This window comes from Molossus molossus, unplaced genomic scaffold (assembly GCF_014108415.1).
Source record: "Molossus molossus isolate mMolMol1 unplaced genomic scaffold, mMolMol1.p scaffold_m16_p_29, whole genome shotgun sequence".
NCBI lineage: Eukaryota > Metazoa > Chordata > Mammalia > Chiroptera > Molossidae > Molossus > Molossus molossus.
Genome location: NW_023425365.1, coordinates 2,387,314 through 2,506,884, shown reverse-complemented (window position 1 = coordinate 2,506,884; position 119,571 = coordinate 2,387,314). Strand labels below are relative to the sequence as shown.

At 52.7% G+C, this 119,571-nt stretch overlaps 2 protein-coding genes across 3 annotated transcripts; both read right to left on the bottom strand.

The window, feature by feature from the left end:
- Positions 1-2,445: 2,445 nt before the first annotated feature.
- On the bottom strand, positions 2,446-52,160 carry IPPK (inositol-pentakisphosphate 2-kinase). Its single transcript, XM_036278496.1, has 13 exons — positions 52,014-52,160; positions 43,398-43,445; positions 41,338-41,433; positions 37,246-37,312; positions 33,924-34,045; positions 32,529-32,618; positions 27,066-27,124; positions 26,555-26,627; positions 23,256-23,535; positions 22,210-22,360; positions 21,432-21,534; positions 5,336-5,415; positions 2,446-3,268 (listed from the first exon to the last, which is right to left on the bottom strand). The coding sequence occupies exons 1-13, from the start codon at positions 52,092-52,094 to the stop codon at positions 3,043-3,045; spliced, it is 1,476 nt and encodes a 491-aa protein (XP_036134389.1). The 5' UTR covers positions 52,095-52,160; the 3' UTR covers positions 2,446-3,042.
- Positions 52,161-62,308: 10,148 nt separating this feature from the next.
- On the bottom strand, positions 62,309-116,285 carry BICD2 (BICD cargo adaptor 2). 2 transcript variants are annotated; one of them, XM_036278495.1, is made up of 8 exons: positions 115,991-116,285; positions 79,226-79,438; positions 71,517-71,669; positions 69,725-70,159; positions 67,922-68,917; positions 67,508-67,659; positions 65,985-66,195; positions 62,309-64,356 (listed from the first exon to the last, which is right to left on the bottom strand). In XM_036278495.1, the coding sequence occupies exons 1-8, from the start codon at positions 116,228-116,230 to the stop codon at positions 64,351-64,353; spliced, it is 2,406 nt and encodes an 801-aa protein (XP_036134388.1). In that variant the 5' UTR covers positions 116,231-116,285; the 3' UTR covers positions 62,309-64,350. The 2 variants fall into 2 exon arrangements, with proteins under 2 accessions (XP_036134388.1, XP_036134387.1); XM_036278494.1 differs by having other exon boundaries at positions 62,309-66,195.
- Positions 116,286-119,571: the final 3,286 nt, after the last annotated feature.

Genomic DNA, 119,571 nt, shown 5'->3' with positions numbered 1-119,571 from the left:
TATGTAGGCTTCTGGGACTTGCCCCTTAGTAGTAAAGTTGTCCCTAATTCACATCTGGCGGGGCCTGCAGCTGTTGACTGTTCATCTCCAGTGCTCCCGCTACGGGCAGATGTGTGTTCCCGTTGCTTCAGGTCCTGAGCATTGAGTTAGTCTCCATCCACCATTTCTAGCTTCCTGCCCACGTCCCCTGGGCCGAGGACACCGGCTGCTCCTGGGCTCGCCCCTAGCAGTGCAGTCCGGGTCACAGGACAGTCAGTGCTCTCACCACCAGGTTCTTGTGAGAAGAGTTCACAGTGTATTTCCCATGGGACAGTCGAAGGTCCTGCTGCCCTGAGACTTGTCCTCCCTGTCCTGCCGCCACGTTAGTGGGGACAGGACAGTCTCTCGGGTGGCCGTCCTTACTACTTCCTTGTTTGCTCGTGACTGACAGCTGAGCGTCCTCCTTGCCTGTGGGTGGATGTCTTCAGGCGATGGGAGGGCAGAGTTCCGCCTGCGGCGCCCTCCTCCTGCCGTGCGGAGTGCACGCGTTCCCCAGCTCAGGCACCCAGACGGCTCTCCCCTCTCAGGTTCGAGTTAGTCATCGTGTGGAGGGTCCACATAGACGCAGAAGGGAAGGTGTTGCCGAAGCTGGATCTTCTCACCCAAGTGCCGCAACGAGGTAGGCCGGGCAGGGTTCGGTCTCTGATGTGCCCCCGACCGCTTATTCCTCCTGGTTCCACGTGGGAAGACTCAGAAGTTGGAAATCTCATTGTATTTTTACATCACTTGTGCAAACATTTTGATCAGTAATCACTCCAGAAGCACCTGCTGGTCAGTGTGTGTTCACGGCCACCCCCAGGGGCCAGTCGGGGAGCAGGGACGGGTCCCCATGATGTTTCTCACCCAGTCTGTTTTCCTTGCAGCCCTGGAGCTGGACGAGAAAGGGGTGATAGAAATGGCTCCGGCCAGCTTCCGAGTGCTGCTGGGCGTGCTGGGCATCGAGGTGGCCCTGGAGAGCCTGCTGAGAGTGGTGTGCACGGAGGCAGAGCCCATGCTCCCGAACAGGGCCGCGCAGGAGGCCGGCGCTGCACCGGGCGGCGTGTGATTTTATTGCGTATGAGCAGTTGCTATTCCCCACTTAGAAATCTCACCCGTAGAACATGTCTGTGCAGTTACGGCACGTTGTATGCAAGCTGTCAGGACATGGAAAATAAACACAGCTATGTGAGTACAAAATGCCAGACTGCATGTGGGGAGCAGCTGCGCCCCACCTAGTCGGAGGCAGAGGCAGCCACCCCCACCTGCAGCTCTGGGAGACTCATTCCTTAGACGTCCCTCAGATGCCTCAGGAGCCCCTCCTCCCGCCGCCCTCCAGAAAGCCACCTCCGAGGCATCAGCAGCGCCTCTCAGCAAGTCCCAACACTCGCTCTGGGACATCCACAGAAAGTGAACGTGAGCCAAAACCTACAGTGAGACAGCAGAGACTGCACGGCCCCACAGGACCTGTGCCCGCCCCTCTGCACTGGCCGCAGCCCCCACTGAGAGTGTCAGAACTGGTGAAACAGTGTTTTGGCCCAGAGAACACCACGGTCAGGTCCGAGGCTGTGGTGGGACACGCCCAAGCAGGGGCCGTGCGCCCATCTCCTCGTCCCCAAGTTCCAGACGGCCCAGTCCAGCCAGGACAGATCCCCGGGAGGCTGCCCCGCCAACCCCTTCAGGGGCTGGCGCTCCAGAGCTCCCTGCGCTGACCCAGGATGCTCTCCGCCCAGGGAAGGCCTTGGGGCACTGTCCCGCCCCCACCCTCCCACCAGCCACAGGCCCTGGGAACAGGTGGTGGAGGCCCCTGTGGTGGAGTCTCCAGGCCTCTGGCCCCAGCACTGACATAGGAGACACGTGTCTTCCGGGCCTTTCTGACCCTCTGCGCACAGAAGCAAGTATCAGGACAGAATTAAAGAATAAACTCTAGGTAAACTGGCTTAATTCAAACAAGTGTAATTCTCAAGTTATCACAAAATTTCCCCACAAAAATTTACAATCAGCAAAATATTCTTATTTTTCATATAATTCCACAGTTTCACTATTATAATATTATATAACAATAAGCCTTCATTAATCCCTCAAAATGGCAATATAAATAACCCATCTATACAACCTGCTCTAGGGTGAGAACGAAGCCAGGGGTCCACAGGTCCGTAGCAGCAGGCGCACGAGCCCAAGCCCCCAGGTGCAGCCAGGAGCCGAGTGCCCGCAGGGCAACCCTGGGAGCCCCGACCAGGAGCCCCCACTGGAGGCTGTGAGCACACCTCTCAGTGGACCCGAGGGAGGACAGAGAACAGTTCTGGCTCTGGCAGAACCGGTGCGGTCCCCAGACCCCCCGAAGTGCCATGAGCACGGGGCTGCCCGTGACCCCACCCCGGGTGCAGCAGCTCAGTTCAGCTCCCACAGCAGCAGCTTCAGGTGAGCAAGGCGCCTGGTGTCCCCCAACATCCAAGATAGAAACATTCAGGGAAGGAAGGAGGTCGATGCTCGCGAGTGGTGGCCCCGACCTGAGTCCCGTGGGCCCTGCTGACCCTGCACCTGTGTAGGGACCTGTGTCCAGGCCTCTCAGGACCAACACCAGCACCCACAACCCATCCCTGCACTGGGGGCCACCAGCCTGTGCTGGCGTGGGGCCAGCCTTCAAAGTGACCAGGTAACTCAGCTGGGAGGTGCCAGTGGGACCCTGTTTCCTTAAGAGATACATGTGACCGTTCAAGTTTCGTGCGTTAGGAGTCTGGTGGGAGACCCAAACCTGGGTCCCACAATAAGGCTTTTGCTTTAGAGATTAGACAGGGCCTTGGCGGGAAGGAGAGCTGCCCAGAGAGGCCCCAGGACACAGCACCACAGGCCTCGCCCGGCATTCCGAGTCCTGGAGACCGTCCCTCCTTTCTGTGTCCCAAGAGCAGCTCCCTCGAACAGTAGTTAGAAAGCAGTAACATTCACAGCCAGAAGTCACCCGACACACAGCGCTATGGTTCAACCTTCACATTCTGTGTTTGAGTTCCAGAGACACCACAGGGACAGCTAGACCTTATGGAGAACTAATGTACAGTCTTTGCTTTCCTTGAGCCGAGTGGACACCATGTCGGCGTCTTTGGCGTGCACGGCCCTCGAATAGTAGTTGACGATCTTGCCGTCCAGCTTGTACTGGTGCGGGATGCTCTCGTAGGGCTTCAGGTCAAGGTCCAGCACTGACACGGAGAAAGCAAACCTGGATCTCGATGACAGGACCACAGGCCTTTGATCAGAGCTGGAAGGGAAAAAGCAGTTTCAGTGATTTCAGCAACTCCTCATCCCCTCAATCTCGCTCACCAAGAGCGCCCTCTGTGTGTCCGGACACAGCCCGTATCTGTCCCCGGGCACCAGCACTAGCGGCTTCTGCTCAAGACCCACCAGCACACAGGTGAGAGGGTTACATGCAGAAGGATGGAAAGCCAGCTACACAGTGTACTTGTGACATTCCCCACATTCCCCACAGTGGGATATGCTGAAAAGGACACTGTATCCTGGGCCAACAATTACAAAACCTAAGAAAAAGTAGCCAGATCTGCCCATCCAACCGCCAGATGGACAGTGTTGAGAACGGACTTCTCTCACATGCCTTCCCGTCTGCTGGGGCCTGGGCCCCTTTCTGCTCTCTCACAGCTGGTTTCGTGTTTCATTCTCAAATTGTATCTACAGTGTTCAGTATTTTGTTTCTAGGGTTTAGTTTTGTGGCTTTTCTAAACATTGGAAGAGTCATATGCTTATAACCATATATGAACAATTTACTTGTCCTTAAAACACAGACTAATCCTGCCTGTCGTAATGAGGCAGCTGTGCACCCGCAGGCTGTGCACGTGCTCAGTCACGGTCTGCGTGCAGGTGACCGGGACGTGCCTGAGACCAGCTCCGTGTGGCTGAAGGGAAGCAGTCAGGACTCCTGACTTCCCTATTAACTACTATTTAGAAATCATTAAACAAAACAAGTCAAACAAATAATAGCCAATTTCAAAAGCTCGGCTGGGAGAAGGAAAGCTGACTGTGTTCCTGTGCAGAGGAAGCTACTCCAGGCCTGGACTGTGGCGGGGTCCCTGCTCCAAGCACAGCCGACAGGAAGAATGGACCTGGGGCCCGGGCCCGGGGCTCCTGGCACTCCCCTGATCCGCAGGGAGCGTGTCTGCAGGTGAAGGTCTTGCTTCAGTCTCCTCAGGGCCTAAAACCCGAGCTCGGTGCAGCTGGGCTTGGGACAGTCAATGTCTCCACCCTCAACACGGCTGCCTGTTTTAAAGGACACCCATTTCTCACTCCAGCCGGCACCCCACAAGACCATGTGAGCCCAGCTGGTAGGGGCATGGCCATAGGGCCGCCCCCCCAAAAAAAGTGTGTCTGTTTGTCAACCAGAAGCTCCCCCCATGAGCCTAGGGCTCCTGACACCTAAACATTCCGTCACCCTGGGGTGGAGACTGGGGCCCACGTCTCAGACCTTTCTGGACATGCGGCCCGGCTCCTGTCCCAGTGTGGGGGTTTTCACTGAGGGTGCTAGGCCAGGGTCCTCTGCCCCCCACATTTCTGAACCCCAACTGCACCCTTGCGTCAGGCAGGTGAGATCGTAACATCAGTGTGGTTCCCTCATTCAGCATCACTACTGTAATCCAGCAGATGAGTCCTTGTAGCTACGCTCTGGTGGCTCTGGGTTCTCAACCAAACAGAACCACTTTTCTCGGCATTTGTTTTACCCTAGAAACTTCCCTCCATGTTTCCCGCCAGAAAACAGACGACGCTGTGCCTGTGGGCAGCAGAGCCTGGGGACGTTCATTTCAGTTCAGGGGCAGACCAGGTGGCCAGCAGCCCGACCCGGGAGACCCAGGACATGTCAGAGAGCGAGGACCTTCCACAGACACTGGGTTCCGCACCCTGGAGGTCAATGCCATCGATTTGCAACAGAAGATGATCAGTTTCATCCTGAACTAGAAACAGAAGGAGACAGGAGGACAACGTGGCATCCAGGGAGCCATCTGCAGATGGGCCACACGGTGCCTGTTGTGTCACAGCCTTCAAATGACTGGAGTCAGGCACGCCCGCAGGGCAGAGGGCGCCATGGGACCCACACTCCTCAGGCCTCGGGGCTCTGAAAGAGGAATCTGACCACAGTATCCAAACTGCTTCTAGGTCCTCAGTCTTTTCTTAGAAAATTACAGTAATCTTCAACGTAAAAGAAAAATCTTTTAGAATTATTCTCCATAAACGTTTTTTTGACTGAATTACAACCTTCTGTGATCTCTAAATGTGGGCACCGGACTTGTCAGTCCACAAAGACACGCAGCACACGGCTCACCTGGCGTCCTGCAGACACGGGGACAGCGCAATCATGATGGAGCAGTCCTTCGCGGTCATGGCCACCCGGTACTGCTGCACCTGCGGGGAGCAGAGGTCAGCTCGGACACTGGGCACCACAACAGGCACGCTTCCTCCCTCGAGGTCTGGGCCCAGCCACAGCTGGGGCGCGTCAGGACGCATAGGCCCTAGGGCTCCTCCGAGGCCTGCATGCGGACCCTGATGCGAACCCTGGGTTTGTGTCCCGCAGCAGCTGCACCCGGCCTCAGAGGAGGGAGCAGTCAGTGCCTCGGCCGCTGCGGTGCCAGCCACGTGGGTAGGACAGAGCGGACATCCCTCCAAACCTGCTCGGTCAGTTCTGAGCAACAGGACGTGCTCGTCACCTCCCATCCCCGGTGCTGCGCAGACACCTAGCATGACGGACGAGGGAATGGGGACAGAGCAGCCTGTTCGTGTGCACTGCTGGGAGAGAGCAGGGCGACTCCAGCCCAGGTGCTTCGCCCCGCGACTGTGCTCACAGCAGGCGGCAGGCACGTGCCATCTGCCCTGCTGGCCTGACTTGTAGAGCCGGGGTGCTCTTGGGGGTGTCAGCAGACAGTGATCTGAAAAGATGTTCGTTCACCTCTGCATGGAACCTGGGGCGTTCTTTCCCTTTTCTTCTTTCAACTTTCCTGTCATTTATATTTTTAGATTGAATAGCTCTCACTTTTACAAAAATAAATTAGTTACAAAGAGGAACTTACACGCTATCACTGACCGCGTGTGTGTGCCGGCAGACCCAGCCCTCCCTGAGGGACACCACACTCTGCCTTCCCCAGGCAGGGCAGGCGGGAAGGGGCGGGGAGCCCCACGTGCGGGTCGCCTCAGGCCTACGCTGCTCTCAGGCCTGCAAACCCGCCCAGCTCACGGGTCGAAGGGGTCGGGAGCCCCTCCACTTACACCAGTCATGTGGCCGAGAAGTCAGGCATTTCACAACATGTAACAAAAATAGTCAAATAATTACTACGAGATAAATAGAAAACCCAAAGTATAAAATATTTATAGTGTCCTAATCTGCAAGTCATAAAACCCAGAAGCTATAAAAGACTAAAAGATTTGAATACTTAAAAATTAAAATCTTTTGCATAATTGAGTCATAATGAAATGTAAAAACCTGGAAAGAAGGGGAGAACATATTTGCAACGTGTAAGAGATGATCAACATCAAAACTGTGGAAAGTGCTACATCAATATGTAAAAGAAAAGAACCCAAGAAAATAGGGACCAAAAACCCGACAAAAGGAAAAATACTAAAAAAGTGTATGAAAAGTTGTTCAACCTTACTAGCAATGAAGGAAATGCAAATCACAGCAGCGAACTATTTTCACTTGTCAGATGAACAAAACTAAATATAAATGTGTATTTGACCGAATGAAAGGGTCAGACCTCCACTGAGCGTGGTGTCAGGCTATGCTGCTGGGGCCCGCCCAATGGCTCAGTCAACTAGGAAAAGCTGGACAAGCCCCGGCCACTTGGCTCAGTCGCTGGCCTGAGCACTGAAAGGTCTCGGGTTCAATTCCTGGTCAAGGGCACGTATCTGGGTTGCAGGTTCAATCCTGACCTCAGTCGGGGTCATGTGGGAGGCAACCAATCAATGTGTCCCTCTCCCATCAATTCTCTCGCTCTCCCTTTTTCTCTCTCTTTCCCCCCCTCCCTCCCTTCATCCCTCCTTCCATTCTATCTATAAAAAAATCAATGGAAAAATAAATTCCAAAACTGTGAAAAGACATCAAGCCACAAATTCAAGAGTGACTTTATACATGTCATCAAGCAGTAACTGGGAAGGAATCAGCAGCAAACCTACACCGAGGGACCGTGAAACGGTCTTCTTCACTCTTCGGACAAAACCTGTGGCCCCAGATACAAGCTCCCAGATGCAGGGCACAGCGACGGGCAGTGGGGAAGGTAAACAGGCTGGTAATGGACACTGACCGCATACGACATTAACAGTGATGTCTTCTGGAATTTGAAACAGCAGGACACACAGCAGCAACAGCAACGCAGTCAGGAGTGCTAGTGAACATGCTCAGAGGTCTGCACTGTCCGGGACACAGCAGAAGTACTAACCAATATGGGTTTTCATCAGGCAACTGCTTGCTGCCATCCCTAGGATCAACCACTACAAGAAAAGTAACAGACTCAGCAACTTCCAAGCTAACAGAGGGGGAATGGAATGATTAAAAAATAATAATAAAACCCAAAATACACTAGGAGAGGAGAGAAAAAGAAACCTGAATCAGGTGGAAAAATGAAAAGGTTTAAACGCAAGTGTCAGTCCAATTAAATGATAAAGACAATGTGTGAATGAATAGAAAACCACACTATTTCTTAAATACAAAGACACAGGAAGATTAAAAATGAAAGGGCAGCCCTGGCTGGTTTGGCTCAGCGGTGAGAGTGTTGGCCTGCGGTCCCGAGAGACCCAGGTTCGGATCCCAATAAGGGCATGTTTGTCCCCAGCCCCGGTTGGGGTCATGTGGGTGGCATCCACTCAATGTGTACCTTTCATGTCGATGTTTCTCTCTCTCTCCCCCTCCCATTCTATCTGAAAAAAAAAAAGGAAAAATGTCCTCGGATGAGGATTAAAAACTAAAAAAAATGAAAGGGCAGAAAAAAGGTAGTTTAAGTTTTAACCAAAAGGATCTAGAAAAGTTACACAAATATCAAAGGAAACTTTAAGGTAAAAAAAAAAAAAAAGTATTTCCAGAGACATCAAAAATAATAAATGACACCTGAAAATGAAAAACTCAATTTACCAAGAAGATTAACTATTCTAAATAGTAAAGCACCTTGCTCTGGCCGGTGTTGCTCAGTGGTTAGAGCGTCAGCCCACGGACCAGAGAGTCCTGGGTTCAGTTCCCACTGAGGGCATGTACCTAGGCTGCAATTTGTCCCTGGCCTGGATGGGGTCGTGTGGGTGGCAACCACTCAATGTGTCTCTCTCATCAATGTCTCTCTCTCTCTCTCTCTCTTCCTCCCTCGCTCTATCCCTCCCACTCTGAAGACAGATGCAAATAAAAATAAAACAAAATAAATAAATGTAAAGCACCTGACAATATAGCCTCAAAATAAATAAGAAACAAAAAATCTATAATTAAGTTTCAATACCCTTCTCATGGAACAGCCAAACAGTAAAATCAGTGAGGTTACAGATGATCTGAGTGACACAATTGACCTAATGGCGAATATAAAACAACTGAATCCAACAAGTTAAGAAGATATCTTCAAGTTCACACAGAAGCATAAAAAAAAAAAGTGAATAAAAAAAGACACAACAAATTCCAAAGGATAAAAAGCCAATCGCAACAAATTTTAAAGGATCACATCCTACTTTATATGATCTTGGCTACAATGCCATTTTGCTAGTAATCAATACAAAATAAACCAATAGAATCACGTTTGGGAATTGTTTTTCTTCCAAAATATTTCCATGGGTCAAAGGAGAAATCTTAACACCAGTCACAGAATATTTCAGTGGAAGGACTGCACACAGCTTGTGGACGTAGCTGAAGCCACGTGTACAGGAAAACAGGGTGGGCTGCAGCAGGCTTACAGCTGTGAGCACACGGAACAGAGCCTACTCTTGTATTTTTGTTTATTAATTATTCCACTATTTTCCATGTGAACTGCGGACCTACTTTTGTCCAGCCCTGTGTATAGCCTTCAATACATATTTTAGATAAAAAGGCCAACACTTAAGTAAGCATTTCTTATCAGGAAGAAGTTATAGAAAGAACAAAGTATCCAAAGAAATTTTTAAAAAAAGGAAATAATCAAGCCCAGAAAGTAATGAAATGGAAAATCATCCAGTATGGGAAGGGTCATAAAGCAATGTTTATAAAACAAACAAATTAATAAACTCTTGATAGAATGTATTGAGAAGACAAATACTATGCGTCAGGAATAAAAGAGCACCGTTCAGATCCTCTAAATTTTAAAAGATAATAAAAGAATATTACAAAAAAATTACATCCAAAATTTTTGAAAATTTTAGATAAATTTTTTTTTACAAAATACAATTTATGAAAACTGACAAAAGAAAGAGAAAATCTGAAATTGAGATCATTTAAAATTGTCCCACAATGACAACCATGGGCCCAAATGGTTTCACTTGTGATGCTACAAAATATTTAAGGAAGAAATAATAAGAGTTTGATTCCACCTCTTCCAGTGAAAAGAAAGTGCTCAAACACTATGGGAAAAACTTTTTTTCAATCCTCACCTGAGGACACTTTTCCATCTATCTTCAGATAGAGTGGGAGGGAGAGAGGGAGGGAGGGAGAGAGAAACATTGATGTGAAAGAGACACACCAACAGGCATACTCTTGATACCAGAACCTAACAAAAACATTACCAAAAACTCACAAACATTTATGAAGACTCCTTGCCCAGCCAGAGTGGTTCAATTAGCTTTCATCCCTGTGTACCAAAAGCTTGCTGGTTCCATTTCCGATCAGGGCACATACCTGGGTTGCGGGTTTGATTACCAGTGGGGGCACATATGTTTCTCACATCTATGTCTGTCTCGCCCCCCGCCCCCAGCAAAGTGTGTCCTTGGGTTCTGAGTAAAAACAAAAAAAGATTCCTGCCCTGGCCAGTTTGACTCAGCAGTTGGGGCGCCAGCCTCTGGACTGAGGGGTCTCGTGCATGTGCCTGGGATGCAGGTTTGACCCCTGGCCCCGTTCAAGGTCATGTGGGAGGCAGCCTATCAATGTATCTCTCTCACGTGGATGTTTCTCTCTCTTTCCCCCTCCTGCCCTTACACTCTCTCTAAAAATCAATGGAAATATCCTCAGTTGAGGATTAACAAAAAATAAGACTCCTAAGCAAAATTTTAGCAAAGCACATAACATATAAAAAGAACAAAACATCACTATAAATTGTATAATTAACCACATTTTTTAAAAAATATTTTTTACTGATTTTTTAGAGTGAGAGGAAGGGAAAGAGAAACATTGATTGGCTGCCTCCTGCACACCCCCACCGGGGATTGAGTCCGCAACCCCGACACATGCCCTGACTGGGAATCACACTGGGACCTCTCAGTCCATGGGATGACCTCCATCCACTGAGCCACCCGGCCGGGCAAAATCCCAAGGTGGTGTTTGTGTGCACATGCTCGTCCTTGTGGAACCAAACAAGCTGGTTCCAAGGTTTGTGGAGACAAGCAAAGGCATTTGTTAAAGGAGAGGCATTCTTGAAGAAGGTGGAAGGGTACATTCTCCTGGGTATCCAGACTCGTTAGATTCTAATGACCAGACAATCCCTACGATTCTGCAACACTCCATATGAAAACAAAACCCTACCTCATGCTGTACCAAAAACCAAATGCAGATGGATACCCACCAAACGCGAGAGACAAACACAAGGCTTACGAAATATCTATAGGTCTTTAAGGTAAATAAAAGGTAGAAAAAGACTTAAAAAGAAAAAAGATGTGAACCAAACTGCTTTCTTTTTTATTTTTAGTTTCTGTTAATCCTCACCTGAGGATATTTTCCACTGATTTTTTTCAGAGAAAGTGAGGCAGGGAGGAAGAGAGAAACATTTATGTGAGAAAGATACATCAATAAGTTGCCTCCCGCATGACCCCAACTGGGCCAGGGATCGAACCTGCAACCCAGGTACTTGCCCTTGACTGAGAATCGAACCCACAACCTTTCAGTCTGCAGGCTGACGCTCTAACTACTGAGCCAAACCGGCCAGGGCACTTCGCTTCTTTTTCAAAAATTATTTTTCAATTACAGTTAACATGTATTAGTTTCAGGCGTACAACATAATGACTTGACATTTATATAACTTACAGAGTGATGACCCTAATACATCTAGTCCCATCTGACAGCATACATAATTATTACATTATCAACTATATTCCCTAAGCTGTACTTTATATGCCCACGACTATATTTTAACGATCAATTTGTACTTCTTAATCCCTCCCCCTTTTTCATGCATTCCCCAACCGCCCTCCCATCTGGCAGTCATCAAAATATTCTGCATCTGTGAGCTTTTTCTGTTTTGTTTGTTCGTTTTATTTGTGTGTTTTCGATTCCACATGTAAGTGAAATCATACGGTATTCGTCTTTGTCTGACTGACTTCACTGAGCATAATTTCCTCTAGAACCATCCATGTAGGTGGCAAATGGCAAGATTTCATACTTTTTTATGGCTACATAATATTCCACTGTATATATGTACCACATTGTCTTTATCCATTTATTGATGGACACTGAAGTTGGTTCAATATCTTGGCTGTTGTAAATAATGCTGCAATGAACATCGGTGTGCATGATTTTTTGAATCAGTGTTTTGAAGTGGAATTGCTGGGTCCTTCTTTGTTTCCTGTTATAGCAGTTGTTTTAAAATCAGTTTGTTTGATGTAAGTATAAAATATATTTTTCCATTGCTTAAAGCTTCTAGTCTGCGTGTCTTTCTGTCTGAAGTGGGCTCTCGTGGACAGCATCCAAATGGGTCTTGTTTTCTTCTCCATTCAGCCTCCTGTGTCTGATCGTAGCATTTAATCCATTTACATTTAAAGTGATTATTGAGCCCTGGCCAGTTTTGCTCAGTGGTTAGAGCATCAGCCCGCAGACTGATGAGTCTCGGGTTCAATTCCAGTCAAGGGCACGTACCTCTGTTGTAGTTCGTCCCCAGCCCTGGGTGGGGTCGTGCAGGAGGCAACCAATCGATGTGTCTCTCTCACATTGATGTCTCTCTCTCTCTCTCTCTCTCCTTCCCACTCTATCTGAACAAAGATGGAAAAATGTCCTGGTGTGAGGATTAAAAATAATAATAAAGCAATCATTGTTAGGTATTTTACTGATAGGACTTATTATTCATGTTTTTATCTTTTTTCTTCTTCCTAAAGAAATCCCTTTAACACTTCTTATAATACTGGTTTTGTAGTGATAACTCTTCCTTGCTTTTCATCACTCTGAATATTCATGCCAGTCCCTCGTGGCCTGAAGGTTTCTGTTCAGAAATCAGTTACAGTCCTATAGGAGATCCCTTGTAGGTAACTAGCTGCTTTTCCTGCTTTGACATTTTCTCTGTCTTTAACCTTTGGTATTTTAATTACGCTGTGTGTTAGGGTGGGCCTCTTTGGGTTCATCGTGCTGGGGACTCTGTGCTTCCTGAACTTGTGTCTCCTTTCCCTTCCCCAGGTTTGGGGAGTCTGCAGCCATTATTTCTTCAAACAGTGTCTCCATCCCTTGCTTTCTCTTCTCTGGTACCCCCGTGATGCGAAATTTGTTACGCTTGATATTGCCCCAGAGGCCCTTTAAACGATCCTAATATTTTAAAATTCTTTTACCTCTTTGCTGTCTTTATTGGGTGTTTTCCATTATTTGTCTTCCAGATTGCTGTCTTCCTCTGCTTCATCTGACATCCGGCAGACTCCCTCTAGGGCACTCTTCCTTCAGTCATTGCAGTCTCATCTCTGGTTCTTTTCCATTTTTCTCTCTCCTTTCTGTTTCTTCTCTATGTTGAAGTTCTCACGTAGTCCATCTCCTTTCCCGAGTTTACTGAACATCCTTGTAGCCAGTGTTGGGAATTGTGCATCTGGTAGTTCACTTGCCTCCACTTTGTCAAGTTCTTTTCCTGGAAATTTGCCCTTTCTTTCCTTTGGGATTTCTTTGTCTCCTCATTATGGCCACCTGTCTGTGTTTCTTTCTCTGTATTGGTTAGATCTGCTGTATTTCCCGGCCTTAGTAGAGTGGTGTTGTGTAGCAGGTGTTCTGTGGTCACCTGAGCCAGGTGCTCCAGAGGTTCCTTGTGTGGGCTGTGTGCATCCTTCCATTGTAGTTGAACCCTGTCAGAACGTCAAAGGGAGGGACTGAACATCAGGTGATGGCTGTGAGGATGGCCAAGACGACAGGGGTGGGCTCTTGTGCAGGGCTGGCCTCACGAAGCAGGATTTGCTTAGCAGGGATCTAATATCTGCCCAGTCCACCCTCTGGGTGTGTCATTTGCGAAGTTGTTGTGTGGTACTCTGGTGTGGTCCAGTGCTGGCCATTGAAGGTGTTGGTTCCCGGCCTCTTGGGAGAGGCTCTGGTGTAGGCCAAGGTCAGCTGAGCCCTGCCTGCAGCCAGCTGGAGTGACTACGAAATGATCTGCATGTGGCTAAGCTGGGAACACCAACTGGCTGCCACTAGTGCCAGGCTTGGGCCACCTTAGCAAGAGGTATGGGGCACCTCGAGGCCAGATGCTATTTGTTTGGAGTTTATGAATCTTTGAGAGATTTTAGGGAATTCCACCACGAGAGCTGAAATCAGGGTGTTCGTATGGAAAACTGCTGGAAGGAGCTTGTGTGGGCCTGCAAGCTGGGTGGGTAGGGGCTCAGTGAATCAGCAGGCCAGGGTGAATACGGGAGCCAGGTTGATGGAGACTCAGATACTGCCTGCCTGCCTGCCAGGGAGTGTGTGTGTGTGTGTGTGTGTGTGTCTGTGTGTGTGTGTGCGCGCGCTCAGCAAAGGAACATGGCCTCTGCCAGCACTCCTGTCTGGGAGAAAGCTGCCCCTCCAGCTCTTGTCCTAAAGCCAGACACTTGCGTTCCTCCTGGCGTGTCCCTGGCACTTTCCAAGCTGCTGCCCCAGTGCTGGAGTTCGGAGGAGTGAGCCCGTCAATTTCAGTAAATCCAAGCAGGGACCCGTAAGAGGAACCCCTGGGACTCCAGCAGCCCTCCATCAGGCACAGAGACCCTCTGGTTTTCACAGCCAGCTGCTGTGGGGACTCCTCTTCCCAGCACTGGTGGTCTGGGCCGGGGAGCCCGGTGTGGGGTGGGATCCGCTCTCCCCAGGGGACTCGCAGCTGAGGTATCTCTCTGGTCTCTCCATCACCACATGTGGGCGTGGACCTCCCCTTCCACATCCACACCCCTCTCCCAGCCTGGATGTGGCTTCTCCTGTGCCTCCTTCGTCACAGGACTCCTGTCAGCTCGTCTGCAAGCAGTGCTCAGTGATGGTTCTGTAGTTCAGTTGGCATTTTGATGGGCCCTGAGGACTTGAGCGCAGTGTGTACCTGCTCCGCAATCTCGACGGAAGTCAGAACTCCCTTCGTAAAGGGCTCCGTTTAGAGCAGAGCCACAAGTTACAGAGTGAAAGGAGCTATCTGCATCGCATACACCTAACAACGGGCGTCTTTCCAGAACACATTAAGAAGTCCTTCAAATCTGTACGAAAATGACAGCCAACCCAACAAGAAATGGGGCAAGAGACTTGAATAGGTTCACAAGAGAGAATACAAATGGCCAATAAACACATAAAAGGGCGCTAATGTCATTACACAACAAACCAGCACTGCACACTCACCAGAACGGTTCAAGCTCAAAAGACCCACAGCCAAGTGACAGGGAATGGGAGCAACAGGCACCGCCCTGGCCTGTCACAGGGATAGAAGCAGTAACCCTGGTTTGCTCACACCTCTAGCCTAGAAATTCCCCTCTTAGGAATGTATCCAAAACAAGTGACATGGAAACAGGAGACCTGTGGAAGAATACTGACAGAAGCTTGTCCCTAACGGCCACACCAGGCACCGCCTGTGCATCCCTCAGTGGGTGGGCCACTGCAAAGCAGCACGAGCATGGACGTGCACACAGACAGGAGGCTGTGATGTTACAGCTGCAAGACACGAGAGCTGCACAACCCCATGTGTACAGGTCAAAAACACAGCCAACTAGATTCTCGGGGTACCTGTCAACACCACGGTAAACTGGGGAGGAAGAAGAAGGGTAATGGACAGGAAGCCAGCGGGGTCCTTCTCACACCACTCCACAGATAAGAGGCTGATCATTTCCCAATCAATTGAAAGAAAAAAACAGATCTAAATGAATTAAAAAGCATCTCATGTTAAAAAATTGAAAGACTCGCCTGGCCAATGTGGCTCAGTGCTACTGAGCATCAGCCCATGGACTGAGAGGTCCCGGTTTGATTCCCAGTTAGGGCACATGCCCAGGCTGTGGGCTTGATCCCCATTACGGGGTGCAGGAGGTGGCCAATCAATGTTTCTCTCTCACATCGATGCTTCTATCTCTCTCCTTAAAAAAAAATCAATAAAAACATATTTTAGCCCTGGCCAGTTTGGCTCAGCGGTTAGAGCATTGGCCTGCAGTTTTATTTTTAAATTGTTTTATTGTTGTTGTTGTTTTTATCCTCACCCGAAAACATTTTTCCATTTTTGTTCAGATAGAGTGGGAGGGAAAGAGGGGAAGAAAGAGAGAGAGAGAGAGAGAGAGAGAGAGAGAGAGAGAGAGAAACATCAACGTGCCCTGGCTGGTTTGGCTCAGCGGTTAGAGCGTCGGCCTGCAGTCCAAAGAGACCCGGGTTCGGTTCCCACTAAGGGCACGTACCTCGGTTGCAGTTTGTCCCCGGCCCTGGTTGGGTTGTGCAGGTGGCAACCACTCGATGTGTCCCTTTCACATCAATGTTTCTCTCTCTCTCTCTCTCTTTCCCTCCTACTCTATCTGAACAAAAAATTGAAAAATGTCCTCAGGTGAGGATTGAAAAAAAAGAAACATCGATGTGAGAGAGACACATCAGCTGCCTCCCACACGACCCTGACCAGGGCCGGGGACAAAATGCAACCGAGGTACCTGCCCTTGGCCAGAATCGAACCCGCGACTCATTGGTCTGTGGGCTGATGTTCTAACGCAGCGGTTCTCAAGCTGTGGGTTGCGACCCCTTTGGGAGTCGAACGACCCTTTCACAGGGGTCACCTAAGACATAACAGTAGGAAAATTACAGTTATGAATCATTTTATGGTTGGGTGTAGGATCGCGGCATTAGAAAGGTTGAGAACCACTGCTCTAACCGCGGAGCCAAAATGGCCAGGGCAATAAAAACATATTTTTAAAAAAGTTAAAAAAAAACAATTGGAAGACATAGTGCTATAATAATGGCCATACGACCCAAAGCAATCTACAGAGTCACCAGAATCCCTATCACAATCTCAGCTCGCTTCTCTGATTTTAAAATTCAGGTGGAATTATAAGGGACTCCAAACAGCCACAACAATCTTGAGAAGGAAGAACAAAGTGGGAGAACTTATATTTCCCAATTTGAAAACTTACTAAAATGCAACCGTAAATCAAGATATGGTACAGGCATAAATACAGCCCTGGGTTGATGGAACACAACAGAGCGGAGACCATTCAATGGGGAAAAGTGATCTCAACAATGACACAGGGACGCCTGGATACCCACATACAAAGGATGATGCTGGACTTCTACTTCAAGTCCTATGTAAAAATGAACTCAGAGAGCTAGAATTAAAAAACTGTTAGAAGAAAACAGAGAAAAATATTCATGACCTTGGATTTTAGCAATGGATTCTTAGATATGACAACCAAAAGCATGAACAACAAAAAGATAAAAATAAATTAAACCTCATCAAAGTTAAAAACATTTTACATCAAAGAACATTATCAAAAAAGTGAAAACACAACTGACAAGATGGGAGAAAATATTTGCAAATCATATATCTGATAAGGGCCTACTATCTACAAATATAGAATTCTTACAACTCAACAAGATAATGTAATTAAAAAGTAGGCAAAGGATCTAAAAAGATTTCCCCAAAGAAGATATACAAACAGGCAGCAAGCACACAACTATGCATAACCAGGGACACAGACAACTGTGTGGTGAAGACCTGGGGCAGGACGGGAGCAGGGTGGAGGGGGTCAATGGGGGAGAAAAGGGAGATATCTGCAATGCTCTCAACAGTAAAGATAATGTTTTTTAAAAGCCCTTAGTCTTCAGGGAAATGTAAAACAAAACCACAACGAGACACTACTTCACATCCAAAAGGATGGCTACAATCAGGACAGATAACACGTGTTACTAAAGGTATGAACAAACTGGATCTGCCCTATACTGCTGGTGGAAATAGGAGTTATCATTTGACCCAGCAATTCTACTCCTATGCATATACCAAGAAAAGTAAACACATATGTCCACACAAAAATGTGTACACACATATTTAAAGCAGCATTGGTCACAATAGCCAAAAGGTGAAAACAACCCAATGCCCACCAATTGACAAATAAATAAAATTTTTATTTTGTGCATCTATAAAATAGAATACAGTCGTCCCTCGCCTCTTCGTGCTTAGACTTGCGCGGCTTCACTCTACCGTGGGTTTCAAATACTGCACTAGACTATGTTGGGAAAAAACGAGAGAGAGCGAAGCCGCGCAAGTCGAAGCACGAAGAGGCGAGGGACGACTATATAAATGAAGAACCCTACTTCGCGGAAATTCATTTGTTGCGGTAGAGTCTGGACCTGACTAACCACGATAAACCAGGGCCGACTGTATTACTCAGCCATAAAGTACTGATATATGCTACAGTCAGACGAACCCCGAGAACATGAGGCCCAGTGAAAGAAGCGGTCACAAGGCCGTCCGCGCACCGTCTGGACCAGCAGAGGGAAAGCTGGTCGCAGGTGCTGAGGCCTAGGGGAGAAGTGGGGTGGAGAGAGGAGGGGTGGTAGCTAAAGGGCAGGTTTTGTCTTTGAGTCGCTGCAGATGCTCTAGGCCCGAATGCGGTGTTGGCTGCATCTGTGACTCTAGTAACCACCACTGAATTGCACACTGAAGCAGGTGAACTGCATGGTATGGAAGTCATGTCTCAATAAAGCTGTGACAGAACAAAAGAAAAGGGGAAAGAGCTGAGAGATAAGAATGTAGGATGAAGATATGGGCAAATGTGATAGATCTAAACAATTCTATATAAAATAAGACTATGAATTGTGATTTTAAAAAATAAGACAACCATGGCTGGTGTGGCAAAGTGGTTAGCACGTTGCCCTACACACCGAATGATCTAGGATTCAATTCCTGGCCAAGGACACATACTTGGGTTGCAGGTTCGATCCCTGGCCCTGGTCAGGGTGCATGCAGGAGGCAACCAAGCGACATGTCTCTCTCACATCAATGTTTCTCCCTCCCCCTCTCCCCTCTTCCACTCCCGCTGAAAATCAATGAAAAAAATCCTTGGGTAAGAATTAACAAAATAAATAAAATAAAATAAGAAAGAACAAGACAAACAGAATTGCAGACGTATGTTGGGAAAGACAACTTAATGAAAGTATCCCAATTCCTTATAATGTTTGTTTGTGTGGCTGGGGTTGGGGGTTAGGGGGGTGGTCAAGTTATTAATTAACTTTAGACTTTAAATATACATGGTCAAATTGGACAGGTGACCACTAAAATAATTTTTTTAATGTGTAATTTCCAAACTCACATAGAAGAAAATGGAATATAAAAACTAACAAGCAGAGGTGAACAAAGGTCAGCAAACCATGGGCAGGGAGCCAAGCCCAGCCACCACCTGGTCAGTGAACGAGTCTTTCTGAACACAGCTGCGCGCGTCTGTCTGTGGCCCTTCTGAGCCAGTGCAGAGTCAGAGGGCCTACGAAGTCCAGAGCCTTCACTGTCCACGTTGCAGAAGAAGTCCACTGCCCTGTATAGAATGCTGCACACCGGACAGAGAGCGAGGGCCGCTCTGGGCTGCGGGCCCTGCGCGTGGAAATGAAGTCTCTCTCCTCTCATGTAATCAGAGGTACCAAACAGCCCCCAGGAAGAACTGAACAGTCTGTGGCAGGAATGTTCCTGACCGGCCCCAGCTTCTGCTTCATAACAGCCCTCTTCTGATTCTAACGCCAGAACCTCACTCCCAAAGACAAAGAGGCAGACCCACAGCAGAGGGACCTCCAGCCAGGTTACAGTAAACGCAAGCTCATGAACAGCATGTGCACTGTGTCCCATCCCCCAAGCGGTGTGAGTGTGGAGTTCCGGGAAGACACACTGGCACAATGTTAGCCATGGATGCCCATCGCCTGGGCAGGAACAGGGCCACGAGCTCTACATACGCTCACTGCTCGAGTCTTTCAGTCACTTGTGTGTGTGGAGGGACGTGCAGGCTCACATGCAGCTGTAAGAATAAGGCAGAGACCCTGAGTGCCCTTTCCCAGCCTCCGCCCATGGGACATCTGGCAGAATGTGCAACACGTCACAGCCCGGAGACACTGACACTGCACAACCTAATTCCCACCTCCAAAGTTCGCTCGCGCTGCTGTGTGCATGTGCGTCTGTGTGTGTGCGTCTGTGTGTGTGTGTCTTTGTGTGTGTTTGTGTGTGAGTCTGTGTGTGTGTCTATGTATCTGTTATGTCTGTGTGAGAGTCTGTGTGTGTGTGTGTGTCTGTGAGTCTGTGTGGTCTGTGAGAGTCTGTGTGTGTGTGTCTGTGAGTCTGTGTGTCTGTCTCTGTGTGGTCTGTGAGAGTCTGTGTGTGTGTGTCTGTGAGTCTTTGTGTTGTCTGTGTGAGAGTATGTGTGTGTGTCTGTGAGTCTGTGTCTGTCTCTGTGTGTGTGTGTCTGTGAGTCTGTGTGTGTTGTCTGTGTGAGAGTGTGTGTGTGTGTTATCACACGTTCAGGTCCGTGCATCCCCACCACAGTCGTGTTACGGGGCAGCCCCACCGCTGTGAGGACCCCTCATGTCAGCCTTTTGTAATCACACCCACCTCCTTCCACCTCCTCCCCAACCCACAGCGATGACACATTTCTATCATCTCAAAAATGTCACCTAAACAAATTAGTGTGTGACCTTTTGCAATGGGCTCTCATCAGTCAGGAACTCCCTGGAGTCACCCGGGTGCCGTGTGTGTCCGGAGCTTGCTCCTTCTCGTTGCTCAGCAATGCCAGGCCGCGCGACCTGCCGCAGGCGCCTGCTGACACCTGGACCGCGCCCAGACTCCAGCGCTTCCACGTGACACTCTGAGCACGGCTAAGGAGCTCTGCGCGAGTGCGACCCCTCCGCTGCCGCGAGTGCCCGCTGGGCCGTGGCTGCCCGTGTGCGCCGCTCTGCGCGGAGCTGCCATGGAGCTTGGGCCGGACGCCGCACGTCCCCCGCATCGCAGCGCCCACCACGCGCTCTCGCCATTCTCACGGCCGTGGTGGGTGCCTGAGCCCACTGCAGGTCATGTTCACATGTGAGCTTACAGAACCAAAACCGTACAGAAATGTATGAGAAAGGAAGTAAAGTCCTGTTTCCTCTCTTGAAAAAAGAAGCAATGCAGCAATCCACCCAAACCAGCGCACTCAAGTCCAGTGACACGGGGGGTTCCGTCCCTCACTCGGGGACAGAGGCCCCACTTCTGGATCTCTCCAGACCTGACCTCCTCGGCCAGACGACAGTGAGGCTCTGCCCAGGGGGACCACAGACGGTCCCAGTGCCAGGACAGGGAAGCCGAAGGCCCAGGGCAGCGCCCGGGCGCAGAGGAAGACACTCCAGCGTGTTCTGGCCAGTGGTCGCCGTGCTCCCAGAGGAAAGGGCCCCTGATCATTTTAGCAAGCAGCAACGCCTTGACAGCCCAGCGAAGCCGATGGATCCCTCTCAGAATAACATCTTTAAATGCAGACAATAAAGGACACAAGAAGACTGTGCCAGCTGCCACATTGTTAAGAGCAAATGTGCTAACACAGACTATACCACCAGACCTGGAAAGGACGCCTACAGAACCTCAGGAGGCTTCCGCACAACCGCCTGTGAGATGAAGTCTGACTCCTGGGGGGAGGGGTCCTGTTCACCCCACCGTGGTGCCGTCATAGTCGTAATGGAAGGAAATGCTGAGTAAAAGGTCATTTTTTTTCTACCCAATTTCATGGAGGTTCTGAATTCCCTAATTTGGTAGAACCAGAAAGAAAGGACCAGGCCTCTAATCTAAAAGATTCTCCGTGGCCTGAGCTCTGGGGGAACAAGGCCCCCGTCCAGCACAGGTAGGGCCCAGACCCCCGTGAGGACTGCAAGAGGGGTGGCTGGCACCGGCCAACTCGAAGGGAAGCACAGGGAGGTGGCCCCGGGTCCTGGACCCCAGCATGGGGTGTAGAGAGGGCTGGGCCCAGGGGTGCACTGGAGCCAACCGAACAAACCCTCCCCAAGCCCAGCCACCCTGTGTGCGAGCCCCATCTGCGCGCACCCTCGGAGCAGCCGCCGGAAGCAGTCTCAGGGACACAAGGGGTGAGGGGCCTGAGGAGCACCAGGGCGCCGGGGAAGCTCTGCCCACCTTCCTCAGTGCGAACGCCACTGTCCCGTCATCCTCAGTGGAAAGATCAAGCAGCTTCTGGTAAAATGCTTCATCATAAGGCCCATCTACTTGCAATGTTTTTCTGAAGGAAGGGCACAAAAAACAATGACAACGCTGCAGGAAACGTCTCTCAAACTGCTGCCAACCACCACGCACGGCCGGCCTCCCAGCACACCCGAGGGCTCCTGCCAGCGCTGCCCGCTGCCCTGGGGAACGTCCCGGCCAGAGCCTGGGGGCGAGCTGAGCCTGTCCTGTTTGTGACCAACGTCATCCAGGTCAGGGGCCCAGTGAGGACGGTGGGGAGGGAGAGGGTCCCAGGTCAGGGACCCAGTGGGGAGGAAGAATGCCCCCCCCACCACAGGTGTGGACCCAGCGCCCCAGCAGGAAGTCGGGGAACAAACCACCCTGCACAGCAGAGCCTAAGGCAGGGCCCACCAGGCCGAGAGGCTGTGGCTGTGGAGCAGCACTGCCCCCTGCAGGCTCGACCCTGACTCAGGACACAGCTGCCTGCCGTGGACTGTCAGATTCATGGGGTGTGCTTGCTTTTCCAGAAATGAACCCGTGGCCACTGGTCTAACGGGACCCAGATCCTCCTCCACACAACACGAGTTCCAGGGTGGGCCTGGCACCGAGCTGAAGGAGGGAAGGGGGCTAGGGGGTCACCTGGGAGCCCTGTGCTACCCTCCCACTGGAGCAACCCTTCCCCTCATCCCATCTCACACTCAGGGCTGCTCGGGCGCACAGGCCTGAGCCCCACCTCTGCTCAGGAAACTGCTCCAGGTACTGCTCCACCCGGCGGTACAGAGGGTAGAGCCCTTCGATGTCCAGCAGGTCTAACATCTGCACCTGGAGGGCTCTGTACAGAAGACAGCCCTTCGGCAGCCCCGAGCGCTCCAGGCTGCTGCTTCCTGCCGAGAACATAAAGGGAAACAAGGTGGCCGTCAAGGGTGGACGAAGGCAGCAGGCTCAGGCTGCGGGGCTGTGGGCACGTGGCCAGGCGGGCACAAGGACCAGGACAACGCCCGCACCCTGCCTGTGCCTCTCCTCCCTTGCAGCACCTCAACTCCACACCCGCCCAGATCTAGGTCTGGAGAGATGACCCTGTCTACATAAGACAAGGCACGAGATGTAAAACGACCATGTTAACAACGCAGACCCAAACCCACAGCCAGCTTGGAGAGGCAGGTGGGGTGTGCTGCCCGGGGGACCACACAGTTCCCGAAGCCACACAGGCAGGCTGCGTCGTCCTCCACCACACCCCCTGGCGGCACCAGAGGCTGAGACCACAGGCTCTCCGCACAAATGCTCGTCTCGGTCACTCCTGCCTGAGCCTGAGCGTGCTATGGGGCTGCGAGCAGACGGGGGACGAGGAGCCACGGACACTCAGGACAAAACCCAAACTAGCCACCGTGAAGCCAGTGCCACCAGTCACAGTCAGCTCCTGGGGAGTCCGAGGAGGAGCCCGGAGCCAGCAGCCCTGCAGCCTGCGTTCACCCCACCCTGACGGTCTGCCCTGCGGGGCTCCCAACCTCTGTGCCTGGCTTCTCCCAGGGAGAGCCGGCGGAGGAAACCGGCCCCCGGGTCTGTGAAGAGGACCAGCCAGGATGAAGTGAGAAAACACTCAGCAACCAGAGGACACACAGACACGTGGGCAGGATTTCAGGGAAACCTCACGGCCCAAATCTGGCTGCACCTTACCAACCCAGACGGAGATAGGAAGGGAGCCCCCACCGAGGGCCAAGGCAGGGAGGCTGGCTCTTGGGAGCCCGCAGGCTGTGCCCAGGCTCTGCCACCCCAACCTACCTTGGCGATGCAGACTCCTGCTGAAAGCGCTGGCTTCACAGACACATGGGCCCTGAGCCCCAGGCCCCAGCTTCAGGGCGCCGGCCCGGCCCTTGTCCGAGCCACTGAGCAGCACCCGTGTGAGGACGCGCACCAGCTCCCGGATCACAGCCCTCGTGCAGTGGGGCCCACTGGCCAGGCCGTTGGATGGGAAAAAGAATGGTTTCAGGTGATGAGCCAGCTCGCTCCAGTCGGTCGCAGGGCTGCGGGCGTCCTTGCAGCCATAAATCAGCTCCCCGTTCTTCAGGAAGGAAAACGGACAGGGGAGTGTCACCTCCAACAGGCAGGTAGGAAAGTACCTTCGTCCCCACCCACCGGGCAGGCAAAGGGACCTGACGCTACACGTGCCCATCTGGGGTCCCTGCACCCTGTGGCCCTGTGGGGATGCTCACTCTCATGCACCCTGTCATGACCACGAGGGAAATCCCACTGGGAGGTGGGACAGAAGAACGTTCTAAGACACTGAAGACCAGAGTCCTGGGCTGAAATACACTTCCTCAGGCACATGGCAGCCTGTGCTCCTGAGAGACACAGTGTCCGTCGGCCCCTAAGCAGAGAAACTACCAGCCGGTGTGGAAGTCTGGAGATGGCCAGTTTCCCAGAGCGCATGTCCTCTGCGAAAGGCTGGCCAGGCCACATCACCAGCGTGGAAACCCTCATCTCCAAGGTCGTCCTGTCCCCAAATCCACGTCCGTGAAGAAGCCTGCAGCTCGGACCTTCGCGGGGCTGCAGCAGGGTCGCCCGGTGGGCCTGACTCATGACTTCATGGGGGTCTGCATCTCTGGTGGGAAAGCCCTAAGGAACCCTGGTCCCCACTCCCGAGCAGCAGCAGCCTCGGGGGAGTGGCGGCCTCGTGTCCTCAGCTCCCTCGTCTGTGAGATGGCATCAACAGCCCACGGCGGCCCACGGCCACACCCCGGGACACGCACGCTCTAGTCCTCTCCACTCCAGAGGTTTGGGCTGTGTGACCAGCCGAAGGAGGGCAGAGGGGCAGTGCGTCCCCAGCAAGACTCTGATAGCAGAGGCCGCTGCTCCCACCAGGCTCTTCTCAGGTCACAGCAGCGTGGGGAGCACAGATCCTGGCCTGGCCACAGGAACGGTGAGGTGCGTGGTTGTCATGCAGCAGCAGACACACCGAGGAGGATGATGCCTGCTCTGCCCCCCTGTGGCAGATGGCAGTCAAGTCAACCCGACAACAGTGCGGTTGGGGCATCGGCCCTGCAGGCTCCCGAGATCAGCAGCAGGCACCTCCCGGAAAGCCCTGCTGGCACCGTCAGCTCACAGCAGGTGTCCAGGGCGATGGGGACTCAGCTAAGGCCACAGGACCAGGGACAGCACTGAGACGCTGACCCTTGCGACGGGCCTTGAGCGGGAAGAGGGTGCCAGGAGCGGAAGGAGCAGTCCCCAGGGGAGAGCAGGCCAAGGACGCGCTAGGCAAACCCCAGGCGGCGGGACTGGGACTCAGCCCGTGGTCCCGGCGGTGGCAGCACGGGCCCACCGTGAACTAGTCCCTCCTCCAGCCCAGGAGTGGCTGAGTGACCCAGGCACCGGAAGGCCTCTTCTCCCAGCGTCTGCAGTCTGGACAGCGGGGAAGGGAATTTCACACATAACACAGTTGCTCAAGGACCTCATGACATTTGGAGGGGAACCACCAACCCAGGCTCCATGACTACCCCCTGTGACCCCCCACAAGTTTCATAAGTGACCAGTGATGGGGTGGACAGAGCCACCGCCATGGAGTCTGTGAACAACTCTCGGACAGACAGTCTGATGGCGGCGGGGACAGACAGTCTGATGTCGGCGGCAACAGACCCAGGACACGTCTGCCCACAGGACCTTCATGACAATGGAAGGCGTGAGCCTCGGCAACACAGCCTGCTCGTCAGAAGTGACGAGACAAGAAGACAGACTGCAATGCTCCGGGTGTCATTTTAAAGCCCTGTCATGTCCCTTCTCTCGATCTTTCTTCTGAAGCCATCATCTCAATCTCAGGGGTCTCCGCACTGAAAAGCAGCAGGCCGCCGGGTCCTCGGGCCCGGGCTCCTGGCGGGGCGGGGCCGCTGTCCAGGCTGAGCCAGACCCTCCGCTCAGCGTTAGCGTGGGCCTGACGGGCAGCCAGCCGGCAGGCAGTCCGAAAGGGTCCGCTTCCGATAAAGTGCCAGCCTTACTGTAGGTTCCGAGTAAGTCCCAACATGAAAGAAAGTTTATTTTTTGAATTTAAATATAAAATTCCTGGTCCTTATGAGTTAGAAATATAAACTGATTTTGGATGTTTCCCTTTTCCAGATTTAGGAAGGTGGAGGCAGACGGGGAGAGGAGTCGGAGGAGGCTGCCTGCTGCCCGCCCACAGTCCTGCTTCCCACACACCTGCTGCCCACCCAGCGCTCGGCAGGGCGTCCACAGGGGGAGGGCACAGGCTGCCCGCCCACAGTCCTGCTTCCCACACACCCGCTGCCCACCCAGCGCTCGGCAGCGCGTCCACAGGGGGAGGGGCACAGGCTGCCCGCCCACAGTCCTGCGTCCCACACACCTGCTGCCTGCAGCCTGGGCCTGCTGCCAAGTCACACTCAACAGGACACAACCAGGGCTGGGAACAGTCAGAGGCAAAGAGAAAAGAAGATAACAAGGGGACCCAGGGGACACTTCCAACACCGGTCACAACGAGTTGCCCTGCAGCCCTGGGCCAGCCCTGCTCCCTGCACCCTCCAAAGCCCTGCTCCTACCCGCCTCCTGCCAGGCGGCCACCAGCCTCAGTGAGCCCAGGGCCGCGCCCAGCTGCAGGGGCCTGAGCCAGATGGTGAATGAACCCTTCCTCTGAACGGCCAGGACAGAACCCACCAAGTGACAAAGAGGTCCTCACATTACAAGCACCCTAAGTTTACTGGGAGCAAACGCACAGGTGTGGCCATCTTCTCCCACCTCAACCATACAGGCCACAGAAATACACAAAAGGACACCTGTGACAAGCCTGACCATGTCAGGGCCATCCTCTCCAAGATCCAGTCAGGGTCTGTGTGTCAAGGGAGCCTGAGACCATCGAGTGGTCAAGGAGCCAACACCACACACCAGCAGTCGCAGGCTGTCATGCTCATGGAATGGGACTTGGAAAAATGACCGAACAGACTGTGCCAAGGCAGACCCAGCCCACATGTCCTCACTGGCAAGGTCACAAGGACCAGAGTGCCGTGAGTTCACCTGGCTCAGTCCAGACACCTGCTGGCCCCGCCCCAAAAGGGCCATAAAACAGAAGCAGCTCTTACCTTGAAGATCTTTAAGTTGTTCTGTGCCTCTTGCAACAAACTTTTTAAGGCGAAGTACATCCTCTGCTTGTTTCTGAAAGGGGAAGGCGAAGGACAGGGTCAGAAGCAGTTCACGTTCGCCTGCCTGTGGCTCAGGGCAAACGGCACCTGCTCCGAGTCTCTGAGCCTTCCAGGTGAGGGGCTGCATGGGCCCCAGCCTTCCCTGCAGAGGCACCCCATCACTGCCCCAACCCCCACCTGCACTCAGCCCTTTCCTTGTGGCAACACCATCCCGGCTGCTGGTCCCACAGGTATCTTGGGAATCTCTACAGGCAACCCTTACCGCAGGCAAAAACCTGAGTGCTGCCCAGGGCCCTGACTATACATAGACCCGTGTGTCCCCCACCTCACAGAATGGCCCCTGACCAACCCCACCCCACAGAGTATTCCCTCAATGGACCCCTCACAGAAGTGCCCGCCACCCCACCTCCAGGAAGATGGCACTATGGACAAAGGAAAAGTGTCCTCTTACCCTGAGTAGAGATCGAGGGGACAGTACCGGCTTATCTGCTTCCACTTCCCAGTGGCCACCTGGAAAGAAGCCACCACCTGTGTCAGCTGTGGGCTGGGAGCAGCGCTGGGAGGGTCCCAGTGTCCAAGACAGATGCCACCAGCTCTGGGCACACATCACCACTAGCAGGGGGCTTGGCCCTCCTCTGAGCCCCTAATGTGGCTGCCAGCCCAGCCCTCCACGTGAGTGTGAAGCAGCAAGCACCTTTTTTATTTTTAGTTTTATTTTAGTTATTTTTTTATCCTCACCTGAGGACATTTTTGCATTTATCTTCAGATAGAGCGGGAGGGAGAGAGAGAGGGAGAAAGAAACATCGAGTGTTTGCCACACACACAACCCCAAAAGGGACCGGGGACAAACTGCAACCAAGGTACGTGCCCTTAGCGAGAACCAAACCCAGGACTCTCGGGTCCGCAGGCCAGGGCTCAAGCACCTTTCTAAAATGACATGGCTAAACTCTGGTACTCAGATACATTTTTAAAATGATAATATCCAGGAAAAGGAGGGTGTGGCTAATCAGTAATTTCATGTTGTTAGTAAGAGGAAAAATTAGCACAATCTTTTGAAAGGCAACTCGCTGATTTCCATCAAAATGTTAAAGGTGGGTGTCCCCTGACTCGGCAAATCTACAAGGAATCACAGGGCAGGGATGCTCAGTGCTGCCTCACTGGACAGCAAGACCCAGAACTGACCAAGCACATCACAACACATGTGCGCTCAGGGGCCAGGACACAGCAGGACACGTGGTCAGTGAGGAATGAACAAACGACCAGCTACTCACAGAAAGAGGGAGAGCTAAAATCACCAAGTCGTATTCAAGTCAGAGAGCAACTTGCAGAACAAAGCATATGATGTCACTTTTGCTAAAAAAAAATAAAAATAAAAAAGGATAAGTGTGTCATACACTTATACCCAAATATGCAAAGAAAACACCTTGAAGGATACACAACAAACAATCCTCAAGGATTATTTAAGTGAAAAAGCAGTTCGCGGGACAAGTGCCTGTGGAAGAACCCACATCTGCTGTAGATGTGCACAGCGCATGTGAGCACACGAGTGTGTAGAGACCGCACCACCCCAATCTCACGGGGCAGCATGTGTCCTTGTTGGCACAGGAAGGAGTCTGCAAGGAGGTACAAACTGACAACATGGTCACCTCAGAAGGCAGGTGGCCTAGCTCATACCCTCCCATATTTTATCAGTTAAATGAGCAGGTACTGAGTCAGCAGAAACTGCAGAGAAAGAACCTCTGGAAATTCTCTCCTCCATACAGGCAACGAGAAAACTGGCAAAAACTGGCAGAACCAATTAAAATGTTCATAACTTTGAAAATTAACCAAAGTCTTGTAACAATCTGGGGAGCATTTGTTCAAGAAAAACAGCCAGATCTAAGCAAGAACTGTGAGCTTTGTGGCTCTTTTAATGCCTTATTCCCACCTCCTTTCTAGTTCCAAAGGAACCCTGAAAACCACCAGCCCCAGTCACAGCGAAAACAGCAGCCTGGCAGCCTCCCGAGGGGGCGAACAGGGCAGGGGCTGCTCCAAAACCTCATTCCCAGGGAATGCAAATACCTGACCGATCTCATGGTCCCCTGTGTTCACTGTCTCAGAGCTCACAGGTACAAAAGGGCACCCTTTCCTAGGGGCCTTTATGAACATTATTCAGAGACACCTGTTCCAACATCACAGCTGCCTGCGATGGTGGGTAACAGTCGCGGCAAACAATAAGCTAAACCTAACACTAGAAAGAAAAAGCTGAGGAGTAAGATGCACACAAGGCTTTGAAAACCTGCAGCGTATCCTGGCCATCTAGACGGCCATGCACAGGCTCTGGAGAGACCTGAAAAGGCCCTCACCTCCTACAGATCTGAGGCTCGGTGAGAGTGAAGCTGAGCCCTGGACGGTTTGGCTCAGCGGTTGGAGCGTCAGCCTGCGGACCAGAGAGCCCCGGGTTCGGTTCCCACTAGGGGCACATACCAAAAAAAAGAAAGTGAGGCTGAGGTGGACTGTGACTCCCAGGTCTCCGCACACACAGAGCCTCTCGGCAAAGAATCTTACTGGTCCAGGCATAAGAACCCTCTTCAAGCCACTAGCTGCCCACTAAGTAACTGAGCAGAGACTTCAGAAACCACAGGCAACAATAATACAGACTTCTCAAAATTAACATAGAAAAGTCACTAAAAACACAAACAATGAAAATGACAACAGCAGCAATAAAAAAACTAGAAAGGTTGTAGAGTCTGATTCCCACAGTGCCTACATAATATTACTTAAAATACCCATTTTCAGCAAATCATTACAAGATATGCAAAGATCCATACTTTCAGGAAAGAAAGCAATCAATGGGCTGTCACTGAGGAGGTTCAGATATTAGACTTATTTATACAAAGACTTTAAATACATTATTTCACTTATTTGTTGAATATAATGAACAAAATAAGCTGATGAACAAAACAGACCCAGAGGCATAGAAGTAGGGTGCAGACTGACAAACCTCAGGGTGGGGGAGATAAACCAAAGAATTATATGCATAACCAATGGACACAGACAACAATGCGGGCGGTGGGTATTGGGAAGAGGGTGTCAATGGGGATAAAAAAGAAACATCTGTAACAAAAATTAATTAATTTAAATAAAAAAAAAAAAGTAGTTGGCCACACAGAAGGCTACCAGAGTTGGCATTCTATCTCCATTGTTTCAGATGATGCCTGAGAGCCAAGCTCACTGCACTCCCTGCCCTCCACCAGGACACATCACATCTGTCACAGCTACAAGCACTTGAAAAGGGGAATGCCCCCTAGGAAGTACCTGCACTACCGAGGATGAGGGTGGGAGCACAGGATGAACAGGCAGTAGGTGCACTGTTGCCGTGGTGCACAACACCTAAGAAATAAGCCTCCCTTTCTTCAAAAAAAATCAGTATGCAAAATCCAATTGCTTTTCTCACTCCAGACTCATTAGGATGGATGGCTACTATCAAAACCGGAAGATAACAAGTCATGTTGAGGACGCAGGGAGCTGGAACGCTTGTGTACTGTGGTGAAATGGCACAGCTGCTATGGACAGCAGAATGGTGGTTCCTCACAGCTAAAACCAGCATCGCCATATGATCTAGCAGTTCCCTTCCGGGGATACACTCACACAAGTAAAAGCAGGGTCTCAGAGCGATCTCATTCACATTCATAGCAGCGTAACAGACAACAGCCAAAAGGCGGAGGCCACCCAAGTTCACTGGATTGTCCAGCCCTCAAGTGGAAGGACATGCTGACACCTGCTGTGGAATGGATGAGCCTAGAGGACATCATGCCAAGTTAAATACTGTGTGGTTCCACGTATATGAGGTGCCAAGTAGTCAGGTTCATAAAGATAAAAACCACAATGGTGGTTCTCAGGGACCGAGGAAAGAAGGAAATGTGTTGTTGTCTAATGTGTATAGGGTTTCAGTCTTGCAAGATGAAAAAGGGTCTAGAAACGGACAATGGTGATTGCTGAGCAACACGAATGGACATAATGCCCCGAACGGTAAGGGTTAAGATAGCGCTACTATCCAAAGTAATCTAGGAATTCTGTCATGGTTTGCAAAAATAAAAAATCCAATCCTCGAATTTGTAAGTAATTGTAAAGGGCCCAAAATAACATAAACAATCTTAAAAAAGAACAAAGCTAGAGGACTAACACGTCCTCATTTCAAAACTTACTACAAAGTCACAGCAATCAAAGAGTGTGGTATTGGCATAAGGACAGACATACAGACCAATAAACTAGCGCAGGAACCCTAGAAACAACCCATCACATCTATGGCCAAAAGACCTACAATAAGGGTGCCAAGTCCATGCAGTGGAGAGAAACAGTCTTTAACAAAGGGTGCTGGGAAACTGGAAATCCACAGGCAAAAGAATGAAGCTGGACCCCTACCCAATACCACGCACACAAGTTAACTCAGAATGGATTACAGACCTCATCATAAAAGATAAAACTCTTAGAAGAAAACAGAAAAGTTTCATGATCTTGAATTAGGAATGACTTTTTAGACATGATACCAAAAGCACAGGCAACACAAGAAAAAGCAGACAAACTGAACTTGGTCAAAATTAAAACCTCTGTGCATCAAAGGACACTATCAACAGAGTAAAAGGAAACTGACAGAAGAGGAAAATAGGTTTACAAATCATATATCTGATAAGAAACTAATACATAACATACAAAGAACATATAAAACTCTACAGCAGAGCCCTGGCCAGTCTGGCACAGCAGTCTGAGGGTTGGCCAGCGGCTCTAAGGTTAAGGGTTCAATTCCCAGTCAAGGGCATGTACCTGAGTTGCATTTCAATCCCCAGCCCTGGTCAGAGTTGTGCAGGAGGCAACCAACAGATGTGTCTCTCTCACATCAATGTTTCTCTCTCTCCCCTTCTCCCCCTTCCACTCTATCTAAAACTCAACGGAAAAATATCCTTGGATGAGGATTAACAACGACAAAACAAACAAAACAAAATGCCTACAACAGAAAAACAACCCAATTCAAAATGGGCAAAGAGCTTGAATAGACATTTCTCCAAAGGAAATATTCAAATGGCACAAGGAGCACAGGTAAAGATGCTCACCATCCCTGTTAAAGAAATGCAAATGAGAACAGCAGTATGCTGCCCAGCACATTCCCTAGGGTGGCTGCGACCACAGACGGTGACAGCCAGGGTCACAGGGGACAGGGAGAACACTCATGCACAGCTAGGGAGAACAGTTTGACGTTTTCTCAAAAAGTTAAACACAAAACTGCCCTAAGACCCAGCAACTCCACTCCAATGAATGTTCCCTGGAGAGATTCAAAGAAGTACAGGTGCATGCACGTTCATAACAACACTATCACAACAACCAGAAGGTGGAACAAGCCACACGTCCATCAGCAGATGAATAAACAAAACATCCCCATGCAATGGAGTTGTAATCAGCCTACAGGGAATGAAGTGGTGATACACAATGCAACATGGATGAACCTTAACATCATTATACTGATGAAAAAGCAATCACAAAGGCCGCATATTGTACAATTTCATCTACACAAAACATCCAGGACAGGCAGATCACACGGGGCTGACAGGACAGGGGACTGGGCAGTGCCTGCTCCAGGGGACAGAATCTCTTTCTGCAGTGACAGATGTTCTGGGATTAGATGGTGGTGATAAATTATACAACTCTGAGAAATATACTAAAATACACTGAATTTATATACACTTTAAACGGGTAAATCTTAGGGTAAGCAAATTTTATCTCAACTTAAAGCAACAACACAAGGTGACTATGACGCGCTTGTGAACTGAGAGTGAAAAACCCAGATCCACATTTCCTCCCACTCCTTTGGAAACTCCGCAGGTGCTCACGCCCCACGTCCAGGCCCCTGCACGCCCGAGCAGGACGGGCCTGTCCTCACCTTGAGGTGCTGGTGCATGCAGTACCGGCACACCTTGTGCTTCAGCTCATGCGTGACGTCACTGGAGAAAGGAATAAACCCGCATTTTGGCTGCGAAATAAAGGAAGAAAAACTGCTTAGGGAAATATCCCATGCCTTTAAGTAGACATATGACACAAGGCAACACTCAGGTGCAGCAGCAAGTGTCCCCAAAGCTGCTTCTCTCCAGCCCCGTGGGACCTCGTCGCCTCGTACACACATCTCTTTGCTGCTACAGAGTCAGAACTCTCACTGGGAAACACTGGATTGAACAAGTCAACACAGTTGCTTTGTTTTTTCAAACAGGAGCCAGGAGCCAGGAGCCAGAAAGACTGGGAGTGCAGGCCCGCCTGCTCCCAGTTCCAAGAGACAGAGCCTCTTCCCTCTGACAAGAATCCATAGATGGGAGGTGCCATATGATGGCTGCTAGGCTCCCAGAATGTCTGGAACCTCAGTTGCCTTTTAAAACCCACGGTCCCTGGGCAAGCACAACACGTAAGGCCTGCGCGTGGCACCGCAGCTCTGAAGAGCGTGCCCCATCGTTTGTGATGCCTGAGACACTCATCCTCTGGTTGTGGACCAGATCATTAGTCCCCCTGAGCACACGGGTGTGAGTGCTCAGGGCCCAGGGTGTGGCCTGAAAATCACCACCAAAACAGTTCGGAAAAGGGAGACACACAATGGCCTGGGACATCTGGGAAGCTTCCCGAGGAAGACTTAGGCAGCCACCCTGGACACTGGGCAGCAGAGCTGAAGCCAGGGGCCTGGCCCTTCAGCCACCACTTCCTCCACCAGGCGAATGACACCCTTTTTGGCCCCCCTCAGGACTCCTGGCCACTACAGACCAGGGCCTTGAGAGTCACATAGGTTTCTGGGCCTCTGGGGAGGGCTCTCCTGAACAGGATGGAAACAAAGGAACAGAGTGCCCACCAAACTAAAAGGCAACCCTCAAGATGTCCTCCTGGAACACAGCATACACTGTCACCACGTGGCATGGCACAGGCTGGGGGCCTGGTGAGCTGCACCCTCCAAAGAAAACGGGGAGGATGGAACCCAAAGCACTTCCTCTTGGTGGCCATCAGCCAGGCTTGGCCCTGGCCAGTTTCCCATAGCAGCACCTTGGGAACAGGCCTAAATCGAGGGCCCTGGGTAGCCATGTCCCTTGGGTCTGGCCCGTGGGAGAAACCAAAGAAGGAAAGTGCAGGCGGCAAGCTCCAGGCGCCTCTGGGAGTGCGGGGTCCCTGAGAAGGGCTGTAGGCCCAGCGTGGGTAACAGCAGGAGCTGTGGGAGAGTGTGCTCTAGGCACGGACCATGGACTGACAACCCGAACCTACCTTTCCCTTCTCCCCACACCACTTCCCCTTCACAGCACCTCACCTTGATCTCCACACACAGAATCGGCCGGTGCTCAGCAAAATGGTAGGTCTGAAGTCTGGCTAAATTGGGAAGGCACAGCGCGTAACCACTGAGAGTGTCCAGGTCCTTGTCACAGCGAGATTCTAGAAAACAGCAAGGAAAATACCTGAGGGTCAGTGCACAGGGTACAAGATCACCTTACAATGACTCAGGCAATTCCTGTTGAGGAAAGGTCAGCCTTGCCTAACTAAGAAAGGGCTGGCCTTGTCCTCTAGCTCCTGGAGGTCACCTCTAAGCACTGGGGAATCCTGCCTGAGGAAGTCCTGGGGCTTCTGAGTCCTGTGGTGTAACACTGTGATTCACGGAAGGCTGTAGGCTGAGGGCAGCTAGTCAGCTGTGTCTACATGCCCATCCCCAAGATCCGTCAGAGCAGAGCTCGGCAGACTCCCTGCTCGGCACCTCCATGCGCTCACACTTGCTGGGAGAGGTGAACAGGACTCCAGGAGGAGAGCATGGGCAGCTCCTGCTGTCTTCCTGGGCCTGCCCCTGCGCCTCTTCAAGCCAGTGGTCTTGACTGTGTCCCTGGGCTGTGATAGGCCATAACCATGAGGATATAGTGAGTTCTCTAGGTCCCTCTAGCAAATTACCAGATCTTGAGGGTGGTCTTGGGGACCCCCCAAACATTCAATTGTCATCAGAAGTGATGGATGTCTCGGGGACTGTCCCCCAATTCCACAAGACCTTTAACCCGGGAAGTGAGAGAGGAAGAAGGCAGCAGCCTCTCCTTTCCTCTCACCGGTTCCTTTGGAAGACAAACTCCGCAACTTCCTGGGCGGGCCGCTAGGAGCTGTGCTGTGACAGTCACAGTAGACACATGTGGCCTCCAGACCCCGGGCGAAGTGGCTTTCCTCCTGTCACACCAAGGCTGATGACAGTCATTATGACAGTGGGGGACAGTTCCTATTACTGTTAAGTGGTATAAATTTAACTGCTATTATAAAATAAAATAATGATCCTGAGCAGCATTGCTGCTAGCTAGACAGCAGAACCCGAGAGCAGTCTCAGCCTGTCTTAGTCTAGATGGCAAAAGAGCCAAGACACAGCCCTGTTTTTAAAGTAGCCATGACCTCCTCCCCTCATCAACCACTCACACAGCCCCGCCCCTCATGCACCACTCACCCACACAGCCCCGCCGTCTCATCCACCACTCACAAAGCCCCGCCCCCTCATCTACCACTCACAAACAGCCCCACCCCCTCATGCATCACTCTCACACAGCTCTACCCCTTCATCTACCACTCACACAGCCCCGCCCCCTCATGCACCACTCTCACATACACAGCCCCGCCCCCTCACCCACCACTCACCCACAGCCCCGCCCCTCACCCACAGCCCCGCCCCCTCACCCACCACTCACACACAGCCCCGCCCCCCTCATCCACCACTCACACATAGCCCCGCCCCCTCATCTACCACTCACACACAGCCCCACCCCCGCATGCACCACTCTCACACACAGCCCCACCCCCTCATCTACCACTCACACAGCCCCGCCCCCTCACCCACCACTCACACACAGCCCCGCCCCCCTCATCCACCACTCACACATAGCCCCGCCCCCTCATCTACCACTCACACACAGCCCCACCCCCGCATGCACCACTCTCACACACAGCCCCACCCCCTCATCTACCACTCACACAGCCCCGCCCCCTCACCCACCACTCACACACAGCCCCGCCCCCCTCACCCACCACTCACACACAGCCCCGCTCCCTCACCCACCACTCACACACAGCCCAGCCCCCCTCATCCACCACTCACACATAGCCCAGCCCCCTCATCTACCACTCACACACACAGCCCAGTCCCCTCAACAACCACTCACTCACAGCCCCGCTCCTCAATGCCCCCAAACCAGAGGCCCCAAGGCACGGTGCCCCATTAGCTTTCCTTTTCCAGTGAAAGAAGCAGAGCCTTTTCCATTAGCCAAGGGCACGCCTTGGCTGCCTGGCTGTGCTCTGGGCAGAGGCATGTCCATCTCAGTGACACAGATTTCACCTCTTCTCTCCGACTGTGAGAGGGGAGGCTTTGACACGGTCTCTGTCACTAAGTCATGACCAAGTCTAAGAAAGACACTTGAGGTGATGGGAGCAGGTAGGTGAGGTGATGGGGCAGGTATGTGAGGTGATGGGGGAGGTAGGTAGGCAATGGGGGGAGGTACATGAGGTGATGAGGCAGGTACACGAGGTGATGGGGGAGGTACGTGAGCAATGGGGAGAGGTACACGAGGTGAAGAGGCAGGTACACGAGGTGATGGGGGAGGTACGTGAGCAATGGGGGCAGGTACACGAGGTGAAGAGGCAGGTACACGAGGTGAAGAGGCAGGTACACGAGGTGATGGGGGAGGTATGTGAGCAATGGGGGGAAGTACACCAGGTGATGGAGGCAGGTACACGAGGTGATGTGGGAGGTATGTGAGCAATGGGGGGAGGTACATGAGGTGATGGGGCAGGTACACGAGGCGATAGGGGAGGTACACAAGGTGATGGAGCAGGTATACGAGGTGATGGGGGCAGGTAGACGAGGTGATAGGCCAGGCACACGAGGTGATGTGGGAGGTATGTGAGCAATGGGGGAAGGTACACGAGGTGATGGGGCAGGTACATGAGGTGATGGGGCAGGTACACGAGGTGATGGGGGAGGTACATGAGGTGATGGGGGAGGTATGTGAGCAATGGGGTGAGTTACACCAGGTGATGGGGGCAGGTACACGAGGTGATGGGGGCAGGTACACGCGGTGATGGGGCAGGTACACGAGGTGATGGGGGAGGTACACGAGGTGATGGGGGCAGGTACATGAGGTGATGGGGAGGTACATGAGGTGATGGGGCAGGTACTGCCCATAGCGTTCACATCCCGTCTTCTCTAGGAGGACCCGCAGGCGGGGTGGGTTCAGCTCTGGGAGGAGGTCCTCAGGCTGCAAACCCATGAGGGCCTGGCTCCTCCTCCGTGCTTCGGGTCTACCTTGTTTTCCTCCGACTCCTCCAGGCCTCCCTGCAGCCTGCCTTCCCTTCCCCAAGTCTCCCCTAACCCTCAGCTCCCTCTCAGCCCAGTGCATATTTATTTTATTCCTCAGTTCTAGGTCACATGTCCTCTAAGTGGCCTGGGTACCAAATGCCCAGCATTATATTCATGGGCTCCTGGGATCTCCACACCTGATGATCAAGTTTCTGGCAAAAGAATGCTGAAAGCTGCATCAGCCTAACATGAGTAATAGTGTCAACACTTTTCAAACGGGATAGTTTAAATTACAAAGGACATTTCTGTGAGAAACCCTTACCTGGTCTTTCAGACTGTATCTTTACACAAAGCTGTTTCACAAAGTCTAAAGGCAGCTGAACGACCTCCTGTAAGGACAAACATGAAATACTCAGCATGGGCCGCACAGCAACGCCACAGAAATGCACACTGAAAGAGGGTGAAGAAAATGGCCCTGGCCAGTGTGGCTTGGCGGTAGAGCGTCAGCCCGCAGACCAATGAGTCGAGGGTTCGATTCCAGCCAAGGGAACATACCCTAGTTGTGGCCGGGCCCTGGTTGGAGTCATGCGGGAGGCAACCAGTCGATGTGGCTCTATCGCGTCGATGTTTCTCTCTTTCTTCCCACTCTCCAAAGATAAACAGAAAAATATCCTTGGGTGAGGATTAAAAAACATAAAGATGGTGAAAAGGGTAAATGCATGTTATGTATATTTTAGCACATAAAAAATAGTCTGTGGGCCTCAGGAGTAAAAGCTGCTGTTTCATTTTAGGGACATGTCCCAATTAAACAGAGACACTAGCTTCTCCGCCCGCCCCAGAGTGGTTGGTGCTCATGGTGGTGGTGACCAGTAGCCTCACGTCACCCAGTGTCCACCAAGCACCTCCTCTGTCCTCACCGAGGCCCTGTCTGCTCACAACCATGTCTGGGGAGCAGAGCAGGACCAGAGGCAGCTGTCTCTGCAGACACCCGAGGCCTCTCACACCCCCACCTGAGAAACGGCTCAAGGAGAAGGGTTTGATCCGATATGAATCTCCAGGTGAGGCGTCCTATATGCCCTCAGCCACAGGACTTGGGGGCCCAATACACTGTGCATTTGGGCAAAACAAAAAACAAATTTTCTCCACTTTGCCGTTTCTTTGCAATTTCCTGAAGTGAAAGTTTTAATCCATGTTGCTCACCATCTTCTGCATGTTTCCAGGCTGGCAGAGTGCTGACTCCTGCAGTCCCAGCAGGACGTGAGACCAGCCTAGACTGCATGCCAAGAACCTGACTGCTGACGGGCCACACCCTCTCCACCCCACCCCGCCCTATGTGTCAGCGCAGCCTGGGACTGCCCATCACGAGGGGCTCAGCCTGTGGCCCTCCTGTCACCTGTGGCCCTCCTGTCACACTTCTGCGTGGCTCTGATCCACTTGATCAATTACTTCCCAGCCTGCTGTACTAGCTCACCTCGTGACTTTGTCATTTACCTTTACAAGCTATAAACTGATAAAAGGTGAGATGCTAAAAATTTAGTTCTGAATTAGGTAAGGTAAACAATGGAAAAGAGTGGAAACTATAAAAATCTGAAAATTCAAAAGTTAGACAATCTCACAATACTCCAAGGTCTCACTCCGCTTTAAACAAAACAAAGGTGTGGCCCTGGCCAGTTTGGCTCAGCGGTTAAAGCGTCGGCCTGGGGTCCGGAGAGACCCGGGTTCGGTTCCCGCTGGGGGCATGTACCTCGGTTGCAGTTTGTCCCCGGCCCTGGTTGGTCGTGCGGGTGCCAGCCACTCGATGTGTCGCTTCACATCGATGTTTCTCTCTCTCTCTCTCCCTTCCTCTCTCTCCCTCCCACTCTATCTGTACAAAAAATGGAAAAATATCCTCGGGTGAGGATAAAAAATAAAAAAAACAAAGGTGTGAAGCGAGCAGAGGGCAGACGAGGGATGCCGTGCAGAAAGATGAATGGCCCCCAGCCCTCTCAGGACACCCGGGCCCGCACCCTGCGCAAGGCCGGGAGGTCAGGACCACCACACCCCGCGCAGGCCCACGCACAGCAGGCGTCCTGATGCCCCCAGCTGGGGGAGTCACGGCCCAGGCGGGAGCCATCAGTGCAGTGACAGGAAGATGGAGAGGCGCAGATGGATCGAATCCAGAGCCAAAAGTGGCTCAACTCCTCTCCAGTGTCAGGGAACTGCCCCGTCTAAGTGCATAGTCACCAAGGTAAAAAGTAGAACATACTTCTTTAAACAACTTTAAATTCTTGATTTTATAATGTATTCTAGTTGTGTTTTAAGTCAGACTAAAGTGTTCCTAGTAGGCATTCCTCCTGACATTGGGCTACATTTACCAACCCGATTCAGACTCACAGACATGCGAACCCTGCGTCTGCCTGTCGGACGGAGACAGCGCCCACAGAGCCCGGGAGGCGGTGATCAGCAGCGCACTCGGTCAGCACCCGTGCAGGGTACTAACTTAGGGGAAACTGTACTTAAGTGCACAGAATCAGCTCAGGAGACTGTCACTGGAAGGTGTGGTCACACCAGTTTCCCTGCCGACAGGCATCTGCCCTCAATGGGATGAAGGGATGAGACGGCCGCAGAGAAGGACAAAGGGCCATCAAGACTGGAGGGGCCTGGCAGGTGAGCAGCATGGCTCAGTGTTCTAGAAGCTCCTTCGGGAGAGCAGCATCCCTCATGCATCCTGTGTGGTGCCTGGCCAAGGCTGCCACGCAGTGTCTCAACTACCCTGGTATGTGAGATGCAAACCCCTGCAGGCATGAGGGACAGCCTGTTCCCCATCTCCTAACCTCCAGCTCCCATGGAGGCGGGCCCAGACCAGTGTCCAAACCAGCAGGTCGGGCCCAGAGGCAGCGCAGGTGCCCGCTGCCGTCTCTGGCAGCCTGGTCTCACCCTTTGGGAGCGCTCACCAGGGCTACACACTGGCCTACTTCGTGTCAGTGGTGGAGAGAACAGTGGCACATATGCATGCTGGCTTTGCCTGCACGTGGTCTTGTGTGGATCTGAGATGTGCCAGGGCCCGAGTGGCAATCCCCTGCGGTCATCACATCCACCTGGAGGAAGAGCAGGTTGTGTTCGCTTTGGCGCTGTCTTCATGCAGAGGGGAATGTCCATCAGACACATGCTCCCAGAATGCATCCTGTGGACTCCCCTCACACACCCAGAGCCTCGTCCACTCTGGTGGGCAGAGCATGTGTGCCCTGGGCCTGGGGACACCCTGACACTGCTCCCACTTACCAGGCCATCTTGGCTGGCTCCAAGCTCCACCACCCTTCTTCACAGTGACCCAGGCAGCGGAAAGGTCTAGAGCCCCTGATGCTGTGATACAGAGACATGCTCCCACTTGGCCAGACGAGCACACGCTCTCCTCCAGGAGGAAGCTGGCGGCTGCACCCGTGTGCACTTGGGCACCGTGCGCCAGCTTGGCTCCTGTGAGTCCCTCCACACTCCTCGGCTGGCTGCACAGCCCCCAGAATGCTGTGGATGACAGGTGCTCCGGGCCAGGCAGCTCTCAGACCAAGTGCGGGAAGCGTGCTGAGTCTCAAGGATACTCAGAGCCCTGTGGTGAGTCCATGTGGGAGGTGCTGAGACCCAGCCAGAAGCCCGCACCACCCCACCAATCCCTGGATGGACCACTCTGGAAAAGGGCCTGATGTCCTCAGATGAGGCTGCAGCCCTGAGGGACGCCCAGCACCATCACCCACCACACATCCTGAGCTGGTCAAAGGATGCTTCTTGGAGGGTATTTTGCTGTCAGAGCCATTAAAACCTACTTCACTAAGCTTCCCTAAGCTTCAAGGAAACACTCCCTTGACTTCCTTAGTATCGTTTTTCTCAGGACAGACACAAAGTACAGTATTTGCAAAACAAAAGCAGTGCTTTCTGTGTTCAAAGTGACCAGCCTGTAGTCTGTCCAGGTCCCTGATCTACAACAAGCAGCAAGGCCAGCAGACGCCAAGACAGCTGTCCCAGGCGTGGACCAAAGCCACTGTGGCTTCCTACGCGGCTCCCTCCCCGAGTGTCCAGACTGCAGCCCGTGCCGCGGACAGGCACTCCTCCCAGTTACGAGACCAGGAAGGGCCAGCGGCGCGGACCAGCAGGGCACGGGCTCACGGGGCCCTGGGCCTGGCTGCACAGCCCCGTGGCCGCAGGCAGAGGCGCTGCCACGGCAAGTGGGGGCCGCAGGTGCTCGCTCGGAGCCCAGGCTTCCTAGCTAGAAAATGGGAGCAGTCCCATATGCTCTGCTACACCTCGCAGTGCAGCAATGAGGAAACAATACTCGGGAACTCTGTCACTAACACGAGGAGCTGCCATCAACTGTGACGGAGAAGTTGGTATCACTGATACAGATCGTACCCATGAACGTAGATCCATAAATAAAACCACTTACCCCACAATGAACATAGTTCTCCCCCAAAAACTCTTTCATGACATTTTTGCCGAAGTCCACTATGTTCTGTAGGTGCTGGAATATTTCTTCCGAGGTCTGTAAAAAAGCAGCACAGGAAGGCCTTACTGACCAGGACCTCGAGGAAGCACGAAGGGAGTGGACTCCGACACCGCCCCGAGCCCGTCACACACAGGGCTGCAGAGGGCGGCCCTGCACTGGGAAGAAGGTGAGCCCGCCAGCAACCGCAGGACCCACTGAGGCTTCTGCCCCCTGCCTCCCAGGCCTCCCTCTGCCGTCTACGCAGGGCCCCATGTGACCCACACCCGTGCCAGGAACACCTGTGGATTCTACCAGCAGCCCCGTGCACACCTTCCAAGGACCTGAACTTTGGAAATCTCTCGTCCAAAAATCACTAGGTATTTACATTTTATTCTCCAGCCTCTAAATAATGAATAAAATATTTTCTCCCAAGTCAGATGTTCTTAAGGAGCCAATAGGCTATGAGATTTGGGTGAGACAGAAAATCAGCTCTGTGTCCCTCCCTCTGACCAAGGCAAAAAGTCCAAAGGGTCCATTGCAGGTCTCTCTAAAGGGTGAGCGCGCCATCCTCATCACAGGCAGGACAGGTGGTGACTGACACATGGCTTGCTTTAGGAGGGTCCGGGATGGAGCTGCCACCCGTGCCCAGAACACGTGCGGACCACAGCCTGCGTCCCAGGGCACGTGCGGTGTGACTGCATGAGAACAAGTCCAACAGAACAGCCCAGAACACCCAGTGGCTCCATCCAGCTGGGGCAGAGCTTCTGAGAAAGCTCGTCTCGTTGACAGAATCACCACAGGACTCCCCACTGGGAACGCAGCTGATATCGCACCGCCCTTCACATAATGAGCAAAGGCAAATTGTTTGTTGCCTTGGAAGACACTGTCTCAGTAAATGAAAACAGGAAACGCTGACAGAGGCACAAGTCTGGGCTCTGCAGATGCTGAGTGCAGAGGTGGGGCTGGAGGCGGCTCCCAGATGTTCTGGTCTCCACTTGGACTCCACAGAGACCAACCTCCCGTGAGGCTCCCTTCTGCAGCGGAGAAGGGCGGCCCTCTGCCTGCACCCCCGTCAATGCCCTCCCCTCTGCACTGCCCCAGCTGTCCCCAGACCTCAGGGCAGCTCCCCCGCTGCCTCCTCCCACAGACCCCTCTTCTCTTGCTGTGCGGCTAACCGACGCCTCTCACTCCTGCTGCCACCACCACCCTTCCGCAGTCACCTCCCTCCCTTTCTGGCTCTCTCCATGGCTCATACAAAGCAGCGACACATCGACCCTGTACCCCGATGCTCTGCATTTCCACTCACCACCCAACCACACCCCGTCCCCACTGTGAGGCTGTGCCCCCAGCTCCTGCCTTTGCTCCCCTTCTGAGATAAGAGTTTGTGCTTTAGAGCAAGGCCCACAGCAGCTTCTGCGCCTCCTTCCCTCCCCCAGGAGGGGCTCTGAAGGGCTCTTCTATGGACCCCACAACCGCGGAGATTCAGCTAATTCCATGTGGACATCCCACCTCCAGGGAGACAGACACTGGACTCAGCGGTCGGCCAGTGCCTACAGAACAGCGACAGCTTTCTGCGGGTGTCGACAGCGCTCTGCCTGGATGACTCAGCAGACAGAAACCATGCTCATCTGAGCTGCCTGACGTGACCTGGAACACTGTCCCCCTGACAGCGCCCCAGACTTCTCTTCACAGGTACAACTCCACAGGTAAGGGACACAGGCAGCAGGGTGTAAGGAGATCACCATGGCGCAGCTGAGACCTGGCCCGGGGACCCTGGCCAACCAGCAGGGCGCTCTGAACTGAACAGGGTGACTCTTAGCTCCACACCAGGGACTCCCCACAGCAACCCCACCAAGTCAAAGCAATGGGCCCTGTAGAAACCAGAGACACACCCGTTTCTGCACTGAATGCTGTGTCGTATTTAAACTTCCACAATTAGCATTCATACTCCACATCAGAATAAAATCAAAGTTTCTCAAGTCATTGTTTCAAAGGCTGGGCGGCAAAGCACACAATCTTACCTTCTTCCTGCTGGGAGGGAACTTCAGGAAACGCAGCACCACACAACGCTGTGAGAAACAGAACAGAGTCTGATCAGTGCCCACTGGAGCCTGGGGGTACGGGCGGGTGGTGGTGGAGAAGGGGCTGGTGCCCTAGGGCTGTCCTCAGCAGCTTGGAGGTGGCACCCTCCATAGACAGCCCACTGGCCTGAACACCCAGTGCCTCCAGGGAGGAAGACCAGCACTGGGTCACACACCAGAGGTCACACTAGGGCCACAGGGCAACCAGGAATATCTGTGCCCTCTGACCTAGCCAGCCCACTCCCAGTAATTTATCTTTTTTTTTTTTTATCCTCACCTAAGGACTTTTTTGCATTTATCTTCAGATAGAGCGGGAGGGAGAGAGGGAGGAAGAGAGAGAGGGAAACATTGATGTGAGACAGACACATCGAGTGGCTGCCACCCACATGACCCCAACCGGGACCAGGGACAAACTGCAACTGAGGCACAAGCCTTAGCAAAAACTGAACCCCGGACTCTCCAGTCCACGGGCCGATGCTCTAACCACTGAGCAAAACAGGCCAGGGCCCAGGAATTTATCTTAAGGAAAGAATTAAGAATGTGCAAAATTTTTAGCTACTCATATGAAAGTACTGTTTATAATTCTAAACAAAATGGAAACAACCTAAATGTCCATCAATAATGAGATGGTTGAATAAAGGGGGACACAGTCCAGACCGGGGAGCACCACACCATCACCAAGAAAACAGGAAGCTCTGCTCACAGACCCATGTGAAAACAGCCATAGGACAGGGCTTACAGAATGGCCCCTTTTCATAGATGCACAATAACGTGTGCATGTCTGTGTGTGCGCATGTGCGTGTGTGTGAACAAGGTGCAGGCACGGTTCTGTTTATGGGATGTTCTGCAGGTGACCAACCCTCAGACAGTGGAAAGTCCCTGAGAAAGGTGACAGAGGGCTGGTGATGGGACTATGGGTCCACAGAGGCACTATGACCTCAGCACCGTGGTGTACACTGGTTACACTTCACTCTTACGTCTGTAAGATAAAGATGTTTCAACATAGCGTGTGCACAGCCCACCTGCAGGGCTGCCCGAAAGGGCCGCAGCCCGTGGACAGCTCTCCAGGTAGCAACAATTGGGACAACAGAATTTTAAGTTCTGCTTATTTGGGTTTTCCAATTTTTTATCATATTCATAAAATACACAAGAATAAAAAAAAATAACTTTTTAAACAAGTACAGCTTTCGAGGTGGTCATTCTGTAAGGAAATAACCTGGAGACATCATTGAGCCTTAGTAACCAGGCAGACACACCCCACTCGGATAACTTTGGAGAGCAGTCCTGCACACTCAAAGTATCAGGCAGAAGGCCAAGGTGGGGAGGCTGTGCTGGGCCCAGAGAGAAGCCATGAGCAACAGGAGAAGGGTGCTGAGGGCCCAAGAAGGCCAGGGAGCCCTGCAACCTGGGCAGGAGATTGGAGAGACTCAGAAAGTACAGCTTCTGAACCAAAATGTGCCTGAGAGCAAAACAGGCCCTATGGAGACCAGAACCTGCTGCCCAGGTCCCCCTGGTCCCTCCTGCCCAACCCAAAGAAAACACACGATCCTCTCAAAACCTGGGGCACCTGCCCCCTTGAGCCCCACACCCGACTTGAGGAAGCCAAGGTCGATGTCACGCTGGTGTCACCATCTCCCCCAAGTCCAGGCACACACCAACACTCAATAATGTGCATCGACCAGACAGGGAGCGTTGCCATGGAACGACAGTTCCATCAGAATTCGAGGACAAATATAAGGTAATATGCAGAAATCCTAACTCGAGGCAACTTTCCAGAAACTCAGGTCCCAAAAGTGCGTTAACTCCTCTCCGGACTCCACGTTTTGTTCAAGACCAGCCAAGAAATTCTGTGTCATGTTCTGTCTGCTTCAAGGAAAACTGCATTCTCTACTGACCCATTTATCATCCAAAAACTGTCTCCAGAAATCACCGGCCCACAACATGGAGATGCGGTGTCAGCCCGAGGGCAGTCCCCCCACACACATGCCCTCCGCTGGTGCATCTCTTCTGAAAGGTGAGGGCCTGACTGGGCTGGGCTGGTGGCCCCAGGACATGCCAAGAGGCCAGCTGTGGAGCCAGCAACACCCATGCAGATGGGCAGCAGAGAAAAGTGAGAAATCAACCTTACCAGCCTTCACTGGCAGAAAGACACCATAGGCCAAGGGCTGCCCATGGCAGAAGGGTAGGACTGCCCTGGCTACCCCCAGGGAGATGTCCAGGAAGGAGCTGGCACTGCCAGCCAACCAGTAAGTGCCAGGGCTGTCATCTCACCAGGTCTGAGCCCGTTGTGAAGAAAACTCCTTTCTTTTTAAAATGGATATCTGAAAGCAGATGTTTAAAATTTATCTTCCTCTGTTTTTTTTTTTATCCTCACCCGAGGACATTTTTCCATTTTGTGTTCAGGTAGAGTGGGAGGGAGAGAGAGGAAGAGAGAGAGAGAAACATCGATGTAAAAGGGACACATCAAGTGGCTGCCACCCGCACGACCAACCAGGGCCGGGGACAAACTGCAACCAAGGTACGTGCCCCTAGCGGGAACCGAACTAGGGTCTCTCCGGACCACAGGCCGACGCTCTAACCGCTGAGCCAAACCGGCCAGGACTTCTTCCTCTTAATGTCTAGGATGACACGCTAAGAAAGCGAAGAGAAAGGGAAGAGATCAAGAAGACGGGCTTCACGAGGGCTCTGCGCAGTCCGGGCTGGACAGGGAAGCGTGGCGTACCTGTTTGCACCTGGGAACCCTAAGGGAGAATCAGCAATTTTAAAGCTGAAAAAGACACTAAACGCAGAGATGACACAAACACACATGAACGTGATACCACCTCAAAGCACACGAAGTCAGGGCACAGCGTGTCACTCGTGAAAGAAGCAGAGAGATTCGGTGCCGCACGGTCCCGCGCTGCCGGGAAGGGGGGGCCTGGGAGACGCGCCTCGGACCCGCTCTGAGAACTACCAGTCATGGAACACCGAGATGCTCAGCACAGCAGGGCTCGGAGGCCCTGACAGCAGCCTGGAGGACGGCTGCTGGCGCACGAACCTCGGACGGGCCGCCGCGCTCTGCAGCCGCGAGCGAAGGCTTTCTACCGCTAGGCTGCAAGGGAGAGGACGCAGGCCACAAAACTGGCAGCGGCTTCTTAAGCACCCAGTAAAACCACATAATGGAAGAAAGCGCACCAGAGAGCTGACAAAATTATTTTCCTAGTGTGAAAAATTAGATGCTTTTTAGTGTTTTCTTCTAATACTCTACATTTTCTGGAACCGAGGAAAGACGCAATAGTTGGTATTAAATACAAACAAAAGACCACAAAAACCAATATATGAAAAGAGACACCTGCCCACCTGAAGGCAGAGAGAGGGAACCTGTGGTGGAACCAGGGTCCAGGGTCCAGGGTCCAGGCAAATGCCAAGGGGAAGGCTGCCATGGCCTGTGGGCACCCTGCGCTGGCAGTCTCAGGACGCAGCCTGTCACAGAACACGCCTACCCTTCCACTGGGATAACAAAATGACCCAGAACAAGGCCCCAAGAAGACCCCAAGGAATCAGAGATCAGGCAGCTCTTAAGGGAAAGAGACAAACACCACAGCAGAAGGAATGGGACCTTGGGTGCCGCCTAGGGTGTCTGAAATGGCTCAGGTGCTTCTCAGGGAGGCCGCCTTCCGCAGTCACCCCACCAGCCCCAGCCTGGGTCTCTCGGAACACCTGGGACACAACTCCTGGCCAAGTCACTCGCCTCTAGCAACACAACTAGAAACGCAGCCCAGGGCCCACAGCGGGACTGGGAGACAAGGGGTGGGCTCGGTGCTGGGTGGACAGCCTCAAACTAAACAGATGAGAGTGAGCCCTGGCCAGTTTGGCTCAGCAGTTGAGCATCGGCTTGCGGAACAGAGAGTCCTGGGTTCGGTTCCTGCTAGGGGCACGTACCACAAATAAATAAATATATATAAAAAAAATAAAAAATAAATAAATAAGCAGATGAGAGTGAGACAAGATGTCTCGCAGAGGGGAGCCCAGGACTCCCCACCGAGGCCAGAGGGAGGACACCCCTTCCCAGGCTTCAGCAGCCCATCTGGACCCACAGCTGCTGCACAGCTGAAGCAGAGGCGGACGGAATCCATGGCGGGGAGGGGACAGTGGATGAATGAGTGCTGGTGACACGTGGAGAAGGACATTCAGGGGCTGAAGCAGGAAAGAAGCTCAAACGGTCCCTGAAGGAATGAACAATGTGACAGCAGGAGGAGAAGCAGTAGGATCTGTAGAGACAAAGCGAGCTGCATGGAATGCACAGTGAGTCTGCAAGGCGCCGGCAAGGCCCCAGAGCCTCCCAGGCCACATGAGGGCCACAGAGCAGGTGTACAAACACACACCGTGTGGAGGCAGGGCACCCAGCAACACAGTCTTGTCTGTCTCTGCCGACACAGAAACCTGCCTTACCTTACTGGCAAACGGGGCCACTGCTGTCCTGAGTTCTGACTGAGGAGGACAGGAAGCCACAAACCGCCTTGGGACAAGGCCTAGCCGGCAGACCCTCAAACGGCAGGAAAGCAGAGCTCACACTGGCAAGGCCAGGGCTCGAAGCCACCAAAGACACACAGCTGGGAAACAACAGATCCAAACCGTGCGGCTGCAGGTGAGCCCAGGGGTGCACAGCCGGGAGCTACGTGCAGAGCTCTCCAACGAGTTCCTACTGAGAGGAGTCCCCTCAGCTGCATCAACCTGCACAGCAAATATTAAAAACCTTAAACACAGAATCCGTTTCTTGTTTAAAAAAATACTAGAGGCAACAAAAGGTTAAGACTCTCTCAATGAGATTAAGGAGAAAACTAAAGAAGGGAGTGGCCCAGGACTTAAAAAAAGTCATATTAAAAAAACAAACAAACAGAACAACTCTTATTTGCTTCCAACATGTACATTAAGTATGATCTAGGGCCCTGGCCGGTTTGACTCAGCGGTTAGAGCATAGACCCACGGACCAGAGAGTCTCAGGTTCGATTCCAGTCAAGGGCACGTACCTGTACCTCCTTGCGGTTTGATCCCTGACCCTGGGGGTCTTGCGGGAGGCAACCAATCGATGTGTATCTTTCTCACATCGATGTTTACCTCTCTCTCTCTCTCTCTCTCTCTCCGTCCCTCCCTCCCTCCGTTTCTGAAAATTAATGGAAAAATATCCTCGAGTGAAGATTAAGAAAAAAAGAAGTATGATCTACAAACCAGAAATCCTAACACACAAGTCAAAAAGGAAACAGTCAGATGGTCCTGACTGCTGGAATTTTACATCTTCAGGACCCAGACAAACACCACAGGGCATCATAACCACCACCCCACAGAAGCTCAGAAAAGCTGTAAAACCTGAAAGATCAGACATGAGCAGCTTCTTACATGCTTTTGATAAATGGCCTTTGTTGGCAGGTCTTTCATATTGCCTCTGTCACAAAAGCTTAGTGTGATGAGGACAGTGAGCCACTGTCTGCCCTGCACCCCATAGGTAAGGGCAGCTCGAGGCACGGTGACAGCTCTCTGCAGGGCCTGCCCCTGCCAACTCCCAGCACAGGAGACACTTAAGAGATCACATTACAACCACATTTACAATGACCTCCACAGGACAGGACACTGAGCCAAGCCCACCAGCTAGGGTGAAGCAGGTAAGGGTAGGTGTGAATGCCAGGCTGCCGCGCAGACAGCAACCCCAGCAGCACATGAGGGGGCAGCCCTTGGTCGCTGCCCACTGCTCAGAGTGAGAAGTGTGACATGTCACCAGAACAAGTGAGAGCACCCTCACCTGCCCATAAAGAAAATGCCCTTGCCCAAGACCTTCCATGAGGTCAGTGCCTGGACCTCCGGCACCCATTGGGCACAGTGCCACGCTGGCTACAGCCTTGGAGCACCTCAGAGGATCAGCACCAGGGCCAACAGCCAGAGCCTGGGAACGGGTTAAACTGAACAGCTGGACCCAAGGTTGCTGAACATCAGGTTGAGGTAACAGACACAGGATGCCTAAAGGGCCACAGAAGCTGAGAACAAGCTGCCAGGAACTGGCCTGCCATGGAGTCTCGTACTGCCCTTTCTTACTGCTCAGCCCTGAGCACACCCCCATGCCACGGTCCTCCCGCAGCCTGCACTTAGCTCTTCCATCTCCAGGCCCCATTTTATAAGTTCCATGCCCCTCAAAGCCCCTGACCCACCAGCCTGTCTGTGTCTCACCTCATGTCCCTTTAGTGCAGACGCCAAGCTGCAGGACTAGCTGCCGGAAGGCAACGTAGTGTTCTGAAGCTGGAGAGTAGAGAGTACAGACTGGTCACTTTTTAGAGACCTTTCCATTTAAAAGTAATCGATGGATGCCCTCTCCAAGAAAGTAACTGTCTCCTGATCTGGAGAAAAGGTGGCGCAGGCAGCTCTCTACCTTGGAATGAATGAGGTGGGTCTCGGGAGTCCACCGGAAGGCAAGGGAATTCCTGTGCTCAGTCCTCCACCTGCCTTTTCTCTATCCCACTTGCACACACACCCTCTCCTTGGGCACAGCGAAGACCTGAAAGGCTGCCTTCCAGGATTCTCTCCTCCTCCCTGGTCCTCAAGGTCCAGGTAAAGCACAAAGTCTTCTTCATGCCCAAGGGGCACAGTCCTCCATTTACTCAGTGCCTTCATGTGATAGGAACATTTTCTTATAAGACTACTTGCAATGATAATCTTCAAGTTTAAATGATGAGCTAGTAACACCAGGCAGGCATGAGCATAGTAGAACAAATTTAGATTTAAAATAAAGAATGAAGAACATAGGTCCAGAGTAGTCTGATGACTAAGTTTAAAAGTTAAAAAGAAAAGGGAAAAACCCCACAACCCCAACAACAGGAGCTGTGCAACAAGGGAGGTGACCAGACTGCCCAGAGAGTGGACAAGTGCTTGTCAGGGATGGTGGAGCAGGCAATGAGTGCCTGATGTCTCTGATCTCCCAACTTGGAGCCCTATTATTCCAAGTCTGGAACTTGCTCCTTTGTCTGACACCACTTTTGAAACTCGGTACATTAGCCCCCACTAAAAAAAGGCTTAGCTTTACACAAGATGAAGATACATCAGCCAGGCCCGGCTGGTGTGGCTCAGTGGACTGAGCGTCATCCCATGGACTGAGAGGTGCCCCCATGTTTTCTGGTCAGGGTACATGCCAGGGTTGTAAACGTGATCCCCAGTAGGGAGCATAAAGGAGGCAGCCGATCCATGTTTCTCTCTCACATCAATGTTTCTCTTTCTCCCTTCTTCATTCTGTAAAAAAAAAAATCGATAAAAACATATTTTATAAAAAAGCAAATCTTACTAAGGAATTGGAAGATGAGTATGTGTTTTGTAAAAGGGCTTGTGGGTCACCACAATAACCCAACAACAAAAGGGACTCACGCTGAAATATCCCATGCTTCGCCTGATCTTGAAACACAATGGGGCCCAGCTGACCGCATTAAGAACAGCTTCACATTAAGCTTTGTCCATTACTAATTCATCTAAAGATCTTGAGCAAAGCCTATAGTCTCAGTTCTTAAGTTTCCCGACTGTGCTAATGGGTAACAAAATGCAAAGGGCCAACACAGGGGTCACCTGGGTGACTGTGGCTCACCCTACAGCTGACCCAGTGCACCCAGCACTGGAATGGCACAGCCAGGCACCACCCAGGGCCTGCACCACCCCTTCCGAGCTCTTGGACTTGGTCAGGTATCTGAACCTCACTTGCCAGGTCTAACTTGTCCAGCTCCTGCTCACCTCATCTTTCTGGCAATTCCACAAAGAGGATTCTGTTACGAGTTCACTTTGCAAATGCAGAAATGGAGCCTGGGCAAGGCAGCAGTGGAACTGGGATTCTGCCCAGTTCTGTGGGACTCCAACACCCATGCTCTTAACCCTGCCCCTGCCATCACATTCCTGCCGCTGGCATCAGACAGCGGGTGCCAGACAGATCTGGGCCTTCGCGGGAATCCGCAGGCTTCTCCTCCGCGAGTCGCCGCCCTGGGAGTCCTCACTGCGCTCTCTAAACTCCCACCCAAGGGAGAGGAAGAACGGGAGGACCGAGAAAGGGAAAGTCTTCCAACTCGGAAAGGTTCTGCAAAAGAACCTGCGGGCAATGCTCCATTATCGACCGCAGCGGACAGCCTTCAGGCGTCTGGTACCGAGCTCCGACGGCGCGGAGGCGAACGATGACCGGGGTGGTGACACCGGAGGCCGCGGGGTTCGCTCCGGGAGAGGGAGTGACGCCCGGGTGCGCCGAGCCGACCGAGAAGGGGGGGTGACCCGGAGCAACGCCGCACCGACCTGACGGGGTGACACGGGAGGACGCAGCTCCGGCCTGGGGGAGGGGTGCCGACGTGGGGACGCGGAACTGACCCCACGGGGGAGGGTTGTGACACTGTGGGGATGCGGAACTGACCTGGGGGTTGACACCGGGGTACGCGGAAATGACCCAGGGGAAGAAGGTATGGGAGGACGCGGACCGATCGGGACCAGGGATGATGCTGCGGAGGCCGCGGGAACGAGCCGGGCCAGGGGGAGGGTCCCGGACCGCGTCGACCCCGTGTCACTCACCTGCGCGTGGGCCACAACCAGGCTCTTGTTACCTTCGCCGTGGTACCCCCATTCATTCTCGTCCATCTTTGCCTTGTCCATCCCCCAGTGCGGCCCTGGCGCCTCGCAGGGCCGCGAGCTGGGGGTCGCCAGTCCGTCCAGGCACCAGCCGCCACCGTCGTCGGAAGAGGTGCGCGCGTCAGCCGCCGCCTACGCTGGACCCGGCCACACCGGACTCGCAGGCGCGGGCCGCCGGAAGTCACGCCTCTCGCGGCCGCCATGGCGGAGCCGGGCAACTTCCGGGTTAGCGCCCGCTTCCCCGCCATTGGCTACGGCGGCGGCGGGCCGGCGGCCATGTTAGGTGCTGGCACGGCGACTCACTTCCGGAGCGCCATCCCGAAGACGTGAGTGGCGTTTCCACCGAGCGCCGGAAACGAGGCGAGCGGAGGAGCCCGCTGTGGCGCCTCGGCCCGGGAGCGGGAACGGGGATTCAAGCGTACCTGGGGTGGAGTGGTACCCGCGGCCAGGATAGGGAGCCGAGGGTCGCCGGACAGCAAAGTCTGTGCCTGGATTGACTTTTCCCTGGAGATGTCCGGGGGTCGCAGTACCACTCTGTTCTGTTCCGTGGGTATGTGTTTTTGCCAGGACCCCGCTAGCTGGATGACTGTAGCTTTATAGTCTTGAAGGCAGTCTTCGTCCTGCCTTCGTCTTCCGGGAGACTAGAGAATCCGTGTCATCTGTTCCTTGCGCGTTTGCTGGGCTTGACCAGTGAACGCACTCGGCCGGGTGCTTTCTACTTTCGGAAGGGTAATGGTTTTGTGGGAATGGTTGTTCATAGTATTCCTCCACGACCCTTTGATGTCCTTTGGGTCTGTGCTGATGTCCCCTTTTATTTCTTGTATTAGCAACTTGTCTTTTTTTTTTTCTTAGCCTTGTTAGAAGCTTGTCAGCTTTAGTGCTCTTTTCATAGAACCAGCTGTTCACATTGTGTTGATTTTTCTCAATTAATTCATTTACAATTTCATCGATTCCGCTCTCGTTTTTGTTATTTTGCTTATGCTGACTTAGGGTTTAACGTGCTTTATCTTTTAATAGTTTCCTAAAGTGGAACTATAGATGATTGGTTTTAGTTTTTTTTTTTTTACTATGCATTCAATGCTATAAATTTTCCCTCAAAGCACTTCTTTAATGCATAACACTAAAACACTAATTGTGGTGAATTGTCTTTTCATTTTAGTTTTCACTTAATTCGAATTATCTTAAAATTTCTGTTGAGCTCTGGCCCATGCATGTGTTCTTACATGTTGTCCACTTTTTCCATTACAGTCGTCCCTCGCCACTTCGAGCTTCCTTTCGCAGCTTCACTCTATTGCAGTTTTTTCACATATATTCATTAAAAAGTTGAGACAGTGAAAATGATACAGCGTGCACTTCAGTTGTCTGAGTCAATTATACACCCCTGTATTACAATTAAAATTACTGTACGTATGGACTGTAGGCCTATGTATTCGCGCACTCCAGGAATCCTTCAAGGCCAGGTGCACTCCTTGTGTGTGGGCAATAACTTTTTTCCAAAAATGGGGTGTAGTGAAACCAAGCCAATCAGAGTGTGCTGTGCACTGACTGGCTATCCTGTCCTCTTCCTATCCTGGCCACTGATTGGCTCAGCTTCATGCAAGTTCATTTCTCTCATACACACTTCTAAATCGCTACACATTGGAAGCATCTTTGCTCTTGCATTTGCGATTTCTGAGAACTTTTATCTAAGCCCCACAATGGCTCCTAAACGTGCTACTTCTTCTAAGCCTTCTGACGATGAAACTAAGTGCCAGAGAAAGATGCTTACCATCTACGAGAAGGTGAAACTCTTGGATATGATCAAAGATGGCAAGAAAATCGTGGAGGTTGCCCACCATTACGACTTAAATGAGTCTATCGTCTGCTCTATCTGTGAAGATGAAAAGAACATCCGTGCAACGGCTACTGTCTCTTTCAACAAGGAAGCAAAGTGCATCGTGACAAGTTGTAATAAGTTCTTAGTGAAAACATAGTCTGCCCTAGCTGTTTGGATCAGTGACAACCACAAGAAAAACATTCAGTTGGATTCACTGGTCATCCAGGAGAAGGCTGGCAGCTCTCTCTCAGCGCTTTACGGCAGATGAACCTCAACCAGGACCCTCTTCTGCAACTTTCATGCATTTCACGGCGAGCAAGGGTTGGTTCAAGAAGTTCCAGAAGAGGTGTCATCTGAAGAGTGTCGTTCTCCATGGACAAGCGGCCTGCGCTGACTAGCCTGCAGCAGGGGACTACGTGAACAACACATTCCAGAAGATCCTTGAGGAGGGCGAGTATCATCCAGAACAGGTGTTCAATATGGATGAAACTGAAAAAGAATGCCTTCCTGGGCATTCATTTTCAAGGATGAGGCCATGGTCCGTGTGAGTGAGGAAGAGGAAGAGCAGCCAAAGGTTCCTGGGGGTCAGGAGGAGGAAGTTGGCCTTACACTTGAGCGTCTCTCGCAAGTCATGAGAACTGTTAAGGTAGCACAGGACGTGATTGGTGAATGGGACCCACAAATGATGTGTGCATTGTGGTTCTGGAATGCACTTATGGAGCAATAGAACTCTACAAAAGCCTCCTTACGCATGTGAACAGACAGCACCAGCAACTGCCTATCAACGATGTTCTTCAGCCGCACACCCAGATACCCACTGTCTTCTCTTAGTACTCCTTCAGTGGTAGAAGACGAACCACCTGCTGAAGATACTGCACCACTTGAAGACTCTCCTGAGGTCATGCCTTCAGAGGAGCAGTAACCTTGATCTTTGCTGTGCAGTACATCTCTTCATCTTCATTGCTTCATCATCAAACAAGTTGCACTATTTTTTTTTATTTATGTTTTGTTTAGGTGGCTGTTTATTTTTTTAAATTTTATTTATTTTTTTATCTTTATTGTTGAATGTATTACAGATGTTCCTCATTTTTCCCCCATTGACCCTCTTCTCCCCACTCCCACCCCCTTCCTGCCTTTTCCCACACTGTTGTCTGTGTCCATTAGTTATGCATATAAGTTCTTTGGTTTATTTCTTCCCATCCCCCAACACCCTTCCCTTTGAGGTTTGTCAGTCTAGCAACCAATTTGTACTTCTTAATCCCTTCACCTTTTTCACCCATTCCCCCAACCCCCCTCCTATCTGGCAACCAACAAAATGTTCTCTGTATCTATGAGAATGTTTCTGTTATGCCTGTTCATTGTTTGTAGATTCAATTGTCGATAGATATGTATTCATTACCATTTTGTTTGTTCATACATTTTATTTTTTTCTTCAAAAAGACCCTTCAGCACTGGCCGGTTTGGCTCAGCGGTCAGAGCGTCGGCCTGCGGTCCAGAGAGACCCGGGTTCGGTTCCCGCTAAGGGCACGTACTTCAGTTGCAGTTTGTCCCCAGCCCTGGTTGGTCGTGCGGGTGGCAGCCACTCGATGTGTCCCTTCATGTCGATGTTTCTCTCTCTCCCTTCCTCTCTCTCCCTCCCACTCTATCTGTACAAAAAATGGAAAAATGTCCTCGGGTGAGGATAAAAAAAATAAAATAATAAAATAAAAAAAATAAAAAAGACCCTTCAACATTTCATATAATACTGGTTTGGTGGTGATGAACTCCTTTAACTTTTTCTTGTCTGGGAAACTCTTTATATGGCAATCGATTCTAAATGACTGCTTTGCAGGATAGAGTAATCTTCGTTGTAGGTTCTTGCTTTTCATCACTCTGAATATTTCTTGCCACTCCCTTCTGGCCTGCAAACTTTCTTTTGAGAAATCAGCTGACAGTCTTTTTTTTTTGTGATACGTGCCCCTAGCGGGAACCAAACCCAGGACTCTGTGGTCCGCAGGCCTACGCTCAATCAAAGAGCCAAACTGGCCAGGGCTCAGCTGACAGTCTTATGGGAACTCCCTTGTAGGTAACTAACTGCTTTTCTCTTTTAAGATTCTCTCTTTGTCTTGAACCTTTTGCATTTTGATGATGATGTCTTGGTGTGGGCCTCTTGGGGTTCGTCTTGTTTAGGACTCTGAGCTTGCTGGACTTGTATGTCTATTTCCTTCACCAAGTTAGGGAAGTTTTCTGCCATTATTGTTTCAAATGGGTTTTTGATTTCTTGTTCTCTCTCTTCTCCTTCTGGCAACCCCAAGATGCAAATGTTGGCACACTTGAAGTTGTCCCAGAGGCTCCTTACACTATCCTCATTTTTTTGGATTCTTTTTTCTTTTGGCTGTTCTGATTGGATGGTTTTTGCTTTCAAGTCAATGGTTTACTTTTTGGCTTTACCTACTCTACTACTGAATCTGTGTAAATTATTCTTTATTTCAGTTAGTGCCTCCTTCATTTCTGACTGGTCCTTTTTTATGCTCTTGAGGCCCTCACTAAGTTCGCTGAGGTTCTCACTAAGTTCACTGAGCATCCTTATAAGCAGTATTTTGAACTCAGCATCTGTTAGGTTGCTTGTCTCCATTTCACTTAGTTCTTTTCCTGGGGTTTTTTTCTGTTCTTTCATTTGGGGCCTGTTTCTTTATCTCTTCCTTTTGGCTGCCTCCCTGTGTTTGTTTCTGTGTATTACTTAATGAGAGGTGTGGGGCTAGCTGAGACCAGATGCTGCTTGTTTGGAAGAATTTAGGAAAACCTGAAGCAGGATCCAAGACAGGCCAATTCTATGGTTAAGCAACTGGCAACAGCTTGGGTGGGCCTGAAAGTTGGGTGGGGCGGGGCCTCAGGGAGTCACCAGGGCAGGACTACCAGTGTGAGCCAGGTTGCTGAGTCCCGGATATGGCGGATGTCTGCAACCCCAGGGAAGGGCTCACCAAAGGAACAAACGCCTCTGACAGCACATCTCTCCAGGAGAAAGCCCCCTCTCCAGCCCTCGCTCCAGTGCCAAACAGCTCAGTTCTTCCCTGTATGTCTCTGGTGCCCCTCGAGCTGCCTCCCCTCCGAGCTTAGAGGGAGAGAGTCCGATAAGTTCGTGTGCGGGCCCTTTAAGGAGCTGCCTGGGGCTCCAGCCGCCTCAGCCTCCCTGAGCCTCAGCTCCCGCTGGTTTCTCCAGCCAAAAATGATGGGGATTCTCTTCCTGGCACTGGAACCCTGAGCGGGGCACCTGGTGTGGGACGGGGACCCCTCAGTCCTCAGGAAGGACCTTCCCAGCCGCGGGAGCCTCCTGATTTTTATCCGCCACACGTAGGTGTGGGACCAGCCCATCCGCCTCTGCCCTCCTCCCAGTCTGGATGTGGCTGCTGCTTTAATTCCGTAGTTGTAGGACTTCCATTCAGCTTGATTTCAGGCGGTTTTGAATCATGGTTGTTCTGTAGTTTGGTTGTAACTTTGATGTGGTTGTGGGTGGACAGATACCGCGTTTACCTACCCGCCATCCTGACCGGAAGTCTTCTAGGAGGCTGAAAAATTCTCCCGGTGAGGAATCTCTGACCAGCCCTGCCACCAAGTTGCACTATTTTCATAGGTTAGTGGTTGTGTGTAAGAACTGTGTGTGTGTAATTAAATGTACAATATATTTGTAACGTCTGATATTTCTTATTTTCTCTTATTCTGTCTAATATATTGGGTAATACGAGTGTGATGGTGACTAAAGAGTGTTATTTCATGTCTACAGGGCTGTTAAAAAAACGTATTTAGAAGGTCATAAACCGGTTTTCTATGCTCTAACTGCAAAAATACTCAATTTATAAAGAAAGAATCCTACCTCGCGGAAATTCATTTACCGCGGTAGAGTCTGGAACTGATTAACTGCGATAAACGAGGACCGACTGTACTGCCCTCAGTGTAGTAATCAGTTTTTTTAAGTCCCTGGTTTGTCACATCCAACATTCTTCCCACATTTAAAACTGGTCCTAATGCTTGCTCCATCTCTTCGGTTTCTGTTGAAAGCTGACCTGATGTGCTGGGGAAAGGGAGCTCTCAGTAATGTAACGGTGAGAGGTGGCAGAGAGGAAGCATTCTGCGGGACTGGGGCTGACCTGCTGTCAGTGCCCTGTGCTTGTTTCTTCTTCTCACCCCTTAGGTGGTCAGGTCCCCCCACCCCGACAAGACAGTCTGGAGTTAGGCCTGGTTAAGAACAGGATGCTGTAGGGCAGTGGTTCTCGACCTTCTAATGCCGCAACCCTTTAATACAGTTCCTCATGTTGTGGTGAGCCCAACCATAAAATTATTTTCGTTGCTACTTCATAACTGTAATTTTGTTGCTGTTATGAATCGTCATCGAAAATATGTGTTTTCCAATGGTCTTAGGCGACCCCTGTGAAAGGGTTGTTCGACCCCCAAAGGGGTCACTACCCACAGGGTGAGAACCGCTGCTGTAGGGTCTTTGAGACGGCTCCTTTTCCTTTCTGTTGCTCAAAGCCAGAGGGGAGCTTCTCCAGTCTTCACTATGGGAGCGTGCTAGAGCTCCTGGAGGTAGAGCTCATCTCTAAGTGTGAGGGTCCCCTCCGCGGCTGGGGCTCCTGGAGCTTTTCTCTTTCATACTTGTGGACACTGAGCCTCCCGTAATTTGTCAATTACAGTTCAGGTTTTCCTCCCCTGGTACTGGTTACAACTGCTCTGGTAAGTTGGAATTCTCTGTACCTGTCTGTCTCTACAATTTCAGGGGCAGTGGTATGTATACCGTGTCCTCCTATGATGAATGAAAGAAGACTTGGTGGCTTTTCAATTCTTTCAGCATTTTACTTACTGTTAAGACAAAGTCGTGACTTCTAAGCTCCTTACAGGTTGGACCAGAAACCAGCAGTCCTGTTGGAAGATTTTGATTACGGATTCAATTTCTTGTTATAGGTCTATTAAGAGTATTTCCTCTGGAGTCACTTTTGGTGGTTGGTGTGATTCTAGCGATTTGCCACTTTAACAGTTATCTAATTTGTTGGCATTGTTACAATGTTTTATTTATGTAAAGTCATTAGTAATGTCCCTATTCTCATTACTGGTTACAGTAATTTGAGTTGTCTGTTTTTGTCTAGCTAGGTTTGTCAATTTTCTAGGAAACTGCTTTTGATTGTGTTGATTTTCCCTATCGACTTTTCTATTTCATTTATCTCTGCTGATCTTTACTATTTCCTTCTTTCTGCTTGCTTGGATTTAGGTTATCCAATTGTTTGTATACTTATTCACAGTACTTTCTTGTAATCCGTCACATTTTTGTAAATTCAGCAATAACTTCATTTTTATTTCTGACTTTTGTAGGGTATGTGTGTGTGTGTGTGTACAGGACTTCTTATTTTTGCTCATCTTTTTGAAGAAATAACTTTTGGTTTTGTTAATCCCCCTGTCTCCCCTCTCCTATTCCATTATCTTCAGGCTAATCTTTATTTCCTTTCCTCTACTAGCTTTAGACTTAGTTTGTTCTTCTAGTTTCTTAAGGTAGGAGGTTAGATTACTGATTTGAGAGTTACCTGCCTTTCCTCTTATCTTCTTTGGCCTATTATTAAGTGTATTGTTTCATTTGCATATATTTGTGAATTTTCTACATTTTGTTATTCCTAATTTTATTCCATTGTCATTGGACAGTAATGTTTAACTTCAATGTTCTTTAATTTATTGAGACTTGTTTTGTGGCTTAACATATGGTTCTGTATGCACTAAAGAATATGTATTCTGCTATTGTTGGTTGGAGTGTCCTATAGATATATTAGGCTTGGCTTACAGTTCTGTTCAAGTAATCTTGGCCAAGAGTTCTGTTGAAGTATTCTATTTCTTGATATTGTGTCTTGTTCTATAATTGAAGGTTGGGTATTGAAGTCTCCAGCTATCGTTGTTGAGCTATGTCTCCCTTCAATTCTGGCAGTTTTGCTTATTGTATTTTTGGACTATTATTTGGTGCATATATGTTTATCATTGTTAAACCTTCTTGGTGAATTGACTTTATTATTATATAATGTCCTTTGACTCTCATAAAAAGTTTTGTCTTAATGTCTATTCGTATAGCCATTCCTGTTCTTTTGGCTACTGTTTGCAGGGAATATATTTTTCCATTATTTTACATTCAACTGATATATCGTTGAATATAGTGAGTCACCTGTAAATGCATAGTTGTCATGGTGTGAGCAATCAGCGAGGTTTGGTAAGGAAATCTTATCAAAGCTCTAGGTCTCTGTTTTATGCTTCCACTTATATAAAGTACTGAAATAGGCACAAGCGACGTGTATTGACAGACTCGGGGAGGAGGAGTGGGTGCAGAGTATGAGCGTTCTGGTGGGCTACCCTCATCTGCTTCTCATTTGGGTTGTGGCTACAGTGTGTTCAGTTTGTAAAGATCCAGCCCGTAAACACCATTTGCTTTCTTACGTGTGTGCTATACTTCACAGACACTTCAGGGTCCAGAAAACAAACCTTGATTCTTTACCTGAGAGTGAGATGAACAAAAAGGAACCTGGTGTGTGTGATAGATCTATACCCTTCTCCCCTCCCGGGAGGCCCATGTGGGGGTGTGTTCACAGTATCCATGCGAGGACGCCTTTCCTGTGGGCGAGGCACTGTGGTGTTACCTCTTCCTGCTTAGGGGGAGGAGCTCCACTGGAGCGGAGGGCTCTACCCCAGGGCCCTGGACTTACGAAGGCAGGCTCATGGGTGAACAAGGTGACCTGACGGCAGCCCATCCCTGCCAGACCCCATGCCAGGTGACGTCAGGATGCTGGCACGTCTGTTCTCACCGGGGCCAGCAGGCAGAGGCATTCCAGGAAAGGGTCCCAAGAAGCACTCCTAGGAACTTGGTGGCTGTGGGTCACACAGCTATGTTGCCTTTGTGCATATGTGGTCTATACATTAGGACGTGCACTTTCCTGAATGCAAACCATACTCTGGTAGAAAGCTGAGTTGAAATAACACTCCCCAGGGGACAGCAGCCCAGCTCCGTGTCCGGCACCCAAGTCTCCGTCACAATGACGACCGCAGCCAGAGCCGTATTGGTAGCGCCCGTCCCGAGCACTGCTGCACGCCTTGGGCCTGATGATGCTTCACAACGACTTCCGAGCAAAGAGCTACATTCCCTGACCTATGGAGGAGACTCTGAGGCTCAGAGAGGTGGTCAGCCAGAGTAAGTCAGCTACCGAAAGGGCAATTCAACCAGAGGTCTGTCTCCAAGCTGGCACTAGGGTTTTCAGCTCTGGTAACCGGCCGTGGGAGGGGGAATGAGAATAGCCACAGGGAGATGGAGGAGGTGGGGCTGATGGAGACATTCCCAGTGGAAGGGAAGGCTGAGCTGGCCTTTCTGCACATGTCCCCTTCCCACAGGCTCCTGAGAGGCTGCCCACTTGGGAGGCTGCCACTCCAACCCCGAGATGAAAAGCCACGTGCACAGCGCCCAGAGCACACAGGGCACAGGGAGGCCTTGGCACCTGTGCTTGTGCAAATCAAACCGTGGGACTGGCAGGGCCACCACGTGCCACGCAGGTGTAGGAGCCCAGGGCCAGGTGTGCCCCCGCCTGCAAGGAGGCCTGCCCTGCCTGGCCCACTGCCACCGCCATCTCCTCTTAGCAGGCCTTTTCCAGATCTGTGGCAGGCTGTTCTCAGCCTCTTCCAGGGGCCTGTCGGGGCAGCACGGCTAGCAGAGGACGACGATTCGAGTTCGAAAAACAAGTCTCTTTAGAAAGAAAGTTTCTCACTGAGGATAGTTTCAGCCACCGCTACTAAAGAGGGACGGGGATCCTCAGAGGAGGGAGCTCATGGTGACCAGGAGGCCAGGATAAACCCCAGGTGAAGGGAAGGGTCCTGGAGAGAAGCCAGGGCAGAAAGACCCCAGCCTCAGATGGCCTCCCCGAGGTGTGGACAGAGTTGCTCGGGCCTGACTGCGGCTGTCAGGAGAATGGGTGGCAGAGTATCCCAGGGACTCCTGTTCCCTCGGCCAGATGTGTCCCCTATACCTACAACCATGAGCAATCAACAGACAGACTCAGTATGCATCATACACATTCCTGAAGATGAACATGGTTTTGTGATGACAAACAGGTGTTGTAAGAGTTTGGACAGCAAAGGGTCCTGTGTTTCGCAAATCTCTTTGCTTTCTGGTCTGGACTGTGAAGGCAACGTGGTCTCCCGCACAGTGCTGGATGCTCAGGACACCAAGGCCCATCACAGGAGGCCCCCACAGCACCCAGCACCCAGCAATTTATACCGAAGGTTGCTTCCAGCTCCCAGCACCCACCACCGGTGTTCATGATAGGCCAGTTTCGTTGTTTGAGGTTCTGGACTTACAGTGCATTGCTGGACCCAGTCACCAAAGGTAGGGGGTCAAAAGCAGCAACAGAGAACAAGCCTTGTATTTGTCTTAGTATTCTTTATTTATTGGTCCTGCCAACACGACCCTTCACCCAGGCCCACTGTTCCTATGTGCACTGGCTTTGAGGACTTTCATGCCATGTCTGTCCTAAGTTACGACTGACTGACCCTTCCTATTCCTTTTACTTCTCTGCCTCATTTTCTCAGAATCTGAAGCCACTTTAGTTTATTAGTTTGTGTGGGTCTGTGTAAAGGCTCCTTGGCAGGAGAACATGCATATGTTCTTAATAAAGACAACACTCTGACACTAGGCAATGCATAGAAAAAAATACAGTACTCAGACATCATTGCAAATAAATACCCCAGATAGATGAAGTTATCATATATGTAACATTTCTTATGAATCAACACTGTAATAGAAGGTAAAAATAGGGGTCCCTACAACTAGGAATAAGAAATGCTCATTCCAGGAAACAGAACTCTTTATTCTTACTACTTATTATAATTTGCCCTTGACTTTGGAGGAAGTTCTTCCTTTTTGAGGACCAATATGACCATTCACACAACCTCGCTCAGCAAACTGGACAGACCCGGTTTACTAAGGAGCTTCAGCAAGTTCTGTTTCCTGAAATTAACAGGGATTAGTTACACCAAGCAAGAGAATATATAACATCTTTTTCTCACATTTGCGAAGAATACTATGGCTAGTCCCTCACCCCACTGCATGAGGCCAACAGCACTGCCCTGTCGCCCAGGGGCTCTTCACAAACGTGGCATGTCATTCACACCGCTTGCTTAGCTTGTCCCATCAAGTCCATTTGGTTCCCAAAATACACTCAAAGTTCGTATTTACGTTCATTTCTCAACCCCTGAATTTGCAAGGATCTGCACAGTAAAGAATCACTGACTAACAGAATTTTGCAAAATTGCTATCTTCTTTCCCTCAATGAAGATGCCCAGGTTCCGGTGTGAAGGTGTGCACCCTCTCACACCCATTGGTCCACATGGCCTTCAGCATTCCCAATTAGCTCTTCACTGTCCATTTCGGAGAACAGACTGGCTGGGACACCTCCCGTAGCGATGAAGGCACTACTGGCAATGATTACTAGCAAAAAGGTGCTGCCACAGAACACCTAAAATTTGACGGCTGTGGAATTTTCTAAGTGTGCCGCAATTTGGCACAACAACCAGAGTAAGAAAACAATTCCAATTTGGAATTTCACTGGTGCGGTTGTATAAAATTCTGTCAATCAGTCATGCTTCACAACATCCAAACACCCAGAAAATTCTGGGATTTGTAGGTAATACTACTCATTCAATAATTTCTTTTTTGTTTTCAAGTGCCTTAACTGTTTAACCAGAGCAAAGGTCAAGTTTTCTTCTTGTTACATTGAACTATTCCTAAGAATAATAATAATACAATATGAAAAACCCCAGAATCGGAACACCCTGGATTTCTTAATGAACATGGCATTTAAAACCTGTTAATTTCAAACACGAACCACAATGCCGTTTAATCTAAAAGGCTGCTGAACCACAGCGTGGACATTTCGCGGAGTCCCTGCTGGGTTGAAGCCTCGGTCTAAACAGTCTAGAGCTGCGCACCAGGACACGCCCGCGCCACACGCGGAGGTCAGATCAGCATGCCGGGAGCTAAGACGGCACACAGGACAAGACAGACCGCAGCACTGGGGACCGCCTGCGCAAGGGTTAAGGAAGCAAGTATAATACCAAAGTATCAAAAGTGCACAGGTTGATCAAATGAAAAAGGAGTATCTGTAACAGGGAGACCCCGGGAGTGAGCATTTCTAGTGGATTCCTAAGTGAGCCTGGTGGCTGCTGTCCCAGCAGTTTCTTCAAGCGCTTGTACAAAGGCCTTTCCAAGCAGCGGCTGCCGGCTTTATGAACTTTAAAGCTTTTTTCCTCTGCCATTAAAAACTCGGGCATGCTATTTTGAAAAGAATTGCAGTGGCATATCCAAAAACGTTTCTAAGAGGACTGCTAGGCTGCCCTTCCTTCCTCTGCGTGGGCCCCGGGAGGGGAGGGAAGGGCTGCAGTGCAACAGGGCCGGTGGCAGTCCTCCCGGCAGCTAATCTACAGCTGGAAACGGAGAAAACAAGACAGCGTTAGACAGTCACCGTTGGACAGCTGGGCGTCGCGGAGCGGAGAGCGGGCACGTTAGTCAGCAGCAGAGAAGGCTTGCGTGTTAGGGGAGCCGCCGCCCCAAGTGCTCCGTGGAGGCAGCTTCCAGCACAGGGGAGCTGCGTGCAGGCCCAGCGAGGGCGGAGCAGTCTGTGGAGCCCTAACCCCCAAGTCCCACTTGCCCAGGGTGGGAGGGGGTCCAAGACAGACGTCCTCTCAGCAGAGCAGCCCGGAAGCAGGGCAGAAGAGACAGGTGTGCCCAGCCCGCATCTCCCCACTCCCATGCTCTGCAAAGCCCCAGGTGCTCTGCGCAGCACCTGGAGTTTGGTGGGACAGAGACACAAGGGGACGGAGGGGAAGAGGGCAGTTGGGGCAGAGAGCTGTGTGAGGGTAACACAAACTCCCCTCTGGGCCAGAGTCCACAGGGAAAGGACTGTAGCCTCCCACGCAGTGACCCCGTGGGGTAAAAGGGACAAAAATACTGAGAAAGGTTCTGCTTCCGAACGTGTCGGAGGTCTGGTGTGGGAGCAGCTCTGGGAACCGAGAGCCCTACGGCTGCCCTTCCTGCCCGCCCCTCCTCCCTCAGTGCGCCTACACCGGCAGGCCTGGGCCCACGCCAGTCTCCTTTCCCACACTGGCTGGGCTCCAGCTGTGCTGGGGGTTCCAGAGCACTGTGTTTTAGGGTCTAAAGCTCCCTGGGCAGAGGGCCTAATTATAGACAGAGTGTGGAGAAACCTGCTCTGAAAGCTGGGGACACCCTGATACAAAAGGATGGGCTTCTCCAAGGACGGGAATCTGGTCAGGCACTTGGGAAGTTTTTCTCATTGAAAAAACCCCAGGCTTTGGGCCTACCGATCTGTCACCTGGCAGGCTGCCAGACCAGTGTGCAAATCTCAGAAAGAAGCTGAGGCTTCGAGCTCTGACCTTGGCTGTGGCCAGGTGTGCCTCTGCTGTGTGAGCACGACCGGGCTCAGCACAAATGAATGCCTGGGCTGTGGAACTCGGGGCTCAGAGCTGCTTTCTCCGGGTTTGGGGGGAGAAATTCTGCCCTTATCGCAAATGGGATTTGAAGGTGGGATGTTGCACAAACACGAAGTAGTCCTGTCCTCTGCTGCGGCAGCTGGAGCCCGGCGAGCACCTCTGACTGCCCCCGGGGCAGCACAGGTGCATTGACACGTGCAGATTCCATCGCAAGCCCAGGACGCTTGGGCCCTGGGAAGCCACGTTTTCAAGGACTCCCGGCTCTGACGCCAACGTGACCCCACTCCTACCCCGCCAAGAGAGCAGCTGCCCGGAAGGGTGGCCCCAGGGTGAGAAGCAGACGCCGAGCCGCAGTCCCGGAGGAGCAGCACACCATCTCACTAGTCCTCCCCGTGCGTTAGTCATGGTTAGGACCAGCCTAGCGCTGCGGTCCCGCTGTGCTGGGTTAGTTGAGGTGAAGCAGACAGGCGGCGGCGACAGGTTAGCTGCGACGTGTGGCCGAGGCCCTAATCGCAGCACACGTTATACTTCTCCCCGCAGAGCACCTGGGCTGCAAGCCCGGTGCCCTCAGTCCTGTCACTGGCACAGGCACAGGTGTGACTTACGCTCGGGGTGCTGGGCTTGACTTTGGGGGTGGTCTTGGCGCGGCCCCGCCGGGTCTGCTCATGGTCCAGTTCAAGCAGCTCCAACCGCTGGGTGAGGGCCAGCTTCTGCTGGATGGCCATGCGCAGCAGTGAGTTGAGCGTCTTCTTCTCATCCTCGGCGGCTGCCAGCTGCCGCTGCATCTCATCCAACTGTGTGATGTACTCGTCACACCTATGGGGACATCAGAGGCGAGTGCATGGCTGAAGGACCCAGGAAGGGGACATGGACGCCGCTCATCAGATGGAAGAAGAGTCCCCACAGTGGTGTGGCTTTCTCTGGGAGGGACTCTGAAACTGGATTTCACTGACTGAGGCAAGGCTGCCCTACTTCAAGGCTGCCCTTCAGGTAACCCAGGGGCAGTTGGGTAGAGGCAAGATGCCACCTGACTCTCAGACAGTGAGGGTAAGTCCAAGGAAAGGACTTGGCTTGTTCCCAGTTTAGCACGCACACACAGGAAGTGCTCCGTAAACCTGCACCACAGGGCCAGCCAGGGCCTGGGAAGACGTGGATGCAATGAACAGCCCGTTCTAACTTCTGCTGAACTGTGACATGTGACCGCCCCCACCTGAGTACGGGGCTGGGAGAGAGATGCACACTCAGAGTCTCTCCCAGAGGGAGGGAGTGGGGCCTGGGCAGAGGAGGGCAGTGGTATGCCCACCTGCCACACTCTCCCTTCTCCAAGGGCCCAGAGCCAACTGCATTTAGCTCTTGCCCAGAGACGAATGGGTTTGCAATCTCAGCTCCCTCAGAGAAGTCAGGTTTTCAAACAAGCTGAGGAAGTGAGGATCAACCAGTGCTGAGGAATGAACAGACCCTTCCTATGCACTCTGCCCAGAAGGAGAGGAAGTTTCCCAAAAAGCCTGTAACTTTCTTTCCTTGTCTGCACCCCTCCCCTCTGGGAAGTGGGGATTGCTCAGTATCCCAGAGTGAGGAAAAGCAGGCCCTGAGCTCAGTCCAGGCCCCATTTAGCCCAGGGAGCTCAGCCTTCCTGGCCTTGAGGACACGCCTGTGCCGTCTAAGGGCCACCGAGGCCACTGGCCCGGAGCCTGCCCAAACCTGCAGCAGATGGCACCACGCACTTCCGGACGGCACAAACGCCGGGAAGCCATGAACTCCCCTAGAAACCCTCTGCTCTGCCGCCACCATCCCCTACCCCCCCCCCCCCGACTGGAAGGGTCAGACAGGAGACATTGAGGGAAGGGAAGGTCGGGGATGAGAAAGGCCTTGCTTTGTACCCCACAAACATCCAGCCGTGTTCTGGGGGGTAAACTCTTCATCTGTCGGCTGCTGGCCCCAAACCTGCCCGTGTCACCTGCCCACCAGCAGCCCAGCCGCAGGGACCCGTCCTCTCAGCACTCTGCCCTCAGCCTCCTTGTCTCACACGCACAGTGGACACGAAATGCCCTCCGGGTTCCGCGACAGCAGGAATGGCACTTCCCCCGCCCCAGGCTATGGGCTCGGGCTGAGCGGCAGTTGGGGTTACCTGGTGGCAAACATGGCGCGCAGAGAGGAGAAGGTGGCCGCGTCCTCCTTGAGGGCCTTGAGCTCGTTGCGCAGCTTCATCATGGTCTCGGTCACCATGGCTTTCTCGTTCTCGTACTTGCTCTTCAGGTTGGCGAGGGCCACCTCGGCTGTCTGGGGTCAGACACAGGGTGGGTGGGGGCCCACCTATTTCAGTGAGTGCCACAGGCCAGGACTCCACCTGCCCGGCCCCTCAGCACCCAGCTCCGCCCCCAGCACCAAGGGGAGGCTCTCTTACCTTCAGTAGAGAGCCAACATGACCCACAACCTGAGGCCTGAGCTGACCTGTGATGATGCAGGCCCTGGGGCTGCCGGGGCAGGAGAGGAGCCCCCCCACCCCCCCTGCCTGCCCAGCAGGCCGGAGCACAGGACGCACCTGCTTGTTGGCCTTGAGCACGGTGCGCAGCGTGGTGATCTGCTCCCGCTTGGTGCTGAGCAGGGACTTGAGCTTGAGGATCTCCTCCATGAGTGCCTCCCGGTCCTTGTCTGTGGCGGGGCCCAGCTCCTGTGAGGCCAGGCGCTGCCGCGACAGCTCTGTGGTGCGGTCCACAGCTGCCTGCAGGTGCCTGATCTGGTCGCGGATGATGGCTATCAGGTTGTAGATGTTCATGGGCTCCCGGCGGGGGTCACTCAGGGGTGAGGGTGGTGAGAGGCTGCTGTCCCCAGCCCCGCCGTCTGCGGCCAGTGGTCCCTTGGGCAGGACTGGTGAGCGGTGTCCGTGGACTTCGGGGCCACAGTGGCCAGCGCCGGCCGGGCCCTCGCGGTAGTAGTCCAGCACGACGCGGGTGGGCGTCTCGTTGTTGCACATGCACACGTGGTGGTAGAGGCTGGCCAGCTCCTCGCTGAAGGTCACCAGCTCATCCTGGGCCACGCTCAGGCTTCCCTGAGTCTCCCCCGCCACGTCACTGACCTTCTTCAGCTCCGTCTGCAGCCGGGCCAGTAGCTCACGGTCCTGGCAGCTGGCCTTCTCCAGCAGGGACACCTTCTCAGTGAGCGCCTGGTTCTCAGCCTCACGGCGGCCTTTCTCCTCAGTGTGCCTAGCCTCGCTGGCCTCGTGTGCACTGTGCAGGGCCTTCAGCTGTTCCCGAAGCTCGCCAGCCTCTGCCAGGGCGACATGGTACTTGCAGGCCAGGATCTCGGGCCCATTGATGTCTACCTCGTAGTAGTCGCCATCCTCGTGGCTGTCCCGCTCCTTCTCACTGTCCAGTGCCGTGCGCCGCTCCTTGCCAGCCTGGAGGCGCTGCAGAGCGCTCAGGCTCTCCGTGAGGCGGCTCACCTCCTCGCGCTGCTCCGACAGGGCCCCTCGAGCCTGCTCCAGCTGCTTCTGCGCATCCTGCAGGGTCACCAGCAGGCCTGCCTTCTCCCGCTCCATCTGCAAGGGCACAGAGAGGGCCTGTCAACAGCCTGCAGGGACCCCCCCCCCCGACAGTCCCCGTAGTCACCCCACTGTCACCCTGCTGGCATATCTGTGACGGAGATCGGACAAGTGTCTCAAGGTCTGGGCAGTTCTTACTAAATGCTATTGTTGCTAAATGTTAAAATGTAGCATAGTATTTTGCAGAAGCAGCTGTAATCAGGGTGAGCTTAACAGTCCCTCAACCAGAAAAGTACCTGCACAGAAGAAATCAATGTGCAACTGACCAAATACAAGTGTGGCTAGGCCTCCCTTCCAGGGACAGATCTATGGACGTGACCCCCCTCTCTTCCACTTGGGTAAGTAAATAAAACTACCTTGTGACAACCACATCTCGTTCCTGAACAGATCACCCCAAATGGCAAACCCCATGAGTTCAGTAACATGTCTGAGTGGGGATGCCATGTGTAGGGCCCCGCACATTGGTCCTCCCCTGCCCAGAGGTTTGGGGGACCAGCGGGCCCCTCCTCAGAGACATGCGGCAAACTGAGGGGCCATGGTAGAGAACCTGGGATTCCCAGTCCCGAACAGGAAACCCCGACGTGACATGTCCACAGGCCACGGAGAGGAAGACTGTGCATGGGCACCGCAGAGGGACACGGAACAGCTCGGGCAGCACACCCGCCTCACAGCCAGGAACCACTTGTCTGGGCCCCGCCCACCAGTAAGGCGGCTGTCCCGCTTCCGCAGCAGCGCAGAGTTTAAGACAAATGTAAAACGGGAGAGAAATGGAGGCGGACCCTCCTCTGCCTGCCCACCGCTCACCTGTATCAGCTGCTGCTTCAGCTTCTGGATCTCGGAGAGGTTGAGCTCACTGAGGAGGTCAGACACGAGACTGGGGCAGGGTGGGGCCAGCCCGTCCTTGGTGGGCGTGGAGGTCTTGTTGTCCAGTGGCAGTTTGGCCAGGCAGCCGTGCTCAAAGCCGTTGGCCAGGGCCTCAGCGTCGTCACTGAGCTTGAGGCCATCCAGGGAGACATGCAGATGGCTGGTGTAGAGGGAGTCGTTGATGCTCATGTAGTGCGACAGCTCCTTGCGGAGGCTGTTCTTCTGCTCCCGCTCGGTCTTCAGCGTCTCCAGCGCCTCCTCCAGCTGCCGCTCCGAGATCTCCTTGAGCCGGATGGCATCCTCCAGCTGGCTGTTGAGGTACTCGGTCTCCTCCTCCAGACGCTTGATCTCATGCTTGAGGCCCTCAAATTCCACCTGTGAAAGGAAGGTCAACACTCATGTAGGCCCAGCGGTCAGGAGGAAGTACCGGCGTGCTGACTCCTTGGCACCAGGTGCAAACACAAGGACGAGTGTGCACAGGGTGTGAGCAGTGCAGCAGCCAGAGCGCGGCGCTGGAGACTCCGTGGAGATCTGGAGAAGCACAGGCACACTGCGGTGAGGTTCTACGAAACTACTTAACATTAATACTTAACTGAACGTACTAAGATACCTGAAGTATGTATCTAGATGCCCATTCATTCTAATGATACTTCAAAACAAGGAAACCGAAGTCCCATGGAGGAGCCTCGCTGCAGACACGGCACCCACACCCGCGACGCCCCGTGAGGAGGCGGCAGAGTTCTGCGGAAACTGTGCAGATGGACAAAGAAGGAGCAGGCAGACAACTGTGCTTGGTGTGGGGGATCTGGGACTGCGCACAATTTAACAAAACATTTCTAATTATTCTGTAACATCTGTGCAAAAAATAAGGAGCAAGGCACTCCAAGGCAGGAGCGAGAGGACCTCTGATGGTCGCAGCCCAGGCAGAAGGATTCCTGGAATGGGGCTGGGCTCCACCACAGGCCGCCCGGGGCCGAAGTCTCTCTCCTGAGGACCTGTGTGTGACCAGGGGTGGAGCTCCTATGCCTGCATTCTTGGGGAGAAGTGTTCTCTCTGCTGGTTTTTACAGACACAGAGGTTCTGTGTTGGGATAAACACATGGGCCCACACTTTCCTATGCAGAATTTAAATTGGGGAAAAGGTCCCCTAGTCCCCACCCTGCACAGCTGTGGCTCTCAGAGAAGTAGGTGACCAGGGTTAGGCACTAAGAGACCTGAGTGCCCAGGACCACCTGGTAGTTCCATCACAGGTGAGGGTGACCTTCCTGTGAGGGCAGGAGATGACAGCTTGACCTTCTCCACTCTGCTCCTCAAGGAAGGCCCACTGGCTTCTCCCAGAGGGTCCCTCAGGGCCCAGACCACAAAGAATCAAGGGGATGGAAAACCTGAGACAGCAGGAGAGATGGGCAGGGCAGGCCAGCACCTCTAGGGTACCACAGGGCCTGGGGACATCTGGGGCTCCCTGTGAGCACCTCAGAGGAGACTGAGCTGGACACTCAGCCGCTGAAGTCTGTGTCACCTCTCATCAGCCCTGACCCCCCACCTCTGCAGTATGCCCGACATGCCAACACCAAAGCCACCGGCCTTGTTCTCATGGCATGAAGGGGCCAGACCCTGCCACCGACACCCAGTCAGAGCAGGATGTGGCCTTCTGACCATGCAAGACAACAAAAGTGAGGGGGTGCGAGGGCCATGGCCCAGAGCCGAGGCACCCACCCTGGCCGGACACTTGCCTGGTTCTGCCTGAGCACCGACACCTGCTTCTGCAGGCTGATGTTCTCCTCCTCCAGCTCCGAGTAGTCCTGCAGCAGGCGGGCCTCCCGAAACTTGTACTCCTTGATGTCATCCCGGAGACGGCCCCGCTGGAGCTCCACGTTCTGGTTGATCTGCCGGGAGGGCGGGGTGTGAGCAGCTGGCCCCGCTGGACCTGCTCCCTGGGGTTCGGGGGGCCTAGGCAGTGTGGGGCAGGGGTGAGCAGGGAAGGGCCTCAGCTGGCTCTGACCCTCGACTTCTTCGTCTGTAAAATGGGTTGCAATGGTGCGGCACTGTGGAAACAGGCTGCAGCTGCTCCCTGGCATCCACCCGAGAGAGGGAGAACACAGACTGGAGAACAGGTAAGCATGTAGGCCCTGGTCCCTGTGGCTCAGTAGGTTGAGCGTCGTCCTGTGGACCAAAAGGTCACTAGTCTGATTCCTGGTCAAGGGACATGCGCAGGTCACGGGTCCAATCCCAAGTTGGGGTGCCTGCGGGAGGCAACCAATCGATGTCTCACTCTCGCGCTCTCTCCCTTCCTCTCTCTAAAATCAATAGAAACATATTTGAAGAAAACACACATCACATTCGTACCACTGACACGATGCTCGACAGGAATGAAAACACGCCTGTGAGTAAAACATCTGACAGAGAGGCACAGCCGTGACCCCACAGGAACGAGAGGTCCAGACCGAGGGCCAAGTGGGAAGCAGAGCAGCGACGGGGGGGGGGGGGGGGGGGGGGGGGAGGCAGGGACAGCAGCAGCCTCGCTCTGGCGTGATGAGTGTCCTCAAGCCGATCGTGACGGTGCATGATCTGCGAGTACACTGACTCCCCGACCTGTACACTGAAGTGGGTGAGTTGTAAGGATACGAATTAACTCAGTGAGTCCTGGAGGATCCCAACGTCCTGCAGGGAGAGGGGCTGCTGCCACGTCCCATGTACCAGAACCTGAGTCCCTTGGCCCCAGACTCTGCGACGTTCTGGGATCGTCCTGTAAATCCACCAAATGCAACCCCCTCCCCTGTTGAAGCAAGTGAAACGGTCTCCAGAACCAATGTCCCTGGGAACAGAATTGTCCCCTAGACAAACTACCCCCCCACTCCAAATAGCCTCCCTGAATATCTGCAAAGATATGGTGCCCCCAGGGCACTGCCACCCCACCTGGCCCCAGGCACCTGCTGGCTCACAGCTCCCTCTGTCCTCTCTGCTGTGCCGAGGGTTCTGTGACTGCACCGTGCACTTGGCAGACACACCCGAGGCCCACGCAGGCGCACACCAGCAGTGCGGCAAGAGCAAAGGAAAGGGCAAAGGAAAGCAGCAGACGGGGAGAGGCATCGCGCACATTTGCGGTTTGACCGATGCTTACTGCCAACATCTCCAGCAAACGGAAGGGCGCAGCCTCCTCAAGAAGTGACCCAAGGGGTAGGTGCCCGAGTCAACACCAGAGGACAGACACCAAAGTACTGACTGGAGAACAGGCTCGACCCCAGAAAAGTCCTGGTGAAGGAGTAAACGCACGAGGACAGTGCGCAGGGTGACACACCAACAGGTGCATTTGGGCAGCTGGAGTCCTGACCAGGGGCGCGTGCAGCCTGGCCTCCAGCCATTGCCCTCTGACAGCCGGACCGCCCACTGTGACAGTGAATTTCAGTGCCAACTAAGCTAGGACCCAGCACCCAGATGTCTGCTCAAACCCCAGTCCAGACATCCGGTGTTTCTGATGAGATCAGCACTGACATGGGCCGACTTTAAGAAAAGCAGGCTCCTTTATCGTGTAAGGGGGCCTCACCTGTCAGTCAAAGGCCTTGAGAAATTCTGCCTCCAGGTGGCCTTAGGACTGAAGCTGTAACATGGACTCTTCCCTGAATATCCAGCCAGCTTGGCCCACCCTGCAGGTTTGGGGCCTGCAGACCCTAAAATTCTGGGAGCCACTTCCCTACAATAAATCTCTCCATCTCGCACACCGCGTGCACCCCTCCATCTCGCACGTACCCCTCCATCTCACGCACCTCCACCTCACATACCTCCACCTCGTACACCACACCTCCACCTCACAGGCGCACACATCCATCTCACACATGCGCACCTTCATCACACACACACACACACACACACCCTCCATCTCACTCCACCTCCTCTCTCCAGTGTCACTTCCTTCAAAAGGACAGTACTTGTTGGGACCCAGGGCCCTTCAGTCCATCCACTTCCCTCTGGAAGGAGTGTCTGTCCGTATCACTGTTTCCACAAGGAGACAGTCTGCACTGGGAGGAGGTCCTCCCCAGGATGGACCACCCTAGTCTCCATCCCTGATTCTGAGGGTTAGCTGAGACCCAGGACTTAGAGGTGAAGTTGGAACAGGTTAACAATTTAGGTTAGGATGTGATAAATGTATTTTGCATGTGGGAAGAATATGAATTAGGACGACCAGGGGGCAGACTCTTATGGGTTTAAATGTGTTCCCCCAAAATATGCTGAAGCGCTCGCTAACCTCTAGGACTTGTGGATATTGTGGACCTAATCAAGTTACCATGAGGTCGTAGGGTTAGGGGAGGCCTCGATGCAGTGCCTGGTCTTACAGGAGGGCGAGTTGGAGACACAGACACCAGGGAGGCGGCCATGGACAGCAGAGGCAGAGACTGGAGTGCCGCATCCACCACGCCAGGGCGCTGGCAGGAGCTGGCAGAGGCACAGGGAGGACTCTCCCCAAGAGCCTCCAGAACATGGGAACCCTGCCAAAACCCTGACTTTGGGCTCCTGACCTCCTGAACTGTGGGAGAGTACATTTCTGTTGTCATCAGCCCCTCATTTGTAACAATTTGCTATGACAACCATGGGAAATGAGCATAGACTTTGGTCTCGGCCCCCGGGAAGCTGGGGTCAGATGAGGGACAAGGGGAGAACCCAGATGACCGGGACAGTGTAATGGGAGTGTGGGCAGTTATGCCAGGGAAAAGGGACGGGTCAGAGGAGCCCCGTGCCGTCAGCACCTCCCATGGACAGGGGGATGGTGGCCCCTACCAGGGCCGTGACCCCAGCAGTGCTGTCTGGCGCTCTCACCCTTGCAGGGCGGCCCCCCACGCGGCAACGACACTCCCAGGAAGCCGTCGCATCTGTAAGGACAACGTGCTGTCCCTGAGCAGACCACCGGGAGGAGCAGGAGCACTAGCTCTGACGACAGCTCAGACTGATTCAGGCAGGTGTGCGGCCCAGGGGCCAGGTGGCTGCCAGAAGGACACGGGAGGCAGAGAGGAGCCCGTGGGGCGGCTGCCCCCACAGCTGCCCCCCTCGGTGCACCACTCAGGACGGCTCCACTCTAAAGACGGCCAGACACCGGGCAGGGGAGCTGCGGCCTCCGCACACATCCAGCCAGTGCACCATCCCACCCCGCCAAGACCGCAGCTAGGGAGCCTGCTGAACCCGTCTTCCCACCCCAGTCAGCCAGGCAGTGCTCAGTCAGCTCCGCGCTGTCTCCTGCGCAAGCGCTGCCGGAGCCCCGCGCCAGCTCCCACCGCTCTCAGCAGGGCCCCAGCTTCCCGCGAGCACAAGCGGGTCTGGTCAATCCCCCCTCTTTCGCTGCTAAGTCATGGCACTTGGCATGCAGGACGTACCCAAACACAGGCAGCATCCCCGCATGGGCACCTGGCAGTGAACGCCGAGGGGGGGTCTGAAACCCACCAGCTCCCCACAGCTTTCTCACCGGGACTGACAGACCAAGAAGGACCCCGGGGTGGGCGTGGAGAGCCGGCCATGCGGCAGAGCGGGCCAGGCCTGCAGGTGGGCCGCGAGCACGAGGCAGCACTCCCAGGTCGCGGCTGGCCTGGGACACTGCGCAGCAGGGCGCGATGCCATCTGCTGACCCTGCAGGACTCACAGGCCCACACAGGTTCCCATAGTGACCACTCTTCCACCCCACATCAGAGGTGTGGGCGCTCCACCCGACACTCCCAAAATCCATGGGCACAAACAAGCTCCAGCCGGCCGCCGTGGGGCGTGGTCCCCCCAAGGTGAGCCCCAATGGAAAAAACATCTCAGAATCTCTTTCCAAAGGACTCTGACCTCTGGTTACTTGCTGGTAAAAAAAACATGGTTTTCCCCAGATGAGCACCTCCTCCCAGCCAGCCTGTCGATGGCAGCCCTGGTGGAGGAAAAAGGAGGCGGTGTGGGGTCCCACCTCAGCTCCTCTCCCAAGAGACCCTCACCTCAGGTTACTTGTGACTACACTGCCAGCCTCAGGAGCCCAGCAGGTAACTGACGGTGTTGGCTACCCTTTCCTGTGCCCATCAGGTGCCGGGGGGGGGGGGGGGGGCGCAGACAACCCTTCAATGAGGAAACCATGCACGGAGACACACACCACAGGGAATGGCCACCCTGGAACCAGCAGAAACATGGCTTTAGGGTCAGAGGCACCAGCAGGTCACGAGGGCAGGGCCCAGACCAAGCCAGGCCTTTGTCCTCTGGCCAGGCCTCCACTCATGCTCCCTGTCCACCCTGGTGGAGACCGAGGACCATGGTGGGCTGCCGGGCCCCAGAACAGATAAGGCAGGGTTAGAGGAAAGCAGGAAGACAAGGAACAGGAGGAGCATCAGAGAAGGGAACCTGGGGACCAGCCTCATGCAGGTACCTGTGACCACGCAGGCAGACAGGCAGTGACATAGGGCTGCAGCGGCAGGCTCTCTCCTCCTACCCCACACCTGGGACCCCCGGCGCACTTCCTGCCACCCTTCTCCCACCTCGTCCCGTGGAGGTGATGAGTGACTGCCCAGGCTACACCTGTGGTCCTGAGGCAGACACTGACGCCAGTCTGACCCGAGCCTGAGGACAGGCCAGGGAACGTGGTTCCATGGGGATATGGAAGGTTCTAGAGCCCTGAGGCACACTGCAGCCCCACGCATGCACTACCAGCTGTACTTCGTAAAAATTAAGTCAATGTAATCAACTACAATTCAGCTCCCGGGAAATCCCAGTGCCCATGATGGCCACAGCTGCCAGGCAAAGGCCAGGCTCTGAGGGGTCAGGACGGGCATCTGCCTGAGGCTGGGAGGAGAGGGAGCCTGCCCTGTGCAGGCTGCAGAGACAGGGCACCCCTGCCCCTGTGGCCCTCTCTCCCCATCTCCCTGATCTCCTGGGGGCTGCGGGGGCACACCTGAGCCACTCGGGCCAGCCCCGCTCCCTGGAGGAATGTGCATTTCTTTATGGCATCGTTCCCTCGGGAACCATCAGAGTCCACAGCTCCTCACTCCTGCGGTCTCCTCCATACCCGGGTCTCCTCCTCTTGCCCAGGGCTGTCCACCAAATGAGAGCCCCTCACTTCCGTCCCCTGGTTCTGGACCTGGGCATCCACCCACACTGCAGAGTTCACCTGGTACTTGGCGCTGCGGCTCCTGATCCACCACACTCCTCAGCTTGTGACCAAATGCCCAGCTTCCTTCCAGCTGCTCCTGGTGGCCCAGATGCCAACACAGAAGGAAACAAGCCCTTTCCTGGCTCCTGGCCTGGCTGGAGGTGAATGCTGCTAGGATATCCCTGTCACTCACTCCTGGGGTGTACTGGGCGCGAGACACAAAGGGTCCATCAGAATAGCAGCACTAGGGTGTAAGGGTCCACCAGGACGGGAAATTCACTGAGGGCCCAGGTGGTAGATGAGGCTGACTCCTCTCCAGCAGGCTTTCTTCTCAAGGGAATATGCAAAGGACCTGACTCTGCCTCCAGACGGCTGCAGGCACACCTGGGACTCTACTTCTCTACCTACAAAATGGAGCTCAAGCCCTGGCCGGTTTGGCTCAGCGGGTAGAGCACCCGCCTGTGGTCGAGAGAGACCCGGGTTTGGTTCCCGCTAAGGGCACGTGCCTCGGTTGCAGTTTGTCCCCGGCCCTGGTTGGGTCATGCGGGTGGCAACCACTCGATGTGTCCCTTTCACATTGATGTTTGTTTCTCTCTCTCTCTCTCTCTCTCTCTCTCCCCCTCTCCCTCCCTCCCACTCTATCTGAACAAAATATCGAAAAATGTCCTCGGGTGAAGATAAAAAAAATGGAGCATAAGGCCTCATCTCGGGACGGAAGCTACCTGGCCTATCTACATACAGTGCAGAAGTCAAGACCCTAGGCGCAGGGTCCTCTGGGTGAGCTGGATATGGGGTACAGATACCTAAAGCAGTTGTCACAAGGAGGATGGACAGGTGGGCTCACCAGTCACTGAATATAGGTAGACAGGTCAGGCCTGGGACCCAGGACACAGACACACTGCAGGTCAAAGGAGCCTGGCACGAGGCGGCCTGCAGGCGGTGGTCCCAGGGTACCTGAGGCAGCGGCGGGCTGGTGTGTGCTGGGGGCAGTGCTTGGTGCTGTGGCCTCATGGTCTAGGCTCCTCAGCCAGGCCTGAGCCTTGGGCAGGAGGGGCCTGGCCACGCTAGAGGCCACAGGGGAGCTCGGCACAGCCGCTTGGGCAGAAGCAGCGGGGCCAAGACTAGTTGGAGAGCCACAGAAGAGGGGCAAGAGCAGGCAAGGGCGAGAGCAGGTGAGGGCAGGCGGTGGGTACTAATGAGCCAGGATGAACGGGACTGACCAGGGCCATGTCCAAGCTGGTGGCACTGGGAGCCTCCTCCCAGCCAGGAACCCAGGGAGGCTCCAGGCGGCCTGCCCCACATGGGCCTCGGGGACCCAGAATGTGCCCAGGAGAAGGAGGTGGCTGAGGTGTGGGAGTGGCTGGCTTTCCCCTGGAGCTGACAGGAAGAGCGGGGATCCTGGCCCCATCAGACCTGTTCTGTAACAGCCCAGGGGCCTGGCTGAGCTCACTCCCGGGCACCCAACGCCAGGAGTCAGCAGGTCCTAGCACCCTCCTCACAGCCTAGGACAAGCCTTTCTGGAGGAATGAGGCAGAATGAACCTGGGCTGGGCAGTGAGGTCAACTTCTCGCCCCAACACCTCCTCCCCCCCACCCGGACCAGGGCTATCCTGTGGGAGGAAATGAGATCACACATTCCGGCTCCAGGCCTCCGAGGGCCGCCCAGATCCAAGCCAAGGTCCTCCCAGGCTCACAGGCCGCAACCACCTCTGACCCAGATGAACCAAAGCAGATGGGGGACTGGTCCTTGCTACTGCTGGCCCCTGGGCTCCGTCCCAAACCATCCCCTCCCAGCCCCATGGGACCCTCATGTCTGAGGTGTGATGCTCAGAGCCAGCAGCACTCAGAACCGTTCGCCTGTCGGGCCACTTGCCCCTGCCCTCCCAGGAAAACAGAGGGCGGGCCCCTCTGCAGCCCAGAACAAGGCCTTTTGCCCTTCCTGAGAGCCCTGGGGTTCTGAGGACCAGGCCCCCAGGCCACGACCAGGACTGCAGCTAACAGACTCCCGCTGCGCCTGCTATCCCTGTCCAACTCTGTTTGGGGTCAGGGACCCACCTTTCCACTCCTCGGAGATCACTGGGCATGTGCCCGCCGCTTTCCACTCGGCCAGGCTCTATCAGGGGCCGAGCTGGTCATGGGGGCCATCTGCAGTGACCCCCGTGACTTCTTCGTCACAAGCCGCCCGAGACCCAGAATCCACACCAGCTCAAGCAGGGCCAGGACATTTACTGGACCGCAGCCCAGGGAAGGCTGGGGCAGAGCAGGGGGATGACTGGTGGTGAGGGCCCCGCCTGCCCGGGCACTGGGCCGTGTCCTCACCCACAGGGCAGCCGCCCAGCCCGAGTACCTCCTTCAGCTCCTGCGCCACCGAGGCCAGGCGCTCGCTCTCCGACTGCGCGTTGGTCAGCACGTTGCGCAGCTGCTTCAGCTCCGTCTGCAGCTCCAGCACCTTGCGCACGTAGTACTGCTCCTTGGAGGCCGACTCCTGGATCAGACTCTCCTCCCGGCTCTCGCCGTCTGCGGCCACCTTCCTGTGGTTGGTGTGCACCTGTCCGTAGGCCTGTGTGGACAAGAGACACCGAAAGTAGGCCGGGCCTGCGCCGACTCCAGATCTGTCCTCTCACCCGGGCGACACCCGCCCAAGGGGCCCAGACCTGCATGAGGGGACCGGAGCAGGAACAGGACACTCAGAACCAGCCCATGGGCCACCACATGCGCCTGATTCGAGACTCCACTGTCTGCCCAGGACCCGGGCACGGGGCTGACACAGTCAGACGGGGGAGAGGATGTACCACGCAGACCCAGGGAGAGCTGTGGGCTGGAGGAGAAGGGTCACAGGAGGAGCCCTGGGTGAGAGGAGCTAGGCCAGAGTCCTGGGCCAGCTGGGCTCCCATTATGTCTTGTCCCCCAGGAAGTCCCTCTGCTTCTGCTTCCCTCCCCCTCTACACCCCAGTATCCAGGATGGGACTGCCACGGTCCAATGTGTGTGTCCTCCCTAGTGCCCCCTTTCCACAGGCAACCCCTGCAAACCTCGGGGGGGAGGGGGGTTCCTAAAAAACAAGAAACTCAATGCCTTTATTTCTCGAGAGAAATAGGAATGTTTTCACTCATTTATTACTAAAAGCACCTAGGCTAATATGCCAATATGACCAGACTAACAGACTAATATGAAGTCCAAGAAAACACTTGGAAAAGTATGCAAAGCTACGTACGGGATAGTCCCAGGCAGGACTGTTTCTGACATACAAAGTCAGAGCGTAGAAAATGACCTGTTTCTCCGCAGTGGGGGCTGGTAAGTGAAGCAGGGCCTGGTCGGGGCAAAGGCTCGCCTGGCAAGGCGGGTCCTGCTCAGCTGCCCACCGACAGCAGTTCTTTGCAGACACTGGTTCGTGTACAAGTCGAGTCAGCTCAGCCCTGTGACTTCTGTTGCTCCTCTCCCCTCCTCCTCCGCCCTAGCCAAGGAAAGCCCAGAGCACAAGCCATCTACACATGACCTGCCCCATCCTGGCGGCCGCTAGAGCCTGCCGGGCTCCCAGAGGTGCAGGAAGGCACCAGCCAGCTCTCTCCAAACCTCCAGACAAGCCGAGCTGGACCAACAGAGCAGAACGCACTCATGAACCTTAGGCAAAACTGCGGACGTCCCACGAGGCCTCGCATCACCCAGAGGCTCCCTGGAGGCGGGAGGCTCGGCACTGCAATGCGCACACCCGAGGCCAGGCCTGCCAGCCTCAGTCTGAATTCAGCTCCGGCCCAGCTCTAGCTCCAGCTCCAAAGAGGGGCTTCCTGAGCACCCCTGCCCCCCAGGACGAGGCTGTGGCAGGGACAGATCGACCTCCTGTGTAGAGAAACTAGAAATAACGGGGACGCTAATGTGATTGAGCAATGGTTTCCAAGTCACTGTACAGCAGGCAGTGAGGCAGGACACAGGGGAGCTCCATGACAGTCACGACCCCTCCCAGAGGATCTCTGGCCATGGAGCAGGCCATGTGAAGCGGGTGGCCGGCTGGCCTGAGGGGAGGCGGCAGTGCTGGGAAACAGGGACAGGCAGTGACGGAGCAGACCTGCAGGCAGAGGCCTCATCTTAGCAGGGGTGGGCAGTGCAAGCCTGGGAGTGACCCACGGAGGCCGGGACAGTGCCGCCAGCAGGACCAGGGAGTCACCCTGGCCAAAGTGGAGCCAGGTAAACCCTCTCGGTCCTGACCAACAAAACTCGAGGGCAACACTCGAAAGGACCGACCACATCCCAGAACGAAGCTCGAGAACACACACAGGAATGACAGCACCGTCTCGGCCACACCGCCCGGAGGGGCAGGGAGCGTCGGCAAGGACACGGAGGCCTGAGACGCAGAGACAGATCTGCGGCCAGGGCAGGCTGACCCCACAGGCTCAGCAGGCGAAAGCACTGAAGATGGAGGGATATGTCAGAGGAAGGGACACGGACGGGATTGACAGGTTAGATGACACAGAAATGACGAGGGAACTTGAAGAAATAGTCATCTAGACCACCCAAAATGAAACACACAGGAAAAGGATCAAAATACCAACCATGTGAGTGAGCTGTGGGACTTCAAGGAGCCTAGTGCACAGGAAACTAGAGTCCAGGGGGTAGGGGAGAAGGTATAAAAATCTGTGAAGAAATAATGGCTGAAAATTTTCCAGATTTCTAGGAAACTATAAATCCACGAATTTATAGCATCTCATCAACCTCCAAGCATCTCATCAACCTCCAAGCACGAGAAATATGAAGAAAACAATACCAAGGCATACCACAAAAAAATGTTTTAAATATGTTTTTATTGATTTTTCAGAGAGGGATGAACAGAGATAGAAACATTGATTGGCTGCCTCCAGCATGCCCCCTACTGGGGATTGAGCCCCAAAACCCCGGCATGTGCCCTGACCTGGAACGGAACCAGGACTCTCAGGATGGCGCTCAGTCCACCGAGCCACATCGGCAGGGCGAAAGGTGCCAGTTCAGTTCCAGGGCAGAGCACATGCCGGGTTGTGTGCTTGATCCCTGGTATTAATGTTTCTCTCTCACGTGGATCTTTATTTTTCACACACACAAAAAAAATCAATAAAATATTTTTAAATGAAAACCAGAATGGAACTTTTAATATTAAATAAAGTAGATTTCACGGCAAAAATACTACCAGAGGTAGAAGGTCATTTCATAACAAGGAGGTTAATTCACAAAGAGAACATAACAATTCTAAATGTTTGCATTCCTAACAACAGAGCTTCAAAATACAGAGCAGAAGCTGACGGAAGTGCGAGAAGAAACAAACCACTGACCGACTTGGCAACAGCAGCACATACATTCTCTTCAGGGGCAAAGAGAACATTCACCCAGACACCAAATTCTGAGCCACCGGACATGGCAAACAAAAAAATTCAAGCCATAAAAAGTATGTGCTCTGACTAAAGGACAGTAAATGACTGATCAATAACAAAAGGATACCTATAAAATTTCCAAATATTTGGCAGCTATATAACAGACTTCTAAATAACTTGTGGGTCAAAGAAGAAACACAAAGGGAAATTAGAAAGGGTCTGCGACCGAACAAAGGTAGAGCAGATGCGGGCGCCTGTGGGACTCCCGACTGACGAGCTCGGAGCATCTTCACAGCACTAAATGGCTGTTCGACAAACAAGAGCGATCCAACCAGTGACCTCAGCTTCCATCTCAAACACTAGATCGGGGACGACATGCGAAGCTCAGAGCACAGCTAACAGCTCTGTGGGCTGAGCCCTCAACAGAAGACAGGGTGACATGGCCGAGCACCTGGGCCCTGGTCATACCGCTGGGAGAGCCTGGTGTTCGCCTCGCTCACCACACTTGATTTTCTCCAGGCAACACTCCTCCAGGCCTTGGCCCAGGTGGTCCGTGGCGTCCTGCAGACCGAGGGATTAAGGCCTCCAGTCCTCCCTGAGAGGCTGCTGTCCCTCACCCCCATGTCCCGACACCACCAGTTCCCGTGTACTGAACAGAAACCCCCCAAACACCGCTAAAGCATGGTTTAAAACCTTCCATACGGGGTGCGTTCCGGGGGAAAGGCCCTCTCTCTTGTTTTGGCTGGTCTTTGGGCCCAGATGGTATCTTATGAGCATTTGGCCAGTCTCTGTCAGAACTGTCTGTTTTCACTCAGCCGTTCAACAAACACTGGACAGCCCTGTGGACTAGGACACACGCAGTCACGTCCTGCCTGAATGCTCGGAATCAGGAGCTCATCGCGGGGGTGGCGTCTGCCAATGCAAGGACACAGCTGTGCCCCAGGAGGGCTGCACGTGTGCATGGGGACGCACACTCACAGAGACCTCCAGCCACCGGCTCCCACGTGCCTGCCGACAGGAGAACACTGGTGGCAGATCCCATGACGGAACACCATGCAGAGATGAGAACGAGTGAGCACGTCACACAGACGACAAGGAAGACTCGCGCGATGCTGAATCAAAGAAGCTGGACACTGTGTGACTCGTCTGTGCAAGGTGCAGGAGTAGTTAGACTGACAGATGCTGCACAAGTCAGGGCCGTCATGGCCCTTGGGCTAGGTTCCTGGGAGGGCCCTCGAGGGTGACTTCTAGGGCTGGAGACGGTCTGATTCTTGAACTGGGGCCTATGCATGTATGTTCAGTTCGTGAAAGTTCATACTTACGATTTGTGCTGTTTTTTCTCAATATAAAGTAAAAACAAATAAACCACAATAAGAGTAAATGAAACAAGAAAAAAGAAAAAAGAATGATCAGAGTAGAAATCAACAATATAGAAAAAAACACAGACAACAGTCAATTAAATCAAAAGCGAGTTCTTTGAAAAGTCTTCTCCTTGGGCTGACGTTACCTTCTACTATATTCCCTTCTGACGAATGGGAGGGGAGCATAAATCACCAACATCAGGAATAAAAGGTAATAGCGATACAGATACTAAAAAGAATAATCATGGAATATCATGAACAGCTTTATGCCAATAAATCTGATAATTTAGATAAAATGAACAAATTCCTTGCGAGACACACTACCAAAGTCTACTCAAAAAGAAACAGACCCCTGCCCCAAGGAGAACACAGGCAGAGGCTGACCTGGCCCCGGAGCCAGCACATCCAGTGCACAGCTTCGGACCACAACCACCTGCACAAGCGACACACTCAAGGAGTGGACTCAGTGGGTACCAGAGCCCTGCTGAAGTAAGTCTTGCTCTGTGTGGTGGGCACTGCAAAGCTGATCCTCCAAGGTAGTCAGAGGCCGGTGGTCAGTGGGCACAGCCAGTCCTTGCAGCTGATCAGCCTGAGTAAAACCCTCTCATTAATGTGCCAACAGCAATCAAGACTCAATTGCAACAGAAGAGTGTAAAGTCCACACAAAGGGTACACCTCAAGGGCCCAGCTGGGAGATCAGGGAGGCTGTGCCACTGGACCCTACAGAACACCTATAATAGGCCACCCTACGAAGCCTAGAAGACATAGCAGCTCTACCTAATATATAGAAACAAACACAGAGAGGCAGCCAAAATGAGGAGACAAAGAAACATGTCCCAAATGATAGAACAGAGCAAAACTCCAGGAAAAGAACTAAACAAAATGGAGATAAGCAACCTAACAGACGCAGAGTTCAAAACACTGGTTATAAGGATGCTCACGGAACTTAGAATGTCAAGGACCTTAGTGAGGACCTCTAGAGCATAAAAAGGACCAATCAGAAATGAAGGATGCACAGTCAGAAATGAAGAATAATTTACAGGGAATCAATAGTAGAGTAGGTGAAGACAAGAAACAAACCATCGAATTAAAATATAAGGAAGTGACTTCTGGTCAGGATGGCAAGTAGGTAAATGCGGTACAGCGTCCTCCCACAACCACATCAAAGTTACAACTAAACTACAAAACAACCATCACTCAAAACCACCTGAAATCAAACTGAATGGAAGCCCTACAACTACGAAATTTAAAAAGCCGCATCAAGACTGGTAGGAGGGTGGAGGCGTACGAGCTGGCCCCAAACCCATGTGTGGCGGATAAAAATCAGGAGGAACACCTCAGCTGGGAAGGTCCTCCCTAAGGACTGAGGTGTGCCCCCCGTCCCACACCAGGAGCTCCGCTCAGGCTTCCAGTGCCATGAAGAGAATCCCCATCATTTTTGGCTGGAAAAACCAGCGGGAACTGAGGCTCAGGGAGGCTGAGGTGGCTGGAGCCCCAGGCAGCTCCCTAAAGGGCCCGCGCACAGACTTATTGGACTCGCTCCCTCTAAGCTTGGAGGGGAGGCAGCTCGAGTGTCACCAGAGACATACAGAAAAGAACTGAGCTGTTTGGCCCTGGCCGGTTTGGCTCAGCGGTTGGAGCATTGGCCTGCGGTCTGGAGACACCCGGGTTCGGTTCCCGCTAGGGGCGCGTACCTCGGTTGCAGTTTGTCCCCAGCCCTGGTTGGGTCGTGTGGGTGGCAACCACTCAATGTGTCCCTTTCACGTCGATGTTTCTCTCTCTCTCTCTCCCTCCTACTCTATCTGAACAAAAAAAAAAATGTCAAAAAATGTCCTCGGGTGAGGATTAAAAAAAAAAAGAACTGAGCTGTTTGGCATTGGAGCGAAGGCTGGAGAGTGGGCTTTCTCCTGGACAGACGTGCTGTCAGAGGCCTTTGTCCCTTTGGTGAGCCCTTCCCTGGGGCGGCAGACAGCCGCCATATCTGGGACCCCAGCAACCTGGCTCACAGTGGTTGCCCTGCCCTGGTGATTCCCTGAGGCCCCGTCTCACCCAATTCAGGCCCACCCAAGCTGTTGCCAGTTGCTTTACCAAAGGATTGGCCTGTCTTAGATCCTGCTTCAGGTTTTCCTAAATTCTTCCAAACAAGCAGCATCTGGTCTCAGCTAGCCTCATACTTCTCGTTAAGTAATACACAGAAACAAACACAGGGAGGCAGCCAAAATGAGGAGACAAAGAAACAGGCCCCAAATGAAAGAACAGAAAAAACCTCAGGAAAAGAACTAAGCAAAATTGAGATAAGCAACCTAACAGATGCTGAGTTCAAAATACTGCTTATAAGGATGCTCAGTGAACTTAGTGAGAACCTCAGTGAACTTAGGGAGGGCCTCAAGAGCATAAAAAAGGACCAGTCAGAAATGAAGGATGCACAGTCAGAAATGAAGGAAGCACTAACTGAAATAAAAAATAATTTACACAGATTCAATAGTAGAGTAGGTAAAGCCAAGAAGCAAACCATCGATTTGGAATCTAAGGAAGCAAAAAACACCCAATCAGAACAGCAAAAAAGAAAAAAGAATCCAAAACAATGAGGATAGTGTAAGGAGCCTCTGGGACAACTTCAAGCGTGCCAACATTCGCATCCTGGGGTTGCCAGAAGGAGAAGAGAGAGAACAAGAAATCAAAAACCCATTTGAAACAATAATGGCAGAAAACTTCCCTAACGTGGTGAAGAAAACAGACATACAAGTCCAGAAAGCACAGAGAGTCCCAAACAAGATGAACCCCAAGAGGCCCACATCAAGACATATCATCATCAAAATGCAAAAGGTTCAAGACAAAGAGAGAATCTTAAAAGCAGCAAGAGAAAAGCAGTTAGTTACCTACAAGGGAGTTCCCATAAGACTGTCAACTGATTTCTCAAAAGAAACTCTGCAAGCCAGAAGGGAGTGGCAAGAAACAGAGTAATGAAAAGCAAGAACCTACAACCAAGATTACTCTATCCTGCATAGCTGTCATTTACAATTGATGGCCATATAAAGAGTTTCCCAGACAAGGAAAAGCTAAAAGAGTTCATCACCACCAAATCAGTATTATATGAAATGTTGAAAGGTGTTCTTGAAGAAAAAGATAAAAAATATGAACAAATAAAATGGCAATGAATACATATCTATCAACAATTGAATCTACAAAATGAACAAGCAGAATAGAAACATTCTCCTAGATACAGAGAACATTTTGTTGGTTGCCAGATGGGAGGGGGTTGGGGAAATGGATGAAAAAGGTGAAGAGATTAAGAAGTACAAATTGGTTGCTAGACTGACAAACCTCAAAGGGAAGGGGTGTTGGGGAATGGGAAGAAATAAACCAAAGAACTTATATGCATATATGCATAACCAATGGACACAGACAACAGTGTGGGAAAAGGCGGGGGGGGGGGGGGGGGGAGTGGGGAGGAGGGAGTCAATGGGAGAAAAATGAGGAACATCTGTAATACAGTCAACAATAAAGATAAAAAAATAAAAATCAGTAAAAAATATTAAAATAAGTGAATTATAAAATACAAACACACACACACACGGAAGCAAAAAACATCCAATCAGAACAGCAAAAAGAAGTAAGAATCCAAAGAAATGAGGACAGTGAAAGGAGCCTCTGGGACAACTTCAAGTATACCAACATTTGCATCATGGGGGTGCCAGAAGTATAAAAAAGAGAGCAAGAAATTGAAAAGTTATTTGAAAAAATAAGGACGGAAAACTTCCCTAACTTGGTGAAGGAAACAGACATACAAGTTCAGGAAGCATGGAGAATCCCAAAGAAGATGAACCCCAAGAGGCCCACACCAAGACACATCATCATCCAAATGCACAAGGTTCAAGACAAAGAGAGAATCTTTTTTTTTTTTTATCCTCATCCGAGGATATTTTCCATTTTTTTTGTACAGATAGAGTGGGAGGGAGAGAGAGGAAGGAGAGAGAGAGAGAGAAACATCGATGTGAAAGGGACACATCGAGTGGCTGCCACCTGCACGGCCAACCAGGGCCAGGGACAAACTGCAACCGAAGTACGTGCCCTTAGCGGAAACCGAACCCGGGTCTCTCCGGACCGCAGGCCGACGCTCTAACCGCTGAGCCAAACTGGCCAGGGCCAAAGAGAGAATCTTAAAAGCAGAAAGAGAAAAGCAGTTATTTACCTACAACAGAGCTCTCATAAGACTGTCAGTCGATTTCCCCCAAAAAAACTTCGCAGGCCAGCCCTGGCCAGTTTGGCTCAGCGGTTAGAGGGTCGGCCCATGGACCAGTGAGTCACGGGTTTAATTCCGGTCAAGGGCACGTACCTCGGATGCGTTTTTTCCCCGGCCCTGGTTGGGTCATGCGGGAGGCAACTGGTCGATGTGGCTCTATCATGTCAATGTTTCTTTCTGTCTCTCTGTTGCCTTCCCTCCCACTCTATCTGATGATAAGTAAAAAAATATCCTCAGGTGAGGAATAAAAATAAAAAATAAAAAAAAGAAAGAAAGAAACTTTGCAGGCCAGAAAAGAGTAGCAAGAGATTTTTAAAGTGATGAACAGCAAAGACCTACAACCAAGATTGCTCTATCCTGCAAAGCTGTCATTTAGAATCAATGACCATATAAAGAGTGCCTATGAAAAAGCTAAAGGAGTTCATCACCACCAAAGCAGTATTATATGAAATGTTGAAGGGTCTTCTTGAGAGAGAAGATAAAATATGAACAATAAAATGGCAATAAATACGTATCTATCAACAATTGAATCTACAAGCAAAATGAGCAAGCAGAACAGAAACAGACTCATAGATACAGAGAACTTTTTGTTGGTTGCCAGATGGAAGGGGGGTTGGGTGAAAAAGATGAAGGGATTAAGAAGTACAAATTGGTTGTTAGACTGATGAACCTCAAAGGAAAGGGGGCCTGGGGACGGGAAGAGAGAAACCAAAGAACTTATATGCATAACCAATGGACACAGACAATATAATTCAGTATATTAACACACAGAAAGGAAAATCCATATGATATCAAAAGACGCAGGAAAATGATCTGACAAAACGCAACATCCATCCCTGATAAATACTTCAGCAAACAGAAGGAGGGTCCTCACCCTGAGGAGGGCACCCTGCACACACCTCACAGGAACATTATTTAATGGGGAAACCGAGCCCTCCCGCTTCTACTCCATATCGTGCTAGAGTCCAGCCACAGTGCGACGAAGCCAGAAAAGCCAAAGGCATCCTGATGGAAAGAGGTAACGCTGTTGCTGACGTGCTGTAACACGCCTCACAACAGTCTGAACCGTCACACCTCCACTTCTGAATGTCTGCCATTCGAACAAGTCACTTCCACTCAGCAGCCGCTGGCACCCGTGTGATCAGCCAAGCGTCTGCTAACCGCTGCCAACAGCTCAGGAGATTGTGTTGTGAATATTTTCATATTTTTTTTCTTTTGTTGCTGCTTATTATAAAATTTTCACTTTTGACTGTACATTTCATTTCCTTTTTGTTAAGTTTTCATTTACATTTCATGTCCTCTTTGTTTTTAACGTGTGTATTTAGACAGTACAACAGACATATACTGTACATAAGAAAAGTTAAAACGGAATCATTCGCTGGTTTGGAATGGATTAATTCAATTTACATTGTTCCTAGTGGGAAAAAGTGTGTCGGTTTCTAATCAGCCTCCCGGAACAAGTCACCCTCGAGAACCAAGGGAGGTCCAGTCCGACTGCACACAAAATCCAAAGGGTCTTCAAGAGAGCCACTGGGACAGGGACGTTAGCAAGGATGCACGATGCGGGGTCCACATACAGAACTCAAACCTATCTCAATTTACTAGGAGCGAACAATCAGAAAGTGAAGAAAATTTAATGATATTTATAAGAGCATCAAAATTATTAAATGCTTATATTTAGATCTGACAGAAGATATACAAGACCCACGCACTAAAAGCCACAAAATATTGCTGGGAGAAAATAAATAAATGGGGCGATATACCTTATAGCTTAGTACCTTGTTCACAGGCCAGAAAACTCGATTTTTGTTTTTGGGTACGTGGCCCTAGCGGGAACCGAACCTGGAACTCTCTGGTCCACAGGCCAATGCTCCAACTGCTAAGCCAAACCAGCCAGGGTAAGAAAACTCGATATTGTGAAGATGTAGATTCTTCATAAATTCTTCTTCAATTCCTCACAATGCCAGTCAATACCCCAGCATTTTTTCAGTAGAACTAGACCATCTGATTTTAAAACTCATATGGAAATGAACATGACCTGATTTCACTGTTTATAATGCTTTAGTCATTACAACAGTATAATATCGTCTTAAAGACCGATCTGATCAGAACAGAGAACCCAGAAGCAGCCCTACATGTGCAGCACCTGATCTGACAGAAGTACAAGGCAATCTGGCAGGAAAGGGTACCTACCCACACTTCACCGCATATATGAAAATTAATTAAGAATAAATCATAGGCCCTGGCCAGTTTGGTTCAGCGGTTAGAGCACCGGCCTGCGGTCCAGAGAGACCCGGGTTCGGTTCCCGCTAGGGGCACGTACCTCGGTTGCAGTTTGTCCCTGGCCCTGGATGGTCGTGTGGGTGGCAGCCACTCGATGTGTCCCTTTCACGTCAATGTTTCTCTCTCTCTCTCTCCCTCTCTCTCTCTCCTACTCTATCTGAACAAAAAATAGAAAAATGTCCTCGGGTGAGGATAAAAAAAAAAAAAATAATCATAGGCTTAAACAATAAAAGCATAAGACTTCCAGCAGAAAAAAAATATATATTTGTGATCTGGACATGACGCATAAAAGGATAAACTGGCAATTTGGACTTCAAAACTAAGAATTCATGCTGTGTGAAAGACTTTAGAGACCAGGATAAAATCTTTACGAATCACACATCTGATAGAGAACTTATATCCAGAATAGAAGAACTCTCAAAACTCAGTAAGAAAAACAATCCCCTACCACCACCACCAAAAAAGGGAAAGGAAAACAACCCAGTAAAAAACTGGGCAAAAAACCTGAACAGATACTTGACCCGAGAAGACGAAGGTCTGGGAAAGACGCCGTGACAGACGCCATGAAGAGCTGCTTGGCACTGGGAAGGAGGACGCAGTGAGACCCGGTGGCACACCTCTCCCCAGGGCGGCTGGAGTCACAGCTCGACCTTACCCAGTGCTGGCACAAGGTGGAGCCACTGGGACTCCGTTAGGCTGCTGGTGGAGAATGTAAACGTACAACATGGGGAAAGAATTTGGCAGATTCTTCTTTTTTTATCCTCACTTGAGGACATGTTCCCGTTCCTTTTGTAGAGAGAGGAAGGGGGAGAGAGAGACAGAGAAAGAGAGAGAGAGAATTATCTACGTGAGAAAGAAACATTGATCAGTTGCCTCCTATACACACCACGACTGGGGAATCAAGCCTATACAACCTAAGACTATGCCCTAACCAGGAATCAAACCTGCAGCCTTTTGGTGTATAAGACAACACTTCAACCCACTGAGCACCCCGGCCAGGGCTGGCAAATTCTTTCCTTTAAGCATGTATCCGACAGATGGCATAGCCACCCCGGTATTCACCCAAGATGAAGAAAGTACTTGTCCACACAAAGACTCACAGAGAAATGTTTCTAACAGCCAAAACAAAGCAAACAAACTGAAAACAACCCACATCCATCAACAGGAAAACGGACATTTAAGGAGCGGCAGCCACACAAAGGAACACTGAGGCAGCCTCGTCTCCCCATGCTTCTCTTGACCGTGCTTCACAGAGACACATTTTTCACAAACTGAAGGCAAGACCCCACCAGCTAAAAGCTGATGACTCGCCCTACTGTGGTGGTCTGCAGCGGAAGCCGTAGCCCCTCCGGGCATGCCTGTACTCAGCAACCACAGGGAGCAGCTGTCAATAAGCATGTCTCACAAATGCACCTCAAATTGCGCTTAGTGGAAAGCCAGGCCAAGAAAACAGTGCATGCGGCATGATTTCATTTACATAAAAAGTAGAAAGCGTAGACAGATGTGTATCTTAGCTCGCGTGGAGAGGAGGAGGAGACATCACAAATGGGCCCAGAAAACGCATGGGTGATGGGTACCTTCATCATCTCCTTCGTGTTGTTGATCTCATAAGCATGCACACATGTGAGAACTGGTCAAACTGAGTACTTTGAATATGTTCAGTCTTCTGCATTTCAAATATACCTCAATCAAGCTGGTGAGACGACATCTCGGGTGTTTCTGAAGCATCCTGCCCTCAGCCTGGGGAATGTGAACCCCAGAGCCCCACCATGCTTACTGTCCCGTCACAGGCAGGAGGCTGAGGGTCACTGAGGTGGAGACCATGCCCCTGATCACTCAGTCCCCGTCTAAACAACTTCTGACAAAGCGTCCTCACTCACCCCCCACCACCACCACCATCCTGTGTGACCTTGAGTCCATCTCAAAACCTGCCTCCCCATCCTGGTAAGTGCTCAAAGCAGGAACAGTCTTCATCTGACTGGCAGAGCCCACAGATGGGATCCAGCTGGGCCTCCACCCAGCCCCGCCTACAAACCTCCCCCGCTGCTCTGGGCTGCTCTGGAGAAGGGCAGTGCTTCTTTGATACAGGATACTTGTCTGGGCTTCAAGGAGGTGGTGACAGCATCTCTGTGATATCCCCCCAGGGGATGCCCTGGCTGTGGGCAAAATGACGGCTGCTACTGATCAAGACTCCTGGCCCACACCCTCCCCACTGCTCTGAAGCTGCCCACACTGGGCAAGCCCGACACAGCCCAGTGAGCCCAGGCATGAGGTCACAACTGGCCTCCCTTCAAACTCATCCACCCAAAGGTAGATACCATCCAGAGGTCCAGGAGAAGGCGTTGGCGATGCAGTATGGCATGGCAGGAGCGCCCACAGAGCGGGACGCAGCAGGAGTGGAGTGCACACGGGACCCTGGGCTCCGACTGAGGGTGTGTGAGCTGGAGACAGCAGAGCCGGCCCCTAGAGCAACGATGAGGCGGGGGCTCAACGGGCATGGGCTCCCGTGAGGGTGTTCATGCAGCACACAGAGCCTCTGCTCCCCTGTGGCTGTGACCCTCCTGCCTCCAGAGGAACCAATGCCTCCACAGCCAACACTTCTGAGCATGTCGACATGCCGAGACAACGGCAGCCCTCAGGGAAGGGGTTAGCAAGCACATGGGACCAGGCCTGGGGCCACAGGTACTAGGGCCCCCACAGGCCAACAGGCTGCTATCCAGAGACAAAGCAGACACAGAGCAGAGATCATTACAGGCAGCAGGCACCCGTGGACCCTGAGGGGAAGCACTCCTAGACTGGGGTCGGCAGGCACACTGTAGCCCACGGGCCCCGTCCTGGCCGTGAGTCAGGCAGGTCCCTCCCGCTCACTGAGCCCAGCTGTGAACTGGGCCATGTGTGCAGAACGCCCAGCCCAGTGCTGAGGCAGCTGAAAGGACCTGGGTCTACAGGTGAAACAAGCCACGTCAAGCCCAGTTACAAGCTGTGCCAGGGCTTGAAGGGCAACCCTGAGAGTTCTGCCCCTGAACTCACGTGGGCCAGACCCTTGGGTGCCCACAGGGCGGTGTCTGCCCTGCAGTGCCTTGCCGTCTGCCCATCAAGAAGAGTGTGGCCCTGGCAGCTTTGGCTCAGTGGTTAGAGCATTGGCTCTTGGACCAAAGGGTCTCGGGTTCAATTCTGGTCAAGGGCACAAACCTGGGTTGCAGGCCGATCAGGGTCATGTGGGAAGCAACCAAGCAGTAAGTTTCTCTCACATCAAAGCTTCTCTCCCTCCCTCCCACTCTCTCTCTAAAAGTCAATGAAAAAATATTCGCAGGTGTGGATTAACAACAGAGAGAGAGGCAGAGAGAAGTGTGGGCTTCTGCAATGAGCACTGGTCCTCAGCCCAGCTCAGAGAGGCTAACCCTCAGGCCGACACCTACGGCAGCCTGGAAACAGTTCTGCGGGGAGACTGGCCCAGCAGGGAGCCAGACCTACAGTGTGGTCTCTGAAGCAGCAGGCACGTCACAGGCTGGGCCAGGAGCCCACTTCAGCCCCCTTCTTACAGACAGCAGCTCCCAGGAGCTGGCACTTGGGATGCTCAACTCCTTTGGTGCTGCCATTCCTGGGTGGACCTAGCCCCTCACAACCAGCGGGTCCTACCTCTCCCTTAGAGGGCCACCAGCCTGCACCTGGTAGGGACCGTCCAGAGATTCCCGAGCTCTGCCAACTGCCCGTCCTACCCTTCCGCCGAGCTCCTTGCCTATCTCCCTATGCACACACATCTTCCTACGCAGGCCTGGAGGAGGCCCCACCAGCTAGCTTCACCAGGACCCAACCAAGTGGCCCACGGCATGGTCGATCCCCAGCAGCAGTGCCGACTGCAGGCCTGGCCTCTGACAGCACCACTGGTGCGAAGACAGCAGACACTGCCAGGCCCAGGGCCCTCTCTGTCCCAGCTGAGACCCCAGAGCCTGGGATCCTGGGGAACCACCGGATCACCAGAATCACTGCCGCCTCGGTCACCAGTGGTCTCAATGACTGATCCGTGATCATCAGCACCACAGCCCTCAAGTGTCGGGTGCCCCTTCCCAGCTCCAGTGGTGTCCCTAGCAGAACCTGCTCTTCATCTCAGGCAAGTGGGCACCACCTCGGGCAGGACACTGCCCTGGGGCAGAGCTGGGCCACCGGGCAGCTGGTGCCCAGGGGGAGGCTGACGCCATGCAGTCACCATCTGCGGGCACACTTGTGCCCACTGCACCTGCTGCCAGTCCCACTAACCAGCTGAAGAGATAGTTCACTGCTCCTGTCCTGAGGGAGGTAAGCTCAAGCCCCCTGCTAACCTGCCACAGTCTGTGCTCAACAGATGCTGATCGACTGGTGGGTCTCCCCACAAAGCCACATGGCTTCACCACCCACTAGTCAGAGGGGGACCGGGCAACCCTGAGGACTGGGAAGAGGACGTGGTGTCTGTGACGTGCGGCTGCACTCAGACACTTTTATGGGCTAACTCCCTCCACGAGACCCTGTCAGCCTTGCAAAACCCCATCTCCATTCCTCAAACTCGAGAGGGGCTCAGACCTGTGAAGTGGACGCCCGTACAAGATCAGTGACAGTCCTGTGAAATACAGACTTTATAGCACTGAGAGATTAAAGTCTTTGTCAAAACTTGCTTAAACCTATCAACACCGAATGCACTGGCCCAAACAGCTTAGCAGAAAACACACAGTCACAGCAGACATGCAAAATGTGTCAACTAGGAACCTGGAGTTAAGCAATGGCAATCATTTAGCAATGTGCGAACAAATGAGAATTGGCAAAGACAGCAGCAGGATGGCGGGCACGACCTTCTTTTCAGGACAGAGCCCAGGAACTGGAACCACAGGGGATGGAGCGTCACAGCAATGCAAACAGGGAAGCTGCCCACAGGCTGTGTACCCCCACAGCAGAGCGCACGGGACATCCGAACATCTAAAACTTCCTGTAGCCGGGCGGTGTTGCTCAGTGGTTGAGCGTCAACCCTGACTAAGAGGTCGCCGGTCGGATTCCCGGTCAGGGCACATGCCCATGTTGTGAGCCCGATCCCTAGTGAGGGGGCGTGCAGGAGGCGGCCAGTCGATGTTCTCTCTCATCGATGTTTCTATCTCTCTCTCCCTCTCTCTCCTACTCTCCCTCTAACATCAATAAAGGAAAAAAATTTTTAAACTGTCCTGTAAAAAAGCTGCTAAAAGTATTTACCAGCATGCACCCAAACACAGGGAACCTGAACTCGGCAATGGTGCTTGTCAGAGAGGGTGTACAAACAGAACAACAGGAAACTGAACAAACAGAAATAGAAACATGACTGTCTGACTGGGAGCACTGCCAGGAGGTGCTGCGCTGGGAGGGCCGCACTGGAAATACCATCCGATAAAAGCAGCAGAAACCACCAGCAACGAGCCCATGCTCACAGGGGAAGCGGCACAGTAGAACCCCAACACAAAGAAAAAAGCAACTAAGTTCCTCAGTCTGCTAATGATGTCACCCAAGCAGGAGTCACTAAAGGGAGGACCTGCCGGTGTCCCTCACCCTCACACACCCTGGGGGGCAGATGCTCACTGTGGTGGGCCAGGGCTGGGACCCAGAATGTCCCTGTCTACTGCCTCACCAACTCCCAGCAGAAGACAGACAGGGAAAGGGAGGGAGGTGGCCAGCACAGGCCTGACCCACATGCCAGAACTCACCTAGGAGCTCCCCACATTCTCCATTCCACAGAGACTCTCCCACACCCAGGGGCTCCCCACATCCTCCCTTCCAGAGGGCTCTCCCACACCCAGGGGTCCCCCCATCCTCCCTTCCACAGAGGGCTCTCCCACACCGACGCCAACCGTGCACACAGAACCTCGGGCGAGACCTCGCAAACAGAAGCAACAGTCCTCGAGGATCAGGATCATATGATGCTGGGAACACAGAACCAGGGGCACCTACTCCGTCCAACTTAAAGGTGATGCCTCGGCATCGCCAGGGATCGGACTGGCTGATTATTGGGCAGGCCTCACGTGCGGGTGTGGGAAGGAGCCGCAGACCGAGCAGTGCTCAGAAGGGAAGCACAAATGCCACCTGCACAGAGATGTTGTCGCTGGGACCTGGCCACCTTCTCTGCGGACGCTTTAGAAAGTGTACGTGCTGGCTGTCCTGATGTCACAGAACGAGCAGGTGTGCTACAGGAAGCCCGCTGCACAGATGTAAAGAACAGCGAGCACTAACAGAGAACGGAACGCACAGATGAAGAACGAACAGCACTTGTCACACCTCCAAGGTGGAAGCCAGAAAGCCTCGCACCACTTCAGAGACTGGGAGACGGAAACAAAAGGGTAGATTAATTCCATGTTGTTGTAGGTGATGGTTTTAACCAGAAAATACACTAAGAAACACCTCCCAAAAGGTTATTCAGACCTCTCCAATTCCCTCAAATTAAACTATTAGGCTAGGAATACATACTTTAAAAGTATAGCAATTACATGTAAAATCTCAACATCAACATCTTTAACACTTGCGTATCACTTTACCTAGAAACATGAGGCTTAGTCAAAGAAAATGATCAATACCCGACTAAGAAAGGCTGAGCCTAGTCATCACGCAGCGCTCACGCGACACGGGCACCATGCGACACAGGTACCACGCAACACAGGTACCATGCGACACGGGCCCCACGCGACATGTGACACGGGCCCCACGAGACACGGGCCCCACGAGACACGGGCCCCACGCAACACAGGTACCACAAGACATGGGCACCACAGCAGCAAGGCTGCAGGAAGCTGCCCAAATCCGCTGGGATCACTTCAGAGCGACAGGGAAATCCATCTAGTCTGCTTAGCAAGCAAAAAGGCTCTGCCACTCATCTCCACTGAAAAAATTTAAAGATATAATGCACATACCCTAACATTCAGCCTTTCAATGTATACAATTCAGAGGGTTTTAGTAAATTCGTAAGCTTGTGCCACCGTCACCACTGTCCAAGACACATTTCCATCGTCCCAGAAAGGCCTGTCCCCATTGCCAGTCACTCCCCGGCTCCCCTGCCCTAGACCCTGAAAACCACCAGTGTGTTTTCTATCTCTGTGGAGCTGCCTATTCAGGGCCTTACAGATGTGGCACCTCTCAATGTGTGACCAGCTCTGACTGGCTTCTCTCTCTGAACACAACTGAGGTCCAGCCCCGTGCCAGCGTGTACCAGGGAGACAGGCTGGGCCTCTCTGGAACGCATGGGACTGCTCTGCGGGTATTGTTTAAGCCTCTCCTAGATGTTTGAAGTTTCTCTTCACTCACTCCCCAGAGAGCTCCACTCGAACCTGTGCCAGTCGGTGCCAGCCCCTCACGGGAACTGGAACGCAAAGCAATCTACACTGCACCTGCCTGAGGAACCAGCCCTGCGTAAGCCAGATCCCAGCAGCAGTTCTGGGAGCCATCTTCTTTAAAATTTGTATTTATTGATCTAAAAAAAAAAAAATGTTTTTGAGAGAACAGAAGGGGGTGTAGAGAGAGAGAGAAACACAGATGTGTTGTTCCACTATTCATGCACTCATTGGTTGATTCTAGTATGTGCCTTGACTGGAGATTGAACCCGCAACCTTGGCGTATCGGGGCAACACTCCAACCAACTGAGCCACCTGGCCAGGGTTGGGGAACCAAATTCTTCATTAGTGTTCCCGCTCTCTCTTTTTTTTAAATTGTCACCCAAGGATATTTTTCCATTGATTTTCAGATAGAGTGTGGGGGGGGAGAACATAGATTGGTTGCATCCCACACAACCCCAACCAGTGCCGGGGACCGAACCGCAACTGAGGTACGTGCCCTTGACCGGAGTGGAACATGCACCTCGTTGGTCCGCGGGCCGACGCTCTAACCGCTGAGCCACACCGGCCAGGGCAGGGCGCCCTCTCAATGCATCGAGCCCCTTCCCTTCTCCTTTCCCTCCACCTTGCTTCCAGTAAACCTCTCCTTCTCCAGTTTACCTCCTGTCCTGATGTCCACCCTGAAGGGAGGCGAGAACCCCTCACAGTGACACCAGCACTTCACTGCTCTCACGGCAAACACTGTCCCAGATACGAGCAGGCCACATCTGTGAATGAACACATGGGTGGTTTCCACTTGGGGTTGCTAAGAATAATGCTGTTGAGCCCTCGCTGGTTTGGCTCAGAGGTTAGAGCGTTGGCCCGCAGACCAGAGTCGCAGGGTCGATACTGGTCAAGGGCATGTACCTCAGTTGCAGTAGGTCTCCGGCCTGGTCGGGTTGTGTGGGAGGCAACCAGTCAATGTGTCTCTCTCACATCGATGTCCCCCCCACCATTCTATCTGATGATAATTAGAAAAATATTCTCGGGTGAAGATTAAAAAAAAGAAGAAGAAGAATGCTGCTGTGACGTGCGCATATGTTCTGTGTGGACACATGCTCCTAACTCCCTTGGGCACACAGAGGAGTAAACAGGTCTTGTGGTAACTCTGTTTAACTTAAGGCACTGCCAGACTATTTTTGCCAAAGCAGCCACACCATTTTTCATTCCACTGTCAAGGTGTGAGTTTTGGGTTGTTGTTTTTTAGTTTGTTTATAATTTTCCTTTATTGATTTTAGAGAGGAAGGGAGAGGGAGAGAGAGAGCGCGAGACATTGATGAGAGAGAACATCAACTGGCTCCCTCCTGCATGCCCCCCACTGGGGATCAGGCCCACAACCTGGGCATGTGTCCTGACCAGGAATCGAACTGGCAACCTCTTACTGCAGGGTCCACGCTCAACCACTGAGCCACACCAGCCAGGCAAAGTGTGAGTTTTGATTTCTCCACATCCTCATCAACACTTCATATTGTCTGTCTTTTGATTTTGGCCATCCAAAAGGGAGTGATGTCTCTTCCCATTTAAAAAAGTTAACATTAGAGCCCTGGCCGTTTTAGCTCAGCGGAGAGACCTGGTTCAGTTCCTGCTAAGGGCACGTACCTCGGTTGCAGTTTGTCCCGGCCCTGGTTGGGTCGTGCGGGTGGCAGCCACTCGATGTGTCCCTTTCACGTCGATGCTTCTCTCTCTCTCTCCCTCCCACTCTATCTGAACAAAACATGAAAAAATGTCCTCAGATAAGGATAAAAGAAAATAATAATAATAAAAAAGTTAACATTGATAACAACTACCACTCTTGTAATACTCTGTAACTATGTTATTTCACATAATGCCTATCTCAATGTTCTCAGGAGAGCTGATATTCCCATTTTATGGACAAAGAAACTAAGGCTCCAAGAGGCCAGGGCCTCAGCTATTTTGGGCAGAGGACATTTGGAACCCTAAGCCATCCAGACCCTCCCACCAGCTCTGACCACGGCACTACTGTCAGAAATGCTGCCAGAGGGCAGAAGGATCTACACCCAGAGCAAACAAAGAACTGACGTGTGTAAGGAAGAAACAGAAACCCCAGAGAGAAACTGGCCGAGGTCCTGAGGAGTCTCCACAAGGGTGAGCACAAATCAACACCAGGCCAGCAAGGAAGACAAGATCAGAGAGGCTGGCATTTAACACAGACAGCGCCCGCTTGGTTGGGGAGGACAGTAAGAGCCAGGAGCACCCACACTGTCAGTGCAACTGCCCTGGAAACTGCCCATCCTCCTCTCCAGACAGCCCCACTCCGGGGGCCATCCCCACACCCACGCTCAGGCAGCACAGAGGCCAACAGCTCAAATCTGGGTGAGGAGCAGGGTGAGCCCACACAACCCCACCAGCGACAACGCTGACAATCTGCAAACTCAGGCAGCAACCCCTGGGACTCAACACGCTGAGCGAACACACTGTGTTCTGTGCTGCAGGACTGCCCACAGAAGTGGGAAACGCAATTCTGAGCCGGAACTGTTACCCCGGCCAAGGATGGGACCCGTCACTGGATGCTGACAACCCCCCAATGTTCCATCTGCAGGGTTCTGTGGGGCCATCCAGCTGCACGATTATGACTTTTATAGTTGCTCCAAAAAAGCTCATTTTAATGAAAAGGGAGTATAATATGAATATTTCAAAACCATTAAAAACAGGGTTTAAAAATAAGTGCTTTCGCCCTGGCCGGTTTGGCTCAGCGGTTAGAGCGTCGGCCTGCGGTCCTGAGAGACCAGGGTTCGGTTCCCGCTAAGGGCATGTACCTCAGTTGCACTTTGTCCCCGGCCCTGGTTGGTTGTGCGGGTGGCAGCCACTCGATGTGTTCCTTTCACATTGATGTTTCTCTCTCTCTGTTCCTCTCTCTCCCTCCCACTCTACCTGAACAAAAAAAAAAAAAATGGAAAAATGTCTTCGGGTGAGGATAAAAAAAAAAAAAGTGCTTTCTAAAACTGAATGTTGACATGGAAGCAGCCCATTAAAAAGAAAGCAGCAGCTGAAATGCTGCCCAAATGCAGGACGCCAGGCGACGAGACGCCCAGAGCCTGGCGATGAGGAAGGACAGGCAGCAGGACGGCCATGTGACACTGACAGTCTATGCTAAAACATCGACGAAGCCCAGGCCACTGCACCCGCCGTCGAGCGTACCCCAGGGAGCCCAACCACTTCTCTGAGGAGACAGACAAGATGAAAGACCGACTTCCCATAGATGTACCGCAGCAAACACCTGACACCAGGATGCCAGTCCAGTGAGGGGGACGAGAACAAATGGAAGGTCCACTCTGGGCCACATGCTCCCCACCACCCACAGAAACACAGCCTTGCTGGCAACTGTAGAGAAACACGCTAAGCACCATTCAGGGAGGGGGCATGAGAAGGGCTAGAGACGGAAATCATGGGAGACACCCGGGATAGCCATCCTGAGGAGGCTCCGCGGCACCCAGAAACAAAGCGACTCCTAGGGCCAGCTCTGCTCTCTGCCCCCAAGCCCCGCCAGGCCCTCTGCACCCTCCCAGCTCTGAGGGCCCAGGGCAGAGATGAAAGGCGGGGGAGGGCCCGGGAGGGCAGGCAACCACCCAGGCCCAGGCATTCCCTTCTGTGCAGAGGGAAGCCCATAGGCTCTCCTGGGAGGGATCTCCTTTCACAAGTGAGAAACCCAACTCTGGGAACAGACGGCTCCACACCGTTTCCCAACGGAACCACCAGAAGAGACAGGGAAGAGGCAGAAGAGTCTGAAAGGCAGAACCTGGACCTGGACCCACGATCTCTCACTGCTCAGCTGCCTGGCCTCAGTCTCCCAGGGAGTCAGAAATGTCCGTTCCCAGGCACAGGCACAGGCACACCTGGCAGCCGGCCCTCCCCATCTTGGGGCCCGGGGCCTGGAGTCTGGGGTGCTCTGGCTGAATGGGACGGTGCCCATGAATCCCCACACCTGGCTAAGGCACAACTGCTTCACATGGTTTAGGGAGGTCATCCCCTTTCTGGCACTCAGCCCGCCACCCCCAGGTGCTGAGTAACTGCAGGGGCACAGCTTGAGAGGGGCTGGCCTTTCTGCCAGAGAACCAGGGTGGCTGTCTGTGTGTCCACTCTGGTCAAGGGGAGATGGGCTCACCTCACAGGAACTGCAGAAGAAGGTGAGAGCCCAGGCCCACACAGAACCTCACGCATGGGGGTTCACATTGCTGTGATCCTCAGAGCCAGACACAGGCAATCCCCATGTCCACCAAAGGGAGGTGCTGGTGACACGGGCACAGTGTTCAAAGAAAACCACCACCACCACGAGCAACTCCAACTCAGTGTCCCTCAGAGGAGCCAGACACAAAAGCCACCGGGGAGCCAGCCATCAACACAGAATTTGGGGGGGGGGGGCCAAGGTCCCACATAAGACACAACCTCCTGGAGGGCTGACAGACCCTGTGACATCCCTGCTGTGTCCCCATCAGGACACATCTCAGAGCCAGGGTATCTGTCACCAGAGGGTCAAGAGGTCTTCCAGGGGACAGCAGGGGCAGACAGGGAAAGTGCTGAGGGCTACCCAGGGACCTGCCCTGCAAAATTCCTCAGTCCAAGGCCACCCGAGCGCCGGGACCATTTCAGTTCACAGACACACAGCAGGGCCTGGTGGAGGCAAGGCCCAACAGCCAGACACACAGTGCAGACCAGGGTGGCTTCTCACACCAGGCACTGAGTCTGAGCCTCCTCAGAGGGGTGCCTGCTGGAGCTGCGAGCCCACACCTGGCAAGTACCAGGTGCTCAGTAAATACCTGTGGACAAACTGGAGGTCAGGGAGGATGTGGGAACACTGCAGGAGGTGGGTCCACACAAGTGGGTGGACGAGAACACCAGGTCCAGTAAAGGGACAGGAGTCTCCCAGGTCTGCAGGGGAGGCATTGCAGGTGTCTCCTCTTTACTGCTCCCTCAGCCAAGAAGGGACAAACCCCCAGTGACTCAGTGGCAGAATGGCCCCCAGCCTCACCCCTCCACCTGGGTGCACCCTCAGCTCACTCACACCTCCAGAGAGCAGCCCTCTCCAGGGCCAGCCCAGGCCAGCTGGCAGCCCCGACCCAGCAGGGAGATGCATACACAAGGTGGGCCCTCCCAACAGCACACATACAGGGCGGGGGCATCCCCTGGTCCCAGTGCAAACCCAGGCAGACCAATGAGAGCGACGCTCCTCCACCAGGGCAGGGAGTCCTCAGATACAGTGTAAGCTGCAGGGACAGGATGGGGCTCCCGAACTCACCTTCCCCTAGGGCCTTCCAGAAGCATGAACACTCCCACCTCCCTCATCTGCCCTTGCCCCGCCCACCCCAGACTGGTTTGGTCCATCTGGGATGGGGACAGCTCACCAGGTGACCCTGGCCCGCAGAAGGTGCAACACCATACTGGCTTTGCCGGTGCTTCCACTGGACCCCGTCAGCTGAGCAACCACAGAACCAGATTCTCATGGACCGGCCAACCCACCCAAAGTGACTCCCGTGACCACTCCAAGAAACACCTCAGCTCCCCACTCTCAGCCTACTCTTGCCAATCACTCCCACCTGGCTGAGATAATCAAAGAAGGACCCCCCCAGACCAACTCCCTCCTCCTTTGCTCCAAGGGTACGTCCTGAGCAGACAGGTGGTGGTGGGCATGGCACCAAGTCCCCGGGCATGTTTGGAGGCAGCCTGGAAAGGCTTGGCTACCACCCCAAGGAAACAGAGGAGGGTATAATCTCATTGAATCTTCACAACAGCCCTGCAAAGTAGAAACTTTCACCACACCCACTTCACAGGTGAACAAACCGAGGCTCAGTGAGGCCAGATGATTTGTCTGATACCACAGGGCTTCTCACTCCAGAAAACAGTTTTCCTCTTCCCAGTGCTGGGGTGTCCCAGGAGGGGTGGACTGTGCTGGAGCATGAGTGGGTTATAGCCCTGGCCAGTTTGGCTCAGCGGTTAGAGTGTCAGCCTGCCGTCCAGAGAGACCCAGGTTTGGTTCCCGCTAAGGGCACGTACTTCGGTTGCAGTTTGTCCCCGGCCCTGGTTGGGTCGTGTGGGTGGCAGCCAGTCAATGTGCCCCTTTCATGTCGATGTTTCTCTCTCTCTCTTCCTCTCTCCCTCCCGCTCTGTCTGAATAAAAAATGGAAAAATGTCCTCGGTGAGGATAAAAAAAAAATAAAAATAAAAAAATAAAAAAAACAATAAAAACGCCCTGGCCAGCTTTGCTCAGTGGTAAGAGGGTGGGCCTGCGGTCCAAAGAGACCAGGGTTCGGTTCCCGCTAAGGGCACGTACCTCATTTGCAGTTTGTCCCCGGCCGTTGGAAAAATGTCCTCGGGTGAGGATTAAAAAAAAAAAAAAGAGTGGGTCATGGATGGAACTGGACTTCAAGAAACCCCAAAAGGCTCACCTTGCAGGTGGGCAAGGAGGAACCTAGGAAGGCGCCCGGTCCCTGCAGAAGGCAAGCTCCTCCCGGGCAGGGGGTGGAACGGAGGCTGTGGGCACACCTGCACACACCCTACCTGGTGGGCAGCCTCATCCATTAAACCAGTGTGTCAAGGGCCACACCCATCTCAGTCCCCAAAGGGTCACGTGTGGTATCTGTCCTCTCCACCAGCCTGCCCTTCCCATGTCCAGCCTCCGTTTCCACTCCGAGTGCCTGCGTGCTGGCTATGGACATCAAAGAATGGGCTGTGGTGACTGTCAGCCCCACCCTGCCAGTCTGTCTCATCTGCCTATGTCCATCCCATCACCTACTGCTCACCCCAGCTGTGCTGGGCCACGTCCAAACACTAATCTGCTTTTAGAAAACTGGCCTCCACTGTTGGGCAGGAGGGATTTACCAGAATTGGGTGCTATTTAGAGAGATTACACCCTAACTTCCTAGTGCCAGCAGAAGGCTTCTGGCCAGCTGAGCCCCAGCTCGCGGTGGTCTCCAGACCCCGGCTCTTCCACCAGGGGGCACAGAGGCGGGGCCTGGGGCTAGGGACAAGCCTTCTTCCTCAGCAGCTGGCCGCCTGACACAAACCTCCCTTCAACGGCGAGTCAGGGCAGGAGGAGCAGCTGTCCAGCTCCCATGTGTTCCAGGCCTGGGGGGACGGCTAGGGAAGGGCACCTAGGGCAGCGTTGGGCTGAAAAGCCCCAGAGAGCTGGTGCCCCAAGGGACTGATTAAGTATCACCTGCCATTAGGGGCTCCCACACCCTGAGGAAATGAGGTCACTGACCATGGAAAGAGGTGAGAAACTGAGGTTCAGGGAGGGACAGCCAGGATCCAGGATCCTGAACTACAGCCAGGTGTCTAGTCTCCCAGCTGCAAGTTGGCCAAGGGGGGTAAGGCCTGCAGGATCCTTCCTGCACCATCTGTGACACATTCACACGTGACACAGCCCCTCTAGCACAGCAGGGCAGGAGGGCAGGAGGGCCGGGCCCACCACTCCTGACTCCTCCGGTAGCCATCCTAGAGAATGCCTGGGGCAAACTCACAGCCCCATCACAGCAGCACCAACACTGCTTCACAATGCAGCAGCTACTATGCAAATCACAGCCAAGAGTGTGATGTCAGGACCTGACCCCAACGCTGTCTGGCCCAGGCACGCTCCTTCTCTGAGCCTCCCTGCCATATCTGGATCCTAAAACCAGGAAGGCATTCCAGACTTCAGCCGGCACGGTGGGGCATGCCACGGTCGTGGGGAGACACCGACACAAGAGAGCATGGGGGAAAAGGTGTGTACCAGCTGGACCAACCATAAATCTGACCGTGGGTTCATGCAAAGCTGGCCGGAGCCAGTGTAGAGGAGGAGTGGATAGAGGTCAGGTTGGCATCTCCGTCCGGGTGGAGGCCAGCCCTAGTACCAAAGAAGGGGCCAGACCCAGGAAGGTGTGCTCCTGGAGGGTGGTGGGCACCTGAAATGACAGCAGAGGCATCTGAAACCCCATTGAGGGCATAGCCTACCCACAGGACAAGCTGCAAGTGAATGACCGAGCGGGACTCAATCCCAGGTCTGACACGGACCTGCCACCACACCTGTCCCCTCACTGCCGCCAGGGTCAAATGCACAGGCAGAAACCTTAAGCAGCTCTCTAGTGGTTTACCAAGAGAGAAGCCAACCCTGACTGCACTGGGCCCACAGGAGGAGGGGGAGGGGGAGGGAAGGTACTGTGGAGAAGGAGGAGAGGAGGAGAAAGTCCTGTGGAGGGGGAGGAGGAGCGAAGGGGGGAGGAGGGGGGAAGGGAGAGGGGCAGGAGGAGAAGAAGAGCAGGTCCTGTGGAGGAGGAGAAGAAGGAGGAGGAGGAGGGGGGAAGGGAGAGGGGCAGGAGGAGAAGAAGAGCAGGTCCTGTGGAGGAGGAGGAGAAGGAGGAGGAGGAGCGGGGAAGGGAGAGGGGCAGGAGGAGAAGAAGAGCAGGTCCTGTGGAGGAGGAGGAGAAGGAGGAGGAGGAGGAGAAGGAGGAGGGAGCAGGTCCTGTGGAGGAGGAGGAGGAGGGAGCAGGTCCTGTGGAGGAGGAGGAGGGAGGAGGAGGAGGAGGAGGGAGCAGGTCCTGTGGAGGAGGAGGAGGAGGAGGAGGAGGAGGAGGGAGGAGGAGGAGGAGGGAACAGGTCCTGTGGAGGAGAAGGAGGGAGGAGGAGGAGGAGGAGGGAGCTGGTCCTGTGGAGGAGGAGGGAGGAGGAGGAGGGAGGAGGAGGAGGAGGAGGAGGAGGGAGCAGGTCCTGTGGAGGAAGAGGGAGGTAAAGGAGGAAGAGGAGGAGGAGGGAGCAGGTCTTGTGGAGGAGGAGGGGGGGGAGGAGGAGGAGGAGGAGGAGGAGGAGGAGGGAGCAGGTCCTGTGGAGGAGGGAGGAGGAGGAGGAGGAGGAGGGAGCAGGTCCTGTGGAGGAAGAGGGAGGTAGAGGAGGAGGAGGAGGAGGAGGGAGCTGGTCCTGTGGAGGAGGAGGGAGGAGGAGGAGGAGGAGGAGGGAGCAGGTCCTGTGGAGGAAGAGGGAGGTAAAGGAGGAAGAGGAGGAGGAGGGAGCAGGTCTTGTGGAGGAGGAGGGAGGAGGAGGAGGAGGAGGAGGGAGCAGGTCCTGTGGAGGAGGGAGGAGGAGGAGGAGGAGGAGGAGGGAGCAGGTCCTGTGGAGGAAGAGGGAGGCAGAGGAGGAGGAGGAGGAGGAGGAGGAGGGAGCTGGTCCTGTGTGCCACCTCAACAGACACGGAGGAGAGAAGCCTCACACTTGTTCTCTACTGAGAATCTAACCAACTAAACTAGTGATTTTTCTTTTCCTTTTTTAAATCCTCACCCAAGGATATGTTTTTACTGATTTGAGAGAGAGAGAGAGAGAGAGAGAGAGAGAGAGAGAGAGAGAGAGAGAGAGAAACACAGATCGGCTGCCTCCAATGTATACACCCCAACTGAGGATTGAACCTGCAACCTAGGCATGTACCCTGACTGGGAATCAAACCCACAACCTTTTGGCGTATGAGACAACACTCCAACTAATTGAGCCACCCAACCAGGGCAAAATGTTCTTTTTAACCATGTGGCTCCTACTACTTCTTCAAGATTATAAAACAGGACCATCATCAATGGACAGTGACCAGGACCAACCCTGCAGTCTGGGCCAAAGACCTGGGCTGCAGATCTAGACAGCTGTGCAGTCACACAATAAAAACAAGGCTAGACAGAAATATTTTCAGTGACACAGAAAAAAGACAGAAACCCAATAAAACTAGTAACACACTATCAAGACAGCAAGGCACTGGAAAAAAGACAACCGCATAGATGGATGGAACAGAAAATGGGGCCAGATGGCCAGGAACAGACCCACTGACAGCCAACTGGTCATTCACAAAGGAGCAAACGCAGTCTCATAGAGAGCACAGTCTCTGCCGCAACTGCTGCTAGGCACACACATGCAGAAAAGTGAATCTGGACACGAACTTAAACCTTCCACAAAAACTACTTGAAATGAACCGTAGTTCTAAATGTAACATGCAAAACTATAAAACATCTAAATAAAAACATAGGGAAAGACTCTATGTTACCTTGGGTTTGGTGATAAAAATCGTAACACCGGAAGCATGATCTGCAAAATGAATTAAAAACTACTTTGTGAAAGACAGTGTTAAGAGAATGAAAAGACAAGCCAAGAAATCATTTGCAGTAAGACTTGTATCCAAAATAGCTGAGAACTCTTAAAATTCAGTAAGAGCCCTGGCTGGTGACTCAGTTGGAGAGTTATCCTGTACACCAAAAGGTTGCAGGTTCTATTCCCAGAGCACGTATAGGAGGCAACCAACGGCTGTTTCTCTCTCACATCGATGTTTCTCGTTCTCTCTAAATATCTAAGAATCAAATCCTTGGATGAGGATTTACAAAACAACAATTCAACAATAAGAAAACAAACAACTCAATTTTAAAATTAGCAAAACATCCTAACACACACACTTCACCAAAGAAGATATACAAATGGCAAATAAACAAATGAGAAGATGTTCAACATCACATGTCATCAGGGAAAGGCAAATTAAAACAATGAGATACCAGTACATACCTTTAGAATGGCTAAAAACCAAAACAGTGATACCACCAAATGCTGGTGAGGATGTGGAACAACAGGAACTGTCACTCTTTTCTGGTGGGAACACAGAATGGTGCAACCACTTTGGAAGACAGTTTGGCAGTTTCTTACAAAACTAAACATACTCTCACGCCCTCCCATCCAGCAGTCATGCTCCTTGGTATTTACCCAAATGGGCTAGAGACTTGTGTCCTAACAAAAACCTGCACACAGATGCTTACAGAAACTTTCTTAACAAAGCCCCAAACTGGAAGCAACCAAGATGCCCAGTTTGAATTGGTAAACAAACTGTGGTACATTCTAGACAATAAATATTATCCTGTGATTTTTTTTTAAAAAGGCTATCAAATCACATAAAAACACAGATGAATCTTAAATGCATTTTGCCAAGTGAGAGAAGCCAGTCTGAAAAGGCTACATATGGTATGACTCCAATTATGTGACATTCTGGAAAGGGCAAAACTATGAAGAAAGTAAAAGATCCACGGTTGTCAGGGGTTTGTGGAGAGGGGATGTTGAACGGGTGAAGCACAGGAGATTTTTGAGGTAGTGGAACAATTCTGTGGGATACTGTAATGGTAGGTAAATAACACTGCATTTGTCAAAACCAGACAACTTTACAGCCCAAAAGGTATATGCAAATTTTTTTTTTATCCTCACCCGAGGACATATTTCCATTTTTTGTTTAGGTAGAGTGGGAGGGAGAGAGGGACAGAGAGAGAGAGAGAGGGAGGGAGGGAGGGAGGGAGAAACATCGATGTGAAGGGACACATCGAGTGGCTGCCACCCGCATGACCAACCAGGGCCGGGGACAAACTGCAACCAAGGTACATGCCCTTAGCGGGAGCCGAACCCGGGTCTCTCTGGACTGCAGGCCGATGCTCTAACCACTGAGCAAAACCGGCCAGGGCGCATATGCAAATTTTTAAAAAATCACTTAGGAGGCCAGTGGGTCCCAGGTAGAGATGTTGAATGTGGTAAAACAATCTAACCGTATTACAAGTACATGAAACCACCTCACTGAAGAAAATGGGAAATAAAGCGCTCACTTAGGTAACTTATTTGAAAACAAGTAGAGTACACAAGACCAAAGCAAAGGACCTGCACATAAGACTGCTCTGGTCCACCCACTGTCTCCAAGCAAGGCAGCACACAGCATGGGCTGTCACCCTCACTCTTTGGGCTCCAGCACCCCCTCCTGTGGAACAAGGACAAGAGCCCCCCCTCCTGGTTCAGAGAGCTGGTAGCTCTCAGCATCACAGTGACAAACTCAGCGGGTGACCAAGAGCCCCAACAGGCACAAGTGGGAGCCATAAAGGCTGGTGTGATGATTGGATGGGCTACAATGATCCAAAAACCCAAGAGTCAGGCCATAGATCAGCTAAAGGCATCATTCTGAACAATTTTTTTAAAAAAAGAAAGTTGCCCAGCCAGTGTGGCTCAGTGGGTGAGCATTGACCCATCCACCAAGAGATCGCTGGTTCTATTCCCAGTCAGGGCACATGCCCAGGTTGTGGGCCCGATCCCCAGTGGGGGCATGCAGGAGGCGGCCAATCGACGTTCTCTCTCATCGAAGTTTCTATCTCTCCCTCTCCCTTCCTCTCTCTCTAAAATCAATAAAGGAAAAAAAAGCTTTTGAAAAATAAATAGATAGATAGATAGATAAATAAAAGAGAAAGTTAAGAAAAGATACGTGTGGGGCACCAGGCTTGAAAGGGGCTGGGAGAGCAGCTCTGGGTTCCCAGCAAGGAGGCAGGATGGGCAGCCCCTCTGTATGACGTGGACCCTGCTAGGCTCCTGATGCCAACAGAGCAACTGCAAAGCTACATTTATGAGCCCAAACCAGGAAATCCAAACGATGACCAGACAGGAGACAGTATTAAGGAATCATTGTTCACTCTGTCAAGTGTGAAAATTCACCTATGGTTATGTTTTATAAAATGTACCAAGAGATCGCCAGTTCGATTCCCGGTCAGGGCACATGCCCAGGTCGTAGACCCATCCCCAGTGCGGGGCATGCAGGAGGAGGCCAATCGGTGTTCTTTCTCATCGACGTTTCTATCTCCTTCCCTCTCCCTGCCTCTCTCTCTAAAGCCAATTAAGGAAGGAAAATATATATATATATATACTTTTTTAAATTATTTTCTTAGCATAGCACAGCAATGATCTTCCAGAGGAAGTGAGGCAAAGAGAAGGCTGCTGGAGCAGCCAGAGAACTCAGGCTGACCGCACACTCTCTGCTCCGCTTACATATAAACTTCCTCTAAAAAACTTGGAAGCGCCCTGGCCGGTTTGGCTCAGCGGTTAGAGCATCGGCCTGCGGTCTGGAGAGACCCGGGTTCGGTTCCCGATAAGGGCATGTACCTCGGTTGCAGTTTGTCCCCGGCCCTGGTTGGTCGTGCGGGTGGCAGCCACTCGATGTGTCCCTTTCACGTCGATGTTTCTCTCTCTCTCTTCCTCTCTCTCCCTCCCACTCTACCTGTACAAAAAATGGAAAAATGTCCTCGGGTGAGGATAAAAAAAAAACAAAAAAAACTTGGAAGCTGCCCTGGCCAGTTTGGCTCAGCGATTAGAGTGTTGGCCCACAGTCCAGAGACCTGGGTTCGGTTCCCACTAAGGGCGCGTACCTTGGTTGCAGTTTGTCCCCAGCCCCAGTTGGGGTCATGTGGGTGGCAACCACTCAGATGTGTCTCTCTCACATCAATGTTTCTCTTTCTCTTCCTCCTTTTCTCCCTCCCACTCTATCTGAAGATAAATGCAAAAATGTCCTAGGGTGAGGATTTTTAAAAAAAAGGAAAAAATATCCTCGGATGAGGATTTAAAATTCAGAAGGTCTAATAAATAAATATAATTTTAAAAAGAAAAAAAGTGGAAGCCGTTTATGAGGGAAACAGTGCAGAAAACTGCCTTTAAAAAAGCAAATCTGGAAGTACAAACCACAACAACCACTTCACGTGACACAGCAGCAGATGCGAAGCGCACGGCACCTTCTGAACCTACATGAGCTCTGTGTCTTCATCCACTTGAATGAAACCTGCTTTTCTGCAACTCAGAGAGTGACACCAAACGCTGTGTCTTTTTACAATCAATTGTCACAGAGGCTCCACTCACATTTAACTGTTTATGGTGTTCTGTGTACCTCCCATACACCCAGGAAGAGAAACCCCAAGCTGTTCCCCTCACCTGTCATCTTCCTAATTCCTGTAGACACTGCTCATTTCTACTTCCTGATATTTCTACAATGAATGGACAATTTTTATTTTAGTTTACTGGGTTTTTTTTTTTTAGAGAAAAAGGAAGGGAGAGAGTGATAGAAACATCAATGAGAGAGAAACATCAATCGGCTGCCTCCTGCACACCCCCTACTGGGGATCAAGCCCACAACCCAGGCATGCGTCCTGACCGGGAACTGAACCAGGACCTCTCAGTCCATGAGATGATGCTCAATCCACTGAGCCACACTAGTCAGGCGAAGACAGAATGGACAATTTTAAAGATATTAAACTCTAAAATAGAAGCTGCAGCCTAATCCTCTTCAATGCCATCACCTGCTTGAGCCTGAACTGCCTGCTCCACTCTAAGACCCTCCCCCTACCCATGCTCCTCCATCTCAGTCCACCTCCCATGGCAGAGCCTGGCAGGATAGCAAGGTTTAATGGCCAGGAGAGCAGCTGGGCAGCCCCACAGGGCTCTCAGCTCTGGAGAGTGTCTCAAGGAGCCACACCCTGAGCACCTAAAAACACAGGGCCCAGGGCCTGGGGGGGGGGCCTCATTTGTCAGAGCCTGCAGGGCCCCGGCCAGCCCCGGCCATAGGCCCTCTTCACCTCACTGTCTGAGAAGAAACCACATCTTTCTTTACCCTCCAATGTGTGTAGCAGTCCTTCCCCCAGCGCACTGATGTGGAGAACGGGTCTAGGGGTGACTGCCCCACACTGATGAGGGGAAGTTGATCTCCTTCACAGGAAGGAATGGGGGGCCCAGCAGAAGCCCGTTCAGACCTGGCCATGGCTCTCTCCAAGGCAGCTGCTCAGACCCAGGGAACCTCAGCCACCAATACCCCAACCTCCACCCTGCAGGCTCCAGGTGCACCAACCCATGCAGTGACCTGCACCCTACCAACCCATCCTGACCCCAAGGGGCAGAGCTGCTTATCCAGGGCCACACAGCTGAGGGCGCACACAGGGGCCCATCCCTCCTCCCGTGTCCAGCACAGGCAGCACCTCCTCGCCTGCCCAGGCAGACCACTTTTAAGCCACAGGCACCTGGTCCCGGGGAAGGGGGGCACCCTCTAGCCCTATTTGTAGGAAAGCAGCTCTGTCACAGAGGGCCAGTCTTTTGTTTTTGTTAACCCTCATCGGGGGATATTTTTCCTTCTTCTTCCTTTTTTTTTAATAGAACTGAAGGGAGAGAGGGGATAGAAACATCTATATGAGAGAGCCACATTGATTGGTTGCCTCCCGCCCAACCCCAACCCAGGCCAAAGAGTGAACCTGCAACCTAGGTACATGCCCTTGACTAGGAATCAAACCTGCAAGCCTTTGGTCCACGGGCGGACGCTCTAACCACTAAGCAAAACTGGCCAGGACACAGCGTGCCAGTCTTGATTCCAAGGCCATACCCTGCGGATGTTGAGGTACACAGCTGCTCACCCCCAGGCCAGCACCAGCAGAAGGAAAGAGCCCAGGTGACACAGCAGTCTCAGGCACTTTTAAGTGAAAAGAGCCCTGTGTGTGGCTCAGCGGTTAGAGCGTTGGCCCGCAGACCAAAGAGTCGTGGGTTCGATTCCCGTCAAGGGCACGTACCTTGGTTGCAGTTTGGTCCCCAGCCTTGGCTGGGGTCATGCAGGAGGCAACCAATCGATGTATCTCTCTCGCATAGATGTCTCTCTCTCTCTCTCCCCCCACCCAAACTCTGTCTGAAAATAAATGTAAAGATTAAAAAAAATAAATAAAAGTGAAAGAGCCCATAGGACAATTCACAAACCCCTACCCGACACGCCCAACATGCCCTCTGCTTGAGAGACAGCCAGGAGGGCCCAGCAGTAGCCAGTGAGCCCCGGAGTCACAGCCTTTGGACACCTGTAGCTGCCTCTCCTGGCTGTGAACCAGGAGAAAGCAGGGCCACCTCAGCTCCAGGAATCACCAGACTACCGCTTCTACCCAAGTCACGCCTCTTCGAGCTGACCGCAGAACAACGCACACCCAGCTCCTGCTCCAAAAGTCTCCGGGCCTCTCACAGGCTCCCAGCCCCCAATGACTCTCTGCTCCAAGTTCTAGGGTAGCATCTGAGGAGCAGGAGAATCCCTACAGGCTTTAGCCGAAATCAGAACTCTTCTTGACCTGAAACAAACAATTGAGGAGGCTGGGCCTCACAGAGGCCTCCACTGCCCTTCCCTCCTCAGCAGGTGCTGCCCTCTCAGGACAGGCTGCCTGGGCTCACAGCCTTGAGTAAAACGAAGCTTCTCTGCACCCACCTGTTTCCCCATCTGTACAATGGTATTGGGGACTGCAGAAAACAGTGGGGTGTCGGGAGGCTGACAGGAGCAGTTCGGCTACAGGGTGAGACTGAGGGCAGCACTTGTATTACTCCTCCTGCCGTGACTTGTGCAAAACACATGGACTGGGGATCTGGGGCCAAGGACCCCTTCCTGTGCTGTCTGAGATGCTGAGCCCCTTAGTCACTGCCACCCATCCCTGCCTCAGTCTCCCCATCCTCTGGGAGAGGAGATTACAAGCAAGATGGGAGGGAGGGAGCAAAGGGGACAGAATAGCTGCTCTTACCGGCTCTGCCCCAACCTTTCATGTGGCCACTGAGCCTGCAGGACAAGAGGGATGCCCGAGTGTTGGGAGATGGGCTCAGGCATGTCTAAAGGCAGTGACGGAGGAGGCTCAGAAACATCCAGCGGGGAGGGCAGTGCAGTCTGAGCCAGGCTGGAGGCCACAGGCAGAGGCTAGGCTGCCCTCTGGGAGATGTAGGGGCTGCTCCAGACCACACCAAGCCAAGAGGCAGAGCCAGGTGGCTGTGAGGACAGCAGGGAGGGGATCCAGGCCTGAAAGATGGAGGGAAAGAGCTGAGGACACTAGCCAGTAGACACTTACTACGTAAGCACTTCCTGTGTGCCAGGCACCACACCCAGCCCATGACATGCCAGGGCTCACCAAATTGGACCCACTGCTTCCCCAAGATGTACGTATACCACACATTCAAGATCCTGGTGGCACAGAGGCAGAGAGGGCGTCTAGACCTGTCTCCCCCTCTCTCTAGGAGACAAGAGATGGTGGGGCTGACACTGCGTCAGGAACCTGGCCCTGGCATGAGGCATGCCCTCTAGTCCTCACATCCCCACCCGTGAGGACCACCTACAATGGGGGAAACGGAAGTTCAGGACCGCAAGGCAACATGTCCAAGATCCTGTGGCCAGTGCATGCAGGAGCCAGGAGGCGACACCAAAGTAAGCAAGTAGGTGCCTGAAGAACACCTGCGGAGACTGACATGTGACGCCTTCCTCCTGATTTCCCTGGGACCCACCCTCCAGACACACCCACCACAGGGAGCCCAGACTCTTGCATTGGCCAAAGTGTTTGTGCCCACAATCGTAAAGAGCTAACAAATGAAATATCCCAGAATGGGAACCAGTTCCCTCTGTAATAGTCAGTCCAATCCCTTCTTATAGGGACAGGAATGCAAGCTTGTGAACACAGAGGGGGATTGTGAGTCCTGGGGCGGGGCGATATCCATCTGGGGAGACCATGGGTGCATTACCCCAACACCAAAATGGGACCCTGGTAGAAGAGGCCGCATGTTACCCCTCTTACAAATCCAGTGCCAGCCAAGTCTGGCCCCATACCTGCTGACAGATGAGATGCCACCTGCCTTCCCACCCTGTCTGTTGGCTACTGATGCTAACGCTGAGTACCTGCTCTGCCAGGCACAGACTTAAAAGCACCAGGCATGGATTTATTCATTCTCTCCTCCGCACCTTTAAGAGGACTCGACTGCTCTCCCCAGTGAGGCTCAGAGGCTCAGAACAGTCCAGGCACCTACTGGAGGCCACTGGGAGCATTGGTGCCAGGAAGTGGGCAGTGGAGGAAGCAGCTAGCATGGTGGATCCCAAGGCCAAGGACCAAGAGTCCCCCAAGACAAGGGAAGAGTCAGGTAGGGAAGGGCACACCATCAGCAAAACTGACAGGCCACACACCTGACACCACGCCCCACCTTTTCAAAAATACAAGACCTTTTGGGCGGAGAGTGTTGCAGAGGAAGAAGTCAAGGTCCCTGCCTACTGCCACATCATTAGCAAAGGGTAGGACCTGGGTGTCCCACCCAGAAGGTGAAACACCTGCCACTCTCCCTCCTCACGCCAACAACAGGGCTGGGAGACAAGCCGGTGTTTAAATCACTTAGAACGACTTCACGGAAGGCCTGCCCGGGGATCTGACCTCCTCGTCCCAGAGTGCACATCCCACAGGAGACACCCAGTCTGCAGGGCAGAGCCTGGGAGGGCGTCCAGGGCAGGCAGTGGGAGGAAAAAGCACGGCGTTCCGGAGTCGCCATCAGGCGGGGCGGGCAGAGCGCGGACTCGGAAGACCCGGGCATCTCCGCCGGCAGCTGTGGCCAGATGCCAGGCGAGTCCCCGTCCCAGCCCTCCCCTGGCCTCGAGTCACCGCAAGAAGGCGCCGAAACTGCTGAAGGCAGCTGCGCCGACCTCGGGAAGTGATCTGCCTGGAGGCGAGGCAGGACCAGGCCTGGCTTTCTCTGCAGCCACCCCACGCCCACAGTCCCCGCCCCCTAGCCCGGGAAGCCAAACTCCGCAGGAAAAAAAACAGCCCACGGTGCCCGAGGCCTGCCCCCAGGAGCAGGCAGGCTGGAGACGCTGGCCCTCCGCGGCCAGGCCGGCCGTGCACGCCGACCTGGCGCCCGGGGACGGCTAGGCGTCGGCCGGGCCCGGTGAGGAGCCGGCTTCGGGCCGGGGGTCGGCGGCCGCCCTCGCCCCTCACCTCCTTGAGCTGCTCCATCTCTCCGCGGATGGCCTCGTAGTCCACCTCGAGCTCCTCGAACTGCAGCTTGAGTTGGTGTTTCTCCTCCAGCACCGCCAGCCCGTACTCGGCCGCCTGGATCTTCTCGCGCGTGGTCTCGGCCAACTCGTGCGACAGCCGCTTCACCTCGGCGCGCAGCCACTCGGGCTGCGCCTCCATCACCAGCCGCGCGTACTCCTCCTCCTCGGAAGGCGCCGACATGGTGGCCGCAGACCGGCTCACGTCGCTCCCACCGGGCTCAAACCCGGCTCCCGTCCGCTTGGCCACCGCCCAGCCCGACGGCGCTCGGGCCGCCGCGCAGCCGCAGTGAGCTCCCCGCCGCGCGGGGCACTGTGGGTGCCGTAGTCCTGCCCGCACGCCGACTACAAGGACCGGCATGCTCCGCGCCGGCCCGGCCCGGCTGTGATTGGCTCGCGAAGTCTCGTCATCGAGCGGAAGTACGCTCTTTTTCGGTGCCCGCGCCGCCCAAGACTCGCGACGCTGGAGGCTGGAGGCTAGTGGTGCGCTGGGCTGCAGGGAGGACGCGCTTGTGCCGGAGGGCCGGGAACCCACGGTTCGGAAGTCCGGCGAGGCGGGTGGAGCCCAGCACGTGTGGAGTGGGGGAAACGCTCGAGCGCGCGGGTTGAGGTTTCCGGGAAAGCGTTCCGAGGGACAGGCACAGACCACAGTAGCTGGTGGAGGGCCGTAGGGGGAGGGGCGCCTTCGCTGGTTACGAAATGCTCTGGGCGTGTTCTCTAGGAATTGGACATTTCTACGCGCGGTCCAGTGACCGCGTCTGCATCGCGCCTCGCGTGGCTGTCACGTCTCCTTACTCCCCTCGACTGGGAGGCTCTCCCTCTCCATCTGGATCACCTGGGTCGTCGCGGGCGGGCCGGGCAGCGATGCGCAGCTGTGCCCCGCACCTCGCGGCCGGGTTTTCCTGTGTGCTTACTACTTGTGCGAAGTCACTTTGAGACCGTGCAGATATTCCCGCCACTCCTCAAACTTGAAACCCGCTAGTTTCCGTTGAGATAAATTATATATATATATATAAATATATATATATATATCTCCGGTCCGCAGGCCCACGCTCCAACCGCTGAGCCAAACCAACGGGCTCGTTGGTATTTCTTGTACAAACGAATCGTTGCCGTACTATTTCTTGGCTGTTTCTTTTCTGTGTCCACCGTTCCTTCCCCACTTAGTAGCTTTGTATTCTAGAGAAGAGACTCCAAGTATTCATTAGCGCTGTGGATCTTGGGTTCTCATTTTACTCACTAAATTTTGTCCTATTACTCTCCTTATGTATTTAGATGCTCAAATGGCAGATTTAGCCAGTGTGGGCTCCTCCAAACCGGCCTCCGTGTTCTTTTCAATAAGACATATTTTTAGCACTTTCTTACTTTATGGCACAAACTGTACCAGAATCTTGTACTCTGTCCCAGGCCTGGAATCAATGATTTCTCTAAGGACCCCTGATTCCTTTTATTTATTTTTTAATTTTTGTTAATCCTCATCTGAGGATATTTTTCCATTTATTATTTATTTATTTATTGTTAGATAGAATGGAAAGTAGGGAGGGAGAAAAAAAGAGACATCCATGTGAGAGAGACACATCAGTTGGCAACCTTCAGCACTACCAGACCAGGACTGGGCATTGAACCTGCAACTCTCTGGTCTGAGGGCCAATGCTGTAACCACTAAGCAAAACTGGCCAGGGCCCTAATTTCTTTTTTTTTTTTTTTTTTTTTAGTCCTCACTCGAGGATATTTTTACACTTATCTTCAGACCAAGTGGGAAGGAGAGAGAGAAACATCCATGTGAGAGAGACACATCTATTGGGTGCCACCTGCACGATCTCAATCGGGGAGGGGGTGAACCGCAACTGAGGGATGTCCTCTTGGCGGGAATTGAACCTGGGACTCTTTGGTCCGCTGGCCGGGCACTCTAACTGCTGAGCCAAGCTGGCCAGGGTGGCCCTGATTTCTTTTAATGGTTTAATGTTTCTTTTGTATGAGAAGAATGTCATAATTTTACTTGTGAAATTAAAAAGAAAAAATTTAGGGCAATTAGCCACAGTAAAAATAGGATGCCCAATCAGCCTGGTTTGCCTAGGGCTGTACTGGTTTTAGCATTGAGAGTCCCAGGGCCTGGGGAACCCTCAGGCCTAGGCACACCTTTCAGCCTCAGTGGGGGAGACCCTAGGGTAAAGAAGGGAGATGGAACAAGCCTTGTTTGAGGGAATTTCGCATGGGAGGAGGGACTGGTGCTCCCAGAATCAGTGGCTTGTTCAAGCTCACACAGCCTCAGCGCAGTTTGATCATGGATGAGCAGACTCAGAACCCCTGCCCCTACTCCACACTGTTAGGTAGAGCTGGCCTGAGGAGGGGGAGGGGAAGGGCACTGGTCACAGAGTTTTGAACTTGGAGATAGAATGATGGTAGAAAGGGGACATGTAGGGACTTCTAGGTACTGGGTACAGAGGACCTATTATTGCTACTGTGGGCTTTCTGCAGGAGGGACAGCTGCTCTGACCATCAAGGTTAGAGCTGTGAGGAAGGGGCCATGATGTGTGAACGTTGCGGGTAGGGACATCAGGGAAAGATGCCTTGAGAAGGTGAGACTGGGGTAGAGACCCAAACTCTGCCTAGGAAGTGGCCAGCCAGGCTGCCACAATAGGAAACTGGCAAGGACAAGAGAAACAGGACCATCCCATGTTGAGTTCCAACTGGACCCCAACATTGGATAGGTACCTGACCTGCATCATCTCATTGAGTCCTCATGACACCTCCAGAGGTGGAAATCATACTATTTTCTTTGACAAGTGAGGTAACAGACTCAGGGCAAAATCCTCAGCATCATTCTCCAACTTCTTAAACCCTTCATCTGACTCCTCAATTTGACTGAAAGGACAGACCCAGCCTTAGCCTTTTGCCCACCTGATTGACCCTCTGTGGCCCGAGCCCTGTTGCCTCCCTCCTGGACTATTGTGGTCATCTGCCTACTGGCCTTCAGCTGACCCCCAACCTGTCTTTTCTGTCACAGCAGCAGAGTGGTCCTTAGACCCAAGGCAAGTCACACCCCCCTTGCCCAAGACCCTTTGAGTATCTTCAGGCTGCCTGAGGTCATGGTGCCAGTAGATTCAGTGTCAGGTGGAAACCCACCTCTGTTTGTGCTGTTTCCTCACAGGCTAGGAGAGTGAAGGGACTTTCTGGGATCTCATATCAGGTCACTAATCCCATCACCAGGGCTCCCCCTCATGACTTTCCAAAGGTATCCTCATAACAGCACCACCTTGGAGTTAGGGTTTAATGTGTGACTAGGGTGGGGCACATAGACCCTCAAGATGATAGCCTCTCCCATAGGCAAAGCTTGATTATGGCTACCCATCACCCAAGGTCCTGCCCAGTCTGAGGAGTGGCCCCTCCCATCCTGTGCTCCACTCCCTTACCCCCCAGGCTCTGCCCTCCTCCCCTGCAGGCTCTGCCCACTCCCTTCCTACCCTCCAGGCTCTGTCCCCCCTACCCTCCCACCTCCAGGTTCTGCCCCTTACCCTACCCTAC

Bases quoted from the DNA above. Each gene is read 5' to 3' on its own strand.
- BICD2 (XM_036278494.1), bottom strand. From the start codon at position 116,230: ATGTCGGCGCCTTCCGAGGAGGAGGAGTACGCGCGGCTGGTGATGGAG. The intron at 79,439-115,990 runs GTGAGGGGCGAG...TTGTCCACACAG, and splicing joins AGATGGAGCAGCTCAAGGAG to GCCTACGGACAGGTGCACAC. The intron at 67,660-67,921 runs GTGCGTCCTGTG...GTCTGACCCCAG, and splicing joins TGCTCAAGGCCAACAAGCAG to ACAGCCGAGGTGGCCCTCGC.
- IPPK (XM_036278496.1), bottom strand. From the start codon at position 52,094: ATGGACAAGGCAAAGATGGACGAGAATGAATGGGGGTACCACGGCGAA. The intron at 37,313-41,337 runs GTAAGTGGTTTT...TTGTCCTTACAG, and splicing joins AGAACTATGTTCATTGTGGG to GAGGTCGTTCAGCTGCCTTT. The intron at 22,361-23,255 runs GTAGGTTGGGGT...TGTTCTCGGCAG, and splicing joins CAGGAGTCTGCATCGCCAAG to GAAGCAGCAGCCTGGAGCGC.